Consider the following 144,179-nt stretch of genomic DNA (forward strand, 5'->3'; position numbering starts at 1 on the left):
AAAAAGTCACAAGTCACTTTAGCATTGCCTTATACATATTTTTTTTTTTTGTATTTAAAATATACACTTTGTAGAGGGGAGACACTTCAAAACTAAGTAAACTTTATTTTAGTTTCTTAGGAGAGCAGAAGCCAGACTAGAGGTATAATGAAGTGGTATAGTACTGTTTGTCTGGTGTGCCTGAAGCCACTCCAGTCAGTCTCTGGCACGAGGTGGAAGGGACCTGGTACAGAGGTTGACAGAAGCCAATATATTACTTCTTAAAGAGGGTTCAATTAAAAGGTCTGGGGATTCAAATGTTGTGTAAATTAATTTATATTGTGCAAATTGTGTTTAACATGCATTGCACTGACTAGCAATGTTTTCACTACTGCTATAGTATAAATAATGTTTCACGATGAAAAAAATATACTATGATAGAAAACTTTAAAAATAGCCTTTAATCCCAACCTTGGGAAGGGCGGGGGAGGGGGTAGGTACAGGAAGAGGCAGGTGGATTGCTGTGGGTTCCTTTCTGTGGTAGGCTGGGCTGAGAATCTGGTCACAGAGTTTTCTTTAGTCCTCTGGAGGCTAGCTGAAGAAAGCTCTGTCCTGAGAAGCTGTCACGAGGCCTCCTGGGCAGGGAGGGAGCTTTCCGGCCAGATCCCCCAGCTCCAGGAAGTGCAGGGCAGCCTTAGGCTGGGTTGAGACAATGGGAATCAGTCCCTTCCAGCAGGGAACGAGGCCTCTGACTTGTCAAAGGCCAGGTACCTGACTATGCTTGGTTGAAATAAAGACAGTCAAGAGTGAGCTGGATTTTAATTCACTAAGCTTAATGATAAAAGAAAGACAAAAAAAAAAAAAAAAAAAGAAAGAAAGAAAGAAAGAAAGAAAAAAAGAGAGAGAGAGAGAGAAAGACAAAGACAGAGCTATGGAGGGAAAATCAGGGCTTATCTCCGGGGTAGATTGATATGTATTTCTTCAAAGAGCCAGCTTTTGACACCTTTTGTGTGGTTTGCTAGCCTTTTAACCCTTTTCAGGGTCTGGTCGGTTGCTGCCAACAGGGAGTTCACTCAGCCTTACCTGGCAGGAGTGTCTCCTCCACCTACAGGCAAATTGCTGTGAGTTCAAGGCCAGCCTGGTCTAAAAAGCGAGTCCAGGACAGCCAAGGCTACACAGAAAAACAAAAAAACAAAAAAACAAAAAACGCCTTGTAATATATTCGGGTTAGCAATGGACACTTTATAATTTACATATGTACCATCTCTACTAAATCCACATGTTAAATGACATCAAGGAGTTAATTATTCACCTTCACAAGTCCCTAGGCTTTCTACAGTGATTTACCCCAATGGTACTTTTGTGTTGTTTATTGAAGCCATGGCCTCTCAAGTGGTGAGCAAGCGCTTTCCCATGGAGCAGCACTACCAATCTCCAATGCTCTTTTTAAATGCAGAGCCACCCTAATGCATTTAGAGCACCATTCAATTGACAACGTGATATAGTTCTTTTTAGAGACACATTCTCTTCTCCCTGGGCCTCTCTAGGACATGCAGCTGCTGCGGTGGCCTGCACAGGACCTATACATGACCTAGTCAGTCATAATTCCAGGGGGGCCCACGAGGCCCCGCCCCTAGCTGGCAAATATTAGTAGCTATTGAATGAGGACCAGAAGGAGGAAGAGTGAATTTTCTTAAAGAGTGTGACCTGGTAAAGTTTTCCTTGCTCGGGGCTGGAGAGATGGCTCAGAGGTTAAAAGCACTGACTGCTCTTCCAGAGGTCCTGAGTTCAATTCCCAGCAACCACATGGTGGTTCCCAACCATCTATAATGTGATCTGATGTGCACTGTGTACATAATATATAAAGAAATCTTTAAAAAAAATTGCCCTTGCTCAGTGGGTGGCCATAGATGCATCTACTTATAGAGTTGGGTCCTTCGGAGATGGAAGCTTAAAAATGCACGCTTTATAGTCTGCTCTCACAGGGAGGTGGTCAGCTCAGGATTTGAACCAGTCCCTGAGGGGAAGCTGTATTGCATATTTAAAGGATGAAAAACACAGAAGGGGTGGGGAGGCTGTAGCATTGTTCAATCATATTTTGGCATAAAGGGTTGAGCAAGGGAGTTTCCATCAATCAGGGTAGGAGTAGGTCCCTGGGCCTGGGAACATGAACTTGCTTGACCCGGGCAGCAAGATGGAGAAGTTGTCCTTGAGATGTGTCGACTCAGACAACTGTTTGTTTACAACAGAAGCTGTTCAGCTTTTGGGAAGTCTCCAGTTTCCCTAGGGCCAGGACCTTGAACTTAATTTCTCCCTATGATTAAATGGTAGTACTTAGAATAAGTTTCTTTTGCCCATTCTGAAATAAAAAAATATTTTAAAAAAGGAACCAGAGATTTTTTTTTTCCTGAGGAAGGCAGCTAGGGAGTATTTTAGGTGGTCTCACTAATATAACAAAATGTTTACAATCTTGGGGCTATAACTAGTGCTCTAAAGGGTGTGTCTTCTGGAACAAAGGCTTTTGTCCTAAGGCTTTTAGGGAAGCTGTTTTGTCATGTGGCTGAGACTTTTTACCAGAGGAAATTACATCACTCAGCAAAACATGTGATCTGCGGGTGACAAACTCCTCTGAGATTTGTGGTGAAAGGAAACCTTTAGGAAAGCAGCAATGCTAATTTTAGTAGCTCCAGGCAATTTGAAATGGAGAGATCATCAGCTATGAAGATTGGTTTTTATGATAACTGCTTCCAGTTTTACTCCAGTCAAATAAATAGTACTGTAGGCATAGCATAAGATACTGAAAGTGATTGTTACAAGCAGCTGTGTGTTTGGTTGGTCATGCCCTACCAAGGTGATAGCTATACATACACACATACATGTATGGACCTATTTTTACATCAAGCTACTGAAAATCTTAAATAAAAATTTGTTCTGGAAAAGAAATTAGTATCTGTAGCTAAACTGTGGTTTTTACTAGATATTTTGAGCATCGCTTTTGGGTCACTAGATGATACCAAGGAAATCAGGGTCACCTTTTAATCCTGCTTTTTAAAAAAATAATTTCAGAAGGCTGGAGGGATGGCTCAGTGGTTAAGAGCACAGAATGCTCTTCCAGAGGACCTGAGTTCAATTCCCAGCACCCACATGGCAGCTCACAACTGTTTGTAACTCCAGTTCCAGTGACTCTGACACCCTCATACAGACATGCATGCACGAAAATAATAATTTCTATGCTCATGAAATAATAAGAATAAGTAAAAGAAAGAGGTAATTTTAAAATAGAATCAAACGGAAGCTTGAGACAATTTTATTAGAATTTAAAAGGAAATAACTCAGGGTTGGAGTTAGGTTTCAAATCTTGGTGTCTACTTAACATATCAAAGCAAACCTGGTCCCAGCTTCTCCTTGTTTCCCTTAGTCTCTACCTATTAAAGGACCTTCCAGGCTATCATACCCTGCTGTAGGCTTTGATTTAAACAACAACAACAACAACAACAACAACAACAACAACAAAAGCTACTTTATTTGGAATTCCTTAATGCCTCTACATCCCTTTCAACCCACCCTAAGTAGGAGAGAAAGTAGGTTAGTAGGGACAAGAAAATTAGACCATTTTAGACTCAGTTCCTTGAGGCAATTCCATAGTTTATTGTCAGGATTTCAGCAGTCCAGGAAAGCAACAACAAACACAGCAGCAGGGAACAACAGAATCATCTTTGAAGTTTTCCCTAGAGCATTTCTCTGTAGGAGCTTCCTGAAGCAATGCAAAGTGACCTCTCTCTGTCTGGGCACTATTTTTTATACCCTCTCAGAGTCCACACAGAATGTTTTCCAGCTGGCAAAACCCACACCCTCTCATGAAGCTGTTTATCAGCTTTGGGCAAACTAAAGGCAGTTTCACCTCCCACACTTGGGATCAAAACAAGAATACAACCTCACAACATAACAAAACTTCCACTACACCCCACTTCCTACCCTAAACTTCTCCAGCCCAAGGGGGGCTGGACTGCTCTTCCTGCAGCTGGTCTTCCATATATAATACAATTATTTTGGTTACCCCTTCTCCTTTGGGCCTCCTGGCTGCTGCACTTGGTTCCCCCGTTCCCACCCCCACGCCCACTCCACCCCCTGCCTGTCTCCTTTCCCTTCCCCTTCCCTGTTGTCCCCTCATGGCCTCATGTCCACTCTGGACTCTCCCAGATGTCCCTGTCTCTGCCTATGTTCTCCCATATATATATATACATTAAACTTTCTCCTCCACCATCCCCACAGCAGTTATGCCTACCTGCTTGCTTTTTCTTCCTTCCTTCCTCCCTTCCTTTCTTTCTTATTCAGTAGGAAAATCACAAAGCTCAGAGGAGGAGAGTGGAAGAGAGAAGGAAACTGCTATGCTGCTAAGCAGCCATGGTGGCAGCAGTAGGGGACGAGCAGACACATGGAGGAGATGGGGCAATTTGGAGAAAGAGTGAAGTCCAAACCACGCTAGGGAAGCATGTTTTGAAAAGTGATAGAATGAAGAAAAGAAAAACTTACATCTTTCTGAATAATTCAGAAAAGCAGGCAGGCTTAAACAGCATGGTTTGTGCTCTGTGAGAGTCAGTGCTGGGGCAGGAATTATGGAAGTTAAAGGTGTGTTAAAGCCCGTTAAAGGAGAATGATTCTGCCTGTCTCTTTAGCCTGGCTGAAGTAAACCCACTTTCCTAGGAGGAGCTCCACCTTCTTAAGTGGTGGCCCCTTGGCAAAGTGATTGACCTACCCAAGTGAAATGTTTGGCTGCCACCTAGACTGGAGACACTGTTCTCTTGACTGTTTCTCTGGATCGTTCCATTAATGAACCTTCATTGCTAATCTAACATGATCATGTTTGGGCCAAAGTTAGCTAACAACACCTTAATCTTACTATGTCTACATAAAGATTATTCAAATATAAGAGTAATGGATATTAAAATTTTGGAAACAAAGTCTCACTATGTGACACAGGCTGCAGTTGGACTCCTGGTATTTTATGTCAACTAAACTAATTCCACAAGCTGTGTATGAATTTCTTCCCAGGACAACGCACCAATGATCCATGACCTTTAGCTGGGCCCCACTTCGTAAAGCTTCCAAATAAAGCTTCTTAATCTCACTATATTAGGATCAGCAATGAGCCTTTGGGGCCAGACCACTTCAAAGTCATAATGCAGACTTGTCCTCACATGTAAGCTGTCCTCCATGCAATAGTGGGAGTAGGGGGAGGAGTGACCTGGCTGTGCTCCTCTGTGTTCAGGGACCATTTCCTGAACCTCAGCCTCATCTTAACCATTTGTCTCTTATCCTAGTATCCTAACCTGTTAGAGGATGGTTTTGTGGACTGCGTATTCAAATGCCAATTTCTGTACACAGAGATCAGGTTGTAGGCTGGACATTGGCATTGGCATTCCTATGAAGCATTTCCTGTCTCAGTGTTGTGGGAAAAATGGTTCCCTATGATTTCTGATTGGTTAAAACAAAGCCGAACAGCCAATAACTAGGCAGGAGAAGATAAGGTGGGACCTCCAGGGCCTGGGGGTCGGTGGGTGGGTGGGTGGGGAGTGGGTGTGGGTAGAGTTGTCTCAGGTGGTGACTGAAGAGTTGCCATGAGGACACAGATGGAGAAGAACAGCCAGGACAAGACTAACATGGCAGGTAACAGACCATGTGTTGGGGGATGGTCTAATGTATTTTGATGCTGATTACTCCTTGCTGTGTCTGTGACTCACCTTTTGATTAATAATGGGCATTCACCTGGACAGGGTAAAGAAGATAGGTATGGCTAAGGTTCCCAGGCTTGGGGGGGGGGGAGGATTCTGAGAAGAAGAAGAAGAAGGAGGAGGAGGAGGAGGAGGAGGAGGAAGAGGAGGAGCAGGAGCAGGAGAAGAAGAGGGTTCCAAGAAGAGGAGGAAAAGAAGGCCATCATGGGTTAGGTGGCAGAAAAGTATGTGGCTGACATGGATGGAAGATTAGGCTCAGATAAAGAACATTAGCAAGTATTTGGGATTATGGATGGGAGGCAGCTTGATAGAAATTATTAGAAATAGACAGCATGGAATTGGGGCAGGCATCTCATACCTGCCCTACTATGGGAAGTAGTTTAGCGGGTTGATATCTGCCGTGCTCCAGGTTAACTAAAGCTATTTTAAAATATAACAAGTGTCAGTGTCTTGATTGATTGCTAGGTGGGTATATTGATAATACAGATAGTTCAAAAACAAGAGCCATGTCTCTTGAAAGCACCATATTTTTTGTACAATAAGACACACTTTTTTACACCCAAAAGTGTGTGTGTGTTGAGTGGGGGAGGAAGGCTAGGGGGAAACAGGGACTAGGATGTGCCTTATGGTCTTATTACTGTTTTTACTGTTTTTCTTGTTTTACTGCTCTAAAAAACTGGCTGCATCTTATGGTCAGGTGCATCTTATGGCCCCCAAAAATATGGCAGGTCAGGCCAGCATAGTCAGGCTCAAATAGCTCAGTATTTGCCTGAAGTTTTTAATACGTATAACGGCCTCCAGGTCATTATTCTGAAGCTAGGGTGTGCCTAGAGAAGTCCGTACTGTACACTAACCACAGTGCCTTTCCAGCTGCTGAGTACATCGAAGTTCAGCTCATCAACTGCAGAGCTTTTCCCTTTGGCTAGGACACTTTTCCTCCATTAGTCACTTGGCTAATTCCTCCCTACCAGGCTGAAAGCTACATCTCCAAGGACGCATTAGTGAGCGTCTAGGCTCACATCGATTCCTTTGTAATAGCATTTTGTAGTGCCTGAGGTTTTTTTTCTCCCCAAATGTCTATCAAAGCCTTGTATAGTTATTTTAGTTCATATTATTTTTATTCTTTAAAACAGTGTTTTGAGCCAGGTGTAGTGGCACATGCCTTTTAATCCCGGAACTCAGGAGACAGAGAGAGGTAGATTTCTGAGTTTGAGACTAGTTTGATCTATTTGCTCTAGGCACTATTTATTTTTATTAATTTATTCACATTACATCTCAATTGTTAGCCCATCCCTTGTATCCTCCCATTCCTCCCTCCCTCCCGCTTCCCCTCCCTCCCGCTTCCCCCCTTCTCCCCTCCCCTATGTCTGTAATTGAGGGAGACCTCCTCCCCCTATGCTCTTAGATTATCAAGTCTCTTCTTGGTAACTTGTTATTCTTCTTCTGAGTGCCGCCAGGCCTCCCCATCCAGGGGATGTGGTCAGAAAAGGGGCACCAGAGTTCGTGTGAGAGTCAGAGCTCACTCTCCACTCAACGGTGGAGAATATGTTCGTTGGCTAGGTCTGGGTAGGGGTTCGAAGTTTACTGCCTATATTCTCCTTGGCTGGTGTAGTAGGCACTATTTTTAAACTCTCTTTTATTTGGGGCTCCTTAAGCTTCTATCTCCCTTCGAACCCCTCAACCTAGGTAGGAGAGAAATAATGTTAGAAGGGAAAGGAAATGTAGGCTTCTTTAGACTTAGTTCTGGCTGGTTAGGGTCATCAGGTTCTTTTGGGGAAATAGCAATCTCAGTTGTCAGCATATCCAGCAGTCCAGCAATGGCAAACACAGAAGGACAAACAAGTGCCGGGGTCCAGTCCCAGGGTGAGGCCAGGCCCTGAGGAAGGGTGGGAAGGAGCCAGGCATGGGGAATCGGGGATCGGGAGGAGTTTTGCAGCCTGACTGACTGGCAGTCAGAGTGCTTTTTTATTTACACAGAACTCGGTAGGCAGTGATGGGTGCATGTTGTTCCACAACACAGACCATATCATCTTTTGTCCCTGAACACTTGTTTTAACTTCCGCTTAGCCGTACGTTTAGTCATCGTTAATAAACCATGACAGAGCAGAATTACTTTTTACAATCATTTTTTTCCCTCACCAACCCCATAACCCAACTGTTAACAATATTGCAGTTTGAAGGGCATATTTTGCCAAAGCATGACAGCCTGTTCTCTGGCTGGTGGCTCTTGCAATTTCAAGGGCACTAGACAGAAAGAAACTCTCCAAGCCAGCCTGGGCAGATCATCATGTCCCAAGAGCATATTATCAGCTTTTAATAGTCAAGAGTGCTAATTAGGCCCAAGAAAAGTCTTCAGGCCAAACTTGCTGCGGTTATTATTCAATTTCTGGCATAATACAATGTGTATGTCTTATGTATTTGTAGAAATTATTTATAGGTGTAATCTTGGTTTTTTTTTATATCACACAATACCACAATGGCCCTATATGAGTTAACTTTTTCTAAGAAAGGAAGTCTTAATATTTTTTTAATCATTTATCCGCACCATTGTTTGTTCATCATTATAAGGAAGAAGCTTTTATCTCCTGCTAACTTCTCTAGCCTACCGCAGAAAACTGTTTACGGTTTTTTTTTCCTTTCATTTGAGACAGGGTTTCTCTGTGTAACAGAGCCTGGCCTCGAACTCGCAGAGATCCACTTGCCTCTGTCTCTCGAGTTCTGGGATTAAAGGCATGCACCACCACTCCCAGCTCTATTGTTTACCTTTTTAAGTTTATTTTGTTTGGATTATCTTGTTCCGGAGTGAGGAACATTCAGGGGCAAATGTGCAGAAGAGTATCTTTGAGTCAGAGCCTCATAAAGAGGTCTCTGGCATACTTATTTGAGTCACAGCCTCCATGGCATAAGGAAGACCTTCAACTAGAGGCAGTTAAGGATATCTCCCTAAAAGCAGGGAGTAGTATGGTCTGGACGTTCCTGGGGAAACTTAGAAGCAATGCTCCTTGGAGAGGGCATAAATGATTCATAAGAAAATTTCCATGGGACTGGAGAAATAGCTCAAAGGTTAAAAGTACTGCCTGCTCTTCCAAAGGTCCAGAGTTCAATTCCCAGCAACCAAATGATGGCTCATAACCATCTATAATAAGATCTAGTGCCCTCTTCTGGTGTACATGCAGGCAAAACATTGTGTATGTATGACAAATAAATAAATATTAAAAAAGAAAGAAAGAAAGAACATTTTCATCAATCCAATATCCTCAGTGTACAAATAATAAAAGACCCTGAAGCATGTGACACATAGAGATTAAGACCAAAAAGTGGGGTACCATACCATAGCAATGGCATCACTTGGTTCAGCTTTGCTGGAGGTTTGTCAAATAGCTGTGTGGGCTTTATGACTTTTGCTGTTCCCTCTAGATATGGCTGTGCATATTTGTGCAGCCTTCTTCCTCTTCCCTCTGACTCCTCAAAACCCTTTCTCCTTCTCTCTCTGGCCTCTTGAATTAATCTGTCTCCAGCTGGCAAAGACCACTCTCCTCTCTGAGCTGAAAGAGGCAATTATCAGCTGCAGATAAACTAAGGCAGTCACATACAACACACTTGGGATTAAAACAAAAACATGTTTAGGTAACATAACTGAGTTTTTCAAGAAACCAAAGCTTTCACTACAATTTGAGGCTCTCCTGGTGTACACAGAGTGAGATACAGGACAGTGAAGGATATACAGAAAAACCCTGTCTCGAAAAGCCAAAGAAACAAACAAACAAACAAATAGTCTTTTGTGTTTACAGGAAAAATGAGCTAACAGTATGGAGAGTTCATTTGCATCCCCTCAACTCTGCACACAGCTCTTCATACTATAAACATGTTTATACAGTAATACATTCTGTATAATTCATGCAATAGTAACTGAAAATCCCAGTGCTCATCAGAGCCCTCTCTGTGTTGTAAAGTGTGTTGTTCTGTTTTGTCGACAACTCTCTGACACCAACCGCATGTGCCAGTACTCAACTCCGCTTTGATACTGAGCGTTTCTGGTTCACAGGACACCCCATCAGGTGGAGATCGCCAACAAAACTGCCCTCGTGCCGCACACACTGCTCTCTAACTAGGACACATATTTTGAAGGTATTTGCCTCCCTGCTCCCTGGGGCTCAATGATTAGCTAGGATGACTCACAAAACTCACTGAGCGGAGTGTGCTTCTGAGTGTAGTTTTATTATAGAGGATACAGCTGGACAGATGGAAAGGTACAAAGGCCAAGGTCTGGAGATTGCAATGGCAAAGGCCTTCCTCCTCTTGGAGAGGGGACCAAATGTATCACTCTCTTACCAACCAGACGCTCTCCAGGAGCCTTGATGCATACAAATAATTTGTTTGGGATTTCATGGTTTGACCAAGTGTATGAACTCGGACCTCGGACCTTTCTTCTTTGCGTGTCAGTGGTTGTGGCTGAAAGCTTTGGCCTTAACTATGTGCGCTCTCTCTCTCTCTCTCTCTCTCTCTCTCTCTCTCTCTCTCTCTCTCTCTCTCTCTCTCTCTCTCTCTCTCTGTGTGTGTGTATTCATGTACACAGGAGTACCCAACCATGGCTATCCTATCCTGCCTCAGATACTGCCCACATTGATTTTTGAGATAGTGACTCTCACTGTCTGAAACTCACTGACTGGGCTAAGCTGCCTGGCCAGTGAACCTTAAGATCCACCTGCCTCTGTCTTCCCTACAGCTCCGATTACAAGTTTGCACCACCACCCCAGCATGCCAAGAGGGTTTTGTTGTTGTTATTGTTTTGTTTTGTTTGTTTGTTTGAAACAGGGTTTCTCTGTGTAGACTTGACTATCCAGGATGCACTGTGTAGACCAGGCTGGCCTCAAACTCACAGTGATCCTCCTGCCTCTGCCTCCCAAGTTCTGAGATTAAAGGCATGAGGCCACCAGGCCCAGCCCCACGCCCAGCTTTTTGTGCTTACGGGGCAAGCATTTTACTGACAGAGCCATCTCCCTTGCCTAATTGTTTCTCTGTTTACCTACTGAAGACTATCATTATAAATAACTCTGATATAAATATTCATGTGCAGTTGCTTTGTGAACATGACTTTTCAGCTAACTTAAGTGCCCAGAAGCATGGCTAATGCTTCTGAAGCGTGATTCACAGGACAAAATTACTGTTAGATTTGTAAGAAAGATCTAGAGTGCTGTCCAGTGGCTTTTCTCAGGAGTGTTGCGCCATTCTAGTTGGCATTCTGATAGGTGTGTGTTGTGATCACATTTTTAAATTTGTAGTCTCCTAGTGTTATAGGATTCTAATTTTTTCTTCACAAATTGCTCTCCAACTGTATCATCTTTTAGACCTTTTATCCAATTTTAATGACTTTTAATTGACTTCCAGACAACAGGGTTTCTCATTCTCTGTGTAGCCCTTGGTAGGCCATGAACTCAGAGATCCTCCTGAGTACTTGAATTAAAGCTGTGCACCAGCGTCACTTGTCTCATTGACTTTATTATTGTTAAGATTTAAGTGTTATTGATGTCTTGGGAATATACATCTTTTCTCAGATGTGTTTTCTTGCCCCTTTCTTTTCTTCTTCTTCTTTTTTTTTCTCATGGTCTGTACTCTGTTTTTTCTGTACTATCTTTTTACATCTCAGGTACTTTTCTTTTTAACAAAGGCCAGCTTGTCAAGTGTTCCTTCCGTGGAATGTGCATTTGTTATTGCATCTAAAAGTTTTCTCCAAACTTCCCATAGATTTTCTCCTATATTATTTTCTGTAAGTTTTATAGTTTTGCATTTTGAATTCATCTATAAGTTTTATAGTTTTGCATTTTAAATTCATCGTCATAATCTATCTCAAAGTGCTTTTTTTTTTTTTTTGATAGAGTTTCTCTGTGTAGCCCTGGGTGCCCTGTAGACCAGGCTGACTTGGAATTCACAGAGATCTGCCTGCTTCTGCCTCCTGAGTGCTGACATTAGAGATGTGCTTCACCAACTGTCAGGCTCAAAATGATTTCTATAAAAGTCTGATGTCTATGTCTAGGTTCATATTTACCTGAGGAAACCCAGTGCTTAAGGACCTACCCATTCTACCCCCTTCTCACTCTTCCTCTTCCTACCTCCTCACCCCCCCTGCCCCCCCCCCTCAATGTAAAATGGCTGCTGTCAGACTTCCTTCTCCTTCTTCTCTTTTATGATGGTGGGGGATGGGGGAGGTGGGTGAAGACCAGAGCTGTGTGCAGTCAAAGCAAGCGCTCTATCACTGAGCAAGATATTTTTTTTAACTTTCCCTTTGAAAGGCTTTGCTTCTTTGTCAAAGGTCTATTCAGTGTATTTGTTGATTCTGTTTCCGTGCCTCATTTGTCTGTCAAATCTCCTCTCTCTTGATTACTACAGCATCAAAGGGAGTTTTGTCTTGAGTACTGCTATGAAGAGAATGTTTGTTTTCTAACTTCAGATTCCTACAGTGGAAGCCCATTCAGTCCTGTGATTCATGAACTCTCCTCTCTTCCCTTCCTTTCCCTCTTCTTTCCTCATCAGTTTTCTCTACTTTCTTTCAGATGCAATGCGAGGATGGCTATCTGCAAACTAGGAGGTGGGTCCCTACTGGACCCAAGGTCTTTATCTTAAACCCAAGATATAACAGGCATTTCCTGTCCCCAGAACTGGGAGGGAAAACTATTTGTTGCTCCAGCCACCCCTCCTTTGATAGTTTGTTCTTGTAGCCAAAGTGAAACAGTGTCAAGCTACATATTTTGTCTTCTTTGGTGTCCCTTTAAGACTGTTTTATTTGTCGTTTGCGTATGCATGAGTGTGTAAGTGTTCAGGAGCTTTCGTGGCACACAGCATGAGTGTGAAGTCAGAGAGGACAGCATCTCTCTCCTTCCTGGTTGATAGGTTTTGCAACAAGCACTTTTACACTTCTAAGCTGTTTTGCCAGCCTTGATGCTCTTGTTTTTCTTCTAACCTGTGGAATTGGTTTCTTGGTATCAATAACTTGGTAGGATTTTGACTAACATTGTATGAATTTGTAAATAATGGACAGAACTCTCTCTACAAAATTGATTCTTCCTATTTATAAGCATGGAACATCTTTCCATTTATTAAGAATCCCCTGTCAAACATCCCAGCTCTCATCTTAAAGGGAATAACAGACAGTTTATTTTGAAGCCAGTTTGAGTGATCATGGCTGGGGAACCCAGATTTAGGTTACCCCAAATTCCATGTTCCAATGTGGAACCAGTTGCATGTATAATTTCACATATATTTTATAGTTTTACAGAACATAAGAAGACATAAATCAAGGCAAATTTAAAAATACATTGGTGGGTACATCAGAGAGGCGGTACATGGAGACAGGGGTGAGGGGAGTTGTGTGTGTGTGTGTGTGTGTGTGTGTGTGTGTGTGTGTGTGTGTGTGTGTGCGCGCGCGCGCGCGGCTTCTGTTCACTAGTCTGGATGATTCAAGCAGCAAGGAATAGATTCCCTTTGTAAACTCTAAACTTTGTGTAAGGTACTTTGTAAACCCTCAGAACAGGAAAGTGGATGAGCTCCAGCGGCCAGGCCCCTCTCCTGGACCTCTCTAGCTGTCACAGTGTCATTTCCAGCCTCTGTAAAAACTGTCACAAGAGTCAACTCCAGCCCTTCAATAAAACCCTTTGCAGATTATGTTAATTTTAGGGGGAAAGACTGAACAAAATCTACCAATCCTTGAATTTGCCACCAATTTCTGAGCAGGAAAACCTACCAATGCCTGGGCTCCCTCAAGCTTAAGACTTGAAAGCCCACCAACTCTCACTGTGGAAACCTCCGTCCTGGAAAGCTGTGTCCCCTAAGAAGTCTTATATAAAAGCTGTGTCGGCTCAGTGCCCTGCTGTCATTTCCTGGGAGTAGAGGCAGCCAACCTGGGATTTGTCCCTCCATACCGTGGACCCTCCCAATAAATCTCTTATGTGAGATTTGCTGCCGGGTGCGGTTCTCTGGAAGAGGCAAGAGCAAAGAAGGGAAATGGAGCCGGCTTGAGGCTCCTGAGCTCAGCTCAGCTGGAGATACCCTCCTTGGGCGCTGCAGCACCTCTGACGAGGCATCCTCTTGGAGCTGTGTGCTTCCTGGGGTTCTGAGTCCCAGGACACCTTTCCCTCTGAGCAGGAAGGTCCATCATGCTATCTGATGGCTTTCTGAGGTTTCGGAGTGGTAGAAGCTAGTTACCTGCTAATTTAGTAGATTCTAAACGGCTTTTTATCTATCGTCACATGACATTAGTTTGGACACAGAAAGGCAAGGAATGGCCGTTCTGAAGGGCCCAGAATTTATCCTATGATAAGGTGACCATCCTCTGGACCGGCAACATTCCAACCTTTCCACACCATGAAATTCTTATCAGGTAACTGGTCTCTGCAGAGACAGATTCATTCCGTTAGGAGTTTTTCTTCACACCCCTGACCCTTCGCAGAGATATACAATCAACTTGGCTTGTAGCTGATTATTTGATTTTGGTGTATTTTTAATTTTCAATTCCAATTGCTCATTTTAGGCAGATAGGAAAGTAATTGGCCCCTGTATATTAATCTTGTATCCCTGCAACCTTGCTGTAGCTGTCTATTGGTGTTTGGTGTTTGGTTTGTTTACATAATCATGCCATCCGTGAACAGAACTGAATTTCTTGCTTTTCAATCGTGTAATTATTTATTTTTACAAGTTTTTCAAGCTAATCCATAAGCTCCCCCATCACATTTTCATTCTATTTGACATGGGTTTAAATGCTTATTGTTTCACTAGTTACAAGAGGTAAAATTGTAAGTTACCGTGACGCTAAATAATGTAGGTAGACAATTGCTTGCATGCTGATGATGTCTTATTCTGTTACTAGGAAGCACTCAGGTAATGGGCTCAGCTACGGATTGTTGCAGATATTGTCAGTGTCGCAGATTAATGCAGACCAAAACCATCCCTGTGTTTTCGTATCAGCGTCACCAACTCTGGGAAGTCACAGCGTGTGTTTTTAAGATTAGAATGTGTCTTTTTTTTTTTTTTCCGCCCAATAACCGCGAGTCTCCGTCAGCAGCCAATGAGCTTTCACTCTGGAAACAAAGGGTAGTAAAAGGCGGCAGGGGCTCCCAGCGAGACTCCGCCAGAGCCGGGTCTTGGGCGGATTCGCAGAAGGAGGCTGAGCCCGGAGGTCGCGCGGGCGGCACCGCGTTGTCATGGGGACGGCGCGTGCGCCTGCGCGGCGGAAGGCGGGGGCGGTGATGACGCGCAGGGCGGGCCGAGCTGTTCGGTTGTGTGGTGCCTGAGCGATCGGCGGGAGCAGCACGGTCCTGGGAACTGGTGAGTAGCCGCGCGGGTCCTGGGTCCCGGCCGGTCCCGGGAGCTGGTCGGGTGATCTGCTCCGGCCACCCTGGTGCGCCCCGCTGGGCCCCCAGCCGCACCGGGCCGTCCTTGGTCGCGTCCCCGGCGGCATCAGGACCGACCGGAGGCGACAACGGTTAGCGGCCAAGGCGCTGCTCTTGGAGGGGGCAGGGAGGAACGGGGCTTGCATTGGGGTGTGTGCACAAGGAACAGTCCCTGGAGTTCTGGTGACTCAGCTCTCCTTTGAGGATTTCCTTGTAATACCGGGCGGAGGCAGGCGATGGACGTGGAAAGTTTCCAGTTTCATAAGTGCAGTTTATGGAGCCGTGCAGTGTGTGGGATCGGCTGTTGTATTTGACCTACCTTCAGACATATAGCGGTTTTTTTTTGGTTGTTGTTGTTCTTGCTTTTTCCATTAGGTAAATTTCTTAGAAAGTGTAGGGTTTGACATTCTTATCAGGGACGCGTTATACTGAGAACAAATGCTTAGGAACGAAAGTTACATTGAAAGTAGCTGCTGGCCTGGTAAATTGCCTTGGATATTAAATGTAAAGGTGAAATGTTAAACAGATTTGTGCTGTCATTTTTCTTGATTTAAGGCTGAGGACAAACTGAAAACGTGCCTTTCCAGTCTATTAACAATTTAGTTCCTTAAATTAAGTCTTACGTGGTACGTAAATACTGACCAGATGGTTTGTGCCGGGAAATGAGGAAGTGGGATGACTAAAAGGTTCAGTAAACAATCACTCCGTTACAGTGGAAGTTTCTTAACTTTGGAAGCGGATTTTGGCCGTGTGCTGGAACCATTAAAGAGGCTTTGAAAATCATGAACAGGAAGGAATTGATTGACAAATGCACTTTTAAATTAAGCAGTCCCTTAAAATGAACGGGACTCAATAATTATCTCTCCCCCCCCCCCCCCAATTTTTGTCAGATCTGGGGATTTTGTCTTAGGTAGTAGACATTAAGAGACTATAAAAGACACTCAAAGACTTTAAAATGCTTATACATTTAGTAGTAGTTTCTTCGTATTTATTAATTGCCAAGTGATGCAACAGTATCTGGAAATTTTAGTTTTGAAAGATGTAAGTAAACACACGGCTGAGAACTTGAGCATTTAAAAAGTATATGGTATTTCTCCCCTGCGTAGGCTTTGGTTGTGCCCACCAGCCAGCCATATTTTCCCCTGTGAAGCCAGTTGTTTTAAGGATCTTGGGTATACTCCCTCAGGTAATATCTCTGTGGACACACATGTATGTTTCCCTCAGTTTAACCCCAGGGATGGCATGTGTTCCTACTGCATGCTTCTACTTTTCCAGTTAGTGATAGTATTTTGGAGCTCTTTCAGGATCCGTGTCTATATGAAACTTGGTTAAGGCTGGCTGTTCGCAGTCAGTGTCACAGTGAATAAACTAATATGTATGATTGTTGCCCTCTGCAATTACATGCCAATTAAGGACATGAAGGGGTCTTGCGGTGTCTAGATTTATAATTGTAGCAGATACATAAGTTGTACAAGTTGCTTCTATTATTTATACTCGACTTTCTTGAAGCTGTCAAAGGCTTTGAACAAGTGCGTTGTCAGCTTTTTTAAATTTTTGCTAGTCTTTCTTTTTTTTCAATTTTGTGTTTGTGTGTGAGTATGTGCATGTAAGTAGTGGGGGACCCACAGAGACCAGAGGCATCAGATCCCCGTCTGTGGAGTTGAGAGTTGCTGCCCAAATATGGGTGCTGGGAACTGAACCCAGAACTGAACTTGGATCCTGTGCGGCAGTAGTCGGTTCTCTTAACAGCTGAGCCATCTGTGCAGCCCATGTGTGTGCTAGTCTTGCTAGGTGAGAGGTAGAGCACTGTTCTTGGAGTACACGTCATACTGTTAGGTCATCGCCTCTGGGCTGTGCTTTCTCCAGATCAGGCCATGCACTCCTGCAGTTCCCTGGAAAAACAGAGTCAGTCGGTAAGCAGCACATGTTCCTTGGAGCTCCTCACACATACAGCTCCAGCAAACCCAGGCGCCTGGTGCCCAGCCTCGTCAACTCCAAACTATTACCTCTCTTGCCTCTTTTGCATCCCCTCCTAGCTTACATGGTCGGAATCCTCCCGCATCCTACTCGTAATCGAGAAGAAGCTGAAACTCCCTTTTGCCCCCTGAGAGACTCCTGCCGTACAACCCCAGCTCTTCTACAGCTCTTAGGCAGAGTTAACTCACTTTAGCTTCCTTTCTACAGACCGGGTAGCGTCTTTTACTCATCCTATGACTCACACGGCTGCAGTTCTCAGTGGCTAATCAGAATCCTCCTCTTATCAACTAGAATGTGTGGCCCTATCGTTTCATTGTGAAGACTTCAACTCTGTCTTTGTTCCAGCACATCATTGCCTTTGGTTTTTCTTGTACTTGGGTCATCAAAACACAATACGTATCCATATTCAACTCTCAGTGGGTTCTGTCAGTACTGTTTGTTAACTTTTTATTTCCATGGTCAAATGTAGTATCTTTAATAACTTGAGTGGCTTAGGATTATAGTGAGGGAGTGTCCGTTTTTGTTCCTTGTTTAAAAAGAATTTTCATTTAGGTTTATAAACATTAAGTAGAATAATCATTGCAGTTGATTTTTTTTTAATTGCCTACATTACTAGTTCCTACTGGTCATCTTTCCTACATATTTGTCTGCAGTTGGCCTCTACAAACGATACACAGTAAATCTGGATACAAATAAAAGTGGTAAAAAACTGTACAGTCCTCTTAGTGAGACTTTCCTAAAAGTTCTGCAGGACAAAGTTCTTCCTATTGACTGAAGAATTTTGTTTCTCCTGCTAAGTAGAAATATCTTGTATATCCACTGATTTCTCAGGTTTGAAGAATTTTGGTGAAGAGGGTAGCATCTAAGACCTCACAGTGTATGTGATTAGGTCCTTCATCTAAACCTAGACTCACCAGCTGGTCTTAGTGCGGCCCCTTCTCCTTTAGTTTTCTTCTCTGCAACTGGCTGAAAGAGCAAAGTTCTACATTTCTTATTACGCTCAGGAGCAGCAACAACGATAACAAGAACAAAACCCCTAGTTTTTCCAAAAATATTACTTCCCTTATTTGAGCTGTGTGTGGGCCAAAGGCCCAAGGAAGCAACATATTATTGCCCTGAGGGTGTGGAGGGACAGATAGAAAATTCCTATCAATCTAGAAGTTTTTTCATCAGACACTGATTTTTCCAAACTACATTTAAAATAACAAAACCGTAAGATGTGTACAGGAATAATAAGGTTGCTCAGAACTGCAGTGCAGCAGTGAAATACAGCATCACTCTGTCCCACCCGAAGTAACTGTCCTTTCTAGAAGGCAGCAGGTCTGCAGATAACGTTTTTGTAGTCCTTTTTTGTTGTCTTTATGTTTTGAAGAGGCTTTGGTATTATCCGAATCACTAGAAATAAGTCTTAAGAGAACCTCCTTTGGGAGTTTTTCTAAAGCCCATGATGCCTTGGGTTCAGGGCTTTTCATGAGACATGCAGAGTATTGAGGTTTCAACATGTATGGGGTAGGCTTGCCTGCGGGTCTGACTGTTGATAGCATAGGCTCTTTCCAAGGAATAAGACCAGTGCAGAGCAGCTGCTGTGATCCGGGAGGTTGCAGTTACACCCCACAGATGGCAAGGACTTTGGGTACTGGTTTGATTTTGGGAGCATTGGGTAATGTATTATGCCAGCACTCCTGAATGGCAAAGCCTAGACACAGAATTCTGTGGTTTGGTCTGCACATGATGGCTTAATAGGAATTGTAAAAGATTAAAATAAGAACGCTTCACTGGTGGAACATTTTTAGAATTCTCATAATTCCCATTGGTCATTGTAAAATTCCAGTCAAGGGTAGTTTCATGGTTCTACAGAAAGAGCTAAATACTCTTGACACTTGGAATAAGATCAGAGACTTAGTGCAAGGGCTTTCCCTCAGCCCCCTGACTGGGGGTGGAGGAAAGCTCAGCAACCACTTGTGGCAAAAGTAACAACTGTACTGTATCCTTTAGTCTGAACACCAGATTCAGTCTCAATTTACGAGATGCAGTACAGGTCACATAGGCTGGTTTAGTGATTGACTTTGCTGTGGAAATAGCAACTAAATGACCCATTTCTACTCGAAAGCGATCCATTTGTTCTTCCAGTTGTGGTATAGAAGATAAATAAATGCCTCTGATTTCATCTTCCTAGAATGATAAACACTGAGCTTGAGAGGTTTTGTTGGATTTTTAGAGTACTGTTTCTTCTATAAAACTAAAGACCTAGGGGATGCAGAGAGGAGCCATTCTTGATCCTGCAAAAGGAGGTCATTGAAGGCTCAGATCTCTCCAAGGAGCCTCTCCTGCCTGTGTCCCTTCCTGCTCTTGTCAGCTGTGGGAGGAGTTTCATGCAAACCTGGGAAGCTGGGTGTGTGTGGGGGGATGGGGGAGTGGGGGTGGGCTGCTTGGGGATGGTGCATGGGTGGAAATGTAGGCGGCTGGGATTGCCGAGGGAAGAAGGGGTCATAGTAGCTGTCCTGTGCTGTCTTCTAGATTGTCGAGTTGATTCAGCTTACAAGTGACTTTATACTAAAGGAAAATTGTTAGAGCAGAAAGTGCCATGTGTGAGATCTGTAAACATCTCCAGTGGTTTGACTAGGTACGGCCCCGTAGACTCGTGTTTGAATGCTTGGCTCGTAGAGAGGAACAGGGTTAGGAGCTGTGGCCTTGTGGGAGGGAGGGGTCACTGTGGGGCAAGCTTTGAGGTCTCTTTTGCTCAAGCTTCTTCCAGTGTAGCTAGCACACGGTCTCCTTCTGCTGCCTGTGGATCAAGAATGAGAACTCTGAGCGCCTTCTCCAGCACCGTGTCTGCCTGCACGCTGCCATGCTTCCTGCCAGGATGGCCTCTAAAACTGTAGGCCAGCCCAAATGAAATGTTTTCCTTTATAAGTGTTATTTTGGTTGTGGTGTCTCTGTACAGCAGTGAATCTGTGAACCGTAACTAAGAAATCATCTCATTTTTGTGTAGGCTAAAAAAGCCTGGCTGGCTTTTATACCAAGGAGAAATAAGATGAGAAGGTTGAGGGGACAAGCAGGAGAGAGAGTGGCAAATCCTAGTCAGAAGTCAGCTGATTCTTAGAGGGGAGGGGTCAGGAAGAAGCGATAACCCTTGGCTTGAGCTGAGAAGTAGATCAAAGTTCAGAGGCTTGAAGGAAGAGTGGTATAAGCAAAGGTTGAGTATACTTTCTGTTCACCAACAAGAAAATTACTCAAGGGGGCTGGCAAGATGGCTTGGAGGTTAAGAGCACTGTCTGCTCTTCCAAAGGTCCTGAGTTCAATTCCCAGCAACCACATGGTAGCTCACAACTGTCTATGAGATCTGGTGCCCTTTTCTGGTATGCAGATGTACATGCAGGCAGAACACTGTGTACATAATAAATACATCTTTAAAAAATGTTTTTTTTTTAAAAAGAAAATGACTCATTGTGTATATGGAGAAAAGAAGCAGGACACAACTGGAGTCAATGATTGGCTTAAATCACGAGAGCATCCTGTCATACATAATGCAGAGGGTATTTCTTTGCAGTGACAGGAAGAGCACAGGGATGGGAGAGAGTTTCTGATAACTGTTTGTGAAGATCAGCGAGCCACTCCTGAGCCGCCTCATCCACTAAGTGCATCTCTTATGTCATTTGTAAGCTCTATCATAAACGGAACGAAAAGTAGTGTTTTACTGAGGTTTGAGTAGTTCTGTCAAATCAAGCTGATATAGAACTCGTTAATCCCACTGGGGGAGTGTAAGAACACAACCACAATTTTGAGCCAAATTTGAAGCCAGCTTTCACTGGCCAGAGTGATAGACATTGGCCAGGCTTATACTTGAGTCTCACAGAGAATGGCTGTGAGTTACATTACTCAGGTACTTATAAAGGCAAAACCCACAAGACCACACACTTCCCACCTCCACCCAATGGGCCAGGCATAATCCTGATGTACTTCCTGCCCTGTGTGGGATCACGCACATCCTGTGCAGTTGGGGCAACCAACCTTGTTTACAGAAGTGAAACCAGGAATTCCAGGAAGTTGCCTGTTCTTGGGCAGGTGGGGCTTATAGGTTAGAGGCACTTTTGTTTTCTAGATAGTAAGGTAAATATCTCATATGCAGAGTGGGCCTTGTGACTCAGTGTGGTTGCTACACACAGGTTGAGACCCCTATAGGCCTTGACCTTTGATCTGTTGTCTGCATGAGCCAAGGCATAACCTTTCTGACCTCTCCAAGTTCAGTAATTTGACAGAAGTACTCAAGCCCCAGCAAAACCCCACTTGTCCTTCCAGATGCTGTTATTGTATGGTGGGTTGAGCACGTTTCCTGTGGTAAGCATGGGAGCATGGATTAGTTTCTTTATGTTGCACTTAATGTACAAATAGCCAGGAGAAACACATTTGACTTTATCAAAACGAAAACCTTTCGTGCTACAAAGGGCACTCAGCATGAAAGACAGTCTAAAGGAGGAGAGCGCCGTCACACCACGAGTCGTCGTCGTGTTTCATGGGCATCAGAGCTGGGTAGGATGTCGGTTACCTTCCTCCTTTGGAAGCTTGCATGGTGTGTTCTGGTGCCATAAAAGCTGAGCCTCGGGTAGGAGTTGCTCAGGTCAGTTCCAGCTCAGAGGTCTCTGGGCCCTGTTTGTGAAATGCATGGTGCCTTCAGCAGTAGTGAAATGCCTTCCCATCTCTAGGGCAGTAGCAATAGCGGGTATGTTTTGCCAGTCTCTTAGACAGCCCTGATTAATAACTCAAAAGAGGGCTTCTCATTACTGTTATTGGGGTTTTTGTTTAAATTAGTAGCCACTGTAGGACTGAGAGAGTGCACAACAGGAACTGATTGCCTGCTGATAGTTTCGTTTCAGACCTTGTGAGGTGCTCCTTAGAATGGGGTTTTACTCTACCACATCACGTTTTGGAATTTACTACAAATCCATATGAAAGGGTGTCTGGGTGAACTGCTTCTGAGAGAGCTTGATGGTATGGCCTGTTTTCTGCTCAGTGTGGCTGGGCTAAGCTGCTTGAGTCTTCTCCCTGTGATGCACAACGCTGGAGAAGCAGCTTCTGAAGGAGCCCGGTTGGAGAGGGGACCCGCTCCAGCTTGGCTGAAAGGCTGGCTCTTCAGTGCCTGGCTGTCCTTGCTGAGCACCCAGCGTTCTCCTCCTGTGCCAGCGCAGCGTCTAAAAGGCTCATCTCTGTTTTTGGAGAGCAGGAAATAAGGAATAGATTTGGAAGTGGGAGATTGATAAAGCTGGCTCAATAATTTGTCAACCTTTTAGCACTTCTGTTTTAGTTGGCTAAGTGGAAGTTTCAGGCATTTGTCTCAGAATAGCTAAACAATGTTTAAAATATATGTCTGTAATATTTCAAAGAATTTTATCTTAAATTGTTACAAAAAACAATTCATGATAGCTTAAAAGACATTGAACAGTATAGAAATGTTAAAAATGAAAGCAAATAATTCTCTTCTTGCATCTATTTCCTCAAGATAAGACCATTGCTAAAAACAGGTGGCATATGTTTGTTTTTCCATTGTACATATGAGTAGTTTTCCAGGACTGTTTTACATGTTGGTGCTGGATATGATTTGTTCTTCGCTCTGCTTAGAAGGTAATGTGTCTGTTGTAGCCCAGTAGTGTCTTGTGAAAGGCCATTTCCTGACTGTGGTCTTGAGCTGAGGGGCACTGTGCCCGCTCCGCGGAAGCCACATGCTTCTCTTCTTCGATTTTCACAACTTGTGAAAGGAAAGGAGTTTCTCTTGAATATGGTTTGGTCGCTATGGAAACAGGAAGTTTGATAACTACTATTGTCTGTTAACTATGATACGCCTTAAATAGTCTTGTTTTTCTTTGGTTTTGAACTATTGTATTAAACAGTTGTATGTGTTTATATGTATATTATTGGCTGTGCATAGTGTGTGATAGATTTCTATGACATTTGAAGGTATACTTTTTTTCTTTCTTTCTTTAGAAAACACCTGCAAAAATGTCTCTTTATCCATCTCTTGAAGATTTGAAGGTAGACAAAGTAATTCAGGTATGTTTGCTTTTCATTTTAAAAATATTTCATAACATTTTCATTTGTGAAATGAAACAGGAAGCATTCATTTGTTGGTGTATTCTTAAGTCCGTTTAGGTCTATTGTAGAGAAAAACATTACAAGAAGACTGGAAGTTCTTTTTTGTTTCTCTGTCTCTATTTGCCCTGGCATAGTATTTCTCTTGTAAACAAAAAGGGAGTGTGTGTGTGTGTGTGTGTGTGTGTGTGTGTGTGTGTGTATTGTGTCTATGTGTACCATGGACATGTGAGTACAGACTCCTGTGAGACCAGAAGGGGGTCTCCTTGGACCTGGAGTTAGAGGTGGTTGTGAGCTGCCAGACTCCAGTGTTGGGAGGTGACCTTGGGTCTGCTTCAAGACCACTGTGATTCATCTTAACTTCTGAGCCACCTCTCCCTCCAAATAGTATTTCTTTTCGATTTATTTTTATTTTTAATTTTATGTGCATTGGTGTTTGCCTGCATATATGTCTGTGAGAGGGTGTCAGATCTCCTGGAAATAGTAATGGATAGGTGTGCGCTGCCTTGTGGGTGCTGGGAATTGAACCTAGGTCCTCTGGAAGAGCAGCTGGTGCTCTTAATCACTAAACCATCTCTCCAGCCCCAGATAATATTTATTTAAAACTTGTTTTACAATATTCAAAGGCAACTTAGTTTTCTTAGTACCTAAGTTGGAGTATATAATATGCACGTCAGCCCTTTAGATAGTCGTAGTTTTGTGTAAAGTTGGTGGCTTTTCTTTAGGTCTTCAGGTATGATGAGTCTTAGAACAAATATGCCTCCTCTCAGGATAAAGGTTATAGAAACAGTGAGGTGAGTGCTGCTTTTAGGGCAGGAGGGCAAGCTCAAGGGCGTGTGGAGAGCTCTGTGGAGGCGTTCCAGTGCCATGGAGCTTCCTACCTGCAGTATGTGGTAACTTTGAAGACCGGTGACTGAGCCTAAGGGAACAATGTAGAGTTGGGATTAATTCTTGCTTTGTGGAAATATGTGGTGCTCTTTTTGAATGCTGACACTTAGGGTACATAACGAATCCATCTGTTTTCAGTTTGCTTTCCACCTGATCTCCAGATCTAGGAATATCTTTTAGCCATGATTCATTCTCTTAATTTCACAAGAAAAGCTAAACTTTAAAAAAAAATTTAAATAGAATATATTATATTTCCTCTCATTCTATTAACATTATTTTACAATGTTGATACATTTATAGAGATTTTTTTACACATACATTTATATTATTCCACATATATACAATAAACTACCTATAGCAAGAAAAACCATGACACAATCCGGAATTATATAAATGTTACAGTCTTAGTGTTTTGGCTATTTGTATTTAACAGCCTTGAAGAAAACATCTTTCCTATCTTGGTGCATCTGAAATTCTGAATGTAAATCAATCTCCATCACATCTTGTCATTATCAACTTAACGCTCTTAGTTCCTCATGATTATGCCCATGTCTTCACTGTGGCACATATGAAGATGTGCTGCTTAAACTGCGTAGAATCTCAGAACTCACGTCTTCATAACCTTACTCCAGGGTGAGAGGAAAGCGAACAGAGCAGGAATGGCCTCTCAGGTGTGGCTAGGGCACCAATGCACTGGTCCTGGATGGGAAAATTGCTCCTTGGACAGTTAGTTTTTCCAACATCAGTCCAGGAAGAATATTAAAATGTGGCTTTCAACATCTGAAATGCACACGTGAGCTGCTGGGGAGGGACTCTTCTAAGCTGTGAGCAGCAAGCTCAGTCTACATTTTAAATGTCTGCCATGTCTTTCTCTTGTGTTCAGTTTCCCACTCCTGTGATAATTTCCACAGAGTTTATCCGAATAAGTGCTTTTTCATAAAGCTTTTATCTGAAATGCTCAGCCTAAAAACGATATTGTTTCAGTACACTAAGGATTTTTTTTAAAGATTTATTTATTATAACTCTGCATGTGTGCTTGCATGACAGAAGAGGGCACCACAGCTCATTATAGATGGTTCTGAGCCACCATGTGGTTGCTGGGAATTGAACTCAGGACCTCTGGAAGAAGAGCCAGCTCTCCAGTCCCACACTAAGGATTTATACACAGATTGGAAAGGATGACCCTTGTCCTTGTTTCTCATACTGATTGTTTATGGAATTGAACTTAATTAACCACAGTTGTCTTTCAGTAGTGAGTTCTCACTTTGGAAACAGAAAGCTGATGATGTTGACAAATGTTTCCTTGTGAAAAGGCCTCAGCTTATGTCAGCTGACCTCTTTAAGGGAAGCAGATTCCCCATGGAGGGCCTTGAATATTCAGAGCAGAGACCTAGCTGCCAGGAGATGGAATGGGAGGATAGGAAGTGGCAAACAGCTCTTCCGTTCCTACTAGATGTAAAACATTCCTCATCCAGCCACTCAGGCTAGCTGTTCTCCCTCATTTCGTGTGGTTTTCATCTTGCGATGCTCTGGCAAAAAGTTACAGAGGATTGTAACATTCCTTCTTGTTCTGGCTCTTTTCAGCCAACTGGCAGATCCTATTTTGTGACTTATTTTACAGTAGCCATTAGGCTGTGGCTTTTAGCACTACATAAGCAATCCTAGAACCTCTCTCAGTGCCAAACTCTTAGCACTGTGCTTGTCTGGTTTACATAAAGTCATGCGTTCAGTCCATCCCCAGCATTAAGTCAACTGAGCAGTGTCACCTGCTTCTAATGCCAGCACTTGGGAGGGGGAGACAGGAGAATCAAGCGTTGATGGTAGTGTAATAGTCAGCTAAATGGCGAGTTTGAGGCCAGCCTGGACTACGCTCGGCCCTGGCTGAAATACCAGTCAGGTGATGTATTTGCAGAAGTACTGCTAAACACGGACTATCAGATGTGTAAAATGGTGTCATTCAGGGTTAAGGTACTCCTAAAATTTTAATTTGCAGATTTCCTTTTGGGGGCGGGGTGGGGGGCTGGAAATGATTGCTGAAGTGTTTATAGTGAAACTGAGTAAAACTTCAGTTGTTAATTTTGGCAAGTTGTAGATTTAATAGATAAATAATATAAGAAAGATATGCAAGCATTTTTGGTATTTGCTAGAATTTTCTTTCTTTTCCAGGCTCAAAATGCCTTTTCTGCCAACCCTGCCAACCAGGGGCTCTTGATGGATGTTTCTGCTGCTCTCCCTTCAGATGGAAGTAGGTTTATATTTCGGGCTCTTTTCCTTTGGACAGAAATACATATGAAGCCTCCATCCCCCACCCCCGGAATTCAGAATCTAGGGTTTTGCTTTGACAGATTATATGAAATTGTGATTAACGATCTAGTAGCAGCAAGGAAAAATGGTTTGCTAAAGAACTGACTTGGATTTAATCAAGAAAATGATGTGTTTCAGGGCATTAATGGGAAAAACACTCTTCCATGGGAGCTAGTTTTCCTGGCTGCTGCAGCTCTCAGCCATTCTGAACTGCCTCTTACCTTTGCCAGGGAGCTTGGGAAGTTTCCAGGTATCTCTGTTTGGGACTTTCCTCAAGAACACTTGGGTGTTCTGAAGAATCTGTGTCATAATCCAGTAGCTGTAATGCATTAGGGAATGTTATGAAACACAAAGGGCAAGATTGTTTATTTGGAAAATTATCTTTACCTTTGAGTAGATATCCCTCTGTATCTTTTATTTCTAATTCTAAATGTTATATTTATACTGTGAATACATACACTTTTTTTCTTATTTTTCTTAAAGAAGTGCAACACCCATCAGTGTTGGGTGACACTGTACATAAGGAGTCTTCAGCAGGGGTCAAAAGTAGACAGAGGATTTGCAGGGGTCTGCTGATGGCTAGACGCCTTATTTTGTATCTCCTGGATTATCTCGACTGTTGAAGTCCTGCTGTCTAGCCCTGGCTGGGCTCATGTATGTGGCAATCCTGCCTCTGCCTTCCAAGTGGAGCTCTGGGTTTATAGCCATGTACCAACATGGCCAGGGTTAGACCATCTTAAATGAGGGACTTGAACACCGGCAGACTGTGATCTGTGGTGGGTCCTGAAACTAGTGCCTCATGGCCACAAAAGGATGACTGGGTTAGACAGCTCAGGCTGTTTGAGGTGGATTTATGTTTTAGGACATTAAAATTTTTATGGACATTTCTCATTCTAATTGTGCCAGAGATGGGGAGATGTTCTTTCCATTTTTATGGCTTCTTTAAGTGCATCTAAATCTTTGTATCTTAAATGTTTGTTTTATTTTATATAAAATACAGTTAGGTCCATAGTAAGTTATTATTTTGAATATTTTGCCAATGCCTTTTTCTTCATTTGTTTACATTAGATCTCTACCCTAAACTGTACCCAGAGCTCTCTCAGTATATGGGACTGACTTTAAATGAAGAAGAAATACGTGCAAGTATGCCCATGGTCTCTGGAGCACCAGCCCAAGGGGTATGTATAGTCTTAAGTTTGAATTCTATAAAATGTGCTTTATACATAGGTGTAAACGCTCACACTTGGTGAATTCACATATTTATAACTTTAGTGTTGACTTCTCATGTTTTAGATTTCTTTCTAGATGTATTTCTGAACATTGTCATCTACTGTCTTCTGTATTTTGTCCTTCCCTAAGACTTGTGATTGGGCCTCTGCCATGTTTCCACGTTGGTTTTATCCTTTCTTGCTGTATAACTGCATTGACGTTTGTACCTCCAGCATAGGCTAGTACAGTTACTTCTTACCTACCTCATAGCAGTTCTTATTTCAAACAGTATTTCATCGCTGATAGATTAGTCATCTGAAGTATATGTCTGCCAAATTATTTTGCTCACAATCTTCATATTCCTCTTATAATTAGAAGCCAAGTTGACTGAGATTCTAGGCTAAACTATAACATATAGCTCTAGCTGTAATTATAGTTATGTACTTCAAAATTGAAGCCACTTCTGTCCTCGGCTAGTGTTTAATACAGTACCTAGCATTTATTCATTGAAAATTTAATATTATTGAAAACCTACTTGTATTGGTCAAGATCCAGTTCAGAAAACAGTATTTTAATTCAGGTAATATAAGAAATTAGATAAATGGTCAGAGATTTCCAAAAGAAAAAGTAGACCTCAGATAGAACTGCAGAAAGCCAGCCGCTGTCCTCCGATGGAGCGGAGGGGTTGCCGTAGCCTACACAAGCTCAGGGATGGGGCCTGCTGCCGCTTAGGCCTAGGGAGGGGTTTTGGGAGCTGTGGCTCCTGTGGGGTTAGGCAAGTTGTAAGAGGTGTCTCAGTGCTTACGTACACAGTCTGAGGTCCTGTGACTTCATTGGGCAATGCAGCCTTGAGATTGCTGTCACGTGGTTTCTGGTTGAAGCAATCCAGCAGCAGGTGATGATTCATACACAGGAGTAACAAGCCTAGAGCATGTCACTGAGTCTTATCTACCCAAGGATAATGTGGGAGTAGGCTACCAGAGGAATGAGGAAGTAAATCCAGTGTCATTGTAGAAACCAGAATTCACCTGAGGGGACTTATTTATGGGGCGATAAGAATTATAACTGGTTGGTAATTACTCTAGTTGCTTGCTGTAGATTACTTTCAAAAAAGTGTTTCTAAATGCTGAGAAATTGTGTCTTTTTTCCAGCAACTGGTAGCAAGACCATCCAGTGTGAACTATATGGTAGCACCTGTGACAGGCAATGATGCTGGGATTCGGAGAGCAGAAATTAAGCAAGGGATTCGTGAAGTCATTTTGTGTAAGGATCAAGATGGAAAAATTGGCCTCAGACTTAAGTCAATAGATAATGTAAGTACTTATACTTTTAAATTTATTTAAATAGTCACAGAATATTAATGTCATCATTAGAAGTGAAAATAGTTTGGCTAGCTGTAACAACACATCTACAATGGGGAGTATTGCAAATCTAAAATTTTTACTTGGAGACACCCTGTTTTGAAGATGTGCTGGGACTTGCAAACAGATCATGAGCTTTTCTTTTAATATTCTTTATTGAAATGAAAAAGATGTCACTGGGTTTACATAACTAGATACCAGAGTGTGTGTGATTAAATTATTGGCTTGACATAGGGAGGCATATGTGAAGGAAAGGGAAAATTGACCAGTGAGAATTATTTCTGAGATGGTTTTGCAAGACTGTTGTTTCTGTTCATAAAATTTGAACTCAATAGGACATTTGTGAACAAGTCATTTGTAATTCAAGCAGTGACTCAATTTCCTTGCTACGTTAAGGACATGAAACCAGGTTTCTTAGATACATATAAAATGTTAGGGGCGTGGTGAGTCTTTACCTCAACTTGGGATTTTCTTTTCTTTGTCATTCTTCTCTTCCTCCTCATCTTCCTCTTCCCCCTTCTCTTCCTCTTTATCCTCATCATCATACTGGATTCTGTGTCAGTCTTAAGGCTCCTTAGTTCAGTGAGCCCAATTTTCCACATTACTAAATAAGTGTGGCTTACCTTTGAGCTGAATGAGACTGATGCTGGCAGGAAATGCCAACATTGATTTTCTGCCCAAAAGGCTGAGGGCAGGTTGTGTGTAACCCTCAACACATGTTTAAGATACACTGACTTCCCGGGAAGCGTGAGTGCAGTATACTATAGCGCAGATAATCTGGGCCTTAGGCACCATTCTAGTTTGTCTGTTTGGCCAAAGACCACTGGGTGTTGCATGTTCAAACCACCTCATGGCAGAAATCATGACTGGCCCACCGCAGTCTGTAGGAAAGGTCTAACCTTATAGGTGTGTCTGCCTGTTCCTAGCCTTTCTCCTGTGTTTGCTTGGTTCAGCATGTGATTAGATTTACATGAGTATGAACGTCCCGTTAGTGGTTAGAGGTATTTTCTGAATTTTATAATGGATTACTTATAATTGTTATATTTAACATGCATTTAGCCTGTTTAAACCCAGTTTGATTATTTTAAGAGATGAATAAAGTGGTCTTTGAGCTAAAAAAAAATATGGAATTATTACCCAACTATCATTTAGTTTGTTTTTAAATTTTATTTATGTGTTGAGAGTTGGCCTGCATGTGCGTACATGCACCACATCCATCCCTGGTATCCTCAGAGGTCAGACAGTGATGCCAGATCCTGGGAGCTGGTTACACATGGCTGTGAGCCACCATGGCAGTACTGGGAACTGAGCCCCAGGCTTCTGTAGCAGGGCTGCTCACTGCGGAGCCATTTACCCAGGTCCCAGACTGGTTTTCTAAAGCAGTAAAATAACTCCGCAAACACTCAGTGTTCAGTGTGAGCAGCGCCTTCAGTGCAGAGGTCAGCATTTGGTAAAGCTGCTGTTTCTGTCACCTGACTCTAAGGGGGCGGTGTGCTTGAGGTTGGTCAGGCAGGTTCCGACTGAGATCTTACTTATTTTTTCCCCATTTGTTTTTTGGATGTTACTGCTTCAATACATTTTTGTTCCTTTTTAAGGAGTAACTTGACACACCATACACTACTAGCAGTGATCAGCCTTTTTTTGTTTTGTTTTGGTATAGCAGTGACAAATGATAAAATATTTTCTTCTTATCTAGGGTATATTTGTTCAGCTAGTCCAGGCCAATTCCCCAGCCTCCCTGGTTGGTCTGAGATTTGGGGACCAGGTACTCCAGATCAATGGTGAGAACTGTGCGGGCTGGAGCTCTGACAAGGCACACAAGGTGCTCAAGCAGGCGTTTGGAGAGAAGATTACCATGACCATTCGTGACAGGTGAGCTGCTACCCAACAGTGAGGTTGAAATTCAAGCCTATACCACTGGTTTTGTGGTTGTGTAAATACGGTTTTCTACTTTTTTCCTTTTTAAGAAAATGTTGTTAGTCTTGCAGGGTGTGCTACAGATTTTTTCTCACATTGTTAGGTTCTTTTCATAAAATTCTAGTTTTGCGAATATACTTTACCGCATTTTATGGGAATCTGTCCTCTAAGCGAGGGTTTTCTGTCTGTCTCTGGAAGGCTGTACATGTTACAGAGGTAACTGATGTAGTAAGGCAGGCTCACTGCAGCCATGCTTAAGTGTCTAGAGCTAGAGCCTCTTGTCATGAGGACTGAAATGGTCTCAAGAGTTCCTAAGAACTCAGTTTTGAAACTAAATCTTGTCTCTGGAGTGGTTGTGCAATTAAGTAAAAGAGGATGAGTCATTTTGTATGGTGGGTAGTCTATTTTTAACTTGATACTTTATACAAAAAAATGATGTGCCTCTATTTCCCAGCTCCCAAAATGTTAAGAGTAAACCTGGGGAGGTGGGATTTCTTAAAATAAAAATGACATTGATCTAAAAATGTTTATTAAATTTGTAATTATAATCAAAAATTTAAAATGCAAAAGTCTATAAATTTTTTTTAATATGTAAGTAGAATTTTATAACATTGGACCAGGTCTGGTAAGATGTCTGTGGTTAACAGTACACACTGGCTGGACGCGGTGGCGCATGCCTGTAATCCCAGCACTCGGGAGGCAGGGGCAGGCAGATTAAAGTGAGTCCAGGACATCCAGGGCTACATAGAGAAACCCTGTCTTGAAAAAATAAAAACAAAATGAAAAAAGAGTACACACTGTTCTTCCAGAGGACCCAAGTTTGGCTCTCACACCCACGTAGGGCAGGTCACGACTGCTGGTATTCCAGTTCCGGGGGCTCCAACACCGTTTTTCTTCATAGGCCTTGCACTCACATGCACAGACCCGCCCATGACACTTAAAAAAAACAAAAACAAAAAACAAAAAGAGATCCCGTTGCAAATAAAAGGATATCATATGTTGAAATTAATGAGACCCAAAGACTATAGGTATCAGTGAATCCCTGTACAGTTAGGATAACTATTTGGAACAGAAGCTGTGGAGCATCACACTGGATTTTATATTTTCACTATAGAATATAGTTTTTGACAGTTAAGCACCACTATAAGCAAATCCATGAGTTAGAACCAGAAAAAGAAAGGAATTTATATTATTTTATAACTCACGTTCACTACCTGCATTCAGTCCTTTCTCATGCCCTAATATTTTCCTTTGTTCAGTTTTACATTATGTCACCTGGTACCTTTGTTTATATAAATACACTATTGGCTAGGTTCTGAGTATAAAGAACATGCTTATTTCCTAAGATTTTGTGACTTTGAATAATACTGTATATATTAAGTCCATCCATTTTTCTTGTAAATTTTATGAATTCATTTTTCTTAAGAGCTAAATAGTACACACACACACACACACACACACACACACACACACAATTTATACCAACTTTTCATTATTCATTCTTGATAAGGACATCTGGCTAATTCCAATTTGTTGCTACAGTGAGTAAAACAGTACTGAGTATAGGTGCAGAAGTGTCTCTGCAGTAGGGTATGGAGTTCTCTGGGCGTAGTGTACGCCCAGGAGGGAAATAGTCAGGTCATGTGGTAATTCTTCTAACTTTTTGCAAAACTTCTAAACTTATTTCCACAATGGCTGTATTAATTTGCACCCCTGCTTTTTGATAATAGCCGTTCTGACGAGCAGGGTAGTATCTCGGAGAAGTTTTAATTTGCATTTCCTTAATGGCTAGTAATATTGGGCTTCTTGTGGGGTGGGGGTTCCAGACGGGTTTTTTTGTATACCCCTGACTGACTGTCCTGTCACTCACTGTGTGGACCAGACCTGCTTTGAACTCAGATCAGCCTGTCTCTGCCTCCCAAGTGCTGGGATTAAAGGGATGTACCACCATCGCCCAGGTGAACATTTAAAAATAGTTACTGGGCATTTTAAATTGTTTTGAAAAAAATGTTTATTAAGTTCATTTGCCCATTTGTTGATTGGTAGATTTATTTCCTTAGTATTTAATTTCTGCAGTTCTCTGTAAATTCTGGATGTTAGCTGCTTGTCTGAAGTGTGGCTGGTTAAAACGTTCTCCATGCTCTGGGCTGTGTGCACTGCAGATTGTTGCCCCTGGTGTACAAAACCCTGTTTTCATGTAGTCCCATGTGCTGACATGTAGGGTTAGTTCCTCTGCTGTTGGTGGCTCTAGTCAGTTATTGTTGACTCCACTATCTTGAAGGTTTCCCTGTGCTTTCTTCTAGAAGTTGGAACATTTTAGGGTTTTACATTAGAATTCTTGTCCATTTTTATTTATTTTTTCACAAAGGGAAAGAGTCTAATTTCAATCATATGCAAGTAGAAATCCAGTTTTGCCAGTACTATTTATTGAATAGGTTTTTTTCCCCATTTGCCTCCATTGCCAAAAATTACATGGGCACAGCTGTACCATCTTACTTATGGGCCCTGTGTTCTGTCCCATTGCTGTCTCCTCAGGGCTGGAGCTGTGGAAAGACCTGCGGTTGAGTATAACCCCAGTATAACTCATTACTCTTTAGCGTCGCTTTGGCAGCTTCTGGTCTTTGAAGGTTCCAACTGAATTCTTGGTTTATTTTTCTAAGCATGTGAAATCCAGTATCATTTTTGATAGTTATTACATTAAATCTATAAATTGATATTTATTATAGCCATTTTATTATTTTATATTAAATTTTATTTATTTTCTTTAATATATCTATTTGCACAACATTAATTCTGCCAATCCACTTGCCTGGACTTTCCATTTCAACTGTCTTCTGTGACTTCCTTTTTCAGTATCTTAAAGTTTGCATTGGGAGAGGTCTTGTACTGTATAGATTGTTTTTTTTTTTTCTTTTTCACTTATTTGGCTACATATATTCTTAAATTTTTTATTTAAATGTTTTTATTGATTAAATAAAAAGTTGTAAAAGGAAGGACTTTCTATGCCTACCCTTGCTCTGAATAATGCCACGGAGACCTTTATATTTATTAAAAAGCTTAAGGCACTCTAGCTGGGCAGATACTCAGCTATTCTAACCTGACAACTCTGACCTGGCCTGGGTCCTGCCACGTGGCCCATTACCTGTCATCTTAGTCTAACCTGGCTGCTCCTTCACCGTCCCTGTCCTGGTGGTGACTCTTCTTCTTCTTAAATAATGTTAAAAGTTATTTTGAATGAAATTGATTTTTAAAGAGAGTTGGACCAATAGGAGGGTACAACTGCAGACTTTTCATAATGTAAACAAACCAAGTGGCCTTATAATCTTACAGTAACAGAATTTCAGAGTTGTGGAAAGTGAGCGAGTGTTAAGTGGTGCGGCAGCTTCTGAGGCTGACATCTCGTCGCCTTTTCAACCATAGCATGTACCTTACTTTTCAGTCAGGCTTGAGGATCCTCCCTCTCTCTGCTTCTCTGGTGTTTCTTTCGAATTAGGGCCAAGCTTTGCCTGTGATCCCAGCACTTGGGGAGATCAGGCTACACACAATGAAACCCTGTCTCATAAACCAGCAGAGCCAGGAAGATGGTTCAGGGGGTGAGGCCACAACCAGGCCCGACAACCTGGGTTGGTTCCCACAGCTCACATGTTGAAGACAACTGACTCTTGCAACTTATACTATGTGCATGTGCACACATAATAAGTAAATGAAACAAAAGAAAATCTATAAAAAATTTTAAATTGCGATGTGAAAAATACAGTCAAGTTTTAAAATTTTAGTGCCTTAAGATCAGCTGGCTCCCAGAAGTGCTGAAGGCATTGAGGGTTTACTTCTAAGCCATCTCATGGTTAATGCAAAGGATGGTGAGCTGAAGGAAGAAGTGTATTGATAACGCTAGGAAGCACTCCGTTTTGTCATATCATATTAAACAGAAGGATGTCTTGGTAGCGAGTCAGTCGAATCATCAGACTAACAAAGGCTACTAAGGTGTCCGTGTGGTTCAGTGTCAGAGCATAATAAAGTAACGGACACACTCAGCATGCGCTGTAACTAAATATTCCAGGGGGCAGAGTTGGTGGGATGTCTTGTCTGTTGATGTTTGTGTCTAACCCAACCCTTATGCTTACAGGCCCTTTGAGCGGACAGTCACTATGCATAAGGACAGCAGTGGGCATGTTGGCTTCATCTTTAAAAGTGGGAAAATCACATCCATTGTGAAAGATAGTTCTGCTGCCAGAAATGGCCTTCTCACTGACCATCACATCTGCGAGATCAACGGGCAGAATGTCATTGGCTTGAAGGTAAGCCACTCACTGGAGCCTGGTTCTGGTGCCGTTTTATTTTAGGAAACATGATTTAGATGCTGTGGCTTTCATGATGACCCCCAGACACTGAAACTTGGGTGGAAGGTAAGTGTAGGAGCCAGGGCTCTGGCTCTAGCTATCTATGGTCTTGGGCCGTCACAGAAATAACTCAGGGATGTTATTTGGAATTGTCTTCCCATACCAAGGTGGCTAAATACTGATTCCTGGCATCCCTTATGCTATATTTTGGTGGAGACATGGGCAGGGAAATTTTTAGACATTCTGAATGGATGAATGTGCAATTTCTTTCAGCCCAGAAATACAGAAAAAGGATAAGTCTTGGTATATATTAATACTTTGCTTTTATAGATTTTGACCAAGACTTTAGTTTATAAATTCTAGAATCATTAACTGTATGGGTCAAGCTTTTTTCAGGTAAGGAAAGGACTTTCTTCAGTACCTTCAACTTTTTTACTAGCTTAAGAAAATTGTATCTGTACGACTAAAATGAAAACTCAGACACACTAGGTAGGGATTGGGACTCCAGAGATAGCAGCAAGACAACAGCCAAGTATACTGCTTTTCTCGCCTAACAAGCTGTATGTGTGTTGCTTCATTAGGACGCTCAGATTGCAGACATACTCTCAACAGCTGGGACCGTGGTTACCATCACCGTCATGCCAGCCTTTATCTTCGAACACATTATTAAACGGTAAGTGGCCTGCTCTCTGTGGCCTGACGTGAGTGTGACTAGAACTTTGGCCAGCAGTTCTACTCTTTAGAAGTCTACTCACAGTGGTTCATGGCGGGGATTTCTTGCTGTGAGGTACCAAGAGTAGCTGTTGCTATTTTTTTCCATTGTCTGAAAGTAGAGAGGTGCATGGTGCTTGCTGTCTGTCCTTGGGAACTGAGGAGTGTAAAGTCGTGTTTACTGGAGTTAACAAGGCTCAGCAAGGAGTGATTCTACCCACAGCTTTTCAACTCTTGTCTTCTTTGATAGCTTTTACCACTGCTATCTTGGAAACCTTTCTTTCAATACAGCACATGAAAGATTTGGGTATAAACATAATCTTTGTAATGAAAAATTTCTGTATTTTTGAGTAGAATGCAGCTAGCTACTCTCAGAGGGGAAAAATGCTGTGAAGACTTGGTTTTTCTTTTTAACTATTGGTAGGTCCCTCTTTTTCTTTTTTCTTTTCTTTTTTTTTTTTTCCTGTTGTTGTTTTTTGAGACAGGGTTTCTCTCTGTAGTCCTGGCTGTCTTGGACTCACTTGTAGACCAGGCTGGCCTCGAACTCACAGAGATCTACGATTAAAGGCTTGGTAGGTCCCTTATGCAACCCTCTTTTCTCCTGGCTCATCACAGTCTTGCTATTTCATGTAAAACTGCTGGTGTTAAGGTAAAGGACTTGCTCATTTGCTAGCATGTCTATCCTTGGTGCAAATATCTATTCTTCCCAGACAGTTTCTGACAACTTAGTTATCAGTTCCTTACATCTGAGCTCATTTAAAGACTTTTTTGTTCTCCCTCAAACTCATGGATGACCACAGGGGCTAAACTGGGATGGGCTATTAACATAGGAAACTTTGAAAATAGGCATCACTTATATGAGTGGCTCTCTTGTAGGATGGCACCAAGCATCATGAAAAGCCTGATGGATCACACCATTCCCGAGGTTTAACCACCTTGTACAGTGCATCACAGCTGAATGTTTCCAGTTTTCCTCTTCGGCAACTTCTCTGTTTCGCACACAAAGCTTTCCTGGAGCCAGGGAGAATATGCTGCATGGAGACCTTTCTATCTTCCACCATGGCTGGGAACCTCACTACCTGACGTCTTCTTCAGATTTTACCATAGGTGTAGCCTTATCCTGGTTTACAGATGTGAGACTTCACTGGGAACCTGATGCTTTATAAGCCATTGTGATCAGGATGACCATGTAGGCTTAGCTGTGTCTGAGAACTGGTCGGCTTTCTCCTTAGACAAAACACAGTGCGAGCCATGGCCTTCAGCTCTGTGGCATACCTGGATTTTAGGACATCAGCACAGTACTTTTAGGATGATTGCCTTTGATGGCCATTTTTCCCTTGTGTGTGAGTATGTAAAATCCCAATTAATCAACACTGGTTTCATTCCACAAAAGCATTATACAGTGTGTGTAGGTTGCAAGAGACTCATGATTGTCACTACTAGATTTTAACTACCTTCAAGTAATACGCTTCAACTGTCGCCTTAACTACAGTAAGCATCTAGAATAAAAGCCAAAATAGAATTCTTGCTGCCTTCTGAAACCTGAGATATTAGCTCTCTTTTAAGCTGGCCTGCGCTAGCCCTGAGCAGCTTCTTGGAAAGCAGTGCTGCCTAGTTGTATCAAGGTTTTCTAGTCACTGCATAAAGGAAACGCCTAAGAGTTGCTGTATTGCTTTCTGAAAACAAATTGCTATATATTTCATGTAAACATTGTTATAGAGCAAACTTAGGAGCCTCCTTTTCACTTGTAGATGAAGTGGGTAATGTTTAATTTGGCATTTGAATCCTAGTATTATGTAACTTAGCTACCTTGGGTGATTTTAGAATGTTTCCTTAATGTCATTTTAATTTGTTCCACTTTCTGACTCCGCCCTATAAACAAAAACGGCAATGACACTTTATCCTGATTTGTTTTCTTATGACTATCCTATAACTTTATCTGATATTATCCTATTAAATGTATAAAAATGTTAAATTTGGGTGTTTGTTATTCCTTCAGTACTTTCACTGTGAGGTTTACATCCAGAGTCTCTAAGCTAAGACGGGGCTTGGAAATAACTTGCTGAGCACCCTAGATGGCCAGGCGTGTGGCCCCTTCACCCTGTGCACCTGGCGGGGGTGATGGAGGACCCTGGTGAGGCTGCTGCATCTCTAGAAGCTGGAGAACAACCACATGTACTCACTGTCACTTAGGCTGCCTGGGGAATTTGTCCTCTTAATTCCATTATAACAATGCTTTCAACTACATAGAAAATTTGTAATCATATATATGGTTGTTGTTCAGAGATTGAATCTAAAAGAAAATCATTGCCATAGCTATATAGCTTACCTTGCTGGAGACGCACACTTCCCAGTTTGATTATCCACCCTGGTTCTGAATGCAGGTCCGAAAGAAATTAAATGCGGTTTTGTGGGAGGATTAATACTTGTGATTCTTAAGTGAAATTACTTACATAAGAAAAGGGAAAACTGCTTTCATTACAGAAAAATATTTTTAATGTAGAAAAGATGAACATTTAGTAGCGTAATGAAATATAAACCATTACTATACACAGTAGTAGACTTACTGTTTTAAGAACTGCTATTCCTCTCCCAGATTCTTAGAATCTGGGCTTGTAGCACTGCAGAAAGGAACCAGTCCATGAAAACACATCCAAGAACCTTGGGACAACCAGGGCAACTCAGATCAGAGGCTCTTGCACCTCCTCTTGGTGACCTGAGCTGCCCAGCGTTGTCCGATGTTTCCTCACTCCAACTGGGTATTTCTTTTTGTCCTCTCCCACCCAATACAGTCTTCTAACCACCATCACATGGGACGGTCCTGTCTTAGAACGTTTTCTCTAACACTGCCATGTTTCATTTGCCCTAATGGATGACAACAAATGGCTTTGAATGAAGTCTCCATGATTTAGGAAGTTGAAACCACACATTTTTCATGTGGTAAAACTTGTAAGTACTATCATTGCACATTCACCAGTCCAAAGTTTGGCTTAAAAATACATTAAATAGAATTGAACTTAGGAGAGAGGAAAAGGCACTTAATACTGCAATTTCCAAAACATAATTTGTCTGTCTTCCCCTCCTGTGATGATGCTGCTGCACTGTTCGTTCATCCATATGCATGTCACGGCACCTGAAAGACATTAGTTAGGGAGGAGTGCAACCAAGGGTGGACACAGTGAGGGCAACGCAGGCTGCTGTGCCCTTAAAGAGAGAAGGAACTGCTACACCTTGCCTTTCTATAATAAAAACTGTCTAGAAGTTTAAAAACACTTGCTTCTACGAAGAACTTATAAGCAATGAACCATTTCACTATTCATCTAAAAGCAAAATGATTGATGCAAATGTACACCTTGGCAAATGGTACTAGAAAAGTCAAGAGATTATAGAAAGGGAAGCGGGCAGCCTGTGGCCAGGCTTGCGGATTTATGCCTTTTCCATCGGAAGGGTCACATGAGTTGGCAATTGTTTAACCCCCCCCCCAAAACCCACTAAATTGAGGGGGAAAGCATATCTACATAATTTTAAGATACATGTTTAAAAAGAAAGCATGAAATTGTATGACAAAAGAGTTGAGGTAGGCAGTTACATCTCCCCGTGGGAAGCGGTAACCGAAAGCCCCCACGTGATCAGGAAGGAGGACCACGTGATCAGGAAGGAGGACCACCTGCAGACGACACTGACTCTCCAGGAGTCTGCGGGTGGAAAGGGAGCAGGAGAGCCATGCATAGCACTGTATGCACGGTTCTGTCCACACGATGCTTCACCACCCACATGGGATTCATTGGCACACATGCCCTCAAGACTGAGATGTTGGAGTTGCAGGCTGACACTAGGCGGACACCTTAGTTTCCACGGTACTTTATTTTGCATTATCTTTCGGTAACCACTATTTTTAGAAAATCAGTTATACAGCTTTGACATAATTTTTTTCACTATGTGGATGTATAAACACTTTTTTTTCCTTTTGGTTTTTCAAGACTAGGTTTCTCTGTGTAACAGCCCTTGCTGTCCTGGAACTCTAAAGACCAGGCAGGCCTCCAACTCACAGACATCATCCTGCCTTTGCTTCTAAAGTGCTAGAATTAAAGGCATACACCATAAGCACTTCTTTCAGAGGCCAAAATGAATATAAATCTTAAGGAACTTAAAAGGCATAACCACTGGCCAATCAGAATGTAAAAGGAAAATGTTAACAGCCCAGAGAGCACGTGACATGGTGTCTGCCTAAGAGTGTGTTCCCTGTGGGAAATGCAGGCCTGATAAAGATCTCGGCAGATGAAGATAGCTGCACTCCACGTACCTGCGTGGCCCTGTATCCGCTCACTGATTTTCGCTCCAAGGAGGTCCCAGACAAGCAGCTCACCAGACCGACTTCCAGATAAGACAGAATTTCCATCCCAGAGGAAGCACCTGCAAGCATGATGGGAGACAGTCCATTAAAAAGGAAGTACGTAAGCCCGGACAGGCATGAGCAAATGAAACGATCGCAAACATACTGTAAATACATGGCTGCTGAGTGGCAACTGTACCTCTGCGGCTCCTCTGAGGCCATGGAGGAGATGAGCATGCCCGTCTGCACGTCAATCACATTTAGACAGCCGTCTGCTCCTGTGCTGAGGATGTGGCGACTATCTGCCATAAACACACACACGGAGCTGCTTCAGAAAATGGTTCTGATCGCTCAGACTTGACTTCTAAATCTACCCCCTGCTTCATTTTCCTTGAGTTCCTTGCATTCTTGGAATTTTCTAGTTTCTCAGACCCTATAATGAGATGACCCTTTGATGGGAGTTCTATCACGCATGTTGATTCCTCCAGCTGAGGAATTAAAAGCAGTATCCAATTTATAGATTTGCCAGTGCCAAAATATGTGTATCCAGACATGAACCAGCTTTAGCTATAGGCAGAAGCTCTCAGCAGTGAGGATTATTGTTTTGAACTTTTGTGTTGTTGTTGTTCTTCGAGACAGGGTTTCTCTGTGTAGCTTTGGCTGTCCTGGACTTGCTTTATAGACCAAGCTGGCCTCAAACTCACAGAGATCTGGCTGCTTCTGCCTCCCCAGTGCTGGGATTAAAGGCATGCACCACCATGCCCGGCTTGTTTTGAACTTTTAATTTCAGTGTTCTAGCTGAATTGCTGTCATCTTATATTGAAAAGGATAATACCTACCTGGGCTAAAAGCAGCATCACATATTGTCCCTGAATGGCATGAAATCTGGTGTAATAAAGTGGCTGTAGTGAGGTCCCAAATATTCACCATGCCTTCTTTGGTGCCAGAAACTAACAGTGTGCTTACAGCATTTAAATTGATGGTATTGACCTAAGAAGAAATAGTGATAAATAATTGGCTCATTACTCATTAACTATGCTTTTTCCACCCACAAAAATAAAAACTGCAGTGTGCTGGTACAGCTGTATTATATTTTGTAGCATCTCAACAAATGACCTTTTATTTTAAAATGAAGTAAAATTCGAAGTATGCTAGAAAAACACAAGTATATGAAATACTATAGAGAGCTTTAATGCTATTTTCAAGTGGCCTAAAATAGTATAAAAGAAAAAGTTAAGTCCTGTCAATATAGAGATGGCTCAGTGGTTAATAGAATGCACTGTTCTTATAAGAGGATCTGAGTTCAGTTCCCAGCACCCATATCAAGTGGTTCACTCCAGCACCAGAAGATCTGATGCCTTGTTCTCTTCCAGGAATGCACATGCACATGTGCGCTCACGCACACGTGTGCACGTGCGCGCGCGCGCGCGCACACACACACACACACACACACACACACACACACAAATACAATCTTTAAAATAGTTAACTCCTTCCCTCCAACCTGCTTCCTGCCAACTCACCATCGTAGTTCTAGACCTGCAGTGATGAACTCTTCATCTGCCAACCCCCCCACCCCCTTTCCTGGCCTGTCTCTAGAACTGTGGTTTGGGCGCCATCTTTCCTTGGACCAATTAAACAGCTCATTCAGCCTTATCTGACCCAGGTCAGGTGATGTATCTCCTGCACTGACCCAATCTAAGGGAGGCCAGAACAACACACCAGACACAACCAAAGGAGTCCACATGCCCAGGTCATATATAAAAATAAAGAGAGTGGCAAAAGCAGCATGTCTCCTTAAACTCCCTAGTCCTATAGAGGTGTTCTCTAGAGAACTCCCTAGATGAACCTTAGGACACACTTTAAAAGAACAATCATAAGTTTTATCAAAGAACATAAATAAATAAATAAATAAATAAATAAATAAATAAATAAATAATTTAATGAAGACACAAACACTTCATTGAGGTCCACGAATATATCAAACACCTGAATGACATGCAAGAAATTTCAGTAAAGATAATTTAGGACTTGAAAAATGAATTCAACAAAGATAAAAACACTGAAGAAACACGAGCCAAGATGAAGATGGAATTGTAAAAACTCAATAACCCAATGACAAAACTCGGGAAAACCTTTCAAGTAGACTGAATCTAGCAGAAGATAGAATATCAGGACTTGAAAATAGAGGATCTACATTATACAATCAAGAGAAAAAAATAAATTTTTTTAACATAAGGAAAGGCATTTACAGGAAATGTGGTATATATCGAAAGACCAAATCTTCAAATCATAGCCATAAAGGAAGGAGATCTCAAGAGAGTGGCCCAGACCATCTCATGGAAGGAAACCTCTTCAAGCTAAGGAAAGGCAGAACTATACAAGAAGGGTCGGACACAAAAAGTACACAGAACCTCAACTAGACAAGACCCAAAAACCAACACCTCAGAGTAGAAGACAGTCAAAACTCCTGTGCAGAACAGCACTGTAAGAGAAAGAACCAGTCACATGCAAAGAAAAGCTTGTCAGAATAATTCCTGGTTTCTTAATGGAAATTGAAAGCCCGAAGAGCCTGGAGCAATGCACTCCAAGTTATAACCAACCAACTGCCAAGCAGACTCCCTGTATCCTGCAAAAACGCCTGCCATAGTTGAAGGAGAAGAAGAAACTTCCCATGGTCCAGACAGCCTGAAAAGAGTCATATCCAAGTTAAATCAAAATCACTAAACAGAATACTGGAAGCAATACTATGAACCCAAGAGAAGACTCTAGAACTTCTTCCTAGACTCTAGGAAGTGACTCTAGGAAGAAATCAAATCAAGCCTAATTTAATAAACATGCAACTAAGAGTGAAAACCAGAAAACAAAATCAAATTGACCACAGTCTACACGACACACAGCTTTCAATAAATAACTCTAAATATTAATGGATTAAGCAAAATCCATTATCCGTTGTCTAAAAAACAAAACAACTTTAAAGATAGGCATCACCTTAAAATGGAAGGGTGGAAAAATTATTTCAAATAAATGGGATAAAGAAAAAAAAATTCAAACTAATACTAATCAAAGAGACAATGGCACTTCATCCTAATCAAGCCATCAATTAGTCAGGAAAACAACAATACTAAATATTTATACCAAACTCTGATGTGTCCAGTTTCATTAGACATAAACTAACAGAATTAAAGATGGATTAACACAGTGAAGCAAACAAACAGAGAAGCCTCATGTTATCTTGCCTCACATGGTTCTAACAGATACCTGCAGAATATTCTACCAAAACAGCAAATAATATACATTCGCTCAACAGCACATGGGAGCTTCTCTAAAAGAGACAACATGCTGGGACACAAAGCATACCTCTGAAATAATCCCACGTATCCTATGCAGTCATTATGTAATAAAACATAAACAGCAAACAAAACTCCAGTTAGTGTAGAAACTCAGGGGGATTAAGCAACTCATTACTCTATGTTGAATGGATCAAAGAAGAAATCATAAAAGAAATAAAATATTCTTGAAAATAAATGAAAATGAAAACACAACCAAATCTCTGGGACATACTGAAAGCAGTTCTATAAGAGAAATTTCAATTTAAGTGTCTACATTTAAAACAAAACCAGGTGGCACATGCCTTTAATCCTGGTACTCTAGAGGCTGAGGCAGGCAGATCTCTGCAAGTTTTGAGACCAGCCTGGCCTACAGAATGAATTCCAGGACAGCCAAATCTATACAGGAAAACCCTATCTCAAAAAACCAAAACTAAAACAACAACAATAAAACAAACAAAAAATAAAAAATCAGCATATCAGCATAAATAAGTGACTAAATGATGTAGCTCAAGAATTTAGGAAAACAAGAACAAACCAAGTGGCTAGTAAATAATAAAAATCAAAACATTAATGAAATAGAAACAAAATAACACGAAGAGAATCAATGAAAGTAAGAGCTGGTTCTTTGAGAAGTGAAACAAGATTGACAGGCCCTTGGCCCAATTAACCAAAAGAGAGAGATGACCCAAATTAACAGAATAAAAAATATGAAGGAAAATATTACAATAGACAATAGAAATATAGAATATTATAAGGCAATAGTTTAAAAACCTATTCTCCATTAAGTTGGAAAATTTAGAAAAAATGGATGAATTTCTTGATTTATCCAAACTATCAAACTTAAATCTAAAAGACCAACAACCTAAACAGACACACAACAGGAGATTGAAACAGTAATAAAAAGCCATAATTCTGACCAAAACTGTCCATGCGCAGATGGATTCACAGCAGAACTACCTTGAACAATACTTTAAAAATTCTTTATAAAAAATAAAGCATCACTAGGAAATTATTTCCCAAGAAGCCAATATTATCTACTATCAAAACTAGGTAAAGGCAACAACAAACAAAACTACATACTATATCCTTTTTGAACATAAATTAAAATTTCCTCAATAGCATACTAGTAAGCACATGTCAAAAAAGTCAAGTTAGTTCAACATACTTAAGTAAATAAACATAATAAATAGACTTGAAGACAAATACCACACCACCTAATAGATACAGAAATATCCTTTGTCAAAATCTAACATGTGTTCATGATAAAAGTCCTAGATAGAGTAGGGATGAAGGGAACATACCTCAGCATAATAAAGGCTATATATGGCCAACCCACAGCCAACATTATTCTAAATGGAGAAAAGTTTAAAGCAATCTCACAATCAGAACAAGGTGCGGCAGCTGTCTGCTACCCCCACTCCTTTTCAATAGATCTGGAAGCACTAGCTGGAACAATAAGACAAGAGAAGAAATGAAATAGGAAAGAAGTCAAACTATCTCTATTTGAAGATGGTTTGATACTGTACAAAAGAGATCTCAAAATTTCTACCATAAAATGTGAAGAAACAACAATTTCAGCAAAGAAGTTGATTTACAAAATCAACTTAGAAAAATCAGTAGCCTTTCTATAAATCAACAAAAACACAAGAAAGAGATCATGGGCACATTTCCATTCACAACAGCATTAAAATATCTTTGAAAAAAACCCAACTAAGGGTAAAAAAAAAAACCCTCTACAATGAAAACTTTAAATCTCTGAAGAAAGTTTGAGAAAAACTAGAAAATGGAAAGACATCCCATGTTCATGCATCAGTATTATGAAAATGACCATCTCATCAAAAGCAATTTACATGTTCAATGCAATCCCAACTAAAATATTCACAACATCCTTCACAGTATGAAATAAGCAAACAAACCCTAAAATTTAAGTGGAACCAGAAAAACAAAACAAAACAAAACAACAACAGATAGCTAAAGCAATCCTGAATAAAAAGAAGCAAAAGGGAGAGACTATTATTCCAGACTTGTAATAGAACATGGTACTGGTACAAAACCAGACATGTATACCAGAGAATAAAAGAGAAGACACAAATATGAATATTTGTAACTACTGTTATCTGATTCTTTGATAAAAGGCAAAAACATACCCTGGGGGAAAGACTGCATGCATGTTCTATAACGGTGCTGGCAAAATTGATGTCTATCCATGAAATGATACCCATATCTACCCCACTGCACAAAAATTAGACCCAAGTGGATCAAATACCTCAACTGTAAATCTGAAATGCTAAAACTACTAGAAAACACAGGAAACATTAGTGTAAGAAAGAACTTTCTGGGCATGAGGGCTCCATTAGCCACGAAATTAAAGCCAGCTATTGACAAGTAGGACCTCAGAACACTGAAATGCTTCTGTGTAACTAAGGAAACAATCAACCAGGTGAAGAAGAAACACAGAGAATGGGAGAGAATCTTGCCAGCTACATATCTGTCAGAGGATTAATATTCTAAATATACAAGGAATGAAACAAACAAACAAACAAACAAAAAACCCCAAACAAATAAAGGCAAGGAAACAAATGTCCCAATTGAAAAATAGGCAAGGGATCTAAACAGAGTTCTCAATAAAAGAAATAAAAATGGCTAAAACTACTTCAAAAAGTGGTCATCATGCTTAGTAATTAGGGAAATTTAAATTAAAACAACTTTGAGATTTCATCTCACTCCAGTCAGAATGGCAAAGATAACAAAACAACTGACACCAAATGCTAAGAGTTGAGACAAAGGAACCTTCATCTACTGTTGGTGGAATGCAAATTGGTGCGGCCACTCTGGAAATCAGTGTGGAGAATCCTCAAAAAACTGAAATTTAATCTACTGGAAGCTCTTTGGCATATGCCCAAATGACTCAATATCCTATTGCACAGATATTTGCTCAGCCATGTCCATTATTCACAATAGCTAGCAAATGGAAATGATCTAAATATCATCGCAGCAGATAACTAAATAATGAAATTGTGGTCCTTATTCACAACAGAATACTATTCAGTTGTAAAGAAAAGTAAAATTTGCAGGCAAATGGATGGACCTAGAAAAGATTTTATTGAGTGAGGAAACCGAACCCAGAAAGACAGATGTTGCATGTGCTTTCTCATCTGCAATTCCTAGTTCCAAATCTTCAGATTGGAGTGTACAACACAGAAACCAGGAAAGTATAAAGGAGCCACTGGTGTGTGGGAGGGATAGCAGTTACCGATGGGATGGGAGATCGGAAAATGAAGGGGTACTCCAGCTTGGGGAGGTCAATGCAGAGGAAGAGATGAGGGACAAATACCAAGGTTGTTTGGTAAAGCCTCAAGGAATCATATTACCTTATTTAACTGACAGAACATTATAGGCAATACTTAAGAGTATGTGTGCATGCACACAAGGATCATAAACTAACAAGTACTCCACTACCAGGCATGAGAAGTTGCCTTTTGAGTGGCCACAGTAATCCAAGTGACTCACTAATATAGATCATTTATATAGTGTGGGCCTTATTCCTGGAGACACCACACATAGAACATATGACTCAGATGACTTGAGCTGAATCTGACCTGAAAGCCTCTTTCCTTTGGCCTAGCTCCCATGGTTCCAGAAAGTACTACGTAAGGTGCCAAGGGAGGGAAGCAATTAAACAGTCCTACCTAACTGCAACACCTAGGACCCAAGATAGTTACCAGCATGGTAAGATATACGTAAGAGCACAGTAGGTGGCTCTCACATATCAACGGCAACCAACAGCTATCTAGTTGGACTTAACAAGAGGGAAAGCATTCCTGGTACATTCCTAGCCTGGCCAGTGTTTGGGGGTCTTATTGAGGTCATAGAGTTTAGAAAAGAATCTACTACTGCCGCTTTGCTAGACCAGCACAATCTTTTACTGCATTCTAAATTTTATCCTTGCACCACTCCCCATCGAAGAAAGCTCTCTTTACAGCGTATGGAGTCTATCACAGAAAGCCGTAACAGCACAATGCTGAGATTAACAGATTGCAGGGAACCTAGCCCCAACGGCTACATTTACATTACAGTTCCTGCATCTATGGCTCAAGGAAGAGAGGGCAGAGAGAGCGGAAGAGCCAGAATACCTGGAAGTCGGCAGCAAATTAGTCTCTCTTAGAAATGGCTACATAAGCAAGACTGGAACAGTGGCAGTCTCAATGGACATGTTAATGTGGAAAATGGAATGTTTATAGGGTCTTACCATGACACAAAGAACTGCAGGAGACTGTGGCAACTGTGAGGAGCATTAGCTTCTCCCAGTGATGAGCCTCCTTACTGGGTGCTCAGTGCAGAGCAGTCAGCCTTGAAACTTTCTGCACACCACCAACTCAGACTCAGCAGGCGGTGGTTATATATTTTTGTGCATATGCATGTGTGTTATGTGATGTAACAATAACTTTAAAAAGGCTATCAACTTGAGTGGGGGGACTTGGTAGGGCCCAACAAAAAAGGCTAGGTAGGGGGATTAAAAGGAGGAAAAGGAGGATACAAAGTGATGCAATTCTATTTCAATTAAAAACATTTTAAAAAGTTAACTGAGTAATATATCATAGGGAGGTGCTTGAAGCCACGCTGATCCATGACTATTTGTGAAATCAAGGATCTCTCCATTTGAATGCCATCTTGAATTGTATACTAAGTATCTTTAACGTCATATCTGAAGACTGTGCAAACTTAGCACCAGGTCACAGTGGCTGGACAAAGGCAGTACTGTAAACTACAGCCTAGCACACAGCAGCATGACTCAACCCCACCAGGAACAAATTCTCCTTTGGCTCTGCCACCAGGCTGCGCGTTGTTGGCCATCCCTGACAGCTTGTTGCTGTTCTCAGCTTTGGGATGAGTGTCACCTGAACAGATGGTCTGTTCCCCTTCTAGGTTAGAAAACATGAAAATAGTGGGTCCTACTTCAGAACTAACACCTTGACAATGAACTGGGACAGAACTTAATTCTCAGGTAAATGAACAAAAGGACAAATGAGAGGGGGAAAGGAAGGCAGAATCAAATACTTCACAAGATTGCCCAAACACCTTGCCTATAATCCCCAATATGCAAAAGAAAACAAAGGAAATAAAAACTTACACAACCCAAGCCCTTCCTCCCCATCCCAACCTTCCCCTACCCCTCTGGACCCAGAGCTCTGCTGTTGGACTCACACTGACGTCATGTTCCAGCTCGGCCAGTAAGTCAAACTGGTGTCTTTTGGTGCCTGGCATTTCTGCGGGAACACCAGACCACACCTAGGACAGCACATTGCAGAAGGTATTTTTAAACTTTAATACAAAATGCTCAACACATTTGAAAAAAAAAAACTTCCAGCATGCCTGCCAATGGAAGCTGGGGCACGTCCAGCTTCTCCTCATGGGGCTCTTCCCAACCAGGACACACCTGCTTCTGTCCGTGCCCTTGAATGTGTGCTGTGTCATTTAAGCACTGTGCAAATCAAGGTAGCGTGAACGCACAAGTGTTGTGGTGTCTAATAACGTTTCAAGATGTAAGAAATCCAAACCCTCGAACTACTAAAATCATGTACAGAAAACAAATATATCTATCTGTAAGGCTGGAGAAAAAAAAATTCTGACAGACTTGGCAAGGAACATAAAAGATTTGTTTCTTTTTTTCTTGTACAGAGAATCAAACTGGCAATCTAAGGTGAGGAGCACTGGGATGGCTTGTATGGGGGAAAGCACACAGGAGTCTGAAGAGAAGAGGCCTGTGGCCTGCAGCACAGCAACACTAAGTGAGTACACGGATGCCTGTTTCACATCTCAACACACTAGTCTTTCAAAGATTCCTCAACTTAACTTGCATTGTTAGGATTAGTTGATCAACCAAGTCATCAACCAAGAAGGGCTCCAATTCTGTTTCAGAGCAATAGCCTGTCAACACCTTGGGTGAACACAGTGTGCCGTGACACCCTATCCTGAGACATAGCACCCAGGTGTTGAAGGACATCAGAAATCAAGCTGGAACTGACCTAGAAATTTCTTCCCTGCTGGCTAACTTTCAGTGTCAGTCACTGGGGTTGGGTGGTCATGAATGGATTCATCCAACAGTGACCCTGTGTGCTATTAGACTGACCTGCTGGCCAGCATGTGCCCGCTTTGTAAAATACTGGCTTTCCAAATGGATCTAAAGCCTACTTCACTGGAGGGAATTCATGTCTTGTCCTATAAACCTGCTCAAGAGCTGGGCAAGTACAAGGCCTTGGATGAAAGCCTATCACTGCTGTTTTGCTGAATCCACCTTATAAATATGTTATGTTTAGACCCATAGATGGGTGCTGCTCTCAGCCTTTGTCAGGGAAGCTGTTTCCTGAAGCAGGAAACAGTCAACAGAGAGGCTCCCATCTGGTCAAGTGACTGTTGACAGCTCAGGCCTGGGGACATTCATAGCACTGCCCCCAGAGCTGAGAGAATACCACCATGGAGGAGATGCTAACAGTCTGTACGATGTGGAGGGGTGTCATGAAATGCTGTTGTCTCCATACTCCATGGCTTCTGCTCATGAACTCACAACAGCTGTGGCTACCTCCAGAAGACCTCCCTGACATCCATCATGGAGAGGGCTCTGTCCCTAGCTAAAAAGCTACTGGCAATGTGGTGGGGTAAGGTGCCATTTTCCTTCAAGGGTATGGCATCTGATGGGCTGCTCAAGCTCCTGTGGATACAGGCAATGCTATTTGGAGCCTGGGTTTAAAAGAAGAGGAAGAAGAGGATTTGAAGGTGGAAGGGCAAGTCTCGGGTGAAAGGAGGGGAGATTTCTGTTGGATATGATCAAGATACATTATATAAAAGATTAAAAAGATATTTGGAAAAAATGTGCAGTACACAAACTTTAAGAAAAGGCAATAGTAACGTACCCTTGTATATCATTTATGTACTTTCTGAAAAGGTAAAGTGACTAAACATACTGATAGGGAGCTCAATGGCTCGCAATATGTTATGAGCAAACAATTTCAGTTGAAAAGTATATGTGAACCTTCACGGTAGCGTCCCAGGATGCAGAGTACAGCCTGTCACTGTGCCAACAGATCTTACTGACGGCATCGTCATGCCCCATCAGGGTGTCTTGGCGTCTTCCGAATGCTACGGAATAAAAATAGCTAAAAGATAACAACAACCATTAAAATAATATCCGCAATTAGTTTTGAGATGTTTAAACATGCATTTAAGAAACAAATATTGCTTATTTCTAAACTACTAAGGCTTACCAGAGTTACAAATTTCTTGTTCTAGTATTATTTAGTGAAAAATATTCAAAATTTGAACTTGAAATCAGATTATTTTCCAACTGTCTTAGCTACATTTCACCTGAGTTTAAAAGTTGGAAAAATAGATTCTAACTGGAGAGATTATTACACTAAAATAATGGTAGTTGAATCCAATGATACTGTCCTCATATCTAGCATGTATCCTCTAGCGGGAACCCTTTTATTCCTCACATCCACGTGTATGGAATTAATTACAAAGAAGCAGGCATGGATACATACATGTTGTTATCCCAAGAAGAACTTATGACAGTGGTGTCTCCTGGCAAAAGTAAACAAGAAGATAAAGCCTGAAATAAAAAAGACTTGATATCAGTGATTTTCAGTAATTAGTAGGTCCTTCACTAGCATATATCTCTTATGAATTCCTGCCAAACTGGTACCAGATTCATCCTACAGTGGCTTTCTTCCTAACCACCCAGGGCTGAGGGCTGGCTAAGTCCAGGGATATAGTCTTCTCCCAAATGCTCAAATTTGTCAGAAATATTATGACCCAGCTTGATGCTTCTTAGGCTCCCATAGGGTAGGAGGAATGCTGATAACCTGGACAAGATCATGGCAGGAGGATGATTCTTAGGAATGAAATGGCCCTCTCTGCTTGGTGGACATGTGGCCAAGGGAAATACATAAAGCTCCTGAAGAAATTTCACAATCTCTTGACATTAAAAAGAAGGCACATTCTTTAATAACTGGTTGTATTGCCCCAAGTAATCACAAGTGCCTAAATTACTTAAGCAGCACAGAAATGTTTCTTTTCCAATAGACTTATTAGGAAAAATTCTACTGGGTACTCAAGGTTTTTGGTTAAAATGAAATCTCACTAGTATGAGAAAGAAGCAAGTAGAAAGTAGCCCTCCTGCCTTCCTGTCTTCCCTTCCTCCTTCCCTCCCGCCATCCCTCCCTGGTCCCTGTCTTCCCTCCCCCCTTCCCTCCCGCCATCCCTCCCTGGTCCGCATCCGAGGCCCGGGCAGGACCTTGCACATGCTAGGCTAATGCACAAACCCTGAACTGCATCTCGGCCTCCACGGACTTCTACCATAACACTGGTAAAATGAGCTTACCATATTTGAAAATGATATACTTCTTTGTAGCATTTTGGATTCCTTAGAAAACATCTTCAAAGTGGAATCTAAGAGTTAGAACACAGACACCAAAGACTTCCTAAGCGTTACAGATGCTAAAGGGCCGACGCTGCCCTTACTCACTCACTGTTAGAGGGCAACAGTCAGTGTCATTCCAGAATACCAAGGATATGCAGACTGAGTAGTCTGTGGCCTTGCTAACATTAAGAGTCTATAACTTCATGACAAGGAGATCAGCTGAAAGCCCACAATGCCAGCACAGACACAGCACACCACTGATGTTTCCAAGGGCCTGCATGCACAATGAAGCCCCACACATAAGGGAGTGCGAAGTTACAGGGGAGGGAGGCAGAACTTTTTTTGTTTGTTTTGTTTTTTCAAGGCAAGGTTTCTCTGTGTAGCCTTGGCTGTCCTAGACTCGCCAGATGGCCTTGAAGTCACAGTGGTCCACCTGCCTCTGCCTCCCTGAGTGCTGAGACTAAAGGCATGTGCCACCATACCCAGCTGTCAGAAATCTTAATAGCAAAACAAAAAAAATTTTTTTAAAGATTTACAAGTGTTTGTGTGGTTTGCATTCATGCATATATGTGTATCACATGTGTGTTTGCTGCTTGTGAAAGCCAAAAGAGGTCGTTGGATTCCCTAGAACTGGGATTCTCAATGGTTATGAACTAGCATGCGTGTAGTAGCAAGTATTTTAAATCACTGAGCCATCTCTCCAGGCCTGATTTTTATTTTAAGAAAATAAAGATTTTGGCAATAGAAGTAATTTTTTAAAGTGAATGGCCTAATCAGAGAGTGGCATTCTTATCTGAACTACTTATAGACAAGAAGTACTTTTATTTTTAATTATTTTTCCTTTCTACTGAGGAAGAAAACAATTTTGTTTTATAAGGAACAGTGCCTAGGGTAGGCACTGAGAATCCTGAGCTCACCACAACACAGTCCTGTTTATAAAGCAGAGTTGGAGTTGAAAAGAAAGGTGGGGTTAAAGATAAAACCGGAAGGGAGCGTGGATGCAGACACAATGATAAAAGTCACCAGTGTGCCAGCCAAAAACTTTTAGTCTCTGCAGCAGAACGGATGCCAATCAAGTGTGTACACTGGCTGTGAGAGACATTAACTTATAAGAGGATAATAATGCAGGAATTAAGATACCCAGATGTCTAATTTCCTTGACTAAAAGATATGGAGCAAATTCACCAACAGAAACTCTTAAAAACTCAGAAGAGAGGCTCAGTGAACTAGCACTCGCCTGCCATGGGGCAAAGCCTCAGAACCTCCAGCACCATGAACAAAATCCTGAGACTCACAACGTACTTTACTGTCCCTATAGACACCCAATCACATATAATCTACTTCCTAAATACCCAACTGTCAGAATGAGCTTTAAATAAGTTTCTTCTCTACAATAAAACTTCATATTTCAACCTAATCTATAGAAGGAATCTCTTGTGTCTGTATGTCAATAAAAAGCTAATGGCCCGTCAGCTGAAGCAGGAAATAAGGAGGTGGGAGTTCCGGGAGACATGAACTCTGGGAGACAGACAGAGGCAGGAGATTGGCCCTGGGAGTCTTTAGAAGATAGACATCTGCAACTGAGCAGAGGTAACCAGCCATATGGCAGAACGTAAGAACAGAATAAATGGAATATTAGTTATGAGTAAGTCAGGGAATTTGCCTCACTATATTGGCCTAGGCTTTTGTAAATGTATTTCTGCCTCAGTCATTATTTTAGGAGCTGGGGTATGGGAGGAAAACATGTATATACACTGAAGTTTGCAATAAATTCATGACAATTTATAACCAGGAGCCTCAGTGAGACTTTCCTTATCACGCACTCGGGAACAAATACAGAAGTCAAAACACAACAGCGCTGGACGTTTCCTTGAGGGGGCGACATCAATCTTGGAACATCCTTGCAGTTTGCTTTTGATTCTGCGTGGCAGTTCTGAGTGCTCACCACGAAGTCTCCTGAAGACTAACTGACCATTCTACAGAACCATGAACTAGCCAAGTCCCTTGTCTCAAAATCAAAGATGCTCTCCTATACTAGAAGTTGCCAGTTAAAGATAGCAGCAAGTACCAGTCTCACAGGTGGTACGTCTGTGGGTGTTCACAAAACTAAGCATACACTGCATCTGAGGAAGAAATTTTACCTTTGAGGCAATTAGTACTATGCTTATAAGCCAGTAAAACAAATCATGAAAATCTAAATATCAGAAATTTAAATAGAAACAAAACCACAATTGTTTGACTTCAACAACCCCCTCTTTTACTTAGCGAATTCACAAAGCAGTGGTAAAATGTAATATACTGGGGAAGATCTGAAGCCTAATGGTCATAACATGAAACGGCGGTGGCCAAGCCTCTCCTGGGAGCAGTGCCACAGTGTAAAGCAGACAGCTCTCCTTATGGAAAGGCCTCAGGAGCTGGTCCGCACACGGCAAGGCCTTATGGGGATGTTCCTGCAGAATCTCCTGGCCTTTCTCGAGGGAATGCCGGCTTGCTATTGCACCTTGCATTTGTATTTCTGCCTTTGCTAATAGCAGTTTTTATTTTCACTTTGTCAATGACACACATTTCTGCAGAAAAAGAGAGCTTGGGATGTGACTCAGTCTTATTTGTTTCTGAGGATCATGGGGGCAGAAGAGACCACAACTCCTCTGCTTGTAATAATGATGATGTGGTTGACTCAACACGACAGCCTGGTCTGGGTACATCAGCTAACATCCGGATGTTCTGTCCCGATGGGAACTTGGTTCTGACAACTATTTGCCCACCTACCTGCTCCAAACAACAGCTAGATGATTACCAAAAGGCTAGGAAGGGCTTGCTGGTTTGTTGGTCCCAAGATTTGACAGGAACATTCAGAGGTGAGGCAAGCAAGGATGAGGAGTTGACCCAGGTTGCTAATTTGCAGTCAGTCCTGGGCATTAGAGGAATTAGATCTCTGAAGTAGGATGTGAGGAGACTCTAAACGCCAACAATTCAATCTATCGCATCGCTATGCTGTAACCACACTGCTGCCAGCCACAGTCACTTGGTTACGTCCCAGTGTGCCTGGGTGAGACATGAACTGCTTGCTAAAGCTCTGTTTTCTTGTTGACGTGGTTCGTGGGTTAGCAGGAAGCCACGAGGACTGAAGAGAAGGAAGGGGAAAAGCACAGTGTGCGCATCACTGTTAAATGTAGGAGTTCTTAAAGGAAGCTGTACATGGGGAAATGAATGTAAAGCCTTTTCAGCTGTGAAAAAAAATAGACGTATAAATAAAGGTGGTTTGAGCTGCCTCAGTGCAGAGTGTGACCTGCACCTCTTGGTCCAAGCTTTCCTCCACAGATCCTACACATCCTCCCTTGGGTTCTGAACCAACCCTCCCACCCCCAGTCCCCACCAGGGCTGGACTCCGGCAATAAAGCTCATGGTTTACAAGGTCACATGACTATGGAGATTCCAAAGAGTTGACAAACCACTTCAGAGAAAGCGTGCTAACCACTAGAGCAATGGTCCTCATCCTTCCTGATGCTGTGGCTCTTTTTCATATGGATACTCACATTGTGGTGATCTTAGCCATAACATTATTCCATCGCTACTTCATAACTGTAATTCTGCTACTGTTATGATTTGTAATATTCAGGATATCTGATATGCAACCCAAAGGGGTCACAGCCCGAATGTTGAGAGCTACTGCACTAGAGGCTTTGTTAAAAGACAAGTGTTTGCTGGCTGTTCACCAGTCAACACAGCAGCTAGAACACATGTGGCTTCCTCCTTCCCAAGCAGCATTGTAGGTTCCTTGGTGTGTCCAGTCATGGAATCCAAAGTAATATGTGAAGGGACAAGAATGAAATGCTACAGCTAGCACAGCTGAGTAACTGAGTGTGGTTGCAGTGACTCATCTACCTGGATATGGTCAGCTGTCTAGGATCACTTCTAAATATATGTGGAAACTACAGTCTCCTGTGGTAATCTAATTCTGAAGGAGAGTAGCTTTGAGAAAAACAGTTGCTAGCTTTGTCAGATCTGGTTGTCCTGACACTAAAGATAAGCAAGTGTATTCCTCCTTCACTGAGACACACTTTACTTGACCATATGCTATACAGAACTCTAGGAAAACACATAGGCCATAAGAGATGAATACTGCTAGTGCTTTTAGAGATGATAGCCAAGTTCTAATGTGTCCTCAAGATACAGTTCTTAAGCTAGATGTGGTGGCGCAGACCTCTAATCCCAGCACTTGGGAGGTAGAGGCAGGCGGATCTCTGTGAGTTCGAGGCCAGCCTGGTTGGTCTACAAAGTGAGTCCAGGACAGCCAAGGCTACACAGAGAAACCGTGTCTCCAAAAAAAAAAAAAAAAAGATATAGGTTTTATCAAGAGGGCATATGTGTGATATCAATATAAAAAATTCTACGGGTAGGTAAAATCTAACAGCAAACCTGCCTTCCACAAGGCAATGTGCAGCACCCTGGCAGTCCAGGTCTGCCTCAGGCCTGGCTACTCCTGCGTGCCATGCCGAGTTCTGCATGCCATGCAGCAGCCCTGCAACCCCCTGCAGGGAGAGCCTGGAGTAAGAGAGGGGACGGCCATAGGCCTCCTCCTGCCTCTTGTCTTCACCCAAGAAACCTTGTTAGCAACAGGAAACTTTTCCTTTTAAACAAACTGCAGCAAAGTTTTTCTAAGTCTATTTTCTGTAGAAGCACCAAATGCAGGTAAAATAAAATTCACACACTGTGATTCTAGCTAACCAGCTTTTAAAGCAAGAAAACATACCTTGTGACGTGGTGAAGACTGAAGACCCATTGCAAGACACTGCTATCCCTGTCACCGCCCTGTTGAAAAATCAAAGTTTTATAAATGACCATTAGCATGTGCTAGGACAGCTGTTCTGTTTTATTTTTACTAGGCTTCCTGCATTTTGTCTTCATAGCTTCTTCACTTGCTCTGTTCTCTGCATGATGTAACCATTACAAGTCATTCCTTGGCAACGCCCACCTTTGCTCTCCAGGCTGCAGCGGACAAGACTGAATGTGTTCCTGACAAGTGTGATGACTCTTATTCTTTACAAGCACCTCGTTTGCTTCATTGCAAATACACTGTCCCTAATGTCTGTCAATGGTGTATGCGTGTGCTTCCACTAGGCCCTTTTAAAGGACATGCAAGGTCATTCACTAAGTGTTACTTGTATAAGCACCACAGGTTTATTCATTCTCTTTCACTGTCTTGTCTCAGTCACTTCCTACATGTCTTTCTGGAAAGTAGAAGAAAACTATTCTAAAGAAGGCAGAACTAGCTGTTGATTTTCAATGTGCTATACTCTGCTTTGAGCTACGAACCCCAAATAAAGCCAGGCATTAGCACATCCAAATCCACTCGCGACTGATGGAACACATGGCTACCACCTGTCTGAGATTGCTGGCAGCCGTGGAGCTCTACCAGGAACTGAGCTTGGGTTTTCCTTGTGAAACAGGCTAGACCGTGCGAGGTACATGAACATCCCGAACAGAGGAGATGTGGAAGGCTTTCATTCACAAACTCAATTTTCTTGAAGCTACAGGTTATTTTAAAAATTCACGTGGATTTTATAATGTACGTATCTCTATTTCTCTCCTTCCCTCTCTCCCTATCTTCCACTTCTGCACTTCCCGCTTTTCTCTTACCATGCTTGACTTCATTTTCTTTTAATTAATTAATTATTATTTATACAGTACTCCTGCAGGCCAGAAGAGGGCATCAGGTCACACTATAGATGGTTGTGAGCCACCATGTGGTTGCTGGGAATTGAACTCAGGACCTCTGGAAGTGCAGTCAGTATTCTTAACCACTGAGCCATCTCTACAGCCCGACTTTATTTGCTTATCGTGCCTTTCTCTCTCTCCATCTATGTGTTATCCTTATACAAGATCTTTATTGATTTCCCACGTATCCACTCTCTCACACACTCACATCTGTTATAGTCTTTTGAGTGTGAATGTGTGTGTTTGCATTTGCATGTCTGTGGGAATATGCGTCTCTGTGTGTGTGTGCATGTGGAGTCCCAAAGTTGATGTCAGATGTCTTCTTTGATGACTCTCTGCTCACTTTATTGAGGCAGAGCCTCTCACTGAATCTCCAGCTGACCAGCTTTCCCAGGATCCTCTGTCTCTGTTTTTTGAGTTCGGGTATTACAGGTGGCCACTGTGCCTGCCCAGCTTCTACATGGGTTTCTGGGATTACAGGTGGCCACTGTGCCTGCTTACTGACACACATGCTTGACCCATAATTTCCTACTTTTTAAGATTTAGAGGTTCAAAACTGCAGGCTGCCTGCAGCCCAATCTCATTGTAAACAGCATATAACAGAAATGATAGCATGAGGGAGCAGGCAAGCAAAGCCAACCACTTCATGCCAAATTTTCCATTGCTACACTAACTTTACATCACAAACATTTTGCAGGCCAGAAACCACTGAAGGCAACATTGGATGGACACTTTCCCATGTGACTTGACTTACACTGTTTACTCCATACCTAAACCCCAGCCTTTACACAGACTAGTGGCTCTCAACTTTCCTAATGCTGAGACCCTTTAATACAGCTCCTCAAGCTGTGGTGACCCCCAACCATAACATTATTTTATTGCTACATCATAACTGTAATTTTGCTATGATGCATAGCATCGTGGTGTAAGCATCTGATGTGCAACCCCAGGCTGAGAAGTGCTGGGTCAGCGGAAGTGGCAGGCACTCTTACTCTTTGTGGAGTTTGTACTGCTCATGCGGCTGCAACTTGGTGATATTATTCCAGGCCAGACTTCTGCTTTCCTCAGTCAGGTCTTCAAATGACTCCTCCCCTGGAGAAACTACATGAAATTGGAGTTAAGTGCATCAGTGACGAATAGAAAGGCAACTGTATCAGAATGGCAGCATATTCTATTAATATTAAGGAACCAAGAAAACAAGCTACCCACCAAAATATGCTTTCAAAGGTACTTATCATACAGTCCAATATTAGCCAAGAAAAAAAAACTATATATAGAATATTTTACTGAGAGCTCCAGGCTTCCTAGTGTCTGCAAAGTCCTGACTTGACCAGTTACTTAGAGAAAAAGAAAAAACAAAAACAAAATCACAGGAAATAAAGTCTAAGTGGCCATTTCCTTCTCAGCTTTTTCCTTTGTAGAACCTGACAGTTGCCTAGGAACACTGAAGCTTTGTTTTGGTTTCGAGAAAGAGAAAGAAAACAAGAAATCAAATAAGGCTTCTAGTTCCTCAGGCGTTTCTGGGCATAAGCAAAGTTCTCAGTTCTACATGAAGAAAAGCTGGAGTAATTACCTTGTGTAAAGTGACCACATGATAGTGCTTATGGCTGGGGACTGAGGGAGGAACACAGTAACCTGACTTAACCCTGTACATGGTATTTGAGGCTGCCCCTATCAAACCCTCATAAGAAGAGGCTGGAGAGAGGGTTTAGCTCCTCTTGCAGCATGCCTGAAAGGCTCTGCATGCCTGGGTGTCGGGAGACAAAACTGGAAAGGAAAGGAAAGGAAAGGAAAGCAAAGGAAAGGAGAGGGGAGGAGAGGAGAGGAGAGGAGAGGAGAGGAGAGGAAATGCTTTGCTGATAAGATGCTGTGTGTCACCACGTGGGTCCTCCTGGGAGTCTCCATGAGATAAGAAACATGGTAAATGGATGGAGGTACATGACCTTTCCTTCCCTTAAGTTTATCTTAGTAGCCATGATGGCCTAGATGGAAGAGGCAAATACACACATTTGCCACGTGCTAAATAGGAAAGAACCAAGTTAAGAAAGCGAAGCAGTTTGAGCTGAATTTAAGAACTGTACGAGGGTTTGGCAGAGTCAAGGCCAAGGGAAGTCTTTTCTAGGAAGCATGTACGGCTGGGAGCATACATCTGACAGCATTGCTAAACACTGAGTGGCAGCTTCAACCCCACAGAAAAGGAGAGAGCCAGGGCAATCACAGTCATAGTAAATAACCAGAAAATAAGTGATTTCATTTCTCTCAACAAGCAACCTACAACAAAACCAGGAGAAGAACAAATATGTTTGTTTGTTTTGTTGCACTTGGGACACAATGTACAGGGAGGCGGAGCTCTGCCCCTGAAGCAGTCAAAACTGTAAAAGGAACTTTTATTCACCTATTTCAATTCTTGTCTCAGAGGCTTACTGCCTCCTCCTGCTAACCTAGGCCTGGTTCTGGAAGCTTCAAGCCTCCATACAATCTAACCTAGCCTTAGAATGATTTTAGCCTCTGACACTTACTGCTTAATAAGCTCACCCTTTCTTGTTCTTCTGCGCTCTGGGCTGGCTGGTTCAACTCAGCTGTCCTGGCTCCAAGTCCTCTCCCAGCTGACCTATGTAATCTGCCTTCCCTCTCTGGCTTCTCCCTGAATTGTTCTGCTTGGTCTTAAACTAACTCTAGCAATCTGCTCTAATCACCTGGCTCCTTTGATCTTCACCTGAGTCTAGCTTGCTCTCTCTGCAACCTGTCTATTTCTGTCCTGGTAAAAGTGCCTCCTCTTCAGTCTCTGTGTTGCTCCCTTAAGTAGTTTCCCTTCCCTCTCCGTTGTCATGAGAGTTGAGCGTATCCTGTTGTCAAATCTTTCTCCAACTTGTCACTTTTTTCTGCCACTCAGTTAAACATCACTTTCAAACATGGGTGCTTCTTTCTACAAACTAACTTTACCTAACATTGTTTGGGATTAAAGGCATGTACCACCATACCTGGAACTTAGCTTTTCTTTACCTGAAACTTGCTCTATCTACACCAGGATGGCACTGAACTCAGATCCGCTTGCTCCTATCTCCTGGATTAAAGGTGTGTTTGTATTCCAGCTGGATCATATAGCCCTGGAAGGTCTCTGGATGTGATCTCTTGCCAGAGCACCCAGGTCTGAATTATTATTCTCCTACACAAAGCCTTCTAAAAGGTGAATATCTTTAGGCAGCTCAGCAGTTCATGCTTCAGAATCTTTACAAGACAAAGAGGCCTTTACAGTCACTCTTTACGAGACTTACCTGGGGAGTCTGTCATGGAAGCATTATAGCTGGAGGCTTGGGACAAACTTTTAAACTTGGGGGTGATCCTTCGAGGATGTGGTGTCACAAACAACTGTTTTGGTGTCTGCCCGAATTCCAAAATTTGGGTCAGCATGGCTACTTTCTCATCAGGATCCTCAATGCTTTAGGATAAAACACAAAAGATACAGTAGGGCACCTGCTTCAAGTCCCCAAAGCATGAGCTTCAAACAATGCAGATTGACTGGGAGACTAAACCTCAAATAAAAAGCCACATGGGCAAGAACTAAACCTCTTCATATACCTTTCCTTCTCAAATGATTTATTTCTATTATTTTTACTTATTTATGTGTGTGTGTGTGTGAGTGAATGCCACACGCGTATGCATGCCTGAGGAGGCCAGAAGACAGCACCAGATTCCTCAGAGCTGGTGTTCCGGGTAGCTCTGAGTTGCCCAACATAGATGCTAGGAAACAAACTCAAATCCTTTCAAAGAGCAGCAAGTGCTCTTAACAGGTGAGGTATCTCTCTGGTCCCTATTTTCTGTGTTTTAGCAACTTTAAAAGCAAGATATAAATCACTTCATACCTTAACTTCTCAATAAGTTTATTAATAATTCAGATAAAAGTGTTTTGTAGGGAAAAAGAAACATGTACATACCTGTTCAAGTCTACACCGCCTTCATAGGTCAGGGGATGAAACACTGAAGGAGAGATATAAACACTATTGGAAAATGTACATTTGGTTATAAATACTCTGTCCAGAAATGTAAACAATTCATCTTAAAACTGTGTGCAAAGAAATTCATTTTCATTTGTGAAACAGATTAGTATTCGAGCTGAGTAAGTATTAACTTGTTTTATTGTGTTTTGGTGAGTAAAGCTGTAATTGTTTTTTCCTTGGTTAGCATTACTTTCGCTTTTAGGGGAGTAACAGTCACAGTCCTGGTGTGACTGCCCTTCTAGCCATTTCTGGATTTCAGCTCAAGTACCTTGCTACTGACAAAGAAACAGAGGCAGACGGAAACCATCTTCTTCCTGCTTACTTAAAAACATAGAGGTCACTGTTGATCAGAGTTTCCTGTTTGGCTTGCAGGGTCTGGTCATGTAGCCTAGGCTGGTCTTGAACTCATGTCCCCTCCTTCAGCCTCCTGAGCCCTGGTTCTCACAGGCTGCCCGCATTCTCACAGCACACTAAGGAAATGGCAGTGTGACATACCGTTCTGGGCTCCTACAGCCTCACTCCCTTTCTGCTTATAGCCAAAGATCAGATCAATCCACTCGTGCAGGTGCTCGGATACATAACTGCTTTCCAAGGCAGCCTTGTTCTTCTGGAGAAAGTCTTGGGGACCTGTCAGAGTAGATGTCATCAGAGTTTTAGGCTGTCTTTCTTGTACCTATCCATGTGTGCATAGATTTCTAGGTTTCTAGGAGATAATAGAGACATACTTTTTTTTTTTTACTTTTAAAGATAAAGATTTTTTTTTTTTTGAGACAGGGTTTCTCTGTGTTGGCCTTGGCTGTCCTGGACTCGCTTTGTAGACCAGGCTGGCCTAGAACTCACAGCGATCCGCCTGCCTCTGCCTACCGAGTGCTGGGATTAAAGGCATGCGCCACCAGGCCCGGCAACATACATATTTCTAATGAGTTTAATTATTCACCTTACATAATTTTTTTTCTGGAAAAAGTGAGATGGACCACTTTTACAACATTTAGGTTTGTCAAACATACCGAGGTCTTTACAGGGTGGTCTCAGCACATTTCTGGCTGGAGTAAAACAGATTCTAGTTCAAATAGGTAAGTATTTTTAAAAATCACAAGCAATACAATTCAACGAATGGCATTACAACTGTCTACTTGGGAAAGCATGCAACAAACTCTAACACCACGCCTCAGAAGGCACTCACTTGAGGCCCACGCTGGAAGCTCCACGTCATCGACCATCTGCCCTCCTTGTCTCTTTCCCAGGTCCAACTTTAGACTATTGACTAAAAAGGTGACGTCTTCGTCATAAAATTCTGGAATCAGCTGCAAGTTGGGGGGAGGGAGGTGCACAACGGATGTTTTTAAAGCAGTTAGAAACCAGAGCCCTGTGGATCACCAGCTTCCTGAACTACTTACCTCTTTAAAATCCGTTGCACCATCCAGACAGTTTTTCCAGGTTTCTGCAATACTAGACATAGAAAAGGGCACTGTGTTCACGATGAGCCTGAGCCGTGCAGACAAGAGCAGCAGGCCTTGCTCTGTATCCTCCCACTAACTCCTACCGCCCCAGGCTCTGGTGCTCTAGCCTTCCCACTGACACAGCCGTGTGAGGCTCCTTGACCACAAAGAGTATGACCCAGGGGGTTGGTGAAACTTCACTAGACCCCCCAGGAGAGTGAACCACACCCACACCACTTCACACCAGCACACGCACACTGCCCATGGAAGTGCACATCCTAGGCATCTAGTACAACTGCTTGGTGGCTCCAGAAAAGATCAGACCACAAATGTGCGATGGGACACAAGGGGAGTTTGCTTCTTTCTTGTATTCTGTGTAGGGAACTGTTAATCATATAAATGTGTAAGCTAACTTTAATGCTTTCACCATAGCAAAATTATTAAGAAGAAAATTTGGGGAGACAAGTCTAATTGCTCAATAGAGAATAACAATTTAAGTAAATTATAGCATATTCTAAAATATGGCACAGTAATTTTATAAATCATTGTTTCAAAATATTCATAGTATGTGCAAAAAAAAAAAACCCCCTGCTCAGCCTATATAGGGTGGAAGAAAAATCTGCATTTGAAAATATGTTCCTAAACGGGGCGTGGATGGCACAAGCCTTTAATCCCAGTACTCAGGTGGCAGAGGCAGGTGGATCTCAGAATTGGAGGCCAGCCTGGTCTATGGAGTGAATTCCAAAATAGCCAGGGTTACACAGAGAAACCCTGTCTTGAAATAAAACAAAGCAAACAAAAATCTGTTCCTAGGGCTGGAGAGATGGCTCAGTGGTTAAGAGCACTGGCTACTCCTCTAGAAGACCTGGGCTGGATTCCCAGCACCCATACAGTAGATCACAACTGTCTGTAAGTCCAGTTCCAGAAAAATCTTCTGGGTCCTGTGAGCATGGTATGCATGTGGTGCACATACATACATCCAGGCAAACACTCATATGCATAAAATAAAATAAAAATAATTCAAAAACTAAAAATATGTTTCCCTATATCCACACACATTATTTTTAAAAAAGCTTGAAAGATATAACTTTTGTTTTTGAGACAGGGTCTCACTATGTAGCCCTGGATGTCCTACAACTCTTTATGAAGACCAGGCGGCATCTGCTTCCATCTCTTCAGTGTGGGGATTAAAGGTGTATGCCTCCAGACCTGGTTAGGTTTTACATTTCTTTACACTTTTGTTTATACCTAGTATCTTAAAACAAGCATACTACACATTTATATTTAACCAGAAAGGGTTAAACAAGGTGCGATGTATCAAACCTGTTAAACATCCTATCTGCATTATCAAATCTTCCATTTTGTAGACACAGCATATACTCTGGTGCTAGAGGGGGAGAATGAGGGTAGAGTCAGACTGTAGAATGACCTGAGACCCCAAGTGAGACAATGCACTGCAGCCAATGCTGGAGCTGCAGCCGACGCCAGCGCTTACCGATCCTAACGAGGTAAAAGAGCACATAGCCTGGGGAAGAGTAGTGACTCCCATACATGAACTTAGGCTCAGGCATTTCCTGGTATCGAGTCTGCAACATAAGAACAAACGGGTGCGTGTTGATTGTGAGACAGTAGCTGGCTCAAGGAGTCAACCCTTAGCAGAGCTCCTGATGTGTGTACTGTGTCCCTCATGCTTCTTAGGAACAGCAGAGGGCCAGCGAGACCGTGCATCCATGATGAGCAGCGCTCCTGCTGTGTGTGCTCATTTTCTAGGTGTAGGGTGTTGATATCCAAGAAGACAGAACCAATACTGTTTATCAATATCTACATGAAAATGACGCAAAGAGGTTCCCTTCCTACTTCCCAAGCGAAAGCACACAGAAATGGTGAGCAGCTGGTTATGGCAGGAAAAGGCTGACGACGTCCTGACACACCCTCTAGTGCTAGAGGCTGAGCTCCATTTCCTGAGCAAGCACAGGCCATGACTTGCAAGCCACGGCCCCATCTCCCCCACATACCAGCAGTCTCTCCAGCCGCTCTGGATTTAGGGCTCCCACTGGCTTACTAAGATCTCGGAAGGTTCCAGGATTTGATAAATCTGTAAACATAAACACAGTGACCTTATACCATTCCTCTCCTGAAATAAGCCAAGTTCACATTTGTTTCTACAAATTAGTTCTGAAAATCAAGATAAGTCCACAAGTAGCAAGCACCTATGTTGTTTATACAGCTATGAAACACAGAACAAAATTACATCCACTTACAAGTAACATCTGTAGTGTGAGATACCCTGAATACAGACTGTTAACAAATGATTTTCTGCAACAGGTAAAAGCACTTGACGTGGAGCCTGACAAGCTGAGCTCAAGCCCTGGGACCCATGTGGTGGAAGGAGTGAGCCGACTCCAAGTTGTCCTCTGACCGCCACAGGGGCCTACCATGGCACATAGGCACCCACCAGTCCCAACTCCCAAACACATACAAGTGAATGAATAAATGCCATTTTAAATTACTTTCTCATCAAAAACAAAGGAAACCCAATTCTAAGTAAAACTACAAAAAACAGATTTTAATCCCACATTCATCTACTAAGGTTTATGTCCTATGTCTAAATTACAGGGAATATTACCTTGTGATGTCAGCAACATTTGAAAAAAATCAAAGATTTGAACCTTCTTATACCTAGACAATTTGATATCACTTTAAATGACAAAGGTCCTACTCATTCACTGAACTGTCAAAAAAATCCTATTTTCTCATAATATGTCATCTTAAAGTGTTATGATAGAAAATTACAATATTACCAAATTCTAGAAACCTTATTTAAGGGAACAAGAAAGAAGTACCGGTGCCACAAAAATGCAAGTGCCAACTTGAGTGGACTGAGAAATGTCCACATTAGTAAGACACGCTTCTGCCTGTGCTTTTACTGGCGTTTCCTGAGACGATCAGATGACGTTGCTTGCCTAATGAATGTGCTGGCTCTTTAATTGATTCATAATATGACGTCAGTATCAGGAATCAGTGAGAGGTAGGAGGCAGGGCCTCTGGAGGAGGGAGGTCAGTGGGACACGTTTGCCAGGCTGCACCTTGTCATAGCCCTCTGCTCTGTTCTTTCTCTGCTTTCCGGCTGCCGTGCTCTTTGACCCTGTTTAACGCTTCCTTTCTATGCTGCACGGAACGCTTTACAACCCTTTGGATCAGTTTTCCCTCCTGCAATTTGGTTTTTCTCAGGTATTTTGTTACAGTAATACAAAAGGCTGAGGAGTACAATTACCTCCATACTATGGCTATGGATGGCTTCCATTTCTTCCTGTGATTAAATATGCTATAGTGGATGGCTGATTTATTATATTTAATTTGTTTTTTTTTTTTTTGGTATTCAAAATTTCAACGTGAATTTAAAATAATAAACCAAACTGAAATTTTTATTGAGAAATTTAAATATTTCAAAACTTGGCACTTACACATATTAACAGGAAGACTGAAATAAAATTATGCATGCATTTTCTATGTATGACCTTCAAGGAGTAGTAAGTGCACACAAAGTACTGTACAACACCTGTCTAATAGGCAATCTTTGGTGAGAAAACTTATTGGAGTTCTAATTCGTTCCTACGGCGAGATATGGTATAGAACAGAGCACAGCCTCCCTCCCCTTGGGAAGCAGATCCCCACCAGAACTCACGCACAATGGCGCTCACCTAGCTCTGGGCTGGAGTAGTCACTTATTATCCATGGGAACACCGGGTACTGGGAGAGGTCGTTGCAGCTGCGGTCGGCCAGGTTATTGAGGTGGAGCAGATACTGGTAGTTGGAGAGGTGCCCTCGCTGCCACTGCAGCGTGTAGCTCTCTGCGGTGTGCTCTGCAGCGTGGTGCTCTGAGGGGAGAGGGGCCCTGAGTGGTCACTGCGCGTCACAGGTGGCTGGCTAGCTTTTACTTAATGTGGCAGAAGGAGCTTCTTTAGTGTGGACTCTTCCACAAGCCTCTGAAGTGCTGACTTGCTTTCACAAGGACCCAGGTAAAGAACTTGTTAAGTTACTGAACTACTACCAAACTGGATATCACATAACTCCAACAAATATAAGAAGGTGGCGTGAATATACAAGCACTGTGTGGCAACAGATGGCAATTGCACAATGAACAACACGGAGGTCTACCAAATGTGCTGAGTTCTGGCACATTTTTCAAAACCATGGCCACTTCCCCCTTATTTCTTCATGAAGCCAGAACAAAACCAGATTGTACTTAACTAGTTCCTCTTCTAGATTCTGAAGAGGTGGGCTCCTGCCGGGTTACCAATAGCTACATGCTATCTGTGACCTCGAGAAAAACAGAACTGTCAAAGAAAAAGGGGGCTTTTGCAGCAAGACCAACTGTCAGGCCAGAACAACCAGGAAGGCCGGCCTCCCTGGAAAAATGGCCTCTTGGTGAGAGTGCTTGGGATTTAGAACGGTTGGGATGACTCAGCTGTCCTATGAACCAGTGGATTTCTGATTTGGCTTAGCAAACTCTCCTTTTCTGGATGTAAAAACTCTTAACTGGGTGTATCAAGCAACTTAACTCATATGCCCTTGCACTATTTATGTATTCTTATTTATTTTTTTTTAACCAGGTTTCTAATTAGCTACCAGGAAAGGCTTTAAAAACAGAATGCATTTCTTTATTTAGCTCTTGGAACCCTCTGGAAAAGCTTGAGCAAACTTAGAAATGAGCTCAGATAGAGGGAGCCGCAGCTGGAGGGCAACTTCAGCATTCCCCTACACACAAACATATCCTCCCACCATAAAAAAAACTCGGTCCTGGTTTTTGTAAATTAGATCATGACATGACTGCACAGAAAACACTTGGATAGACTCTTTGTAACCATTCAAGTTGGAGGTCATTAAAATAGGGAAGTATTTGAACATAATCATCAAGAGTTTTAAGAACACACAAATGAACTATTACCAAAATGGATTCACATTCCCCTGGTTTTGAGGCTATTATATCAGAGAACAGAACAAGTTTAACTATGGTGAAGCAGTGTTTCTTCTCTTATTCGCTGTCCCAGCTTCTTAGGAGCTGAACTACCGTCCGTGAACAGACACAAAAGTGAGGCCAGCAAACCTAGGTACGTGGCAATATAAAAATAGAGGTCATCTCTGTCTTGAGGCTCATAGAACTTTAGGTATATGTCGGAACACAGGTCGTCTTCAGTGCAAAATACTTCCAAGCCCTAAAAATTCAGAAAGAATAGAACAAATAGCACCGTGTTCATCCTGAGATCACAGAGTACACAATCTTAAAGTCACTTAGGCATGTAAGTGCTTGAGCTTTACACTTTGCGGACAGTTATAATTTGATTCAAGGATACATGTCTCTATATTCATATGTGCTATCATACAAACTTCTTGAAAACGAGAGATGTACCTTGGGCAGACAATGTAATTCTCTCTAGTACCAAATACTGTTAGTGACAATAGCACTTATGAATTTATTATTCTGAAATTTAAAACTAGATGACCAATGAACCTACATTTCTTTCTTGGACAAAAATGTTTTGTTTTCTTGTAGGAATTAAATAACCATGAAGCATAACAAATTAAAAATAAAATAACCTATTCAGCTATGGTCATTTGAATGAAAACTGCAAGCTAAATGTCTATTTTCTCAGCACTCAGGAGGCTGAGGCAGGAAATCATGAGCTCCGGGCCACATTAGCTGCAGAGTAAGGCCGAGTCTCAAGAGAAAAGGAAACTGCAAGCTTCCTGGGCATTGTGTTGGCAAAGTAAGACGGGAAGAAACAACAAGAAGAGTCCAGCTGCGCTCTGGTTTCAGGTTTGGTTTCATGGCTTTCACTAGTTAGGTAAGTTAGGAGTGAATTCCGGGACTCACGACTGTTTTCTGTGTAATGTACAGGGCCATGACGGGAAAGAGTGAGGCTAAGCAATGCTGCTTTCCTCACTTTGTTGACTGCTCTTCTATGCTAAGAGCACAAGACTTATTTTATTTTTTGAGACAGGGTTTCTCTGTGTAGCCTTGGCTGTCCTAGACTCACTTTGTAGAACAGGCTGGCCTCCAACTCACAGCGATCCACCTGCCTCTGCTTCCCAAGTGCTGGAATCACCACTGCCTGGCTATTTTTTTTTTTTTTTAAGTACAAGAGTTTTAATTGTATCTATTTTCCTGGCCAGGCATGGTAGCACACGACTTTAAATCTAGCACCTGGGAGGCAGAGGCAGGCAGATCTTTGTGAGTTCAAGGCCTGCCTGGTCTACAAGGTGATTACAGCTCAGTCAGGGCTACACACAAAAAAAACTCTGTATCAAGAAACAAAAACCATCCAAACAAAAGTATCTGTTTTCTATATTCCTCCTACACCTTAATTTTATGATGTTAATTGAGGTTTTTCTGCCTCTAAAAGTAACAACACCTTTAGGGTGAAATAATGGTTAATGTGGTTTTTGTTGTATTTTAAGTAACTTCAACTTTATAAAATATTTAGATATGTAATGATCATTTTCTTAGTAAATCATTCCACATGGACAAAAAAAAAAAAAAGTATCTGTTTTCCTTGATTTTCTACCACTATTAGAAATGGAGATAAAATCGGTAGCAAAGTGCTTGAATTTCCCAAAAGTACAAAATGAGCTAGTTATAAGCTGCAAAAGAAAATGAATTTATATTGACATCAATTCAAAACACCTTGGAATCATCAATAGTGATTAATTTCTAAGGGGGAATGTGTGCAATAAATGTAAGTGTGGTGTGTGCCTAGCAAGGGAAGTGGTGGAAAGAGCCAGCCAAAGGTGGTTATCTTCCCCCCCCCCTTCACACACACAAACACACACACACACACACACACACACACACACACACACACACACGGAGCGGAGAAGCGGGACTAAGCACCGTGGCTGTACGACTGACTCCCCCAGTGTACTAAGAATGTAGAGGGTCTTTGCAGTCTTCCTCTGAGACCTGGCTGCAGTGGTGCGAGGCGGGAGGAAAGCTGGACAGCTCTGCAAGCGCACTCCAGCCTCAGCCCTGAAGCTCTGAAGGTCCAGGGGTGAGAAACTCAAGGACCATGTAGCCTTTCTGCTCTTTGAACAAAAAATATTTTCTGCAACAGAATCTCTTATTCCCAGAAAAAAAAAAGTTATTCTTCTACCAATTTCTAGCTTCCACGGGCTCATTTACAGCATACTTATGTTTTCAGGCCTGCACAGGGGCCTGTAGGTCAATCACGGGCTGCACTGCAGGTCTGTCAATCACCCACAGGCGACTGCACTGCACCTGAACTCACCAAAGGCATGAGGCCGTGCCTCCTCTTGTAAATGCGCCGGACGTCCTGGAGTGTTATCTGGACCACAGGTTTCTTTAAAAAGTACAAAGACAGTGTCAAGCATCTCTGTTCTAACACAGTTCACGGTTGTGAAGTTGTTCTTTTGTATCTTACAGCAGGGAGGGGAAGAACGACAAGCCTTGCCTTCCTGCTGTGCTGCAGTGAGCACTTGGGAGAGACCTTGGAACAGATGATACCTGGCTTCCCAGTCTGCTCTGACACATCTCCTGGCCTTCCTTTCCTCTAACCCTCCTAAGTGATCTCAGGTGATAATGGTTCTTCATCTTTTAGGTTATTCCAAGGATTACAGCATGGTGTGGAGCACTCAAGAATGAGCATAAATAACTATTCAGAAAGTTTGCTCTTTTAAAACATTTTTATTATTTATTTGTGTGTGTGAGCGCACATGAATGTATGCATATACCTATGTGTGGGGCTACATGTACCTGGGTACACATATGCGAAGGCCAAGATAGGTGATGTCTGCAATCTCTCTCCATCTATTCTTTGGGGCGGGGTCTCTCCCAGGCTCAGAGCTGAGGATACTGGTGTGTGTTGGGGGCACCGTGTGCTCTGTGGGTGCTAGGATTCTAGCTCTGGTACTGATGACTTAACTACTGAACCATCTCTCCAGCAAGTTTTGCTCTAGGGTTTGCTTTTCTTTTTAATGTTAAGAATTATGTTTTTCATTTCTAACATCTTTTTAAAAAAGAATTATGTTTTTCATGTCCTTAGTATTAAAGAGTATTAAAGCTCATAAAGTACAGTTAAAGCCAAGGCTTTAAAAACTGTTTCTTTTAAAGGAAAAACTGTTTTGAATCTCTGAAACTTGAAAACTGTAGTAAGAGAGAATCAAAATTAGAAAATACGGTGTGTGCTCAGCTAAGAGGCAAAGCTTCAACGTCCCTGCTCCCAGGTTACAGGAGAGGCAGGCTATGCACAGTGAGAAATACCTCGAAGACCTCAACGCAACCGAGAAGCCTGGCCAGGGCTTTGGGAATATATACACGCTCACTATGTCCCAAGGCTTTGTGCCGTACATTTTCCTACAAGGTTTTGACCCAAAACCGTTAACAGAAGTAGGCAGTGTCAGAGAACACCATGCCAGCCGGCCATGTGCCACCACCTAGTGGACAGAATTGTTATGACACCATGTCTGATTTAAGCCGGGAGGATTCACAGGGCATACTCTTCTTCCCTGTGGGGTCAGGTATCCTGCCAAATGGTCCGACTCTGTGTCCAGAGGGAGAGGGTTTGTGCTCCTTTCGTGGCTCATTCCAAAAAGACCATCTCTGGGTAAGCAGCAAGTCTTCACACGAGTTAGTGTGGAGATCTGAGTTCCCGTTACTTCCCTGCACGGCTTAAAAACTAGAGTTCTTTTCAAAGAGATGATGGCTTCCTACATTGCAGGAGGGTCCTATAGCTCCAGAGTGTGTCATCTCTGCATGTCTCCACACTGGCTTGGAGAACCTACACCACCACTCACAGAAGGCTTAGAGCCACCGTCTGTAATGAGGGAGAAACTAACAGAGCCACACACACTTAAACACAGGCCAGTGCCCACAGGGATCGATTTTTCACTCATTACAACACTTTCATTGTGTCATTTCCCGTGTTTCCTGGCAGAACAATAAATGCTCCCTGACTTGATCATGATCAGGAGGGGTGGAGCTTCTTTACACACTACTAGGAACAAGATCCTTCAGAATGGTTAAAATTCGGCTGAGTGCCTGACTACACAGGGTATTAGGCAGTCACACTGATATACAGGGTCACCAAAGGACTTTGACTCCCCCAAGATGTGAGGGCACCATAATTTTAAAGTCAGGTTCCTGGAAAATGGAGCTGAAAGACAAGGCACTGTACACGGTTCTGTGATCTACGTACCGGGTACCCATTGAGGGGCTGAAAATACAGGTTGGTGTCTGTAATGCACACATGTCCAGGATTCGTCACCAGAGGCGTTACCATCTCTGCTTTGCACTCCATATGCAGCTTTTCAGAAACATTCTGGAACCTGCAAAGATGTTTTGCAGCAAAAGGAAGAAAAGTCGGAAACTGATCTACCCTCGGCTTAACCACATTGTAAATGTGCCTGCTAGCTGTCTAAACACGGCAATTACTATGAAAAAGGTGGCAATATGAGTGGGTTGCTTAAATAAAGCTGACATTCGTTTAGATGGCATAATGGAAGCCTGGCTTTTTATTAACAGGAGAGGTTACATATCACAGAAACAAACTCTCCCAAAAGAGCAGTCCTGCGGTTATTTGTACATCATCTAACTTCCCATATTTATATCGTTGGGACCTACGTCTAGAGCTGGGAGGAATGGTGTGCACCTCTAACGCCCGCACTAGGGAGGCTGAGCCAGGATACCCTGAATTCCAGAGTAGCTTGGGCTACAGAGCAAGACCCTATCCTTAGCAGGTTCACTTTGTCAGGTTGTGAACATGTAATTACAATTGCTTAAAGGTCAGTTTGCTATCTATGTAAAACCACTCAGAGATGCCTTTTCTATTTCTAAGATGCTTAATTAAAAACAAAACAAAAAAAACCCAGCTACAAACAAACAAACAACAACAATAACAACAACAAAACCCAGCTCCATGTCTGCTGTGTTAAATTAAAAAGTAGCGCCTAAGTTCCCTATCTACAAGGATACGTGAGCTCCAACAACCTCCTTTGCATGGTGAACTGGCCAAACTAGATGACTCAGAATAGCTAATGCCCTCCAAGTGCTGCCTAGAAGCTGCCGTATTGCGCTACTGAGGGGACAATGACAAGCAGAACACACACAGCAGAGCAGTGACATGCATGGCACTATCTAAAGCGAACTGGAAATGCATTAACAAACACATACCAGGAACCCATACAATAGCTGTGTTCATTGTATTACTCTTTCAACTTGACAGAATTTGAATCTTTTCAACATAAACAGTGGGGAAAGTATAGTCCCATTTTGTCAGTAAGAGGCATTTCTTCAAAAATATAATAAAAGCTTATGTTTGCAAGTTTCCTTTTACTTTTTAGAAAGAATGCACGTTGCTGGAATTATTTCATCTTACACCACCAAGACTCCTCTCTAAATCCCCCAGGACAACATTTTGGGTTCTGGAAAAATAAATTAAAATTTTCAAAGTAAACCACTTTTTCATTTTCTTAAGATTTATTGATTTCTTTTTATGTGTATGAGTTTTGCATGTAGGTATGTCTGTGCACGATGTGTGTGCCTGGTGCCCTAGGAGGGCAGAGCCCCTAGAACTGGAGTTACAGGCAGTTGTGCATCACCTGATATCAATAGTTACTATACAGACAAAGTAATACAGGAGAATGTGACATGAGCATACTGGCAAATAGCCCACATCTACTTAATATAAGGCAAGAAATAAACAAGAGATGAGGATAATAAAAAAGCACCATTATTTTCAGAAAATGTACTGCATGTTTAATAAGCCAAGAAAATCAATGGGGAAGCCATTAGAACAGTAAGTGTGCTCTCTTGGTCCCTGCGGAGAATGATAGGAAAGTACTCAGTGCAATTTGAGGGGCCAAAGAATCTCTAGAAGAACCGACAGCTAAGCTAAAATCAGAAAGCTCAGTTAGCCTGGAGCAAAAGGCAGGCAGGTACACATTCTAAGCAGGAGAAAACAAGGGGCTAAGATGAAGGAGCAGAAGAAAGAGAACACGGGGGAACAAGAGACCATGACAAAGGCTTAGAAGGCAGCGAGTTCGAGTCCAGAAGGAACTGCTCCCTTGGCATCAGCCAGAGCCCAGAACTCAGGAAGCAAGCGTCCATCTGGAGCAGTGAGCAGTGAGCAGTGAGTGAGTGAGAGGGTGAGGCCATGGCAGTAGGTTATCTTGTACACTGGAACTTCCAACAGCCAAGTGATAAATGTGTTCTTTGTACAGGACATAATTTAGTATGTCGTTAGGTTCAGGGGAGAAGAGGAACTGAGGAAGGAATAGTCACACTGTGCAGATGGACCAAGGGTTGCTACGGTGTACTGGGGCAATCTCAGTGGAGACGCCCAGTGAACAGACTGGGGCGATGGCAGCAGTGGGAATGCACAGGCTTTCTAAGTGGCAGGTGGCAGGAAGGAGAAGGGAGGAGAAAGCGCTGATAGCCCCCGTTCTTAGGAGGAGGAAGAAAGAGAGAGAGGAGGGAGAAGGGAGGAACAGGGGGATGATAACAACAATGGATAAAGCAGCAGTTGTGTTTGTTTGGGGTGCTGGGGCCGGGACCCAAAGCCTCACATGTATTAGGCAAGTGCTCTCCCACACCCCAAGCCACATCAGTTTTGAACACGCTCAAAGAGACCTACAGATGGAGCCACTCACTCCGTTCTAATCAGAAAACAAAACCTTGAAATTTTACCTGTTTTTGTCAAATGATGTCCTGGCCAAACGTGACTGCAAGATTGCTGTGATCTAAGGGAAGAAGCATTAAAAACCATGGATGTGAGTCTGAGAGAGATCACAGAAGTTAACTCTTAATCCAACACAACAATTGTTCAGGATGCTCACCATGGCCATTTGGTCTCCCAGTTTATCAAGACAGGATGCCCTGTGCAGCTACAATGTTGCAAACACACATAATTAGTTATCCTTGCAGAGAATAGTGAGTAGTTCTTCCGAAGCAATGAAAATACTGATTACTCGGTCACTTAGTAGCAGTGGAAACTCTGAGATGTCTGTGCCTTTTCATACTTAAGTTTCCAAATTCAACATACTCAAGTAAATCTGCAGTATATTTATTATTAAAGTGACAATTATTTGGGTAATATGAAATATGAGGTTTAAAAACAGGTGTCTGAGCAGATGTGGTGGTGCACGCCTTTAATCCTAGGACCAGAGAGGGACAGGCAGGAGGGAGGGAAGGCCAGCCTCAGTTACAGAAGCCCTTGCCTCAAAACAAAAGTGAAAACAGGAACCAGGGCTCCCTGCTCTGGCTGCTCTGCACTCTGTGGGTGCCAGAGTGAACGGCTGGCTTACCTGTAACAACGTCTCCACTACATCCTCCACCTTCCCAGAAACGTCCAGTTCAAAGACATACTCCATTTTTCCCTGATGGGGACAGAAGCGCGGCATGTCAACCCGATGCTTAAAGAGCATCTGTCTGCACAGCAGCTGCCAACCCTGTGCATGTCTGCAGCGTCCCCAGAACGGAGAGCTGCAGGGAGCGACATGCAAGACCCACAGCTGTTTTGTCACTCAGTGCCTTCTGGGCACTAGGACTTGGTTTGGTCTTCCTCTTCTCGTTCCCTGAGGAGTGGGGTTAGTTTTATGTTGAGTCTTTCTTCTGTCTTTTTACTGCTGCTTTGCTCCCATAATCTGGCATTCTCTTTTTGTTTTCACTTGCCATGCAATGGTTTCAAGTTTCTCCTTTCTTTGATCTACGGCAAGCTTGAGAGCGTGCACTATCTGTGGCTTTCCTGCTCTGTTTTCACTATGCTGGGGTGGAGCACACAATTTTACCTCTGCTATGGCTTGATTTGTGCCTGACACGTGATGCGTGTCACTGGTGGGTGGTATGGTCTGTGCTACATCCGTGAGGTTCACCCAGCCTGTGATGTTGGCTCCTGGCTGGCGCTCTCTCTTGGGTGTGCACTCCCGCTCTCTGCCTCTGTCTCTCTCTGTGTTGAGGTCTAGCGGTCCCTTCAGATACATCAATATTCGTGCCATATACTTAGTGCTCTGAGGACAGGAATGCATGTACATGACGGCTAACTTTACATGTCAACTTGATGGGGCCATAAAAGCGCAAACATATTTCACTGTTTGCATATGTTGGTAAGGGAGTACCTGAGTGGTTTCGACACCCGAATCACTAGACTGAGTAAAACAGACCGACCTCTTCGAGGTAAGTCAAAGTCTTTGTCGGTCAAAGAGAACAAAAGACTACAGATACATAAAAAAAAATAAAATAAATAAATTCCTCTTTGTGATTGTCTTCCTGCTGGGACACCTGGCTTCCCTTCCCTGCAGACCTTACAATGTTGGCTCTCCACAGGCTGGGCATCTACTTAATCATTTCCTGTGTCAATTCCTTGTAATAATTTTCTTATAACATTCTCTGTGTCTCAATCTCTCCCATGTGTTACATATACACAGGCGCATACTGTGTACAACACACACACATATGTATGTACATATGTATACATGTGTATAAATGTAACAGTCTGATGATCTGTGTCCCAGAGGTCCCTGTCCCCTACATTGATAGCTTTGACCTGAGACACAGCCCTGTGCTTTGGATGGTCTCAGCAGAGCTGCCTGAGGAAGGGTACCCAGGAAAGGTCTCATCTTGAAGGAGGGTAGTCTACTGCCCATGGGGGCTTTGTCAAAGTGGAGAGTCACAACCAGAGAGCAGGCACGAGACAGGGCTCATTTAGCAGGTAGGAAGGGGCAGTCAGACAGTGGACTCTCAAGCTCCCGTGTGAGCTGTGCCTGCATGTTTTCTTGTCTATAAAACTGCTTATGCAGCTTATGTTTCATAAGCTCCCGGGTGGGACACTGCAGCCTGGCCAGCAACTGCAGCTGACACAGCATGTGGGCTTGGGTTTGCACAGAGACTATGTCATTATAAGGAGCTGGCCACATTACAATCTCTTAGCCCCTTAAAAATTCCTACTTTAGTAGGAATGTTATCGTCACCTCACTGCATGCTGCAGTGTAAAGAATACAAACCTAAGAGACTTCAAAAAAAGGCCTACGCTGCCTTATAACTTTCACCAAATTAAGACTTGGTAAAAGACTGAGCTATCAAATATATTATAAACTCTAAGAATTTCTTAAATACTCCTGAAAATAAATTTTCAGTAATTTTAGGCAAAAAAAAAAAAAAAACCCCTCACAGTGATACATAATAAATATGGTTATAAATTTGTACATCCCAACTTCAGTTTCTTTATTTCAGTTTCATTTATTCTTTTTTTTCTTTAAAAAATGTGTATTATTATTTTGTTGCATACATGGTTAGGGTTTCTTTAAAAAATGTGTATTATTATTTTGTTGCATACATGGTTAGGGTACCATGTGTGTGCAGTGCCTAAAGAGGCCAGAAGAGGGCACCAAATCCTCTAGCATGGGATATAAATGGTTTTTAGGTGCCGTGTACGTAATAAACCCTGGTCCTCTCCACCAGTGCTTAATCCCTGATCTACCACTTAATTTCTCCCACTTATAATATCATCTCTAAACTGTTGCTAAGGTGTATGGGTCATTTGGGTACTTTTGCAATAACTGTTAATAAACTTTGAATTATTTGATTAACGATATTAATAGGCCCATAAAAATCTTACTGCCCAAAATCACTATATAAATTTCCAATAATATGTGAAAAACTTTACTTACCCGTTCTATCTTATATGGTGCCACAATATTGTGTTCTTTAATGAAATATACCTGAGAAAGACAAGTCAACACCAAAATAATAATGAAAAGTTCTCCCTGTAAAGAATTCCTATAAAGATACTATGAACTCAGCATTGAAATTGTTGTTACACAATCTCTATTTGCAAAGATACCCATATTTATATTACTTTGGTTTTAAAGAATGACACTTAAATAACAAATGTTACATTAAAAGGAGAATCATCAGTAAGTGGCGCACAAGATGTGTGTGAATGTTATCATTTGTGTCAAGTAGCCAATCAGGTGAGGGAAGGAGAGTTGTCAGTTTAGAAGCCAGTTTCCTAACAAACGGGAAAAGCAAACGCACGGTGGTACGATCCATTCAATGGCATCAAGAGACCTTGGCCCACATGGTGTTTACATGAGGCCATCATTCCATCTGCATGTTAACAGCCATGCAGAATCAACACTACCATCTGCCAGAGTGCATCAGCTGCTTTTCCCTCACAATGGACGCCCCACCCCTGCCCGCACCACCGCAAGGGCGCTTCTCTGTCAGGGTTCAGAATGCAGAGCCCACCCTCCGTGTGAGGCGTCACCAGCCACTGGTAGCCACCCTGTTGGTCTCACACCCTCCACTGGCCATTTGTATGACCTTTCTGTAGCAAGACAACTTGACAGAGCTATGTGTGACTTTCTGAACAGGCCCTCTTCCCACTCAACTACTGAAGCCACTCCTCTGGGTCACAGGAGGCCTCCTTGCCTATCCTCAGAGCCTGTGACAAAGCTGCCGGCTGTGGCAGACACGTTGTCCATGTGCCTCACGGCCCTCCTGTGCCTTCTGCCTTCCTTCTGGAGCTGGTTTTCTTCCCAGTCTCCAACACTAAAAAGCCAGAGTCTTGCTTTAAGACCTCTCTGTCCATAGCCCCCAATACCTGGCGGGGCTCTATCCAGTCCCAGGGCTCAACCATTCATTGCACACTCCAGGTCTCCCACTTGTCTTTCTAGCTTCCGGCTCCTGAATCCTAGACAAGAACACCCTGGCGTCCGTGCCATGCCTCTGGGAGGTCTACAGCAGCCCACACCTCACATTCTCAATCCTCCCTGTCGGCCCCTCACCTCACCTTTTATTTCAGTAAAAGGCAGCACAGTGCAGCTAGTTGGAAGTCTTTCTGAGTTGTTCTCCTTTGTACACTGCAGCTGGGTCATCAGCACACACATAGGCTTTCCTCAGAATGTACCTGGACAGTGGTGAGCGCTCTGCCCACTGATGCAAAGCACCAGGGCTTACGGACGCCCTTTGGGTCTCCTCTGTGACCCTCACCAGAAAGATCTCAAAGACATACGAATCTGATCTTGTAGCTCCCCAGTGGCTTTTCACATCTGCCCTTTACTCTAAAGCCTTACCACGGTTCAGAGGCCGTCACAACAGCGTCCCCGCCCTACACCAGCATTCCTCTAGCATGTGCTCTGACCTGAACCTTCTGTCTTGACATAGCTCAACTCCTACCTCTCATATTACTGCTGGCTGCAGCTCACCATGATGGCTGCAGTCAAGTAGCTCTTTCTCCGTGAGCCTGTCCGATCCACTCTGTTTAAGGCAGCACAGTTGTGCTCCCTAACGTGCCCCACAAGTTTCTTCACTAACTGATACTGGAGGAGAGAATTATTTCTCCATCTCCCCTATTGAACACACGGCTTTAAACTAATATTTACACAAACACACATAACACATGTACAAACATGTTATTCTAACAGCAGCAGCAACCAAAAAGTCTGAAAGCAAAACTCTGTACCAAAACCTATTTCTGAGACTTGGTAAAAGTCTTGACATATGAAGCTTAAAATACTGCTTGAAAGAGTAGCTTGCATCTTGGTACCCTTGATTTTGAATTGGTGGGGTCTGAGATCTCTTCCTAAAACTATTGAAGGAGGAAGGGTTTGGAGCTTTACTTCTAAAACTAAGTTATTAAAACTGTAACACGATGGGTAGTTCTCTAAAGGAAATGCTACTTTGAACTAAAACAAGTAACCCTTCCAAGATATGGGTGGCCTGCAATAAGCCCACGATGTGGTAAGAAACACACATATGAGTGCACAGGGCCACGGCTAACAACAGCGCTCCTCACAATCAGGCAGTTCCTGCTTTCATCTGGGGCATTAAATATGAAGTTGAAGACAGTTCATGAATCTTTTCTTTTTTAAAAAAAGTATGGGGCTGAAGATAGTTCACGATTCTTTTCTGTTTTAAAACCGGAATTACAAAGGTACTAACAGAAAGTTACTTAATCAAAAATCTCACCGATTTCATAAGACAACTGTCAATGCATGTTAAACAGTTTTATGATGGAAGGGTTGGGTGATACGACAGCAGGAGTCACTCCTGCCTCGTCCCACTCAGCTCCCCCATGCTCCCGGCACTGCCCTAAGCTCAAGTGCCGTCCTGTTCCCGCAGCTTTCTGCAGTCACAGCATTCTCTGGACAACCTGAGGGTATGCAGAAGCAGAGCTCTGCAGAGTCCAGGCAACCCAGGTAACACGGCCTTTGGGAGATGAGAACTTGTAATTGCAAACCCAAAAAACTAAGATAGACCTCTGCTCTTTATTCAACTGTCTTTCTGTTTGCTTTTAAACTACAAACTAATTATTGAGATGCCAGCAGAAAAACTCCATTTCAATTTGCCACGTGATGCCAATACTGAATCTGGTACAACCGTGAATATATAAATGAATATCGCATATATCTGGAATGAACAAAACACAACAGCCCAGGTCATTGCTGGTGGGAGGGACTCTCCTGCCTCAGGCATCACTGGGCTGTCATTTGAGCCTGAGGTCACTCACGTGGCCTGGTGCTACCTCCCCATCTTTAGCAGCGGGAAGCCACAGAATGAAGTGCTGTGCTTTCATTTCAACCTTCTCATATTTAGCTCTTGGGGACAAACTCAGTTCCTGTACTTAGGAAATAGGGAGGGTCCTGTGTGAAAATCTTATCTTTTAAAAAAGGTTATTCTCGATGACTAAATTCTCAAGGCACGTAAACATCTACTCCAACAGCTTTCAGTTGGGATTTATATACGTGATTGATATCATCGCGCAAAAACAATCAAGCCCATTCGTGCACAAAAATCTTCATTCAAGTTTGGAAAAATACATAACTGACACTTTCAGTAAATATTTTTACTTACCTGACTGAAAATGAGTGAAATGCCACAAGGTTTTGCCCTGAAATGTAGATTGAAAGCCATAAGACATACAGCATCTTTTTTTTGTTGTTGTTGAAGTAAAATTAAGAGTGAAAAATGACATACTTTTCAAAGTGTCTATTGGCTCCATTTTCTCCATGTTTTCCTATTTTTAAGCAGTCTCTCAAAGGAATCTGGATAAAATTAAGAGGGAATATTAGGAAAATAAGTAAAGATAAAAGCAAGTGGGTGCATGCACACATACACACACACACACATACACACACACACACACACACACACACACACACACACACACACACATTTAGGACTGTTTCTGCTCACATTTAAACACCCTTACCTTAAGAATGGGCTGAGATATAGCATCTGGTTCAAAAATCACCGATTTTGAACATATTTTTAAGGAGCCTCTGATTTTCCTAGGAGCGGGAGGAGAAGAGATTATTTGATGAGCAGCAGGACAATCAGGAAAGTGATTTATTTTAACAAAACCTGGATTGCTAAGGGGTCAGCTAACAGAAGCCTGGGGACAGGAAAAAGGGCGTAGCAGGATGTAAAGCTACCGTATCCCTTTATCTGCACTCTCAGGGGGCTGCAGAAAACTGCACAGGCTCAAGTTAGGGCATTGCTTGCTGAGTGCTGCCACAAACCCCACGAATTGTTATTATCGTCATTATTGTTATTATTATTTTGAGTCTTCACAACTGCTCTCCAAAGAAAGTAAGGGGCAGAAGCGCCAACACACGCTAAGTCTGTGATGTTTTCAGCAAATTCCACTGGCTTTTCATTCTCAGAATCTGGACAAACTGCTCAAGAGACAACATAAAACAGGCATAATTAATTAACTAAATGCTTTTTTTTTCTTTCTAAAAGCACAGAAAAATAAAGTTTGAATTTTACATACAAAATGCCATAAACAATGATTTTTGAGGTATCAAGGGAAAATCTATTTCATGGCAATAAGCAACATTAAAGACTGTGAGTGTGATGTCATGTAATCAGCTGTGGAGCTGACCACATCCTCAGTTTCCTAGGACATTTACACGGCTTTAGTAAGTTTTGAAAAAAAATGCAAGTGTCTCAGAGGCTGTTGTTGAGTTGGGTTAATTTGCGTCACCTTTACTTTATCAGTGATGAAACCAAGACCACAGCTTACTAGGAAGTCTGACACAGACAACGGAATGCCAAATGTAACTACGAGAAATTACCCTAATTTCCAAAAGCACATTTATATATAAGTACAATTTTTATGATCTCACATCCTTTTTCTCCCATTTTCATGTGTATGTGCGTGTGAGTATGTGGCCATGTTTGCATGTGTGCAGATCCATGTGTGCACATGCATGTCTCCACATGGGTGGTGTTGCATGTTCCTCTTTGAGGTAGATCTCCCAACAGCATCCAGAGCTCAAGGCTATGGCTAGTCCCACTAGCCAGCTTGCTCTGGGGAAGCCCTCTCTCCTATCTTCCAGGGATGGAGTTGCAGGCAGGCTGCCACTCTCAGCCAGTATTTTACATAGTTCTGGGGTCTGAACTCTAGGCCTCATGAGGGCATGTTGAGCACTTTTACCACTGAGCCATCTGCCCCGCCCTTGCTTCCTTTAAAATCATTTCAGTGGCGTGTTGACACCCCTCTAGTCTTTGGTTGGTCTCTGGGCGAATATTCTCACTTTGTTTAGCCAGGGCTCTTGGGTCACCCTATTTTAACTGAGGAAACTGCTGCTGTCGCTGGTATATCCAAGGTTCTGTCTCTATAAATTCAACCAAATCAGATTTTTTTTTTAATTTTAGAAAGTTCCAAAAACAAAACTAGGACCTGCTGTGTGTCAAGCACTGTGCTCAGTACGTGGGGATGAAGCATTATGTAGGCAGCCAGGCTCAGTGCTGAAAATGACCGGATGTGGTAGGTACACAGGGCGATGCTTGAAGGTGGCAAGCAACTACTACATGTTTGGGCTGTTACTTTTGGGGGCTGGAAGGGTAGGGGTTGTCATAGAAGCAGGAAGCACTCTTTTAATAATGGGTCTATCACTAAAATGTTTTTACTTCATAAATGTATTTTGATAGTTTGTTTACTCAAATCAAAATCCAGAGTCCATATTATATTTGATTGGTATACTCAATTTTGAGGGGGAAGGGGAGTTCGAGAAAGAGTTTCTTTTTTTTCTAATTAAAAAAATGTGCATTGGTGTTTTGCCTGCATGTATGTGTGAGAGTGTCTGATCTTGGAGTTGCAGACAGTTGTGAGCTGCCATATGGGTGCTAGGAATTGAACCTGGGTCCTTTGGAAGAGCAGTCAGTACTCTTAAGCTGTCAGCCATCTCTCCAGACCAAAGACAGGGTTTCTCTGTGTAGCCTTGGCTGTCCTGGACCACTTTGTAGACCAAGCTGGCCTAGAACTGACAGAGATCTGCCTGCTTCTGCCTCCCCAAGTGCTGGGATTAAAGGTGTGCCTTTACATTATCTCTGAGATTAGATCAGATTCTGTTGCCTCATCTGAGAAAACCTCGGGGCAGGGAGACACGGCCACATCAGCAGACACTAGGGACTTGAGGTGAGATGCATCCTGCCCTGCCCATTACAGAGCTTCCCGGTAACCTTCCACCTAATGGTTTTTAGCAGCCCTTGAAGATTATGACACACCACATGATTACGGTGTAGTCTCTCTGAAGAGCCAGGCAGATGTGTCTTTATAGATGAGACAGCCACAGGGTGTTCAAACCTGAGCTACAAGGAAACAAATGGCTGTGCCTGCTCCAAACCAACCATTCACGGGGCCCAAAGGCTGCATGTAGATCCACTGCCTCAGCAGGGGTTTAAAATCTATCACTCCATTGTATTTACCAGCTAGAATGTTTCAACTAAGAATAACTTCATAGCATGTTAACCAGCAATTTAGTGACACTGAAGTACAATTTGTATAAGGAAAACAAAAAATCCAAAGACAAAACGTGCTTTGATGCACAACTCTGTGCTTTTAAAGGAGGAATTAGTAGTTACAGAGAAAGCAGACTGTGCTCTGGCTCCCACTGTAGTTTGTTACTTCATTGTGAAGAGGCTGCTACTCCTTACTGCTCTGCCACATGTTTTTTTGATAATTACTTTACTGCAACCCAGCGACCCTGTAGGGGGCGCCGTGTGACACAAGGGATACAGGAGCAAAGTGATGTGATAGCCTCAAAGGAGCCACTATAAGCCATACCACCATGTCACTTCCCATCTAAGGAGAGAGAAGAGGGGCCCCCTCCCCCACCCCATGCAGCCCTGCATTCATCTTAAACATGTCACCCTTCACACAGAGCTGTGTGAGGTCGCTCACCTTTCCTCGTGGCTGCCCTGGTGCTGGACGTGGGAAGCTGTGTGCTGCTCAAAGTAGTACTCCTCCAAGTTGAGCAGCAGTAAGGAAAACCTAAACGTGGAAGAGGAAGATACAGAAGATGCAGAAGACTTTGCGCACAAAACGCCTGCGCCCACATCCCCACATGGAGTCCTTCACAAGCTACACGCTCTCTCCGTACACAAAAGTTCCTAACTGTGTGAAATTGTTTGTGAAGACCTTGCTTTCCTCCCCATGGAATTTTCGCGTCACTGCCCCTTCCCCCCTCCCCCCATGGCACAAGCCAGGCTTCCCTGCCCCTACTACCCTGACACCATGCCCCACACTGACTTCAGCTCTTATGACTCCTGTGAGGCAATGAGCTCTAGGAGACGCGAGTGAGGATGGTGACAGCCAAGCTGATGTTTTAGGCACCTCATGTCTAATAAGTAAAATAAAACAAATAGACTGAATTGTATAGTCCTTAAGTTGTAAGTGCTTTGAACTTTAACAGGAAGACATGGCAGAAACGTAAACTGGTGAGATGTTTCACATAAGGGCGACTGCTGCTCAAGCCTGAGTGATCCCCGGAACCCCCGTGGAAGGAAAGAACTTACTCCTGAGAGCTGTCCACTCTTGCACTATGGTGTGCACAAGCATGCACACAGCTAAAATATTCAAGTAATAATTTAGTTGAACTGCCACAGAAATAAGCACAAGGCCAAAGAGTGAAAAGAAGCTGGCTGCAGAGCAGGGGAGGACACCCTGACAGAAACTAGGGCCACGGAGAAAGCTTTCTGACAGCATCAGACTTCAGACATCTAAGGTGTTCTGCTGTCCTGGGGGAAGATGTCTACATTAAATGTGGATTACACTGAATATTATTTATTTTGCTTCCTCCTGGAACAAAACCAAAATGTGAATACAACACTTTTAAACGAAACAACCCAAAGAGGACAGCAAACTAGAGAGCTATCAAAACAAGAAAGCGAGGGGAGCCAATCTGTGGGAGGCCAGAAGCAGATGGGAGACCTAGCCACACATGAAAATCGGCGCAGAAGCCTCACGAGATGGTTCCACACATCAGAAATCCAGTGCAAGCACGGGACTCCCCCAAATCCAGTACCTGCGGGTGTCAGCTGGAAAAGCCACTCCCAGATCGGTAGCTTCGAATGTGAAAGAACAAGATGGAAACCAGCAGAATACAAATCAAAGTTACCAGAGACAATGCAGGGTCTGAGGAAAGGTCAAGACGTAATGAATACAAGACATTATAGAGTGACAACCAAACACGTAGGACAGACATAATACTTGAAGGGCTGAGACAACACGAGCAACAGAAGTCAGAGCACTCTAATCAACATCCTTGAGTGATAACCTGACCCATAAGACTGACTCATGAGATTACAACTACTAAGTGCAGAAGCCAAGACACACGCATCATTTTATGGCTAGGGAACAGAGCACTTCCAAAATAGCTGTTCTCCCACATAGTAATTACGATATATGCATATCCACTTTTTAGCACTAAATCTATTGTAAGTTAAAGGTTTTCTTCCTTTAACAATACTTACAGTTTACAAGAAATACAAACTTACAGAGAAGGAATGTAACCAAAGCATACTGCTTAATAATATCGGTTTAAGGAGCTGCTGTTTTTCCCTGAAGTATTTACTGGTGTCTGCTTTAAGTACTTCCTATGTAAAAATTTTTTCAATTAACTTTCAACTATAATTTCTAAACAATATGCTATGAAGTAAAAAATCTAATGCTTAAAACACCTTAAAGTCACTCTTTTGCAGTTTCAAGATTCTGTGAGATTCTGTGCTCTCGCGCATTGGTATTATAGCAAACCATGGATTCTCCAGGAGACTTGCACCCATGGCCCTGAATAATATTAGTGTAGCCCATCTTTATAGAATATAGCCATTTTCTAGATACATTTCCTCATTTAGCAAGTCATTATATATATTATATATGTATTACATATATTAAATATTATATATAAACACATGTCATTCTATCCTCACATCACCTGAAATTTTAGGCATATTCATATGCCTACCACTTGACCAGTCACTTTTCCTCAGACAGGCAGAGGGATGTGAGTCGTGGCCCGCACAGCGGCTCCACAGTTATTCCCAATCGTGCTGATAGTGGGTCCACGTGTTTACCAGTTAGATCTGTATCTAGGTCACACATGTAAATCTAGCACAAGCTCAACGGAAAAAGTGCTTTGACACCTGGGTGACACCCCGCACAGGACATGGGAAAGCCACACTGTCTGGGATTTGTCAACCTTACCGTGGATACCCAAACTCACTCAGATTAAGCGAGGCTGTCTTACTCCTACTAGAGAGGTGGTTGAACGAACTGGCTGTTAAAAAAACAAAACAAAACAAAACAAACAGCAAAACCCTTCTTAGACTCTTAAGTAAGGGGGAGATTAAGAAAACAGGTAGACATACAAAGCAAGACTACAGTTGGGGACAGCACACTGGATACACTATTGCACCACCAAACATTAGCAAAGTCTGAAGAGAGTCACAGGAGCAGAAACAGCCAAAATCTGTCCTTGTCCATATTAATACTCACACTCAACACTCCATAACAAAGTCAGGTATGCGAGAGAAGAGTGCGGCAAGTTTATTTAATCAAAGTTTTACAGGACAGGAGAGCCTTCCAAAGACCTAGGGAAAGCCGCCTCCCGTTTATGGTAAAGTCCATGAGACATGACAAGGAAGACAGCTGTGCAGAAAGGCGAGGGACAAAGGAGTCCTAGCAGGAAAGGGAATTCAACAACAGCTCTGCTCAGAGTCCTCTTGGCCTCTGCATGTACGGTCAGGACCCTCACAGGGAAAGTCTTCAAGAGAGGAACAGAAATTGGCCTTTCTAGTTTCTGCGGCTGGCTAAGGGAGAAGGGCTTTAGGTGCTGAGAGACAGCACGGGGAAGGGGAGTTCTGGAGTCATGACTCACTTCAGAAGAGAAGGGCACAGAGCCAGGAGGACGGAGGCCTCCCTTCTGAGGCCTATCCCGCTCTTTAGCTCAGAGCACCCAGCATGCTAAGACCATATTCTGCAGAATTCTTTTCAGACTCTCAACAGTTATCTAAATTAGATTCCATCTAACTATATGAACACCAATCTCCCATCTTAATTTTGTAGACACACACACACACACACACACACACACACACACACACACACACAATAAACAACAAAACGGAAACACTTTATCCTCGGCCCAAGTGAAGGTGATGGAAATCTACTTCATTTTTTACCTACCAATCAGATCTCTGCCAACAGAGATTAGAGTGCCAGGGTGGGACTTCACTGGTAATTCATGCTGGAGATTAGTGACAGCTTCCTCTTTCTGTGGTGTGTGACCAATCTGTCCATCTAGAACCAACACCAGCTAGTGCATGCACACTCGCTCTTCCAGCGCCTCTCAACGTTCCCAGTCAACTGCAATCCTAGCCTCAAACCCTCCTGCACTCTTATGGCAGCACCCCCCCCCCCCGCGTCCTCTGCACCCCTCCCCCACATCTTATGAAAGTCTCCTTTAGACGAAGGCTGTTGGCATTAAAAGAGCACAAAAGAAGAGCCATTTTCTCTGTCCTGCCCAATAGCTACATACGTTCTCATTTCAAACACAACTTCAAGAAATGTTTTTGTTTTTTTTTTTAACCTACAAAAGTTTTTTTAAAGCCTCCATTCAGGGGAGCCCCCAACTTTCTTGAAGCCGGTTGTAACTTCTGGACTCAGATGTGCAAAACAGCTTGGAGGGACACTATTTATTATAAAGCCATTCTGTGTTTACTTGCCTTGCTTTCTACAACTCTCCAGCAAAGGTAATTCAGACTAGAGGGACTGAATTATATTTTTGATGATAGTGCATACTTCTTGGGTGAAAATGTTTTCCAGAACTGTCCAGTAATAATGGACATATATGTATATGTGTACACACACACACACACACACACACTTTTTTTTTTTACTTGACGCTTTCAATGCTACTTTCTTTACAATCTAGGTTTAGGTAAGGCCTCCATCCCTTGATTCAAATGGGTAGCCTTGCATCACTGCTTTTTCTGAAGGTTTCTTCATTGCTAGTTGGTTCATTACTTTCTCTTTAATGTTCAGATTTAAGTGAACCTCCTAAGCTCTCTGCATAGGGATAAGTTAAAACTGTAAAAGGGGAAGTGAGGTGCTGCAATTAGCTCAACGAACCTTCTCAGCATTTGTCAGTATTGCCACTTCCTGTCTTCTGCTCTGCCCCAGGTACACATCTGTCACTTTTTTCCATCCACTGACATGGTCGGCAATAAATGAATTTAAGTGTGCTATCTCTGTTCCTCTTTCTAGAAGGTCCTCTCTGTGTGGGCCCCACCCACTCTGGTCCTGAATCCACAGACTGACAGGGATTGTGCTTCTTGGTGCTCAGAGCTCACCACTTTCTGTTGCTGTGATAAACACCATGACCAAAAACAACTTAAGGAGGAAAAGCTTTATTTCTGATTGCTCAGCTCACCTAGAGCAATAGTTCTCAACCTGTGGGTGAGGCTCCCCTTGGGGGATGAATGACCTCTTTTCTTTCTTTTTAACAAAAGACCATTGGAAAACACAGATACTTACATTGCTATTCATAATGAGAGCAAACTCACAGTTATGAAGCAGCCATGACAATAACTTTATGGTTGGGGTCACTACAACATAAGGAGCTGTATTAAAGGGCTGCAGCATTAGGAACGTTGAGAACCACTAATTTAAGAGAAACCAGGGTAGAAACTCAAGGCAGAAACCTGATGGCAGGAAATCAAGAAACCCCTCGGAGGAACGCTGCTCACTAGCTTGCTTCCAGGTTCATGTAAAACCACCTTTCTTGTACAACCCAGAACCACCTGTCCTGGGTACCATCACCCACGGTGGTGGCCTAGGCCCTTCCCCACTAATTAGCGAGCAAGAAAATGCCTATAGGCCAATCTGATGGAGGCACTTCCTGGATTGAGGCGCCCTCTTCCCAGGTGTTTCTAATTAGTGTCGAGCTATCCATGCTCTACAAATCTGCTTAGAAATATCCGAGAGATGAAATAGTATGTCTAGTTCCAGCGCCCACTGCCTCATGTAAATTACCGTCCCTCTTCCTCTGCTGAAGCAGTGGTTCCCTAGCAAAACCAATTTCACTGTTTCAGCTGACTTTTGCCGCCCTTCCCCTGCAGAGCAAGGCTAACGCTCCACGCCTTAGCTGGACTCTAGGAAATGATACTCTCTTCCCAACGGGTGACATAACTAACTACCTCCAACCCAGCCCAGCTAACATGAACCCCTTCCATTGATGCTACCCATAAAGCCTGGTGCTTTTAATTTCAAGTCTCCACAACCTGTGAGGATAAAGGTAGTCTTCAGCTTTCTCCCTCATCAAGACTCAGGCCTGTGGGCTGGCCAATAGAGCTCTGGGGTGGAGTGCTTACCTGGCATATTTGGGGCCCTGTATGCAATCTGCGCGCACACACACATACACACACACACACACACACACACACACACACACACACACACACACACACACCGCCACATCCCAGGGGCCTTCAGGACAACGTAGAGGTAAAGAACTGGTTGGAAAGAACAAGCTAACAGACAGAAAGCCCGGATGCCAAAGGACACTATCTTGATAGTCTCCCACCTTCAAGTGCACACAATCATCTAAGGATTGGTAAACGGAGATTCTGATGTGGACCAGGGATGGAGTGCATGTCTCCTCCTGGCTAGCGAGCTCCAGGCATACTCACGCTGCTGACCTGTGTGCGACGAAGTCAGGCTAAGATCCCAACTCATTTTAAACTTCAGAGACCAAAACAGTAGGTGTTGCCCAGCAGTTCACATGCGCTGAATTTAAAACAGAATCAGTAAGTCCCAGTGGACGAAGGCTGAATGTGGGCCCAAGGACTCGGTGCTAATGCTAGTTTGCACTCAGTCCTGGTGTGTTAGTTTCGCTCGTGTGACACAGGGCTTCACAGGTGTTAGTCTATCTTAGCAGGGAGGCGGCAGCAGCAGTTAGCATCAATGCTCTAGGACCCAGAGCGAAAACTCCTACGCTAACAGGCCCCTTCCTTTTCCTCTTTCACCACATAAAGCCCGTTCACATTCTGGATGTGTCTTGCTCTCTGTTGATCTTCTCTGAAAACGTCCTCAGACATGCTTAGAGGTGAGTCCACAGAGGCTTCCCGATGCAGTCAAGGCGGCAACATTAACCACCACACACGACTAAGCTATGAGACTCTGTCAAATCATTTACTTAATTACTTAAGTTCAACTGCAAGAATGTAGTGGGGATATTGACTAGATGACCTTATTTAGAAAACAGGCCAAGTAAATCTGAGTTTAAAGAAATCAGCAGGGCTGGATGAGGCAGCAAACACCACAGAGAGGCGGCCTCCAAAGCATCCAGAGAAGACATTCTGCTTATAAATAGTTCAACAGCAGTACTACTGGTCTATAGCAGATGAAAAAGCTGCCAAGACTCCAGCCATGGCTTTGGGTTTAAGGCCATCAATGCTGGTTGTCCACAGGCTTAGACCCTAGGCCCCCAGATGATGCCAGGGAACATGCTCACGCTTGACGACAACAGCCAGGGATACCCCAAAACCCTGCCAGATCTTACAGATTTAGTCAGTCCCCAGTGAGGGTAAAGACAGCCACAAATTCTGGGCTGCCTGAGGGGACCAAGCATGACCTGCTGCATCTTGCCCCCTGGTCATTCTGCAAGGTTCAAGTTTCTCCCTATCTCAAGTGCTGAAGTTGGGTACCTCAGTGCTGTGGAAGAGAGCAGGGCACACCTGCGCCCCACTGAGTCTCTGCTAGTAGTATCATGACCTATTGCTTCTCCAGCAAGTCTGGGGCTATCCCCTGTCCATCTGTCTTTGTTTAGAATCTTTAAAATCCTAAGGGAACGATACATTTAGCAGGACTGTTCTCAAAGCAAGGGCAAAATAAGGGTACGTTTAGACATGCAAAAACAAAGGCCCTTCATTGTCATCAGACCCTGCTCAGAGGAACTTTTCCAGGACATTATTAAGAAAGAAAATTTCCATAAGGAAGACATGACACGCAAGAAGGAAAAACCCATCAAAGACAGTAGCAAGTACGCACATAAAGCTACACCATTATTAATCAGGCACGCATAATGCTTAATGAGTAGATTTACCTGAACAACAGCGGACTATAATTTAGTAGGGAACAACAGGAGTAATTATATGCCAAGGCCTGCACGTTGGCTGATGGGAAGGCAAGGAGAATGATTAGGTTCAGGTATCAAATTAAATATTAAAATTCCAAGCATCAGCACCAAAAAACAAAGATAAAATTAGAATATAGAAGCCCATACTGTGCAGGAAAAATTAAAAGAGAACAGAGTGACTTCACTTAATCCAAAGGAAGGGGGCCCAGGGAAGGGAGGAAGTCAAAGAAGACAGCAGAGTTACATCTGTAGCAACAATAAGTGAACATTTCTTAAGACAAAGGTTGGAGATGAACTACTAAAAAGCTCACCAAGGAGCCAGCAAATGGCTCAGTATTTGCTGCCGAGCCTGACTGCCTGAGGTTGAGCTCCAGGACCCACATGGTGGAAAGAGAACCAACTCCTGCAGCTGACCTCCACTCACACCTGCATCCACACTCAGATACACATATACGCACACGCACACGCATATATACACATGCACACACACACACACACACAAACACATGCACACACAGATACACATGAACGTATGCATACACACATGCATACATATACACATTAATACACACATAAACACATGCACACATGTGTGCTGACATACTTATACACGTGCACAAAATAAATAAACAGAATGTAATTTTTTTAAAGTTTAAAGTTAGAGAATACACTATTCACAGGAAATATATACAAAGCAAGATTATAGAAGTAATTAAAAAATTGGAAATTTTATGTAATGAAAATCACTTGAAACCCCTTAACATAGCCATGCTAATATCAGACCAAAAAATATTACTAGGAACAGTGAGGTTATTAGATGTTCCTAAAAGATTCACTCGGGGGAAAAAGATAACAATTCAAAGTTTCTCTTAAGATACAAATTAATAGTAAATAACAGGACTGGATAGAATATGTGCCTGTCATCTACAAGTCACTGTGCTCAATCCCTAGCACTAGGGAAAAAAATAAGTAAAAAAAAAAAAAAATTTCCAAAATCTTTCAAGTTAAATGTTAGCACAATTTCTAGACTGTCTGGTGGTAAAAACTGGGACCGTGGTGGTATTTAAAAGAATCCAGGCCTAAGATATAACTCAGAGGTAAGCTGTTTATCTTCCAGCCCCAGTACACCAACCATAGCAACAGAGGGAAGCACCACTGTGCCGTGGTTAATACAATACTGGGTATGATGCACGCTTGTAATCACAGCACTTGGGAAGTACCAGCAGGGGGGCCAATAACTCAAGTCCAGCCTGCACTACCGATGACCCGATCTCACAGAAGAATGGGGCTGGAGGTTGGGGAGGACAGCATGGAGGGAAAGAAACTAAAACGAAGCACTGAGTGCTTACACATCCACTCCTATTTATATCCCACTCAAAAGACAGAGCTGGCGCAAACATGCAGCACAAACCCCAAGCTCCATTTGTGGGTAGGTTCTCGTTTCGGAATAAGTTAATTTGACATAACAACGATATAAGGAGATGGGGTCCTATGCATTTTTGATGAAGCCAATGTAAGTTCTAAGCTAGCCAAAATAGTTGCAATGTCCATTTTCTCTCTCATTGACTTGTATGCGGGAAAGATGAGCCAATTTCTTTAAAGGCACAATCTTTGTGATCCGTTAGCATTCCCCACTGACTGGCTGCTGGTTCTGGAATGTCTCTTCTTTCCCAGTACCTGGCATAAGCTATGAGAGGGAAACAGAAGACTGGAATGCGCCACATTGGAAGTGGAAGATCACACAGGAGAATAGCAAATCTCTTAGTATTCTGAAAAAAGTATTTTTTAATAAATTCAAACTCAATTGATAACCAAATATGCTGAGCAAAATAAAATCAGTGTCAGCATAACTAAGGAATTATGTATCCACGCACTACCTGGAGCAGTGTGGAAGTGTCTGGAAGGCCTGTGAATGATTAGGTAACATCTAGGCATACAACAGAAGATTAAGACTCACTAATGTTTTAGCCTGAAATGACAGCTTAGAACCCCCAAAGCTGTTCACTCTATTATGTTATAGAAACAGAACTACAGCTCTCCCTTTCCAGGCACGTGGTGTCTCGGCTATCTAAACTGCTAAGTCACCAAGATGAAAAGAGTTTCGAAGACAAAAATTTAAATAGCAATATTCATAAATAGAAGTAACTTCAGCGGCAGTTTGTAAAATCTCATTTGCTTACCCACTGACCATTTCTTTCATGCCCAGCTATTTCAAATATGTGAATTGTCTCTTTACTTTTTTCATTTACCTTCATCAACATCTTGTCATGGCATTTAAAATAGCCAGTAAAATTAATACGACTCCGGATATAATATTAGGATTACAAGACCATTTAATTTGAACTAACCATCCATTTGCTCTCTACTCCTGAAAATTACTAAAGAATTTTTTTTTCTATTAACTTCAGCAAACAGCACCAGTGTATGCTTACTCGAATCAGAAGTCTGAGTGTATTGCTGTGTCGTTTGGCAAATTGCAATACATGATGTCCAGGTAAAGCTGAATTTTAGATAGACAATATACTTAGTCTATACTAAGTTTTTGGTATACTATGTCCCCAAATCTACATGGGACATATGCTAAAAAAAACATGAAATTAATATTTAACTGAGTGTCTCATATTGTACCTAACAATCACAGCGCCCTTCTTCCTCTAGTCCTCTTAAATGCCATACACAGTACCACCAACCCCTCGTCACCTCCACCCCATCAAACAAAGCGCCCTTGCAGAATCTCCCAGTCAGGGGCTGCATCTACTTTGGTGGAAAATATAATGTATTCGAACCACAGTGGAACCAGCAATCCGAGGAACATAGGAGGCTGATTCCAGTTTCTCTCAGTTCTCTGAGGTCACTGTTTGTTAACCTGGAAATCTAAGAGTCCCTAATTCAGTATGAGAGGGGTCAGTGAGGGCCTGCGGTTATCGCTGAAGCAAGCCTCGCGCTCCCCGGGGCGTGGGGGGTGGGGTGGGGGTGGGGGGTGGGGAGGAAGAAACAGTTCTCTGAGATAGCTGGAGCTGGCAGCCTTTATCATCTTGCCCAGTTGTTCTCAACGTTGCCAAATAACAGATAAGCCGAGAGACACCACGTGTGCAGACATGGTAAATTTCCGTCTCAATAAGGCTGGGTTTTCCAAGGTTAACTTTTAAAAGTTGGTCGGTTGTTTATTTTTTTAAATGAATTCTACGATTTTTAAAGAACTGCTTGGTTTACGTTCAAATCTCACAGTCAGAAATGCCCCCTCTAATTCATACATATCTATGAAGTGTACCCTAAGATTGCAAAACCATTTGGCAGAGACATTAAAAATTTAGGGTGATCAGGAAGTAGAATTCAACTTCTGGGGTTGACTGTAGGAAATAGTTGATGCTGAGAGCTGATAAATGCTTGGGCTGGGACAACCCTTACCTTGGGGTACTGCGAGCCTAATTAGTAAGTAAATAAAACAGTAACAAGGGCAGAGTCCCCCTAATTTTACAAAACAGTGTAGGAGGATTAAAATAAATCAGAATCTAAAAGACAAAACTCTGCCTTCCCGATTTTCCTGTTCATCACTGAAGCCACAGGATTGTTACAAATGACAATATTAAGTCCTAGAACACGTCAATTTAAGCGTTTAAAACGTTGGTGTGGATGTAATATAGAGCACCAAGTCGTTGGTGCCAGACAAAGAAATCCCATTTAAACTCAGGAGGAAAAAGCAATTTCAGAACGGAACACCTGGCCAGCCCATTACACATTAAAGAGAGATGAATGGATGAAGGAAGCATGCGGGTCGAGCAGTAGCTACAGGTGTAGACTCCTCAAATCCACCCAGAATTAAAAGCCGCACTTGCGTTTCCAGGTGTAGCCTGCTTTGCTGGAGCCACCGGACCACAACCTGACAGTCCTACTGCGGCTCCTACAAACAAACCCGGTGTTTGCGCAACCGATTTAGCCCGCATTCATTCCCTCCCGTAGGAAGCACAGCTGGGTTCTCCGCAGGCGTGTGGGCCACAGGAAAACGCGCTGGGAAGGACACACAGGGCGGAAGTGCGCTCTCCAGCAAGGGCACGGGAGCCGAGCGAGGCCGGAGCTTCACCCACGTCCTCCGTGGGCCTCGGGTGACCGCGACCGTCCGGCCGCACGCGCTTCTCCAACAGCCTCCCACGCAGGCCGGCTGTGGGGCGCCGGGGGAGGGGAGACGCCGCCGGCTGCTCGCTCCAACGCGGGACCGGCCCTGCCTCCGCGTCCCGGGGTCCCGCACACCCCAGCCACCCAGGCCCACCCCGCGGCTCTGGGGACCCCAGGAGGCGGCCACGGCCTGCGGGAGAGCGCCCCAGTGCTGGCCGCCCGGCCCGGCCCGGCCCGGCCCGGTCCGGCCTCCCGCCCCGCGCACCTCTCCTTGGAGTAGAGCTGCAGCTGCTGCTCGCGCTGCCTCTTCCGGGTGAACGCCATGGAGGCCCGGGGCGCGCAGGCGGCCGACTGTCCCGAGCAGTCCCCCAGCGGCGGCGCCCGGGCGGCCGAGAGCCCCCACGCTGCGCCCCAGGGCCCGCGGCGTCCGGACGGCGCTCACCGCTGCATCCTCGCGTGGGGACTCGGACGACGCCGTGACTCAGGCCCGGAGGAGGGGCGCGCGGTGACCTGAGGCCGCGAGAGCCGCGTCCTACACAGTCCCCGACTAACCTCTGCAGCGCTGCTGCTGCTGCTGCTGCTGCTGCGGCTAGGATACCTCACATGCCAGGCTTGCCCGGGAGCACCCCCACCCGACCCCATCCAGTTTATTGGCGGCGGGGATTTGAAATAACAACGGTTTGGGGTTTTCAGTCCCAAATTCCGGTCGTTGAAATAATTGATGACATTCTATCTTATTTAAAATAAAAGCATTAGTGAGGTATAATCCAAGCACCAAACAATTCATAAGGTAGCAGTTAATGGTTCTTAGGAAGAAGAGTCACAGATAGGTGCAACTATTAGCACAGTATTAGTATATTTTTGCCATCTCAAAAAGAAACTTTTACGTTTTAGCAATCACTCTCCTACCTGCCTCTCCACAAACCTTTACTCTAGAAAACACTACTTAACTTTCTGTCTCTGTGAATTTGCCTAGCCAGGACATTTTGAATCAAAGCAGCCATACAATATGTGATCTTTGGTGTCTGGTGTCTTTCATTTTGTATAATGCTTTCAAGGTTCATCTGAGAGACAGCATAAGTCAACATTACATCTCCGTTCGTCACTGAAGTGTATTCCATTGTATCCCATACTACGTTTCCATTACCATTCAGCATTTGCCAGGCATGCCAGTGTTTCCACCTCTTGGCTACTAAGGATAACACAGCTACAAGCATTCATGTGCCCGTTTTTGTGTGTGGGTGCTTTCATTTCTGTTGAGTGACGTGGAAATCACGGAGTGGAGATGCTAGACTGCCTCATGACTCCACCCTGAACTTTGAAAAACTGTCATAGTGTTTTCAGAGTAGCTGCACCACTTAACTCCCACGAGCAGTGAAGAAAGGTTCCGACCTTCAACAATACTGATTATCTTTTGTATTAAATCTATCCCACCAACTACGACTCGTATTTCCCAGGGGCTATGATTTCTCAATACCCTGAGAATAAGGTGGATATTGCTTACCTTTCAGGGACTCTCAGATAGCAAGCCTCCAAATTGTAGCTGTGCTGAAACACTCCTACCATTGACTTAAGAAACCGGTTCTGCGGGGTTAAAAAACAAAACCAGACAATGGTGGGCAAAGTAGCAGTGCTGCCTAGCTGTCTTTAGTCGGTGCCAATGTGTGTGTGGGGGGGGGGGGGTAGGAAATGGGGGTAATAAATGAAGAGATCCCGAACCCCGTGTCACTGAATCTCTTCCTTGTACCCCACTGCTGCATGGATCCTGTTACTGGGAGATGCTGGCTCAGTGGTCCCTTGGAGAAGTGTAATTGTGTGCATGTGTGCACAATGAAATAAGGTTATGAAAATTGCTGAGGTACCGCCTGAAAAAAATTCTGTAGGAGAAATAATACAGTAGATGCTATGAAGTCAGAGGAGAGAGATTGATTTGGCTGGAATTAGGTGAGGGAAAAAAAAATAGACCAGACTATAACGTGTCTTTCAATGAAATGTTGAAGAAAGACGTGGCCCTGGTAGCTTGAGAGTGAAGAAAGAGTATCCCCTTGACCAAATTCTACCCAGGTTCCTTCAAATCCTCTTAAGTAGGTTTTGACCTTGGTTTACAAACCTGTGGACTTCCAGCATGAACCCTCTCCACATTAAAAGACTTAAGCGCTGACATCATTTCTAAAGGTTCCCTCGGATGGCCCTAAGCCCCTTTTAGGACCTGTTCAAACCTGTCGAGAGAGAACTGACTGACTGTTTTGGTCCTCTATCTACGTAGGCTGAAGCACTTGCTGAAGATGGCTCACGGCGTCATGGGGCTGGGGAGATAGCTGTCAGCAAAGTGTGTGGCACATAAGCATGGAGGTCTGAGTGCACATCCCAGGATCCAAGGTGGAGGTGGGGGAGGGGGGCAAAAGGAATGGCAGATCTGGCCTGTAACCCTAGCATTGGGGAGTCACAGACAATGGGTTCTCAACACAAACTGGCTAGCCTTTCTAGGCCATCAGTGAGTGCTGGGTTCAGTGAGAGACCCTGTCTTAAAAAAAAACAAAAAAAGAGTGACTAACAACAGAGAAGGCCCCTGCCATTGACCTCTGGTGTCCCAAGTGCACACTGCCCAGGAGCGCACAAACATGGACCTACACTTATACCACAATCATATCAACAGGTAACTTCCAAGGGACTTAATTTGTGAACCACTCCTTGGTCCCTTTGGGACGCATGTGTGTCTCCTGCGACTCAGAAGTATCTTTTCAAGGGTCTAAGTGCCAGTCTTTTGAAAGGTGCTCCTCTTGTGTGGGAAGACAGCTGCCCAACCATGTTTATACTAACTAGCCTTTTGTAGTTTTTACCGTATCCTCCCAACTCTCTTGAGCCTCTCACTGAGCCCTTGGTTGTCCCTTCAGAGTATCTACTCCACATTCCCACAAATCAAAGGGCAGTCCAGCCCCTGCACTTATCACAGCAGCACATTTCTGATTAAGCTGATCGTTCCCTACTTTAAGCTTTTCTTAGACAAGATGAAGGGAGAAGTATTTCAAAGTGTTTTCTTCCACATTAGCCCAGAAGAGAGATGTTTCTGCTGCAATAGTTTGTTGAGGACAAGACTTTTTTTTTTTAATTTAAATTTATTTTTTAAAAATTTATTCACTTTACATCCCAATCATAGCCCCTTCCCTCGTCTCCTCCTGGTCCCACCCTCCCTCCCTCTTGCCACCCATGTCCCTCCCCTAGGCCTCAGAGAGGGGGAGCCCTTCTCCCCTATCACCTGACCTCAGCCTATCAAGTCTCATCAGGACTGCCTGCATCCTCTTCCTCTGTGGCCTGATAAGGCATCCTGCCAGAGGGAACTGAGCAAAGAGCAGGCAGCAGAGTCCACAGCAGGGACAGCCGCTGGTCCCCTTACTGGGGGGACCCTTGTGGAGACTGAGCAGCCTATTGGCTACATCTGAGCAGGAGGCCTAGGTCCTCTGCACTCATGGTCCTTGGTTGGTACATCAGGCACTGCCAGCCCCTCTGGGCCCAGATTTGTTGGCCCTGTTGGTCTTCTTGTAGAGCTCCTGTCCCCTCCAGGTCCTTCTATTCCCACAACTCTTGCCCTGCCCAAAGTTTGGCTGTGTGTCTCAGCATCTTCTTTGATGTCCTGCTGGGTAGAGTCTTTCAGAGGACTTCTGTGTAGCGCCTCCCCCAAGTCCTGTTCCCTTAAGAGAACTGAGAACTGGCACACTCTCGTCTTCCTGCCACTTAATTTCTACCTCACTGGCTTCTCTTCTCTCGTGTTCTGTCTTTGTATTTTTTAAAAGCATACTTGTTTCTATCAATGGCTAACTTCCTTCTGTTAGAAGTTCTGTTAGTAAGAATCTGGAAATTGGCTTTCTTCTGTTATTCTCTTTGTTGGTCTATCTTCTTTCACTATTGGAGTATTCCCATCGGAATAGTAATGTATTTTTTCATTTTATTGAAAATAGATTATTTTTTCATACAATATTTCCTGATTACAGTTTCCTCCTCCTCTACTCCTCCAAGATCCTCCCCACTTCCTTTCCCCTCCAGATCTACTCTCTTTCTGTCGTTCCTTAGGAAAGAACAGGAATCTTTCTTGGATTCAAGAAAGGAATCAAGTAAACCAGACAAAATGAAATATACGATGAAGTAAAAATTATCATATCAAAGTTGGACATGACAACCCAAGAGGAAGAAAAGAGTCCTAAGAGTCAGAGCCCCACTTGTTCTCACAGTCAGGAGTCCCATAAAAATATTAAGCTGATAGCTATAATATATGTGCTGAGGACCTTGTGCACACCCATGTAGGCCCTGTGCTTGCTGCTTCGGTCTCTGTGAGCTCATACGGGCTTAGCTGATTTACAGAGCCTTGATCTCCTGGTGTCCTCCATTCCTTCTGGCTCTTAAACACTTCCTTCCCCCTCTTCAGCTGGGTTCTCTGAGCTCTCAGGGGAGGGTAGTGGATTTTTAAAGATTAAGCTAAGCTTACTCATCCTGCATTTCCTTCTAGGATCTCATTTCTGACAGAACCCCTAGATGTATCTACCTGAACATACTATCGCCATAGTTTTCTCTTTGCAGTCTGTTCAGTCTATTTTGACTGGGCTTCTGCTTCTCCTCTACAATGCTTCCTTGTCAAGTCTCCACATTCACTGGTCCCTTTCAGCTTCATCTTTTCTGAACTCTCAGCAGAAGCCAGTGTAGCTGAAGTGGAATTCAACCTCGCTCCTGTCTGGACGACATCACTCCATTACTTCCAAGCTCCCATGGTTTCTTTGCTTTTCTGCTGCCTTATTCCCTATTGCTTGGTCCCTTTGCTTGCCCCACCCCGATGCAGGATTTCATAGTGTTATTTTGTTGTCAGTGGCCAGGTAACTTAACCAGTTCTGTAACACAGGAACTGAAGGGCTGTTGAAGACAGAAATTCTGCTAGTCTTAAACTGTTTGTTCTGACTCAGGTTAAACATCTCAAAAGATTTGGCTAAGTCTATTTAAGAGGTAGGGTGTGTGTGTGTGTGTGTGTGTGTGTGTGTGTGTGTTGGTTAGGAAAGGTTTGGTCCCCACAGTTGATGGCACTACTGGGAGGTGGTAGAACCGGTAGAAGGTGGGGCCTAGACAGTGGGATGCTTTTGAAGGGATACTGAAACACTCTCTCCTTCCTCTCACAGTGGATGCCTTTCCACAGGACCCTAAGCCACAGAACTGAAACTCTAAGAAAGGAGCTTGGTTTCTCTTTAGGTTGATCTTCTCTCGGGTATTTCATTACAACAGCAGAAAGCTGGCTGTCTAAAGAAAACTGAATGGCTACAGATGAAGGTTTTGTCATGGATACCTAGCTATCAGGTCACACACAAGGAGAAATCTCAGTATGAAGAGCAGAGGCAGGCAGATCTCTATGAGTTCAAGGCCAAGCTGGTCTACAAATCAAGTCCAGGACAGCCAAGGCTACACAGGGAAACCCTGCCTCAAAAACAAAACAAACAAATGAATTCCTAAGGCTATAAGCAAAGGTTTACCTCAGTCTTATCTTTATCTTTAATGGTGGGCAACTACAGTTTGAGCTACTATTACCACAGATGTTGGTTATTGCTCTCTGGGGAGTTGTACAGTTGCTGAGTACATTTGGAGAGCTTCATGTTGAGGTTTAGGAATAGCTGCACACTGGCCACTCAGACACCAGACTCAAACTGATGGAAGTTTATTGAACACTTAGCAAAGTCTTACCAGTGAGGGGCACAGTCTGGATTCAGGAACCAGGACTGTGAAGCTGAGCCATTCTCAGTAGTATTTTTAAAAGAAAAAGACCATAACATAGCAGGAAGAATCAATCCTATTCCAGGTTCATTGTGTCTAGCCAAGCAAGGAGAATTAATTCTATTCCAGGGAGCTATACAAAGCATTTTAAGCTGATTGGCTGGAATTTAGGGTAGAGGAACTTTTGGGGACTTTCCAATTTTTTGGGAGAAAGGAGCATAGCAGGTTGTTACAGTTTAACTCTAACAGAACAGATAGTTATCTTTAACTCAAACAGAACACGCATTATCATCTATTGCTTTATTTTATGTAGCAAGTATTGACTCATAAGTAAAAGGCTATTGTGTTAGGCAGGCTGAGCCTGAGAACTCGAACTCAATTTCGAGTTCAAATTGGTCAAAATGAGACTAAAGATAAAATGGGTTTAATTATGCTATAGATGAAAGCAGGTGTTAAAAGGGGAGCTACAGTTATGTTAAATACTAAAGTAGGTCTTAAAGGACAGGCTGTAGTTATACAAAAAGTTAAAGCAGGCCTCATTGTTAGTAATGTATTATATTCAACCCGTAGGTCAAGTTCTGCTTCTTTTTGGAACTTTATGCATATTATCAGTTTTCAAAACCTAAGTTCAAAACTTAAGAGAGATGCACCCTCATTCACAGTTGGTGGGGTACAAGTTAATACAGAGATTGTAGAAATAAGTTTAGAGGTTGCTCACAAACTTAAAAATAGAAATACAAATAAGCCTACTATTTCACGCCTAGCATATACCCATAGACTACCATAGAGATATTTACACTCTGTGTTTGTTGTTGCTTTCTTCACTATAACAAAGAACTGGGGTTATCCTAGATGCTCACCAAGAGATGAGTGGATAGGGTGCTGAGTCCATTTCACACCACTCTTACTCCTTGAATTACATATGGTGGCAGAGATGCCTAGTATCTGTCATTTGTACAACTTGTCTTCCTCACAAGAATAAACATTAGTGCATTTTCTGGAATCATATTTCATTTCTGATCTTTGCCCTTGTACTTTATAAATTTAGAATATTTTTCAACAAGCACATTGCTCACTAGAGATTAGCACAAGTTAGAAAATAAACTATAAATGAAACACTGGGGGTCTGAAAGATGGCTCAGTGGTTAAGAGCAGTTACTGCTCTTGCTGAGGACCTGGGTTTGATTCCCAGTACCCATGTGGTAGCTCATTAACCATCTGTAGCTATAGTTCCCAGGGGTATAACACCCTTTTCTGGCCTCCACAGGCACCAGGCATGCACATAGTGCACAGATTTATGTGCAGACAAAACACCCATAAAATAAAATGTAAATAAATGAATGAATTTTTAAAGGTATATGGTGCATCTTTCTGAATAGAGACACTTAACATCAGTTAGATGGCTCACCCCCTTGCCACATAAACCTGAAGACCCAATTAAGATATTGTGCAAGGAGTAAACCACCTTCCACCTTAAATTAATACAATCTAGAAAATACCTCACAGACATGCTTACAGATTTGTCTCTTAGATGATTTTATATTCTGTCAAGGTGATAATCAATATATTGTGCCGCTCAAAGCAATGTATAGAATGTATTCTTGAGGAAATATTCATCAGCACCAATATTTATGAACTAAAGTATCCATTATCATTTTATTTTTGCTGTGTGAAAAATTAACAGTGATCTAGTATCTAATAAAAGACCAATGGTTAAGTAAATTATTGATGATCTATTCAATAGGATATTTGTTATATGCCCACTTTAAAAAAGTCTCTTTTTAATGAAGATTTAATTACCTAAGCAAATGACTGCAGTGCGTTTGTGAAAAATCATGACATCACTTATTTTATATAATACTATCAATCTAGTTTAAAAATAGAAAAAATATAGCAATTTTTTTTTAGCTTGTCTCAGGTTTATTTGTAAAAAACAGCATAGGACACTGGTCATCTGTAAATAGTGTGTAGGTGGGTGTGTCACTCCAGTGCATCTGTCTTCACATAGGGAGAAGCCTTTTCTGTGGGGCCTTCACAGGGGCCTGGGCACCTTTGGGCGCCTGAGCTGGGGCTGAAGCCTGGGCCTTAGCTGGAGCCGCGGCCTCTGTCTTGGTTTGAACCTTGGGTTGTGGTTCATAGAGCCTACTACCCTAGTTCTGTAGCTTCGAATCTTCTTCCCAAGCTTGGGATGAGGGATGGAAGCAAGTTGGCTGAGTTTGCGGCTGGGCTGGGGCCCTTTGGCATTTTGGGCTTAATGGCTTTAGGCTTCACAAGGGCCTTAATAGCCTCTGCACGGGCACTCACTGCCTCTGCGTTGTTTGCCTGCATCTTCTTCAGGCCGTTCTTATCGTGCTTCTTGGCAAAACGCATGTTCCTCAGGAACTTGGGGTCAATCTCCTTAAGAGATTTGTATCTTTGTGACCGGGGTTTCTTGGTGCCATTTCTCTGCTGTTTGTGGAACTGGTTGTGTGTGGCATGGTTCTTGGACTTGGCCATGTCTGCACCGGAACCCGCGGCTCCCACAGCGCCTGGGATCGGAAGAGAAAGAGAAAGCTAGCAAATGTTTTTTTTAAATAGTTGTCTTTGAATGGAAATACTAAGGTTTTGTGTTATCTTCATTATTCTTCAATGTATTTTCACGGGACTATGTATTTTTCTGATTTGAGAATTTATCACTCATTTTGCTGTGCAGGAAATGAGCGATTTGGTGGTAGTGGTGACCAGTGTGTTCTACCCATTTTTCTCTGGTCCGTTTCCAGCCCTTGAATGTGTTTCTTTAACTTCTGTTATTTTCTTCACGGTTCCAGATAATCCCTCACACAATGGTTACTATTGTGCCTCATGGTCATTTCTCTAACCTGTTTGTGTCTCTGATTCTCCCTCTATGGGCCTGAGATTTCAGCTTGGCTTCTGCAGTCTTGTGACTTCCAGCACTTGCCATATCCCTTTCAGTTTGCTTCTCCTAGCCTGGCTAAGTTCTTCTCTTTACATTATTTTCCACAACATATTGACACATGATATCTTTTTTTCCTTCTGAGGCCTGGGACTTGGAAAGTTCAAGAACACAGCACCAGCACCTGGCAATACAAGTGTGACAAGCCCATGCTTTTTATCAGCTACCAGCTCCCACAAAACTGATCCACCTCCCCCCCCCCCCCATGTAATCCATCCACAAGAACAGACCGTATTATTTCTTAAAGGTCACACCTCTTAGTGTTGCAGCAATGGAAGTTAGATTCCAGCATAAGGTCTGGTGGGAAGACTGAGGCAAACTGCAAATGTTGCTAAGCACTAGCAGTATAAGGAGAGCTCTCTTGGGTTGATATCAAGACTAAAGGGAAGGGAGCTGCTATCTTTAAGACTTGGAGAATACTTTCTTGTTCTAAAGGGTGTGGGGTTTGCTTTCTTTCTTTCTTTTATTTTTTTTATGACAAGGACTTGTATTTTAGCCAAAGCCGGTCTAGAACTCACAATCCTATCACAAACAAAAGTATACCTAAGGCCAAAGACAGTTTTGTCCAAGAGTATCCTGTAGGCATGAGGTAGCTGTAGTCATACACTTTCACAAAGGACTTGATCTTTGATCTCTTGACAATTTTCTTCTTATCCACAGCCCTGTCACTTTTTGGGGATAGCAGTCAATTGCAGCCTCCAGCTATGAGGGTAGCCTGAGGCGCCGTCATCAGTGTTCTTCATGATGACAGCTTTGTGTCCTGAGTAGTGTTCAGCCAGGACCAGTACCACTTTCCTAGGTTGCATAATCTTGCCCATTTCAACAACAAGTAGCAGAGACCTAGCAGGAGAGTCTTATTTTAGTGTGCAGGCATAGAGTTCAAATCCAGGGCCTTGCGGATGCTGGGCAGACACTGTTTCCCTAAGTTCCATTCTTAGCTCCGAAGCAGTACTCTTTAAAATGTGGTCTCAAGACTAGCCTCAGAGTCACCTGGGCACTTTATAGGAAAGCAGATCGTAGCCGGGCAGGGCAGTGTACATCTGTAACCCTAACACTGAGTTAGAAGGAAGATGAGATCAGGGTTCAAGGTCGGCCTTCACTATGCGGTGAGTTTGAGGCCAGCATGAGCTACATGAGACCCTCTCTCAAAACCACAAGAAAGGATAAGTGTCATGCCCCGCTCAGTCCTTCTAAAACCGGAAGCTGTGTGATAATGCCCAGTGATCTGTATATGAACCATCCCTGCAGGCAATTCTGAAAGGACTAAAATGTGAGATGACCACTCTAAAGAGAAGGAGGGGATGGGAGAGAGAGAGAGAGAGAGAGACAGAGAGAGAGAGAGAGAGAGAGAGAGAGAGAGAGAGACAGAGAGAGAGAGAGAGAGAGAGAGAGAGAGAGAGAGAGAGAGAGAGAGAGAGAGAGAGAGAGAGAGAGAGAGAGAGAGAGAGAGAGAGAGAGAGAGAGAGAGAGAGAGAGAAGAGACTGAGAGATGTGACCTGGACTCCTGGGAAGACAATATGTGGAAACCTTGGTGATAGGCGGGGAGACTAAAAGAGTTATTGCTTTGTTGATTCTTTTGACATAGTATGCACAGATACTACTCTGGCCTGGGTTTACAGCCATCTTGCAGAACCTGTTACACTGGGAGATTAGGGAGGAGCCCTGCAGCTGAGGAGCCTACACGTAGGCTCTGTGTGTGTGTGTGTGTGTGTGTGTGTGTGTGTGTATGTGTGTGTGTGTATGTGTGTGTGTGTATGAGAGAGAGAGAGAGAGAGAGAGAGAGAGAGAGAGAGGAGAGAGAGAGAGGAAGGACCTCAAGAAGGAAGGAGCCATGCAAGAGGAAGGTCTCGCAGAAGTGAGGGCTCTGTTGAAAAGCACTGAGTTCCATGAGCCTTAGATGCAGTTCTGTGTGTAAGTCAGGGGGCTGGAATGGAAGGACCCAGCTCACGTGAACCATCGTGCTAGCCAGCCTCTGTCAGTGAGACAAATATACGCAACAGAACCAACTTCTAAGGACAAAAAGTTTTATTTTTACCTTCTGGGTTTAGAGGCTTCACTCCATACTCCACGGGGCTTTGCTTTGGGATGTGTGGCCCCAGCAGATGCTGCAGAGTGAGGAGAGAGAACGCCAGTTGCTCATTTCATCGTGACTGGGAAGAGAAGGCAGAAGGCGCCAGGGTTTCAATCTCTCCTCCTCCAGGGCAGGTCCTCAGTGACCTAACTCTCTGCCACTTAGTCTCACGCCTTTTCTTCCATATGTGACGTAATGGGTTCTGGCATCTGTTCCTCTCCACGTCATGATTGCCTTCTTCTTCCTAACTGTGCCCCTCTCACTGTCGGTCATCCTGACCCTTCTCCTTCTTCTCTTCTGTTTTCTGACCCAGTGGGTTTAGTTAGGGTCATTTACAGGAGCGTGGAGAAGGTACCAAAGGCTACACCACTAAAGAAAAATGTGTCTCCCTTCCCTAACGACCATTAACACTGTTCCTGTGCATACTGGGGGCTAGGCTTCCAGCACACGGCCTCTGGTGTACGTTAAGACCTAGGCATAGCAGCAATAGCAATAAGGCAACAAGGAGTTCAGTAGGTGTGGCTCTGAGAAACTACCAGGGCATAATTATTCACTTCAAGGGCTAAGCCCTCCTAATGCTGTGTAAATCTGATGACCACTTCTCAGTGATCAAATTTTTACCATTTGACATATCAGATCTAGCTGTTTTAAGTGTTCTTAGTTTGTTGGTATCTCTATGCGGTAAGCAAGGACTACAAAGAATGAAAACGCCCACCTGGGTGCACTGATGGCGTCAAAGGCAGAGTGCAGAAGGATGTTGTAATTCTTACTCTGCAAGACTGAGGGGGGAAAGGGAAAGCCCCATTCATTTCATCTCTGTGCTGTTTTCAGGAGGGTCATGCTACAGTCTCTAAAGGACTGCGTTCTGGATCCAAATACACCTGGTTCCAGCCATAACTCTTCCCTCATCAGATTCGTGACTCTGTTCAGTTTTCTTAGTTATAAGACGGGGATAACAGTACCCAGATCATAGAATGGTTATTACAGGAAATGCATTAACCCCTGTGACACAGCCCCTAATAGAGGCTACCTCATGGTGCTAGTGGTGTTAGTGGTTGCTAGCCAGGCCTGGGCTCTACTCCATCCTTTGAGTCCCAGAAGCTGCTCTCATTTGTCCAGCCAGCAGCATTCTGCTATAGCAATGGGATCAGTCTAAGAGCCTCTTTAAAGGATTGCTGGCCCAAGGTTTAAAAAGATATGCCTCTATTTGCAGCTGCTTCGTAATTATCAACATCAGTGCTACCAGTGCCCTGGAATTATTATTATTTTTTGGGGGGGCACCCATTGATATCAATAGCTTGCATCCTTTAATCCTGGCGGGAGAATATTCCCAGAGTCTCCATGACTAAACATCAACAATTTGTTCAGATTCATTAATATACCAGGTGCGTCCTTCTCTTTCTCCCAGTCCACTTTCTCCCCTCCCTCTCCCACTCTCTCTGTTCCCATCTGCATCCTCTGCATCCCCTCCCCTTTCTCTCTCCATCCCTCCCTCCCTCCCTCCCTCCCTCCCACCATCACTCTTTCTCTCCCTTCTTGTATTTTAGGGTAGCAAAGATGAAAATGCCAGCTGCCACGGGACACTGGCTAACATCCCAAGTAACACATACAATACTTCTTCCCTGAGGTCACAGTACCTTAGGGCACAGTAGGCAGTTTGGCAGCAGCTTCTCCGCAGGTCAGGGTTTCTTAACCTTGGCATCTCTTAGGCATGACAAGATCAGGTGCATAGGATGCACCTGTTTTTACCTCATGATACTGTGTCTGGATAATCTTGATTGTCAAGTTAATCTTGATTGCCATACTGATCGGATTTAGAATCACCATAGGAACAACTCTCTGGGCATGTCTATAAGAATTTTCTAGACTGGATTAATTGATGTAGGTAGAGACCCTACTCTAAATGCGGGCCGAGCATTCCGTAGGTTGGAGAGCTGGATTGAATAAAAGGAAGAAAGTAAGCCAAGAACCAGGGGTTGCCTCTCTATGCTTCCTAATGAAGACAAAATGAGACCAGCTGCTTCCAGCTTCTGCAGCCACGTGTTTCTGCATGTGATGAACTGTGATACAAAATAATACTGTCCCCCCTCCTTAACTTGCTTTTGTCATAGGAAACCAATACATCAAGAGGCAAGAGAAGCTGACTTTTTGAGGGAAGTTGTTTTTGATGCCTGGTCTGCCAGAGGCCACTGATGGTCTAAATCTGTTTAAACCCACAATCTTCTCACCAGCCACCCTAACACCTGTCACCGGCTACTCCTTAGCAATGGCTTGGCTTGTTGGCAACTCCTTAAGGTCACTTTGTGAAATCATGTGGTTATTTCCAGTCATCAGAAGATGCCAACTCAGGCTTTGTGAGTTTAATAACAGGTCTACAGTTAGTAAGTGGCAGCAATGTTATTTGATCCAGGACTGCCGAACCCATGGTCTCTTTTCTTATTGTTTGTAGCAGCAGTTCGGAGGTTAAAAGAGTCTAATGATAATCAGAATTGATTGCTTACAGTAAGACACTCAGGGGCCTCCTGGGGGATGAGGAGAATGTACAACTTTTGTCTGTGTATTAGAGGGAAGTCTCAATAACTTGTGGGTAGGAGCCTATTCTTTCTCATCTTAAATATCTTCCTGGAAATAGTAGCCCCAAAGGAAAGAGAGACACCACAGTGCAGACTCTAATTTGTGATATAAATCTGAATATTTTCTTGCTGTGAGCTTCTTGTAGTAACCATTTAGAATACTTTTGCGCTTGCACATCCATTTATAAGATTTTATGTGTGTATGGGTGTTTTGTCTGCATGTATGTCTTTATATCCTGTGTGTTCTTGTACCCTCAATACCAGAAGAGGGTACTGGATCTTCTGAGGGGCTCTGGAGTTACAGAAAGTTGTGAGTTGCCTTGTGGATGCTGGGAGCTGAACTTCAAGGGGCCCAGTGCTCAACTACTGAACCATCCATTTCTCCAGCTCCTGCAAATCCACTTTATTAGGTTTACTGGGCCATGATTTACAATGAAGTTTACCAATTTTAATTGTAAACTGGATGGGTTTTGGCAGATGTGTGCAGTCTTATAACTAGCACAAGTATGATACACAGCAAGTGTCGTTGGGCCCCACAGCAAGGAATCCCTGCCATCTTGGGCCTGCTTTCCATCAGGGTCATCTTGTTTTTGCAGATTTTCACACAGTTGGAATGTGGGACACAAGTATGTTGGTTTTTATTGTTGGAAAGGACACTCAGAGTGTTACAAAGTTCAAGACTACCAGGAAAAGACCACCAGACTTAATACAGATTATAATTGGTCAAATTTATTAAAACTGTTAGCAGGGTTATAGTCTCCAAGCCAAATCAGAGACACGCGATGCAGAAACAGGTAAAGTTAGGGCTTTTAAAGGTGAAGACAATGACTTCATTTTTGTAGAGTTTGCAGCTCACTCCCCATCACTGCCTCACAGTGAGAGTGGGCTCACAGAAGCCAGACGAGCTCTTAATCATTTCACAACAGTTACACATCCTGGGGAAGGGGCAGGTCGACAGGTGCTCATCTTTCAGAAATTCAGTTCCAAGGCCAATGTCTACTGCAGAGGGTGTCTGGAACAAAATGGAGCTTCTTTAGCCATCACAAACCAAACCAAGTTTCTCTCTTCAACATTTTATGTCTCTAGGCTGTGTCTGTTGTTTTATATATTGTGAATAAAGCCGCTCCTAAGTGGGAATAATTTAACATTGTTTTAATGATTAAACTTTTAATTAAGTTCTTCTACACACTGACAGTAAGTTCACATACTTTTAAACATTTTCTAGATGTATTTTATACCACAGGTTGTGTATGGTCAATTCTCTCCTTCTACCATGTGGGTTCCAGGGATGGACTGGGTGTCAGGCTTGTAACCACCTTTTCTCGCTGAGCCATCTTAGCAACCCACATGGCATATGGGCTTGGGAGTTTCCCTTCAGGTGACTTCTCTTTCAAATAATAAAACCAAGGAATGAAGCATCTACATGGCCACTGACTGGAACTTTAAAGACGGCTTTCCAGCCCCACCTGACTGTTGTCATCTTTGCACCTGGTCAGGCTATTCCAGAATCAAGCAGTGGCTGTTCAAGAGTCCAGAGCATGCTCTGTGAACTTTGACCCTAACTCTCCTTCTGCTCTCTGCTGTGGAAAGGCTGACCTGGCCCAGCCCTCAAGCAGCCTGCATGGAAGCCACTGCAACTGTTTACAGAGACTCCACCTTCAAGCTCCAGACTCAGTGAGCAAGAACCTGGGACACTTTTCAGAAGTCCGTGTTAAATTTCCTAGTTCACTCTGGTCACTCCTCAGGTCTGGGACCTCCTGAAGGTCTCTTCTTCTTTATAATGATGGACAATTGGAAGTATATGTTTATTTTTCATGACTTACAACTTTTAATCATCATCACTTTTTTTTAAAAAAAATAGCATTTTTAATGAATTGACTTAATAAGTATGCTGGTTCACAGGCATAAAAGCAAAATGGAGGTGGACATGGTTTTCAGTAAAACAAAATGTGTTTTCCTAAGATATTAATTATGAGAATTTAAATTAAGCACAATAGTTAAAAATTTATGCACAAAGAGCTTACAGATGACATTTATTTAATACCAATTATTTAGTTGTTGGGTAAAATATTTTGAAGACTACATATTTTCTTTTCTTTTTTTTTCCTCCTTTATTAATTTATTCTTGTTACATCTCAATGGTTATCCCATCCCTTGTATCCTTCCATTCTTCCCTCCCTCCCAATTTCCCCTTATTCCCCTCCCCTATGACTGTTCCTGAGGGGTATTACCTCCCCCTCTATATGATCATAGGGTATCAAATCTCTTCTTGGTAACTTGCTGTCCTTACTCTGATTGCCACCAGGTCTCCCCGTCCAGGGGACATGGTCAAAGGTGAGGCACCACAGTATGTGAGAAAGTCATATCCCACTCTCCACTCTACTGTGGAGAGTGTTCTGTCCATTGGCTAGATCTGGGTAGGGGCTTAAGGTTTACCGCCTGTATTGTCCTTGGCTGGTGCCTTAGTTTGAGCGGGACCCCTGGGCCCAAATCTGCCTATCATAATGTTCTACTTGTAGGCTTCTAGGACCCTCTGGGTCCTTCTACTTTGCCTTTCTCCCATGATTCTCTCATCTAGAGTCCCACTAGAATGTCCTCTCCTCTGTCTCAGTTTCCTGGTAAGTGAAGTCTTTCGTGGGACATGCCCCTTGGGCTAATATGCAGATATAAGTGAGTATATACCATTTGAAAGACTACATATTTTCAAATCAAAGAACAGATGTGTTAAGTAAGTCACCTTATATTGCAGGATTGTATAAACATTACAATGGACAGCATGCAGATATTTTTTGTACTAAAGGCACAATGAAAGAAAAAATTTAAATTATGAAAAGAAAGAAAAGAAAAGGAAAGGAAAGGAAAGGAAAGAAAAAAGAATCAAGAAGTATTTCAAACTTTCTGGTCAACAGAGGCTTAATTTTACAAGGAGTAGGATGCCAACACATTAAACTTTTATCCAAACATAATTCTGGCAAGCATGAGCCACACATTCTCTCCATAATCCAGAACTTAGCTAAGCAGGCACTTAGCTAATCTGTGAACAATGGCAATTCCTCATGCTATTAAATAACCCTTCAGATGCTAACCCAAACTTTCTTACAAACTGCTGCCTAGTGAGCCAAAGCCATGTAATAGGTAATAGGGAAGACAGTGAAACATTTGAGATTTAAAAAAAAAATGGCCCTGAAGACTATTTGTAAATTCAGCAATGTATTGAAACTAGGAAGAGTCTGGCAGCCAGAATTCTTGCCTTAAAGAGCTCACCCTTTAAAACAGAGCTGTTGTAAAACTGGGAATATGGCTTCCTCAAGACCCAGCTATTCCACTCCTTGGAATATACCCAGAAGATGCTTCAGCACACAACAAGAACATACACTCAACCATGTTCAAAGCAGCCTTATTCATAATAGCCAGAACCTGGAAACAGCCTAAGTGCCCCTCAGTAGAAGAATGGATAAAGAAACTGTGGTACATTTACACTCTGGAATACTACTCAGCTATTAAAAACAAGGAAATCCAGAAATTTGTGGACAAATGGATGGAACTAGAAATGATCATACTGAGCAAGTTAACCCAGAAGCAGAAAGACTCACATGGTATATCCTCACTTATAATTGGACGCTAGTCCAAAAGGCATGTCCCATGAAAGTCTTCACTTACCAGGAGATTGGGATAGATGTGAGGACATCCTATTGGGACTCTAAGTGAGAGAAATGAAGGAGAATAGGGAAATAGAAAGATCCAGATGGTCCTAGAAACCTACAAGAAGAACATCATGACGGTGGATCTGGGCCTAGGGGGATTTGCTCAAACTACTGAACCAACCAAGGACAATACATGCAGTAAATATCAAACCCCTACTCAGATAAAGCCAATGGACAGGGCATTCTCCATAGTTGTGTGGAGAGCAGGGACTGACTCGGACATGAACTCTGGTGCCCCATATTTGACCACTTCCCCTTGGTGGGGAAGCCTGGTGACACTTAGAGAAAGAGTCAGCAGGCTACCAAGATGAGTCTCGATAGCCTATGACCATATAGTCGGGGAGGAGGTCCCCCTCGGTCATAGACCTGGGGGAGGGGAATAGAGTAAAAGTGGGAGGGAGGGAGGAACAGGAGGGTAGAAGTGATGGGATAACAACTGAGTTGTAATCTGAATAAATTAATTAAATAAAAACATAAAGAAAAAATAGAGCTGTCATTATAGAGAGTTTGCATAACCCTTCAGGTAGCAAACTACCTCTGTCATCTTCTCATTTGGAAAGCTACTAACCTGCACTCCAGGTATACTTATGTAATCAACTTTGTTCCTTCTCAAGTCACTGATGGGGTTGAAGACCAGATAGTTTAGTTTTACAATTAAGCTTAGTTGTCTAGGGCTTAAGATGTGTTTACGTCTAGATAGGTGTTTTAAGTTGATAATGACCAGGTATGGTAGATATTGATTTACGTTCAGAATTTTAGACACACCAAGATAGGAAAGATGTTTTCTTCAAGGCTGCCAAATACAAATAGCCAAAACACTAAGAATGTAACATTTATATAGCTCATGATTGTGTCATGGTTCTTCTTGCTGTAGGTAGTTTATTGTATTTATGTGTAACAATATAAATGTATACGTAAAAATAAAAAAATATTTTTAAAAAACCAGAGCTGTCCAGCTCTCAGTTACTGTCAGCCTTTACTTTACCCTGCAAGATGTACAAGGCGAGTGAATTCCTTTATGAGGGCAAATAAGAAGTGGGGTATGCACCGAGGAGTGTGTACCTGTGAGGTCAGATGACTTCGCGGAATTGCTTCTTTCCTTCCACGTGGGTTCTCCAGTTGTCAGTCTGACAAGGCAAATGCCTTTACCCGCTGAGTCTTCCCTCCATCTCTCAGGCCCTGAATTCTTTTCTTTCTTTTTAAAAAATATTTTATTAATTTATTCATATTACATCTCAGTTGTTAGCCCATCCCTTGTGTCCTCCCATTCCTCCCTCCCTCCCGCTTCCCCCCCTACTCCCCTCCCCTATGTCTGTGATTGAGGGAGACCTCCTCCCCCTGTATATGCTCATAGAGTATCGAGTCTCTTCTTGGTGACCTGTTATCCTTCCTCTGAGTGCCACCAGGCCTCCCCATCCAGGGGACGTGGTCAAATATGGGGTACCAGAGTTTGTATGAAAGTCAGACCTCCCTCTCCACTCAATTGTGGAGAATGTCCTGTCCATCGGCTAGGTCTGGGTAGGGGTTTGAAGTTTACTGCCTATATTTTCCTTGGCTGGTGCCATGGTTTGAGCAGGACCTCAGGGCCCAGATCTGCCCGTCATAATGTCCTTCTTGTAGGTTTCCAAGACCATCTGGATCCTTCTATTTCCCCATTCTCCCGTGCTTCTCTCACCTAAAGTCCCAATAGGATGTCCTCCCCTCTGACCCACTTTCCTGGTAAGGAAAGTCTTTCTCATGGGACATGCCCCTTGGGCTAGTGTCTCGATATAAGTGAGTATATACTATTTGTCTCTTTTACTCATTGAATTCTTTTCTTACATGAATCTTTCTGTAGATGGCCAGTTTGCTCCTCTTCACTCTTGTCTTTTGTTCTTCTCCTGGAAAGAGCCTGGCTATTCCTGGCTCCTTTTATTTTACTTCATTTGGCTTTAAAAAAAACTTTTTATTGATTCTCTGTGAATTTCACATCATGCACTCCAATCCTACTCATCTTCTCATTCCTTCATATCTGCTTTTTGCTCTTACAACCTCCCCCTCAAAAGAAAACAAGGAGAAAAAACAAATGTCTTCCCGTGGAAACTGCAGCGAGTCATGGTGTGTCACACAGTACACCCTTTTGCCTTGACTTGCAAAGGTTCATTGCAGTGAGTCACTGGTCTGGTTCGAGGCCTCTCTGGCTTCTGCTGCCTTATCAATGCTGGATCCTCGCTGGGACTGCTCTTGGATATCCTGTTGCTGCCCTGGGTCGTGGAGGGCCTGCCTCTTTGGATCTGCAGGACTGGCCCCTTCATCTGTTCCAGGAGTTTATAGATGGGGTGGATAGAGCTCTGGATCCGGGCCTGGGTAGAGGCCGTGTTGGTGAGCCCACCAGCTCTCCTGTGCTCACGACACCTGGGCCAGCGCAACTGCGCTGCTGCACAGGTGAGGCTTGGCTCCGCGCTCCGGAGTGCTGTGGCCGGCGAGGTGCAAAGCCTGCTCTCCTGAGAGCCAGTTTCAGATTGTTCTGTTTCTTCAGCGTTTCTTTGAGTTTTGGCTCTTCTCTGCAGCTGTGCTTTCTGATGCTACTCAAAAGGAAAAAAAAAAGATTTCTTAAAGATTTCTGTCTCTCTACACTGTAAAAGTGTGTAACTCAGCTAAGGATAAGGGTGCTGCCAATTCCCACCACGACAGATGCTTTATTTCACAAGTTCACCACTCTCAAAGCTATTTGTTGCAAATTTTTAACTTATACACATAATGGTTAAATACTACAACTCAATTTCTAGCTTTGTGTAAAATTTCTCTTCACTGAGATGCCTCTTAACTTCATCACAAATTGTAATTTAAAACCTGACCGTGGGCTCACCCATCAGAAGCTTCAAGTCAACTATTTCTATGATCTATGAGACTTTTGCATTCCAAACTCAGAAAATACATCTGAATCCAGGTATTCTTATTTCCCAAATGTTCTTGGAAAGAATTATCAGACTTGGCCTCTAGTTTTTTTTTGTTTGTTTGTTTGTCTGTTTGTTTTTTGGTTTTTCCAGACAGAGTCTCTGTGTTAGCCTTGGCTGTCCTAGGCTTACTTTGTAGACCAGGCTGGCCTTAATCTAACAAAGATCTGCCTACCTCTGCCTCCTGAGTGCTGGGATTAAAGGTGTGTGCCACCACGCCCGGTTCTTTTTGTGTTTTTAGAGGATGGTCCACTTGTCACAGCTAAGCCCTCTGTGTCTAGTGAGGCATTCCCTATTTGCACAAAAAATATGAACAAGAAGGGAAAAGAGTCAACTCTCCTTGTTTAGGTGATTCCTGCTGTTGTCATTGCGCTGTAAATACTGCATTTCAAGTTTATAGCAGCAACAAATACCAGTAGTTATTCTGAAAGGGTAAATGAGTGTTCCACCCAGCAGACAGTAATTTCCGGCTAGTCTCTAGGAAGGATGGGAAGCTGAGCCGCACTACTGAGAACATTCCCACAAGACTCTGCAGGATTTATTCACACCCCATCATTGGGAATAATTACACATGTTACTTTAGGAACCTTAAATTTCCCTGCTGCAAACTTCGACACTGCTGCAGAAAGGAACGCTGTCAGGAACCCTGAGAACTTCGTACAGCATTCATCAGTGGGATCAAAAAGGAAACCTCCCGCTTTCAGAAGCGTGGAAGAGCATTAGGTCCCTGCGTGCCTCGATGGGGCTGGCTAGGAGGGAAGCCATTTTTGCTTATTTATAAGAAAATGAACATCAAAAGGAGTGGTTTCTATGAGAACCTAAGGTACTAGGGCTTGGAATGTAGCTCACTAGTCAAGAGCCCTTGCCTAGCTCGCTCTAAGCCCTGTGCCCAATAGCCAACTGTGCACAAAGCGGGTAGTACGTATCTCTAATTGCAGCACTCATTAGTGGGAGGCCAGAACATCTGGATTTCAAAGTCATTGTCTTAGTTAGTATTTCTTCTGTGGCAATGAAACACTGTGACCAAAAGCAAATTGGAAAGGAAAGAGTTTATTTCATTTACATTTTTATATAGCAGCTCATCATCAAAAGCAGTCCATGAGCAGGTTGATGAACAGATCCAGTTAAGCCTGTACAGTGAGTTAGGGTGCATACGTGTATAGGATGTCTTTCCAGGATGCACCCTGACACACCAAGGTGTCCACATTTTGTGATTTATTCTGTCAATACTATTTCTCCCTCCTCTGGCCAGCCACTGTTGTTGCTCTTTCTATACAAGATATTTTCTTATAGTCTGTGGATTCCTTTTCATTCTGTTGCCTTTTTGATGCAAAATGTTATTAATTTCCATGAAGTCCAATTTATATGTCTTTTGTTGTTTTTGTTTTTCATGTCTTCTCTAGGAAATTATTGTCAAATATAGTATGAGTGTTCTTCATGTTTCTTATACAGTATTCACTATATTAGAGTTATGTGGCAACAGCTGTGTAATTGTATGATTGTAATTCATGCATTGTAATCCCATCACATGGAATTCCAGCACACTTCAGAATATGATAGGCTTTATAGAAAATAAATTATGCCTGGCACAGAAAGACAGTGAATGCTTCTACTTACATACACTATGGAGCATAAACAAAAGAATAGGGTCAGGATTTGTACTGGAAACTACAAAAGCCAGAGTAAGGAGTAATGAGAAATAACTGCTTACTGGGAATGGAGTGTCCTGTTTGCTAGATGGACAGACTTCTAGAGATGGGTGACGGTAGTGATTGTATTACATTATGGGATGCATTTAAATTGACTAACTATATACTTAAAATGGTTAATAGGATACGTTTATTATATGTTTGACCACATCATTTATTCCTCACCATTTTCATAGGTTTTGAGATGAATTTAGACAGCTGTCTTGTAACAGCGTTTTTGTTGCTGTGTTGATGAGAAACAATAATATACCTAATGTTTGGGGCACTTTAGTTGCATATTAAACTATACTTTTTTATTAATAAAGATACATATTCAATATATTCATTCATCTAAAAGCAATTGGCCAATAGTAAGTACAATATGATGATAAATGAAATATTACCTGTCTTTGGATACCTCAAGGGTCTAAAAGTTAGAACGAAGGCCTAATTCATCTTTAGGACAGAAACAGACATTTACATGTAATTATTACTGGTTCATAAATAAGTACCAGTGAAGACTATCCAATATAAAATATGACTTTTTTGAATTGTTTCAAGAACAGTGAAGCTGTCTCAGGCTTCAGCCAGTAATTGTAGAAGGCAGAATAATAGCTTCTCAAATGTCAATGTTGGAATTGTCATAGCCTGTGAATATTTTCTTTATATAGACAGGAAACAATTAGAAGATGTGGTTAAATTGAGTTTAATATAGGGAAATCACCCAGAGATATCTGTGAGTTAGGTACTTTTGTGTAGCTGTGAACAAAGTACCCATGAGAAAAACTTAACAGAGGAAAGAATGATTTTTAACTCACAGTTTCACAAGATTTTGGTCCATAATTAATTGACACCATATCTGTTGCTTATAGTCAGAAAGAACATCATGGCTGCAGGAACATGTGGGTGGCTTACTGCACAGCAGACAGGAAGGAGAAAGTACAAGTGAGAGATTAAGAAGGGAGGGAAAGACGGGGAGGGGGGGAGAATACAGAATAATCCTTTCAGGTAGGCTGCAGGCTTCCCCTCATAAAGTTGCTGAAACATTACAAAGAGCACAACTGGGAAATAAATGTTCGACTCATGAGCTGGTGAGGAGCACTTCATATTCAAACCTTACTCATCTTCATGACCTCATCATGTCTGTGGTCAGAAAGGGGAAAGAGTATGGAGGGAAAATTCCCAAGAGGCTAGTGTAATTATGATGTGCCCCATCTGAGCTGGTTTTGATGGCAGAGGAGCCAATGGACATACACAGCCTCTGTAGGTCAGGAGAGAAGACCAAGTAGAGCCTTAGCTTAACATAAAGAGGAAGGAAACTCTCCCAACACAGTTTCAAATTTTCCACTGCAACCATTCTTTAAGAAGTCTCTTCAAGCTGAGACCTAGTATGGACTAAAGTTAGTACCTAAGACCCTCCAGAAAGGGAAGCAGCCCTGCTAGCCCTGCTCAGGAAGACCCTATACAAAGGCGGCTTTTACTTCCGCCCTTTTTGTGTCTGTGTGTGTGTGGCGTGCATTTGTGTATGTGCATACGTGTTTGCGTGTGCATAGGCATGCACTTGTAGGTGTTTATACATGGGGAGACAGAAGGTTAATGTTGACAATCATCTTCTACTCTATCTAATGAGGCAGGGTCTCTCAATTGACCCCAGAGCACACATATACGGCTAATCTATATAAACAGTTTGCTCTGGTATCCCATCTTTGCTCTCTGAGGCTGGAACTGCTAATGAGCCACCATGCATACCTCTTATTTCAGTGGGTTCTGAAGATATGAACTTTGGTCCTCGTGTTTGCACAGAAAGCACTCCTTGGGCCAACACTCCAGTTGCAAATGATATTCTTTTAAAAATTGGATGATTGGTATGTTAGCCTTAAGAAACTATTATAGGCCAGTGTGAAAGAGGTAATGGAACTGCTCCTAAGAGAGAAAGACCCATTGACTAAAAGTTTCAATCAGGATGGAACATGTAAACTAATTTTAGAGAGTTATCTTGGCCTACACTCTTCCTAGGAAGGCCCAATTGATGGCTGTGTAAAGCAAAACAGGGAGAAAACAGAAAAGTTCGAACTTCTGTTAGGATTATAGATTTTCCGTTATTTCCTAGCTTTTATACAGTGAACGTATATCACATAATTTTGGTTTGTTAACAACTATTTACTATTTTTATTTTATGTGTATGGGTGTTTTGACTCCTTGCATTTCTGTACATCATATAGAAGTCAGAACAGGGCATTGGATACCCTGGAACTGGAGTTACAGAAGGTTGGTTGTGAGGCTCCATGTGGATATTGGGAACTGAGTCTGGATCCTCTGGATAGGCAGCCAGTGCTCTTAACCTCTGAGATATATCTCTAGTACACACACACACACACACACACACACACACACACACACACACACCATATCTGATTTATAATAGCAAACTATTTTGTGTAAAAAGAGGAATAAACAAAGAATGACTTATCTGAAAAAAAAAAAAGATCTGGGTTAACCATAGTGGGAATCAATACATGGAATAATCAGTAGGAAATTCTTCCTTAAGCACTCTGAGATAGCAACTTCTGAACACACATGCACACACATACGTAAACACATGGGCACACACATGTACGTGCATGCACACAGATATAAGGAAACATTAAAAATAGAAAATGCTTTATATGCAATCATGAGCTTTTTAGTTCTCCCAGTTAAAAGAATGATGGTGAGAATAACATGCATTTTAACTCATGTTATTTTTGACACTGTTCTAATCAAATCTGCCAACAAGGAAGTTATGAACTCATGCATGGATCTAAAGCGTGACATTGGCTAATGAATTTTCATAGAGAGAGGAAGGAGACCAGTTTTGACTTCCTCACTGCAACCACTCTTCTGGAAGTTACCAGTAGTTGAGCTGCAATGTGAGAGAAGAACGCCCAGTCTTCCTTTTTTTCTAACTATTCATATGTAATTGGGTTTTCTTCTTGTTCCCCAACCAAAACTCTGTATATCAGAAGCAAATTGTGAAAATCCAGTTTTCTTCTCTAAAGACAGACTTAAATAATAGCCAAGATGTAAATTTATACATTCTTTTCTCCCAGTTCCTTTTATTTTAGAAGCATGTGTTTGATGTTAATATAGTATGTATTTATTTTTATTTTTAAATGTTTTTGAGAGTATAATATAATTACATCATTTAGCTCTTGCTTTTCCTTTCTCCAAAACATCCCATGTACTCCTTGCTTTCTTTCAAATTTATGGCCTCTTTTTATTTAATTCTTGTTATATATATTAATACAAATATTTATTTTAATTAATGCCATTTACAAATACTATTTTTAAATGCTCACTATTTCTCACATAAATGTCAATAGATGTTACACATTTTAAAAAGTTCTTAGTCACCTGCCCCTAGAAGCCTTGCAGGTGTGGCTTCTGTGTCACATGTGCATCAGTAAATGACAGAGACACTATGTCTTCACTCAGTGTTCGGATAGGGACATCTGAATGATTAGAAGTCTAACTTTCCATTAAAAAAGAAGTGAGCCTGAAGCAACCACCAGTCCAATGCCCCAAAGGCCCTGATGGGCTCCCAGGACGCAGAGCAAACAGGACACTAGAAGAACCCCATCTGGAACCATTGGCCCCAAGCAGGAGTGAGCCTGAGACAGATGGCCCTCTTGTGGGGCCATTCCAGTGGGCAGGGCGAGGAGTGAGCCTGAGCTAACCACCAGACCAGTGCCATGGGGCTTGGACAGGGAGCTAGCCTGAGACAACCACCAGACTGGCACCAAGAAGGCAGAGAAGACCATGCCTGAGCTAACCCCTGCCTGGTGCCATAAAGCATGTACGGGGCATAGCGTTCCTGAGACTACCTGACCCCAGACTATCAGAGACTCCAGGTACCACTAAGAGGAGCAAGTAAGTGGTAGAGGAATAGATAAAAAAGAGAATCAGAAGCATGTGAGCACAATGAAGAAAAGCAGAACTGGACCATGGTAGGGTCCCGGCCTGTGCTATCACCAGAGGCTACATCTAGGTCAGTGGCCCTGCAGAAGCAGGGGTCTGTTTCCACCGGAGGCCAGGTGGACATCCCTGGTCTGGGCTGCTGCCCAGAGACATGTTGATGTCTGCAGGCTATGCAGAACTACCCCCACCTGTCACCTGGGCATCGTGGGGGGAGCTGGCCCCGAGGGCATGAGAGCAGGAGAGCTGGCCCTACCACTCATTTCCCATGGATGAAGGAGAGATACACTCCTCTCTGCTTACCCCTCACTACCTGTGGCAGGCAGGAGACTTGGCCCCGGGGTCATGAAAGAAAGAGAGCTGGTCCTACTCCTCACCTGTTGCAGCATGCAGGAGAGTGGTACCTTTCTGCACCAAGCCTGGGCAGCAGAGCAGAGTTGATCTTTGTGGTAAGGGCATGTGGGAGACAACCCTAGGGTGTGTGTATGTGTGTGTGTATGCACATATACATGTAGGTACCCATAGGGGCCAGAAGAAAGTGCCTTGAATGATCTTGAGTTATAGTCTATTGTGCTGGGTATCAAACTGCACCCATAGAATCCAGAAAACACTCTTAACCTCTGCATCATCTCTCCAGCCTGACTGGGTAGGGTTTGTTTTTTTTTTCTTTTAGTTGTTATAGAATTTTGATTTGTGAGTGTATTGCTTTAATAGAAGAGACTTTTTCATGTAACCAATATAACGTCATTTGCTGTGAGAGAAAATGTTCTTATCAGAAGAAGAAAGAAAAGTGCAGAATGACATGAGAAAGTAAGAGTTGCTAGAGAAAGCAGTCACCAACAAACCTGGGTCTACCTAAAATCAATCCTAGACAAAAAAAAAAAAAAAAAAAAAAGCAGAACTTCTATCTTGGATGAAGGGATACCTAAAATAAGCACAAATAAGCTCTCAAGTTTAAGATAAAAGTTTTTTGTTGTTGTTGATTTTTTTTACCTAGTTGTTATAGAGTATAGAATATAAATTACTAAAGATTTTTATCCATATAAGTTTCCAGCTGCCAGCTCTAGACCATTGCATGGTCACAGCCATGGTGGCAAGTAACAACAGCTCTTGAACTCACAATTGTCATGTAGACACTGGAAATTTACTTTATTATTTATTCTCCCCTGTCTACCTAGCATGGAAAATATCTCATATATTTTTAAAAAAGGTGACCATGTTCCTTGCTGATGTCCTGAGGTACAGCATCTAAATACTGGTTAATTGGGCCACTGCTTCCATCCACGCTAGGAAATGAACACAGACCATTGGCCTGAAAGGGCTGCTACAGTTCTCCATTGCTGTCTGCTGGTCTGCGATAGTGATGGTTAGAACTTGTGGATGCTGTTGGCCTTGGCCATTACTTTGCTCACACATCCACCCAGTCCTGTAGCACACTTAGTGTTTATAAGTAGTAACTGAATTAGCGAAAAGGACACTTCACTGTTTGAAGGGTCTATTCCCTTGGACTCAGAGACCATGGCTTGGAATAACAGGCTTCAGTAAATACTGGGCTGCAACACTTGCTGAAGGCTAGAGTTAACCTTGGATTAGGATAGGAATGTCAAGGATGCTGGTGGTTTCTTGACATACATCTTTCTTGGGTAATGCGATTTCACTTTTGAGGACTGCTTATCCCTCATTATACTGACCCAGTGGAGCTGTCTTCTGACCAAGCATCCTTACTTCAGCAGGCTGATGGCTAGACACAGGAGTCAAGATGGGCAACTCTCAGACTCTGAGAGTCAGCTTTTGTCATGTGCTGAACAAACTACTTAATTCTTCACCACAATCTGTGTAGATCCCGGTCAGACACTGGAAATAGAGAATAATAAAATAGTGGCTGTCTTCAAAGAATTTATAGAGAAACATTGGCACACACACACACACACACACACACACACACACACACACATGCATGTGTACATACACATGCACACGCACACACATATATACAGTCAACATGGGTGCTGCAATAGACTAGCAAAGGATGGTGGAGGCTCAGAAGAAGTTGAAATTTCAATTTGACAAGCACTTGCAGTTAGATTTTAAAAGAAAACAAATATCTTCAGCTAGGAAGGAAGGAAAAGGCATCTCCAGCAGAGGAAGATGTAAGGAACTTGAGGTGCTGGTCTGTAGGCAGAGGAGGGAGACCTTCTTACTAGTTTAATGCAGAATATGGGAGGCAGCAGAGTGGAAGGACCACCTCTGATCTTTACTGTATGGAGGGGGCACTGTATTTATTAGGATTTTTAAGTTTACTGTGTCCTAAGATGTTTTGAAATCTCTCAGGGGCTTTAGAAGTCTGGGGAGAGACTGCCTCCTTCCCCCAGCTGGGGTATTTCGGGGTGGTGGACTGCTTGCTTGGAGCCTGGCATTATTGTGAGCCTGCCATTAGTATGGAAACTGGCTGACCTACAGCTGGGTCCCGCCTGCTTCTTTATGTAACTCGTACATGCTGCAGCAGTATTCACCATGCCATTAATCAAACCAAGCCAGGTTCCAGGCAACAGAGGACAGCCCTTGCACCCTAGAGTTTAATAAACTCATTCAAACTTAACCAGCGTTGACGTGGGTATGCTGTCTTGCTGAAGATGTCCTAGTGAAGGCTTGGGCCTCAGCTCTTCTGTGTTTCTTTACCCAAACTGGAGCTTCTGCTGTGAATCCTGTGTGGCAGGGCATGTCCCCTTCTCTTGAAAGGTGTAATAAATAAATTCTTTAGAAAAAAAACTTCAATGACATTGGTTCTCTGGGCAGGCTTTCTGTCATTTCTACAAATTAATATTAATTTGGACAGTGTTAAACTGGAAAAGAGAATCATGTGTATATGATCATATATATATAATCAGTTATATATGTATATGCATATACATATACATATATATCTATGCAGGTACACACATATATATGCACATATGTATACATACATTCACACAGATATACATGAAAACAAAACAAAAAGCCTCATGGGCACAAGGAGGGAGACACAGAATGTCTCCTTGGGCCTGTTGAGTGGATGGTGACTCCTTGGGCCTGTTGAGTGGATGGTGACGGTATGGAACAAGGCAACAGATACAGGCTGGGTGATGTGTCAGTTTGGTGGAAGAAGACCACAGTTCTATTTGCTGTAGGCAAGTAGTACTGGCTCCCGAAACCTCCTGCTATCCGAGTAAAAGCAGGAGAGAGGCAGGAGAGTGGCCGTTAGGAGAAAGAGAGCCCCGAGCATGCTGTAGCTGTGGAATCTGCTTGCCCATCTCCAGCGCACTGAGGGCTTACAGCAGTGGGGGTATTGTTACCACTGAGTTTAAGACAGAGTAGAGACAGAGTAGGCATGCAGGAGAAATTGACTGAGTGGATTTATTGCCCCCAGGTCTTAAATTTTTTTTTTGTCTTCTCGTAGGCTAGCTGCAGAGAATGCTAACTCATAAGAACCTCAAGAGTGAGAGTGTTTTTTTTGCTTTTTAATGATCGTAACATTCCAGCTTTTTGTTGTTGTTGTTTTGTTTTTTGTTTTCTCTTGTTTTGTTTTGAGACGGGGTTCTCTGTGCATCCCCAGGTGTCCTAGAACTCACTCTGTAGGCCAGACTGGCCTCAAACTCACAGATCCACTTGCTTCTGGAATGGTGGCGCACGCCTTTAATTCCAGCACTTGGGAAGCAGAGGCAGGCAGATCACTGTGAGTTCGAGGCCAGCCTGGTCTACAAAGTGAGTCCAGGACAGCCAAGGCTACACAGAGAAACCTTGTTTCGAAAAACCAACCAACCAACCAACAAACCAACCAACCAACCAACAAACAAAACAAAACAAAAGCAACAAAACAAACAAACAAACAAACAAACAAACAAAACAATCAAAACCAAACCAAACTGAGTGCTGTGATTAAAAGTGGGAGCCACAGGCACTTCTTGGATTTTTGTTGTTGTCAGGTGCTTTACTTTTTGTTTCAGTAGAGCTAAGTTTGAGACATTGAGAATTGTGTAACTGTGTAATTAACTTTATTTTGCTCCTAAGATGGGTTTTCATAGTCACTCAATGGCTGATGCAGAATAGGGATGCATAGTTATTTTGATCCGGCTGGATTCCTAGTTCATCTGGGTGGACTTTAGGCAATGGTCAAAGAGACACCTTGTTGGTGGCATTGTTCTCATATCAGTCATGGGCAGAGCAGATGGCCATCCTTTGTTTATCCTGGCTTGATGCCTGGCTTCTTGGCCAAAGATGTTTTATGGCCAGGATACATAGAAATCAAATGAAACCAAATCCAGGCAATGCAGTGCAGGAGGAGGAGGACAGACATGCCACCACGCAATGAGGTGCAGGCAGGAAAGATGCCCACAGACCTGTCCTCTGCCCCATAGCACAGGTGAGTCGTAGATACACAGAGCCTGGCTTACAAGCATGCAGTGCAGCCAGGGAGACGGAAGACAGAGATACCTTCAGAGCGTCATGCCACCCACTGACCTGCCCCCTCCCCTCCGCCCCTGACCCAGCATGGCACAAGCGGACCATAGACACCAGCTTGCCTGCATGACATACAGCACAGTTGGAAGATGTCATCCAGGGGCCTGGCAGTCCGGTGGCCAGCTTGCTGCAGGAGCAACCGCAATGTGCAAGCATGTGCTGGACAGATGGGAGAGAAAGAAAAGTGGAACAGCTTGAGCATTATGAAGAGAGATGGAACTAGAGACCCGAGAATGGAGAGTAATACCCTGTTGTGAGTGGCCAGCCCTGCCACTTGGGGCCATGGTGAAGTCCCAGCCCGAGCTGCAGTTGAGGGCCATGTCTCTGTCCATGGCTATACAGCAGCAGGGGGCTGGGTTGATGCCCGTGGCTGGAACACGGGGATGTTTCTGTTTGGAGTAGCCACCAGGGACCATGTGGATATCCAGGGGCTGTACAGAACCGGCCTCACCCCTCACGGGACGTGTCACTCTTGGGAGCTGTCCCCACCTCTCGACATTGGCAGCCCTCCCCTGCTTGTCCCTCAGGGGGAATATGTCTCCTTTGTGCTGAGAACTTGGTGTCTGGGTGAGTTCTGTGCTGACTCTGAGGCCCCCTGTAGGCTTCACCTTTCCCAAGCCTACTTTATCTGGGGTTCTTTACATGCTTACATCTCCCTTCTAACCCACCTACCCTAGATAGGAGAGAAAGGAGGTTTATGGGAACAGGACAAATAGACATTATTAATTCAGTTCCTGGGAGCAATTGCCCTGGCATAGTCATCAGGATTTTAGCAGACAAGTCATTCCACCAAAGTTACTGCTGGAACCTAGACAGCAGCTGGAACCTGGAGCCCTGAAGCCCTTGCTGGAGAGGTTCCCTCTATGAGCGTCCTGAAGTGGGGTGATGAACAGCAAAACAATACCAAGACCCCAAAAGCCCCAGCCTTCTGTTGTGGAGATATATATATATATATCTCCTCTCAGAGTCTGTACTAGGGTGTTTTCTAGCTGACAAAAACCAAGACCCTCACAAGGTGGTTCAACAACTTCTTCTTCTTCTTCTTCTTCTTCTTCTTCTTCTTCTTCTTCTTCTTCTTCTTCTTCTTCTTCTTCTTCTTCTACAGATGTAGCTAGTATTAACAGAACCATACATATTTATACAAATACATCCGTTAAAATAAATTCTGAAGGTGAATAATTACCTGTGAAAAATAATTGCAAGCATGTAATGAAATCGTCAGTATGCCTCATAAAACAACGTCATCTCATTTTGATGGGAAGCAATCAACTCAGCAAGCACCGCTGATGTCGCTGTCTCTGTGCTATTGCTGTCTCTGCAGCTCCCGCTGCTGCTACTGCTGCTGCTGCTGCTGCTGCTGCCACCGATGCTCGGTTCGACTTCTAAGTGGATAAGCATCGACCTGCTCTCTCATAAATCTGTTCCCATCCCATACTTGGGATCAAAACAAAAACATGTTTACATCCAGTACTTATCCCACACATGGGATCAAAACAAAAACATGTTTACATCCACTATATCCCCTTTACAGATTATGTATTCCAAGGTGCTCAGTGGACACTGGGAATATAACATGAATAGTACTAAACACTATAATTGATGTAGTTTTTCCTATATAACAATACCCATGACAAAGCAGAATTTATGAATTAGGTATACCAAGCAGCTAACAACTATACATATTATTAGGACAACTACAGCAATATAATAATTGTTACAAGAATATGCTTTCTTAGTATAGGTAGTTGAATTAGTCTAGATTTTCAGTGACACTACAGGAAGTGACAAACAGATAAGAGGAGATTTCTGCGAATGTCAAAGCTGCTTTGCTTTTTGCCCTCACTCTGTCTGGCAAGTTCATCCGTCCTGTTGCTGAGGTTGGTGTTAAAGATAACTTCTTCAGGACTCTACAGTAGACTGAAGCCTATCAGCTCCCTAGGAATCTTCCAGGCTGCTGAGCACCCAGCCTTGTAGAGTGAACAACTCCAGATTCTCAGCCTTTTCACTGTGAGGCAGCCGCTGTTGGACTACCCAGACCGCATCCTGTACGCCAGCACAGTAAAGTCCCTTTTAGTATATAGTCATCGCATCCGTCCGTTCTTTAGGGAACTCTGGCTAATATAACCTCGTGGCCTACCCCAAAGACACCTGTGCTCTCATGACTCCTACTGCTTAATCCACTATAGCAAGAAAACGGCTCAACTTGTCTACCAATAGATGAATGGATAGTGAAAAGCTGCTAGCTATGTGAAGTGGAATATTATTTAGCTCCAAGGAAAAATGAAACCACAAAATTTATAGAGAAGTTAATAGGCTTGAATGTACAAGTGGGGTCACCCAATCTTAGGGAAAAAAAAACCCAAACCCTACTGCATGCTCTCCTTCAAATGCAGGCCCTGGCCTTAATCGCTTCCTGTATGTTAGCAGACAAATGTGCACGTGGGTCTAACATTTAGAAAGGAGAGTAAAAAGAGGTAATAAAACATCAGATGTATGCTAGTGAATTCACATATATAGTATATGCATCAAGTACGTCTTTTCAATGTTCTATCAAGGTATCAAGTATTTTCAATGCAAAGTAACTGTTTAAACGGGCAGTGTCCACATGTGATTCCACAAGGGGCTGTAAGTTTACTGAGGCCTGAATTTTACATCATGTACTTCGTCGAATATTCCTGGAGGGTGTAGTTCAAAGAGTAGCGAACCGAGAGTTTGAGAAAAGTGCTTTTTGAAATGGATGCTATAGTTTTAAAATGTATCATTTCCTGAATTAATGCACTCCTTAAAAAAAAAAGATGGTGGAGTTGAGGCTGCCTCTGTGTGGGGGAAAAGACAAGACAAAAAAAAAAACAAAAAACAAAAAAAAACCAGAACCTGCAGTATTCCCCACTGAAAAGGGGCCAGGCCAGTGAATCCACATCTGAAGTGAGACGCCAGTGAGTAGAGACCACACAGACGAGGAAGGAGTGCTACCTGCCCCGGGAGCAGGCCAGAGAGCTCTTCCAGAAGGTAGGCAGCGTGAAAGCTGAGCACTTCTACCCTCTGGACAAGTCACAGGCCCGCAAGGCAGCGCTGAGAGAATAGAGCTCCTCTAGGGTGGGTACCACGCCCTGGGATGCAGGCCAGGGATGAACACAGTCTTTACAGCGACTCTTGCTAAAAGCTGAGCTACCCCAGGGACTGAGATCAGGGAACACGCTAGGGAAGGGGAGCCTCAATGTGGCCGGCTGGAGCCCCTGTGCGAGGGAAGGCCCAGCCAGGCGATTGTGGAGGGGGAGGGCAGGCACTGCAAACATGTCCCTATTCACCCACCGAGGTGAAGGCAGGTCTGGCAGACACCATTTGTCCAACACAGATTCAACAACGGCATAAAGGACGGGAAAGACAAAGTTCACGCGTTCAACTCACCCTCCCCAGCCTCTGGGCATATAACTGGTAATTTTCAGGTTTCAAGGACCAGAAATAAACTGGCTAATAACTCAACTTCTTTCCTCTTGCGATCTCTTCCCCTTTTTAAGCTTTTATTGCAATTTTTACCTCACTACATTTAAACAAGATTTTCTTGTTATTACTCCTCTCCATACATTCATCTGACTTTGTTTACATGTTTTTCATTACTGTGCAATATTTTCGATTTGTCACTGTTTCTTTTTTCCCCTCATATCTCCTTTTTTTTCTCTCCACATTTAACAGTATTTAACACTTTACCATGCTTTTAAAAACGAACACTTACTTTTATTTCACTTTTTACATGTATTTGATTTTATTTTTAATCTTCTTCATTATCAGAAAGTGTCTCTGGTTCTGTTTTTTTAAATTTTAGTTTTTATAGTCGCTTTCTGTTCTTCTTCCTTCTATAAGTTCTTCCCTAGTCAGTGAGCAGACAGACACTGTGATGTACCCCAAGCTCCACCCCGCAGGCTCTTCCAGTTTCCTCCTGGAGCTTTCCTGCCACTGCAGAACAACAGTGCCGGGAAGAAGGGAATGTAAGCGGCTGAGCTGTGTCCTCTGAAGATTCCTATTTTGAGGCTCCAAATCATAGCATCACAAAACATGACTGGGTTTGAATATGGACCTATAGTGAACTAGTTAATAAAATGAGGTCACTCAGTTTTACCCTATGCCCGTCAACCTGCGGTCTTCTTCTAAGATGGCGTGCTAAGAGCACACACCAAGAAAAGACCAGGCAAAGAGGCAGGAAGAAGACGGCCACTTACAAGCCAAGGTCAGCTCTCAGAAGCAACAACCTGCTGCAGATTTCATCTCACATTCTAGCCTCTGGAACTCTGTGAAGATAAGCTTCTGTTGTCTGAGTCACTGGGTTTGTGCTGTTTTGCTGTTGTGGTAGGAACAGTCCAAGGTCAGAGTTTCCTACTGTTGTGGGGTTTGGCTGTTGTTTTGCTATTTGAATCATCCTTTCACATGTACCCATGTGCTGGCAAGGGTCCCCATTACAATATTCTGTTGGCTATAAACTGTGCTTCATACACCTGTCCTTTTGCTCATAATTGGAAAGCATTGTCACTTTGATTCTCGGCGCTTTGCCTTCCTATTAGATCATGGTGTGTATTAAAGGATTATGCCGTTTAAAGCTAACTCTTGCTGATAGTAGACGTTACCTATTGGGGTAGAGATGAAGCATTAGTTACAAGCATCGGTAATCTTAGGAGAAAATTAAAGTCCTCAATGCAGAATGCGAGTCTTAAGACTTTGAGGTACCAGAGGTTAATCAGAGGGAGACTCTGATGCTCACACAGGAGGAATATGCCACTGAAAGGAGAATTTTGGCAGACGGAAGGGTTGAGAAACTCCGTGTAAATTTATTCTATTTAAAATCTCACGGCCCGTTTAGCTTCACTAATTGAATCAATTTTTCTTGTGTGCTTTTTCTCTTTAAAAAAGCAAAAACAGAGCACTGAAAGAATGCCTTAGGCACTGGTGTTGTGTTTTGTCTTTCGGAGAATTTTTTAGTGTTAGAATTCCCCCAGCCACCTTGTAACTGTTTATTAAGTTTTAATGTGATTTAAAGTCTGCATCTGTAGGCAATATTTCCTTCCTTGGCTCTGCCAGCAGGGCTGATGATTCCCTGTAGAGTGGCTCAGAGCTCCCTCTGGTGGTGAAAAGCTGTAATGACACATCCATCTGCAGAGTCTGCAGAGACCCAGTCATCAAGGCACAGCCATAAACACAATGGGCAACAGCGAGGCTGCGCAGTGCTCAGCTTTACAACGAAGACCATTACTCAGCATTGACTGTTAGAGAGAGGACCCCATCCCTCTGCTGAGGGCAGGCTAAAATATGAATTTTGTATTTGCACTGTAGACACATTTGGCTAGTTTTAATACAAAGTGGATAAGAGACTTTGGTTTGGTGTTATAGTTTTCCTGATATTAAATTGCTCTTGAGAACAGGGACATTGCGACTTATCATTAGTTCCTTTCTATATTTTGTAGCTACCACCTATCTAATGGTAGAAAATTCCAGACCACAAAATATCACTCATTTAGAAGTATATGTTTGGTATTTGTGCCATTTACACTGCATCTTTGTATATAAATATCCTGTCTCTTATTTTCTTAATTTATTCAAATCCCTTGCCTCAATCTCCTGATTTGATTGAGGTTTTTTTAAATTAAAAAATAAGGTGGTTCTTGCTAGATGCAGTGGTGCACGCCTGTTATCCCAGCACTCAGGAGGCAGAGGCAGGAGGATCTCTACGATTTTGAGGCCAGCCTGGTTTACAAAGAGAGTCCAGGACAACCGAAGCCACACAGAGAAAAGCCAAACCAAACAACAACAAAGGTCAAGATAATTTTTGGTCAAATTTTAATATGACTTTATTATCTCTTCAAGTTTGATATTGAATCCTGGCCCCCCACCCCCATGCCCCAGCATTGTGAGAAATGAATTGTAGATGTTAATAAGCACCCACTGTATGGCACTTTATATTGGAGTCTACGACCATGTTGACATGAAATAAAACATAATAAGGATATTATAAAATATATTAGATATGTGATGAATGAACAAAATAGGAAAGAATAAATGTAAAAACAAAGAACAAACTAGATAGTCATAAAAAACAGTGTTTCCTTATCCAAAGTCACAACATTGGAAAAGTAAACACCTGTTGGGAAGATTCTATCTAAAGTTGTGCTGTTTCTATCATCAAATCCAGAACTTGTTCTCTTGAGATGGCAAAATCCTCCACCTTCTGTAGGAGAACTGATTTTTCAGAGACAGAGGAAGTGTAGTTAACAAACAGATTAAACAATGAATACCTAAGTGAAAGATAAAAACCATCATTGCTAATCACTATTCTTCTTTCTTAAGCAATGTATTAGTAGATTTTTATACATCTTTCCAAAAAACAAAATTTAAAATTTCTTCAGGAAAGTTAGCATTTTTGTAATAAGGAAAAAAATTGGTGGGCTACTTAGAGGATACAAACTACTTTAGTTTATATTTTCTCATTGGATTCAAAGCAAGACGATGGATGAGATGAATGCTGTTGTTATTGTTATTATTATTATTATTATTATTATTATTATTATTATTATTATTATTATTATCTGTAGCATGTGCGCGAGAAAATAGATCCTTGGGAAGAAAGTAACTGAGGATGATTTCGCTGGGGATCAAAACTCTGGCCACAGGACTGTAGATTTTGTGTGTGTCCTGATACATTTCAATCCCTCAGGGAACAGCTGTATAGAAAACAAACTTGGAGATAAAGTTCATTAAAAAAAAAAAAGATGGCTCTAAGGGGCTGGAAAGAGGTTAAGAGCACTGTCTATTCTTCCAAAAGTCCTGAGTTCTATTTCTAGCAACCACATGTGGTGGCTCACAACCATTTATATATAATGAGATCTGGTGCCCTCTTCTGATGTGTAGGCACACATGTGGGCAGAATACTATACAAATGATAAATAAAAAAAAGATCGTTCTTATCATACATTTAAAATCCCATGACATTAAGCAGTTAACTGACAGGAAGAAAGATCAAAAGAATGTTGGGTATTTATTTCTTTTCAATAAATATGCATATTTATTGATAATGAGAAAAATGTCTTCATGAGAGATGTTCTAAAAGAAATAAATTCTGAATTCACAATTTTTTTTTTAGAGTATTAGAAGTAACCATGTTAATTCTAACTGGAGATGCAAGTCTTGGCTTTTGGCTGTGGATAATTTCTTGTAAGTAAATGAAGAAATTATCAATTTTTAAATGAAATAACAACACACAGGTGGATTTGAGCTTCTTAAGGGACCTTTGATCTATTTTATAGCATCTTTGAAATTTAGGGGAAAACCATGGATTCTCTCACCAGAAAAAAAAAATCTATTTCTCTCAAATATTTACTAACACTTTCAGCTTCTGAATGCCACATAGTCATAAAGTACTGATTTCTATTTCTCCTCTCTAGGTTTTTTTTTCCAACTATGAATTTTTACTTTATAAATATGTATCACTATATATATTACAAATTAATATTGTAGTAGGTATTAGATTTAAGTGGCTAGGTTTTTAGAAGCTGAAAAATCATCCTGTATTAGCATAAGATTATTTGTGTAATCTCTTTATAAGTAAGTTCCTGACTGGCTAAACCCTGTAGAAAACCATATTCTGCTTATGCAGGGTTCGTCTCTCCCCACCCTCTGCCTCTTCTGCCACTGTCTCTTTGCAATGAAAGTGCAAGTTAGAGGCAGTTTATAGAAGGATGGTGGATAAAGCAAGGCAAAAGTCAAGATCACCAGTAAAAGAGGTGAACAAGCGATTTAAGGAGAGGAAAAGATAAGCAGCCCCACATCTAGGGCACAGCCTGCTGGCCTCAGCCATAGGTCTCAGGAGTGGGATACAGGAGCTAGGAGCACATCTGGTCCTGAGAGCAGGCTTTCTGCAGGTTCTCCTTAGGAGGCCCCTGCTGGCCTGAGCCATAGGTCTCAGGAATGGGACCCAGGAGTCAGGAGCACATCTGGTCCTGAGGAGAGCAGGCTTTCTGTAGGTTCTCCTTAGGAGGCAGGAGCAGTGAAGACCCTGGATGGGATCCATACAGTGATGCCTCACCTCACAGTGTGCTTTGGACAAAGATCTCTCCTTGCAATCTTGGTCCCAAAGTGGTGATGTACAAAGTATGGCACCTGCAAGAGCTGGGGTTTAGTGGAAAGTAATTAAGTTTTAGGGGTGTTGTCTTAAGACGCAATGGTTAATGCTGGTCTTGTGGAGTGAGTTAGCTTTTTACAGAGTAACCTGCTAGTAAGAAGAACAAGTGAGCCCCTCACTGAGTCAGGCTTCCTGTATTTCTTATCTGTACTTCAGCCATGATGTCCAGAATAATATCCCTACCAGACCCCCAATTGGTATTGATGACCAACCTTGAACGATGAACTAATAATCTTCTTTTTCTTTTTTCTTTTCTTTTCTTTTCCTTCTTTCTTTCTTTCTTTCTTTCTTTTTTTAATGGAGCACCTAAGTACCAGGTATTTTATTTAGTATAAATATTTAGTTAAAAGGAAGGCAGAATCTCAGCCTGGAAGACAGTCAGCTTAGCTGCTTGATAATCCAAGTGAGTTTCAACATAAAGTTTACAGAACCAAGCAGACCAGAAGCAAACAAATACATTTCAAGTCACACAAAAGAAGAAAAGGATGGTTTATATGGTTTCACTGTAGATAACCTAACAAACCAACAACATGATAAGCCTAATCTAGTCTTCCTTAAAATTCCTTGGAAAAGCCATTAACAGCAAAACGCTTAGCTTGGTAGTTACTGAAGAATTAAGAATGGAGAACGACGCCTTTAGATTTAAGTTTCTCTGATACACGGGCCAACCAAAATTGTAGATATTTTCACGGCCTTGGTTCCCCAATGGCTGCTCCATCTTTTGGAGCCAGTTGCTCTTGCTGTCCTTTTTCCGGTTACTCTGTCCGTACTGTGTACACCATGTCACGTGTGGATCCCGCCTTGATTGCCTCCTTCTTTTGCTTTTCAATTTGCCTACTCTCAGGCATTTTGTTATAGGAAGGGAACATGGAATACCATCACAATTCAATGCAAGCAAGATGTCCCATGAAATATGGCCCATGGAACTAATATATCGTTAGCCCCAAATTATGAGTAGAAGCCTGACATGCCAGCACAGGTCTGTAATCCCAGCACTTGGTGTAACAGGCCCCAGACATTAGCACAACTGACTCCATGAAGGAAATACCATACAGGCCGTAAAATTCAGCACATAGGTAGTGTTCCTGGCCCAAATAAAAATAAAGACGAATTCATCAAAGACCATTCTGGAAAAGTCTCTAAATGTACTAACCTTGCTTTTTGGCTAGACTGGGATCTTTAGTATAGTTTCTGGTGGGCTAATAAAGGCTTTCTATGGCTTAAACCTGTGTCAGAGTAGTCTTCTATAGTGGATACATCATTACCTTAGGAGGGAGAGGCAGGCAAATCAATGTGAGTTCACGGTCAGCCTGGGCTATATAGTGAAATCCTGTCTCAGACAAACAAATGAAAACATCTATTGAAATAATTAAAAAAAAAAAGAATTTTGTGGAATTGATTTGTTTGACCTCTTAGGCAATCTTCTAAGAATATAGTTCTCTCAATGAGAGAGAGATCCCTTTTAATCCACTCCCTGAAGAAGAGCATCAGGCCTAGTGGCCTCTCTTTTGTACCCCCACCCCAACCCCAGGATTAGGTTTTCCAGTGTATGCTTCTATTTGGAGGACACAATGAAACCACATGGGTCTTTTATTTCCCTCCTTTTGTAAATTATACTTTCATTTTTACATCATAAATGTTGCTAAAGTTATCCCTGTTTGCCTGTCTGAGCTTGTCTACTCTTGTGTGTCTGACCCCAACACAAGCTTTCCTCTGTCTTTGATTGAACAGTGACAAGAACATCTCTTGATGAGGTATGATGGATAGTTCACAGAAACTTTTAACAGTTCTACAAAAGATTAAGTCACTGACTGCAACTGACCCAGATAACAAATAATATTACAAATGTAAGTTTTTATCAACTAACATGCATGTTGCATTCAATATTTATGGTGTATGTTCATTTGCATGACCTATGTTGGCCTGTGCTTGCTGTTTTAAGCAAATAATTATCATAAGTCAAATGCATTCCTCTGGGTCAGAGACATGGAAGAATTCATACTTTAAGATAACAGCTATTAGCTTAGGTTGTAGAAGTTGATTACATGGGAAATCTAATGCAATACAGTTTGAATTTTACATTTTTCTCTTAAAGGCAAATGTCTTAGCTCCTGTTCTACCACTAAGAAGAGACACCATGACCAAGGTAATTTATAAAAGAAAACATTTAACTGGGGCCTCGCTTACAGTTTTAGGAGAGTTCATGACTTTCATGATGGGGAGGATGGCATGAGACACATAGGCATAGTACTGGAGCAGTAATGAAGAGCTGATGTTTGATCCCTAAGCCTGAGGCAGAACTAAAGACTGGGCCTGGAGAAAGCTTTTGAATTCTCAAAGCCTACCCCATAACGGAACATCTCCTACAAAAGGCTGTAATTTCTAATCCTTCCTAAAACAGTTCCACCCACTGGGGACCAAGCAAGCAAATATATGAGCCTATGGTGGTCATCCTCCTTCAAACCACCATGTACAGGCTGAGTACACAGTAGAAGAGCAGTCATCAGTTTTAAGTGGTGTGAGAGTGTATTACTAACTCTGGCTGTGAGGTCTAGTCTTTTAGGCAGTTGTTGGAAAATGGTTCTGGGAAAGAATTGTGTGAGGAGATTTCCGAGTGCTCATCAGAAGGAAGCAAGAGTCTTGTGATCTCAATTTCTTCAGAACACAGAATTGCTCTTGGAATATGTTTTTGTGCTCCTCCCCACAAACTGTTGTTATTCATATGCCTTTATGGAAGAACATGGTTTTGCCATGTGTGACATGTTGTGGTTGAACACGTTACTCATGTGATTCTTCTTAACCCTCAGAGTATAAATTGTCTGATGCTCTGAATAAAGTTGGTTATCGCATGAGACTTTAGCTCAGCTCATTTCTCGGCTCCATCTTCCCGGGTCCTACCACCTCTGGAGCAGTAAACAGACTATAAGAGATATTTTCAGATTATTGCATCACGACACCAAAGTATGCTGTGTTATGGATAACCCTTAAGTACCTCTAAACAAATGTAGGCTGATCTTCTAAAAAGGAATGAAGACCCAGTATGGGGTTCTCATCCAACAGGACTGACATTCCTATAAGAACTGGGAGTGTGCACACAGAAACACACCCAGGCACAGTTCAGGCCAAGGAAAGAGCAGTCAGCCTTGACAATGTGTCTTAGTTATGGTTTCTATTGCTGTGATGAACACTAGGATCAAAAAGCAAGTTGAGGAGGAAAAGGGTTTATTTGGCTTATACTTCCACATTGCTGGTCATCATGAAAGAAGTCAGGACAGGAACTCATACAGGGCAGAACCTGGAGGCAGGAGCTGATGCAGAGGCCATGGAGGGGTGCTGCTTACTGGCTTGCTTTCCAATGGTTTGCTCAGCCAGCTTTCTTATAGAACCCAGGACCACTAGCCCAGGGAAGACACCACCACAATGGGCTGGGCCCTCCCACATTTCATCAGTGATTGAGAAAATGCCTTACAGCTGGCTCTCATTCATGGAGGCGTTTCCTTAGCTGAGGCTTCTTCCTCTCTGATGACTCTAGATTGTGTCAAATTGACACAAAACCAGCCAGTGTCTTAATATTGGAATGCTGGACTTCAGAAAGGGAAATTCATTTCTGTGTTTCAAGGTTTCCTGGTCTGTGGCATTTTGTTATGGCAGCTGGAGCTAATTTTTTAAAAAAAATAATAGAATTTTGAAAAATATCAGAAAGGAAGAATCAAGTGGGAAAGTGGAGTAGAGATGGATTGAGGAAGGAAACGAGGGGGAGAGACAGCTAGACTTGAGGAGCATTTGAGGGGTGGTATGGAAGCCTAGTGCAATGGAAACTTCCTATAATATATAAACTAGACCTTAATGAAGTCTCCAAATAATGTGAGAAATAGAACCCTGACTGGCCATCTCTTGTCACCAAATGAAGCTTCCAAACGCCAGGACTGGTTTTCACCCAACTGCTTCTCAGTCAAAAGGGCCCCATGGAAATCCACAGTCAACCCAAGCCGTTGCTAAGACTCTCCATAAACTGACAGCAAGGCCCATTACTGAAAACAACACCCTCACAACTCATTGACCATGGAGAGGTCAAGTTGATGCCTCTGTCGAAACTTAAGCACATGTTCTAGTGTCTTTGACATGGAAAGGTACTCTGCAGGGTACCAAAGAGAAATGTAAGTACCGACCCAACCATGAAACCTTTGATCTATCATTTGTCCTGCCTGCAAAAATATGCTAGGGCAATGGTGGCACAAAGCTTGTGGGAGTAACCAACCAGCATCAAATTTGACTTACGGCCCACTTCATGAGATTGAACATACCTGATACTGTTTGGGTGACCAAGAACCAGTCTAGATCATCCAGAGATCTAGGGAAAAACCAAATACTACTGGTCTTTTAAAAAAGACCAATAAAATTATATTTTTATATGTCTATAGATTGGCACCTTATTCAGCCATCATCGGAGAGGCTTTCTCCTGCAGCAGATGGGAACCAATGAACAAATATAGAAACCCTCATCAAGACAGACAGAGAGAGAGAGAGAGAGAGAGAGAGAGAGAGAGAGAGAGAGAGAGAGAGAGAGAGAGAGAGAGAGAGAAGAGAGAGTGCTCTAAATGGGATGTCTTTGTCAAATATCTCCCCCTCAGAGCTCAGGGAATCCTGCAGAGGAGGATGCAGAAGGAGGTGGAGTGACCGAGAGGACAGAGGGCACCAGGAGAAGATGGTTCTTTAAAACAATTGAGCAAATATCCTGAACTTGAAGAGACTGAAACTATAAGCCATCTCCAATTAAATGTTTGCCTTCGTAAGTGGGCATGGTGTCTCTCCACAGCAATAAAACCCAAACTAAGACAAGAAGTCTGTTCTATAGAAGAAAGCCACTGTTGTACCTGGAGGTGAACTAGCGAATTCCCGAGGCTGGAGCCAGATATTAGACATTCCTTAGGAAGTGTGTGTGTGTGTGTGTGTGTGTGTGTGTGTGTGTGTGTGTGTGTGTGTGTGTGTGTCTGTGTGTCTCTGTGTGTGTGTGTCTGTGTGTGTGTTAGTAATGCCAAAATGTTTTTAGAGATTATAGTGCAGACTAAATTCACAATACAGAAAACAATTGCTATAAATTACTGCAGATAGGTAAAAATTTTACACAGAGAGGAAACTGATGTAAACAGTCTTACAGCGTAAATAAAGGACTAGGAGGATATATGCGTAATACAATATAAATACGTAGGCTTAATAGTCGATTGTTACTAGACTTTTAAAAAAATGAAAAAGGTGAATGTAACAGAAAACTTGAAAAGATAAAAGGTAGATGTCAAAGGAAGAACTCCAAGTGTGTGAAAGTGCTTCAGATGAAAAAGTACAGCTAGCTTAGAGAACACTGCTCATCTTGCGTTTATTCCTAGCCAGCTATTTTGTATCTATCAAACAGCCACAGCCTATGGCACACTACTATTAAGGGAGGCTAGACGCAGAATGGATTGTGACCTGTCATTTATAAGCTTAGGCCTGGTACATTTTTATCTACATTAGTGAGGGCTAGGCCAAATTAAATACATTCATCTGGCTGTTATATTTATTGCTTAGCATCTATAGTATTCATTGCACGTTTGAGAAGCAGTTTTTTTTTTAACCTCTTACGGCTGAAAAGCATAGGCAAACTATAGCATTAGGCTAATGGCACAGTCAGAGCATGACTCTGGAGTAAATGACATTGCACAGTAGCTGATTCAAGTTTCTCTAAGAAGGGGACATAACCAACTTCTAGGATGCTCATTTCAGTTGCCTGCAGCTGTTACAATAAAATACCACAATCCCCAATAGCTTACACACCGGAAACACACTCACTCGTGGTTCTGGAGGCCAGAACTCTGCTTGAAATCAGAATTACTTGTCAAAAATCAGGGAGCTGACCGGACACACCCGTTTGGATGTTCAAGGGGGGAAATATCTCTGTGTTGTTACTTCCCACATCTGTTGCTTGCTAGATTCTATTGTTTCTAGTTCTGTTCCCACGCGCTTTCTTTTCTATAGTTGTATCACCTTATGTTCCTTGTCTGAAGTATACGCCTGGCATGCTGATGCAGTGGTGCCGTGAGGAACCGCATCGAATGTGTTCGTCCAAATGTGTCTTCACCCAGTCACATGCGCAGACATTGCCACATATGGAACTATTTGAAGGTTTAAGAAGTTAGGATCTGATATCTTAAAGGGGACCAATTCTTCTCACAATAATGGCCCCAGCAAATGTGAGTCTATAGCCTTGATTGTTCTGTAGCTTATAAAATTAGAGTTGGTTTATTAGAATAATAGTAATAAGAGAGTTGATATTTTGTCATTCTGAAAAATAGATAACACACGTCTGGGGCTGGGATGTAGCTCTATGCTAGAGCTCTTACCAAACACACACGAGGCCATAGATTTGACCTCAAACATAAGGAAGAGAGATATGTGTTTGACAAACTCCAAGAGACCACAGATGCTAGCCCAGACTACTATACCCAGCAAAGATTTCAAGCACAATGGATAGAGAAAACAAGAAATTCCATGATAAAACCAAATTTAATCAATATTTATTATTGGCATAATATTCTTCCATCATTTTTGCTAAATTGTCCTGTCATTTTTATTTGTATCTAGGACCTTTGCCTTCTGATTTCTCCAATGATTCATTGTTCATTCAATGAATGTAAAGCTTGAATCAGACTTATATCCATGAAATGAAACTAACTGGGCCATGATGTGCAATTTTTTTATAATGTGCTCTAGAATTTAGTTTACCAAAATCTTATGGAGAAGTTTGGCATCCATGTTCATTAAGGAATTTGTAGTTTTCTTTTTGTTGTTGTTGTTTTGTCCTTATCTGGTCTGGATGTATGGTAATATTGGCTTCATAGAGTAAATGTGGTAGAATTTCTTTCTGTTTTATGGAGATTTGAGGAACATTGGTATTAGCTGTTCCACAATAGAGTCATAATTAAGCAGCAAACCTGCCTAGTAGTGGGGGTTTTCTTTGTGAAAGAATTTATAATCGCCCAGTCTTATTGCTTATGTTGGGTCTGTTTGTTTATATATTCTTGATTGGATTTTGGTAGGTCATATACGTTTAGAAATTTATTCATCTTGTCCTCTTTCTCTAGCTGTTTGGACTATATGCTTTTGAAGTGTTCCCTAGTGATTTTATATAAGTTTCATTGCAGTCTGTTGTAATATTACCATTTTCAACTCTAATTTTATTGACTTGAGTCTTCTATCTCTTTTAGTTAATTTGACTTGGGGCTTATAAGCCTTATTTTTCCAAGGAGATAAAGCTTTGTTCACTTGGTTTTAGGCATCACTCTTTTTTAAAATTAATTTTTGTTCTCATTTTTATTACTGATTGTTATCTACTGGGTTTGGATTTGTGCTGGGAACTGAACCTGTGTCCTCTGAAAGAGCAAGTGCTCTTAACTGCAGAGCTACCACTCTGGCCTGTCTCTATTTTTTTTTAAAGTATAAGCACTTATAAAATTCCTCTTAGAACTTCCTTAGCTTTATTCCAGAAGTTCTGGTAAATTCTGTTGTCATTTTATTTTTTATTTAATTTTTTTTAACATGTACATTTATATTATGACACATACATAAAATAAACTACCTAAAGCAAGAAGAACCATGACATAATTGGGAATTATATTAATGTTAGATTCTTACTGTTTTGGCTTTTGTATTTGACAGCCTTTATAAAAACATTTTTCCTGTCTTGGTGCGTCTAAATTCTGAATGTAAGTCAATCTCCATCACATCTTGTCATTATCAACTTAAAACATCTATCGAGACCTAAAAACATCTTAAGTTCTAAACAACTAAGCTTCACTGTAAAACTAAACTATCTGGTCTTCAACCCCATCAGAGACTTGAGAAGGAATAAAATTGATTATTTCAGTATGTTGGGAGTGCAAGTTAGTAGCTTTCCAAATGAGAAGGTGGCAGAGATAGTTTTCTACCTAAATAGTCACCCAAAACTCTCTATAACATTGGAGCATCATCTTCAGCATTCTGGTCCAAAATATATGGCAGACATAGTTGTGAGACAGGAACTATTGAGGATTTGCTTACCTTGTCTAGTCAGATTTTTGGTTGTCGACTCTGCCTGCATCCAAGCTTGCCCTTTTTTAAGGCAGAATTCTGTCTATGGTAGAAATGAGGACATTTCCCCCGGTGGCTTGTTTGCCACATTTGAATCCATCTCCGTAAGAAGGTTCTTTGATGTTCATCATCCTCTTTCAGGTAGGCTGGGTGTTGCCAGGAGTTAAAGTGTGTCATTATTTGTGTTTTCATTTTTATTTGGTCCTAGAAACTTTTTAGTTTCCTTCCTGATTTCTCCAATGATTCCTACAAAAGTATATTGTTCAGTATATGTTTGTAAAATTTGTCTTTTTATTGATTCATAATTTTATTTCACAATGTATAATAGCATATAAGGGATTACATAAACTTTTGTACTTGTAATTTTATCATGTAGCCTTTTTTGTAAGTTGATATTTTCTTTTATAGTTTCTTTTTCAGATAAAATATTATGTATGATTAAAACTTATTTTTACCTTGAGTATACAAAATACAAACTCCAAGAAATGTTCATCTTTGACTTTGTAGTTTGAAAAGAAACAAAATAAAAATTTAATTAAATCTGTGTCATATATTTATTAATACAAAGAGCTACATAGAAAAACATATTTGTTCTGCTTAACAATAAGTCACTGAACTAATTGCTGCATATATGAAACCATAGTGTGTAACAGACTATCCATTCTAATGTTAAAGCAATAAACTAGCTGTGCTACCTGAGTAAAGTCATAAATCATAGATCAGAAAACAAAACCAGCTTCTTATTTGTTAAGCAGGAGGTAGGTCACAACTCCAGCTTCCTTATTTGGTACCTTTAAAATCACAATTCACCAGGTACTGTCACTTATGTTATTAGAACATTTTATGTACTTTAATTTCTTCCTCTTTCATTTGTTTGGTTTTCAAAAAAAATTTTGTATATGTGTATATGTGTATGTTTGTATATGTGTGGGTGTGTGTTTGCACATTTGTACTATGTGCATGTGGGTGCTTGTGGAGACTGGAGGAGGGCATTTCATTCCTTGGTGTTGGAATTAACGGTAGTTGTGAAATTTAAAAAAATATTTTTTTATTCTTTCTTTCTTTCTTTTTTTGGTTGTGAGATTTTTGAAGTGAATTCTGGGGAAGAAACTTAGATCCTCTTAAAGACCAGCAAGCACTCTTAACTGCTGAGCCATCTCTCTAACATGGGCTTTCATTTCTTTTAGCTAAATAGATTTAGACGGCAAAGAGAACACATGATGATGTTTATATTTATATTGCACTGAAAGACAAATCAAGGGAATTCTGGTCCTCCATATCTCTCACTCCTAGATCATTAGAAGATATGTACACCATGATACGTACAACTTTCACTCTTGAGTTTCAAATGGAAATGATGGAAGGATCTAGTCTCAGATCACATATATTCCTTGAGTTTTGTCTTTGGGTGGCATAAACTCTTGGTAATGGAACAGAAGAACTTGTGATTGCATCTTCTATATTTATCTGTGAACCATTTCAAAAGCCTATAAAACACATGGTCAGGTTTTTCATACTCAAAACCCCACTCTTGATACCAATTTCCTGTATTAGTTAGTAAATAATTGCTGTGATAAAACATCAGACAGAAGTAACTTTTAAAGAAGAGTCTGTTTGTGCCTATAGTTAGAGGGATACAGTCTATTAAAGCCTGAAAGGGCACAGAGGCAGGAGCGTGAGGCATATTGTTATATTGCGTCTTTACTTGGGAAGCAGACAGAGGTGACTGCTAGCATGCTACCACTAAACAGGTTTTTAAGTTTTTTTTTAATTGTTATTCAGTTTAAGAGCCCAGTTCATGGGATGGTACTACCACATTCAGGGAGTGTCTTATACTTTCTGATAATCCTCCCTAAAAATGTCATTACAGGTGTGCCTTCAGATGTGCCTCATCCAATAATCTCAGCACTTCTCAATTCAAGTCGCTGTCAAAATCTACTACTTGACAAATAGTGAATATTTTCTTATAATTTTTGCTGGTTGCATTTATTCTCTTGATCAATTGGTATGTATATAAGTTAGCAATTTTTAATTGGATAATTTGTTTTGGTTGCTATTACGCTTTTAAAGTTTTAAAAATATTTAATATATAGTGTATACTAGTTCTTTGCCAG

The 144,179-nt window shown here is 42.5% G+C and overlaps 2 protein-coding genes and 1 pseudogene across 4 annotated transcripts; 1 reads left to right on the forward strand and 2 right to left on the reverse strand.

The window, feature by feature from the left end:
- The first annotated feature begins 14,884 nt into the window (after positions 1–14,884).
- On the forward strand, positions 14,885–37,860 carry SDCBP (syndecan binding protein). The gene is made up of 9 exons (XM_084791189.1): positions 14,885–15,029; positions 23,051–23,116; positions 26,210–26,288; positions 27,416–27,525; positions 28,708–28,869; positions 30,614–30,789; positions 34,961–35,132; positions 35,756–35,847; positions 36,762–37,860. The coding sequence occupies exons 2-9, from the start codon at positions 23,066–23,068 to the stop codon at positions 36,814–36,816; spliced, it is 897 nt and encodes a 298-aa protein (XP_084647315.1). The 5' UTR covers positions 14,885–15,029; positions 23,051–23,065; the 3' UTR covers positions 36,817–37,860.
- Positions 37,861–38,358: 498 nt separating this feature from the next.
- NSMAF (neutral sphingomyelinase activation associated factor) lies at positions 38,359–96,809 on the reverse strand. Of its 2 annotated transcripts, XM_084791169.1 has the most exons (32): positions 95,940–96,809; positions 95,394–95,480; positions 84,328–84,417; positions 81,349–81,427; positions 81,114–81,181; positions 80,991–81,027; positions 77,804–77,854; positions 75,443–75,514; positions 74,975–75,022; positions 74,826–74,878; positions 72,337–72,466; positions 70,411–70,482; positions 68,232–68,340; positions 66,826–67,002; positions 65,140–65,219; positions 64,620–64,710; positions 64,448–64,511; positions 63,083–63,134; positions 62,869–62,989; positions 62,181–62,312; positions 61,623–61,665; positions 60,963–61,126; positions 58,680–58,788; positions 56,723–56,781; positions 51,931–51,998; positions 51,092–51,159; positions 50,581–50,704; positions 48,756–48,839; positions 41,058–41,208; positions 40,418–40,520; positions 40,189–40,298; positions 38,359–39,018 (listed from the first exon to the last, which is right to left on the reverse strand). In XM_084791169.1, the coding sequence occupies exons 1-32, from the start codon at positions 95,996–95,998 to the stop codon at positions 38,924–38,926; spliced, it is 2,850 nt and encodes a 949-aa protein (XP_084647295.1). In that variant the 5' UTR covers positions 95,999–96,809; the 3' UTR covers positions 38,359–38,923. The 2 variants fall into 2 exon arrangements, with proteins under 2 accessions (XP_084647295.1, XP_084647294.1); XM_084791168.1 differs by lacking the exon at positions 95,394–95,480 and having other exon boundaries at positions 95,940–96,807.
- Positions 96,810–103,419: 6,610 nt separating this feature from the next.
- LOC311606647 (large ribosomal subunit protein eL29-like) lies at positions 103,420–103,915 on the reverse strand (annotated as a pseudogene). Its single transcript has one exon. The product of its transcript is annotated as a large ribosomal subunit protein eL29-like (transcript).
- Positions 103,916–144,179: the final 40,264 nt, after the last annotated feature.

Source organism: Acomys minous, assembly GCF_964271855.1.
Source record: "Acomys minous genome assembly, chromosome: 1".
NCBI classification, from domain to species: domain Eukaryota; kingdom Metazoa; phylum Chordata; class Mammalia; order Rodentia; family Muridae; genus Acomys; species Acomys minous.

What these genes read in the sequence shown, in the direction of transcription:
- SDCBP (XM_084791189.1), top strand. Translation starts at nt 23,066, where the DNA reads ATGTCTCTTTATCCATCTCTTGAAGATTTGAAGGTAGACAAAGTAATT. An exon ending in AGGTAGACAAAGTAATTCAG is followed by an intron (nt 23,117 to 26,209) that starts GTATGTTTGCTT and finishes TTTCTTTTCCAG; the next exon opens with GCTCAAAATGCCTTTTCTGC. An exon ending in ACCATGACCATTCGTGACAG is followed by an intron (nt 30,790 to 34,960) that starts GTGAGCTGCTAC and finishes TTATGCTTACAG; the next exon opens with GCCCTTTGAGCGGACAGTCA.
- NSMAF (XM_084791169.1), bottom strand. Translation starts at nt 95,998, where the DNA reads ATGGCGTTCACCCGGAAGAGGCAGCGCGAGCAGCAGCTGCAGCTCTAC. An exon ending in GCCAATAGACACTTTGAAAA is followed by an intron (nt 81,028 to 81,113) that starts GTATGTCATTTT and finishes TCTACATTTCAG; the next exon opens with GGCAAAACCTTGTGGCATTT. An exon ending in GGCTGTAGGAGCCCAGAACG is followed by an intron (nt 61,666 to 62,180) that starts GTATGTCACACT and finishes TCTCTCCTTCAG; the next exon opens with TGTTTCATCCCCTGACCTAT.